Source organism: Suricata suricatta, chromosome 4 (assembly GCF_006229205.1).
Source record: "Suricata suricatta isolate VVHF042 chromosome 4, meerkat_22Aug2017_6uvM2_HiC, whole genome shotgun sequence".
Lineage (NCBI taxonomy): Eukaryota > Metazoa > Chordata > Mammalia > Carnivora > Herpestidae > Suricata > Suricata suricatta.
The window spans coordinates 101,058,817-101,185,592 of record NC_043703.1 but is presented as its reverse complement, the minus strand read 5'-3'; the positions used below and the strand labels follow the sequence as shown (position 1 = coordinate 101,185,592).

Below are 126,776 nucleotides of genomic sequence, written 5' to 3'. Positions count from 1 at the left end.
ATCATAATGGTACAACAGTATTGGCAGCAGCTCTAACCATACACACTGTTCAGAGCGTTTGTTACTTTTGGCGGGACCCAATTACAACATTTAGGGTATCTTTGAAATTAACCAATTACAGAGCGAGTTCAGGGTCTTGTTTGGTGACTATAGGGTTAACTTTAACACTAGGTAACAGGGGCTTATCTAAAGTTCCCATCTGCAGGCCTTACCCTTAGGAATGTGGGGTGAGGTAGCTGGGCTTTCCTGATTGGACATCCCCGGGCAATGTATGACTGCCAAATGGCCAAATGGTTCCGAAGAGGCTGACCTTAGACCTTCTAGCTTAGAGAGGGAAACAAAGCCAGTCATGGCGTCTGTTAGGTTCAGACTTGTGTCCTTATACCCTCTCTCCAAAGGTGGGAGTTTTCAGTTATCCTAAAGACCCAGAACCTCAAAACTGCTCACTTGGTTCCTGGGGAAGACACAGAAGAGACATCTACTATCTATACCAGCAAGGCTGTGTACCCATTCCAAAGGGGTAACCTCTGTTACTGCTTTCCATATAGCAGAAAATGCAAGCCAGTAGTTGAATCCAGTCACAGCTTTCTTAATGAATTCATGACAATGAGGAAAAAGTGCTTTTTTTTTAAGTTTTTGCCATATCCCCTTATTTCAGTACTGAGGCCTGTGAATTAAATTGGCAAAATACAGATCAACAGGAAGAAAGGCATGCATATTTTGTTGATGCTAATATTTTTACATGTATAGGGGCTTCACAGAAGTGAAGTGAAGACTAAGGATGTAGTTAGATTCAGAAGTTGTTCATTTTAACAAAGGGTAATAAATTGTAGCAAGCAACCAGACAACGTAAAGGGAGGTTTGGTGATAAAAAATGAGGGAAAGTGAGTAGGAAATAAATGAGGGAAACTAATGGAAGAGTGAAGTATGTTATGTAGATTCATCTTAATGCCAGCCTTCCATCTCTAGACAATGGTCACTTTCCTCATCCTGGAAAGTGAGATGGGGTATATTTATACTACCATCCTACAGGAGATGGGGTATATTTATACTACCTTCACAAAGGGAAATTTGTGCTCTGCTGTTATGCCCAGATCACAATATCTTCCCCAAAAACCAGAGACCACCAGGGACACCAAGTCACGCAGGCAAAAGCAAAGGGCATTTATTATTACGAGCTCAAGCTCAGGCTCACAGACTTCACCAGCACAGGGGATCCATGCTGAGAGCCCCAAACAAGGGCTGAGCAGGGTTTTTATGGGTTTTGAGAAGGGGGAGTTACAAGAAATTGTGACACAGGCACAATGATCCATCCAATCATTATCGCATAACATCATTGGCAGCAACTTTAACCATACACTTTGTTTAGAGCGTTCAGTTACTTTTCGTGGGACCCAATCACAATATTTAGAGTATCTTTGAAATTAACCAATTACAGAGTGGACCCAGACCCCCACGTAGAGTGTAACTAGCCTTAAGCAATAAGTGACTATCTATAGCTTCTATCTCAGGCCTGCCCTTAGGCATGTTAAGCATTTTAGCTGGCTGCTTCTGATTGGGTGTTACTGGGGTGGTCTTTGGTTGAGCAATCTGTGCCTTTTTATTGTCTAATGATTCTAAGAAACCAACATTTAGGCCTCCAAGGTCAGAGGGGAAACTTGAAGCCTGTCATGGCGTCAGTTTGGTTCAGACCTGTGTCCTTTCACTGCTTTAAGGTGGATAAGAGGTGGGCAGAGAATATCACTCTTGACATTCAAGCCAAATTTTGGATGAGGACCACTTTGCTACTACAAAATGGCCATATAGAGCATTTGAGAATATAGACATGAGTACCTGCTTCCCACACAAGAGAATATGGAAAGTAGAAGTTTACTGAAATCTCCTGCAATGACAAGGCAAGAAAATAAATCAGTGTTGGAGAGAAGCTTCAATTCCACTGGTTTTGGGAGCAAAGATGTGTAAATACGTGGGCAAAAGAACCCAGGGAAGCCGTTTTGATGGTATTTCACCCTAGAAGGGTAAGAGCCAAGACAGGAAGATCTCAGCACTAAGAAGCTGTGAAACAGACCACCAGGAGTGAAGCTGGGAAGGTCACAAAAGGTCACCCCGAGAATACCCACATTAGGAAATTATGCAGTTTTGGTGGTTCCAGCAGAAGTCACCAGACAATCCCCACATCCACCTCATATCATAAACAGCTTTTGGACATCTGCAATAATAGTGGACATGAAAACCAACAAATGTCAGTCAAATAAAAACTCCACTGGTTCCAGAATTTGAATTATTCTTTCCCTCTTCTATTTCCTATTCCTGTGTCCCAATCCTTGAAGAATCATAAAAATTATGGGGGCAGGAACAAGCTACAAAAAATAGTAAAAAAAACAAATTATACCCTTTTTTCACTTCTTTAGACTAATGAAGAAGAGAGGTCTTCAAATGCATGTGAGACCCACTTCTGCTTAGGATGCAGAAATCTGGAAAGAGCATCCCACCCACAACAGTAACAGTAACAACTGCTACAACAAAACCAGAGAGTGAAAATTCACAACTCTTCTGGAACTCATCAGAGAGCTAAAAGTGACAGAAAACCAATGAATCTGAAATCTAAAGAAAGATAAGAGCCTCCAAAGACACAGGACATGAGCTCTTACTCACCCAGCGTAGTCACCAACAGACAAGGGTAAGAAGAATTCAACTAGAATTTTAACCAATTGCTAATGGCTCAGTGTGGACTAATGAGAGTACACAGAACCCCTGAGGGCTGCAGACACAGAAATTTGCTTCACCAAGTGCTCACAAAAAAGACTGGGGGAAAAGCAAGACTCCTGACAAAGGTGCAGGTCTGGGGCAGGGACCCAACAGATTGGCTCCCCTATCTCTTCTCCATAGGTATCAAAGCTCTTTGCACTGTAAAAATGTGACCTATACTGTTCATCTTAAGGCACTGTGAAAACCCAGAACAGGTAGAACGAACAGAACAGAACCCTTTACCCCCAGAGAAAGGGTACAATACATGCTGAGCCCAGAATTACAGCTGGGAGAGGGGTATGAGCACTGAGAATCCATGGACACAGTACCTTCCTAAGACTGAGGGTTAGTCAGAACAGCAGAGAGCATAGCATGCCCCCACCTCCCACCTCCAGGGTAACAAGCTTCTCCTAACAAATAATGGTGGTCTACTACTGGGAAAGAGGCCAGGGTGTGCTCCCAGAGGAGCAGTGCAAGGGAAGCAGGGAAGAGAAGGCACACTCAGATGCGTTCTAAAGAGAACTTGAAGAGAGTATTTGCTGTGGGGAAGGCAGACTCTGGAACTAAGGACGAGGAATGCTGAAGGCACTGAGTGATGACCAACAGTGAGTAACTGCAAAGACTTAAAGTGGCAAGGAGAAGAAATGGAGTAATTGGAGTGATAGCTAGAGCCCAGCAAGCAGGCAACAGGCAGCTGCAGTCACTGCCACACTGCTGGGAGCCGCACTGGCCTTGCTGGATGACACTGGCACAGTAAGGAAATGGCAAACGTTGCACAGTTCCTGCCATGAGAGGTGGAAACTGGCATCTCCTTCTGCTACTACTGCTCATGTGAAATTAAGCCTGTTGCTTTAGATTAGGCCTCACAGTGTCCAAATCATACCAATATTCCCCACACAGATACCTCATGGGAAGAAGCATATTCCCACCTCTATAAAGAGGAATTTAAACAAAGCACGGCAGATGTTTTGTCGAAAGGCTCTTCTAATGAGCCTCACAAATTTAAGGCATAGAAAATGAAGGAGGTTAAAGAACACAAGATTTACTATTAACTCTGGCCTGGAGAAAAAGAGCCTAATTTAGGAAATAGAAACAAACAAGAGCCAGGCATAAGTTACTGCGTATACATAATTTGGTGCCCATTGTGAGGATGGGTAAGAGTAGTTACAACTTAAACTCATATGCAAAGGCCGACTCATTTAGAGTGCCTATGGCGCTTCAACATCAAAGAACAAGGTTAACAAAAGGTTTATTTACTAACCATTGTGAATACATTCTTCTTCTTGTGGGCCAAACCGAATGCCTCCTAGCCTTGTTTATGCCTGAATCTTAGCGTGATTGTTAACAAATATGTTTGCAATCTGCTTCTCACTGAAAAGATCCTGCTATCTTCTTGTAAGACTGTAAGATTTACTACCGGTTCAAACAAATATGTGTTATCTGCTTTTCACTGAGAATATCCTGTTATCCTATGATGTGTAAATCACCTCATTGTAATTAGAGTAGTTCTGCAAAAATGCCTCTGTAAAACCTGTTTCTGCACCCTTTTCAAAGCATCTTATCACTGAGAATTATTTGTAAAGATTCCAATTTTTGATGTCATGTTAGCACTTAAATCTATAAATAAAGGCACAAAACCTGGCAAGATAGAGATGCCAGGCTGGTGACCAAGAAAGAAAGAAACTCCTGGTTCTCTCACTCCATTTTCCGCCAATGTCGTCTCTCCTTCAGGGGACCCTGGACCAGCTGGAGCTGGACTCCGGCACCACACCATTATGAATTATGTTCTATACTTTTAGTTTCTCCCTCTACCTACTGTCTTATCAGCTGCTGGTGTCTCTTGTTGGCTGTGCAAACCAAAAAAGAGCCAGGGAGTTGATGTGCTGCTATCAATACATCAGACCTGTGGGGGCACAGAGAAGAGCCAAGGGTATGGATGGAGTGGAAATGGAATGGAAAATTCCTAGCATAATACATCCTAGTTTGACTCCTGCATCACCACGGACTCCACTTCCATAGCTTTGGCAGCCTCTCCCTCTTCAGGGCTCAGACGTGGGCCTTCCTTTTACTCTCTACCATCTTTCTAAGTGATATTATGCATTTCTGTGGCTTGTGATATCACTGGTATGCTAAGTACTCTTTTTTTTTTTAATGTTTCCTTATTTTTGAGAGAGAGACAGCGCATGAGCAGGAGAAGGGTCAGAGAGAGAGGGAGACACAGAATCCAAAGCAGGCTCCAGACTCTGAGCTGTCAGCATAGAGCCTGATGAGGGGCTCAACTGTGAGATCATGACCTGAGCTGAAGTCAGACTCTCAACCAACGAGCCACCCAGGTGCCCCTGATTACTACTATTCCTTTCCTTGAGTTCTACACTCAGATACAACTGCCTTGACAGCTACTCCTGGGTGTCTCCTCCACTGCATTTCTGACTCATCTAAGCCTGTTAATTGCCTTAATCCACCCCTGCCAGTATCCAACTCATCAAGAAGTCCTATTAATTCCAAAGCTAAAATATATTCCATATCTGCCTATTCTTTCTCCTTGTCACCCTTGCCACCATATTACATCTGATTTCTACACCTCTTTCTTATCCTCCTCCAATCCATTCTAGACTCAACAGCCAGAGGGACCATCTTAAAATGTAGACTAGGTCATGCCATTTCTCTTTTTAAATTTTTCAGTGTAGTCTACTCCTACCTCATCTCTGCCACACCCCTACTTACTACTCTAGCCACACTGGCTTTTCCAAGTCCTCATAAAAACCAACCTCTCTGCAGATTCAGGGACAACCTCCCCCCTTCCAGTCACTCTTCCCACCTGGCCCCCCCTGTTTCAGAACTTGTATCCTTTCCATCCTTCAGGGTGGCTTTAAGGTCTCTGCAGAATGGCTGTCCCTGGAACTTTATTTAAGGTAAGTTCTTCCATTTTTCCCTATCTTCTCACCTAGTTTATTTCCTTCTTACCATTAATCACCCTCTACTTTTTCTTTTTATTTGTTTTGTTGTGTTTTTGCCAGTCTTTCATACTAAACTTCAAGCTCCATAACACAGCAATTATTATGCTCTGTGATTGTCCTACACTCCTGTATCCCACGAAATTCGAACCTAGACAGTTTGCTGCCAGAGTTAGCACTTTTAACCACTACTCAGTACCTACTCCCACATTCATTTCCATGGATGAAATAATGACTGTACAAATTAATTAATACAGTGGAAGGGCAGACATAGATTGCACCCACAAGTCAGTGTGGGACAGTCAGAGAGGCTAATATAGAAGAGTTCCAGGATTAAGACCTGAAGACTGGGGGTGCCAGACTGACAGATAGGAGAGAAAATGTACCAAGCACAGAGAATCATACATACAAAGACACAGAGGCAGAAAAGAGGGTTATATGTTAGGAAGGGAAAAAGTAGTTGTTTCCTTAGATTATAAAATGAGAAGAGGAGACGAAAATAGGTAGAAAGTCAAAACTGATGAGTCTAAATAGGGAAAGTTTGAAGTCAACACAAAGCAGTTTAGATTTTTATCCTGTAGATTAACAATCAGGAAGTAATTAAATAAAATTAATCAGGATGGAGATACAATTAGGTCTGTGATTTAGAAAAATCCCTCCGGCCGTGACATAGAGCAGTCTTTTAAAGTTGAGCAGTCTACATCCTTTAAGAGAAAAAAGTTTCAGTGGACACTAAGGATGCACTTTTTGTACAAATATATAACAAGACACAAATTCTTTAGTCCTGTACCTCTTATATAGTCATAAAACTAAAATAGTTGTATATACTTTATAAGCCAAATTACAAGCCAAATTAAATTTTAACTAACAGCAATTTAATGCAATGATGTTTTACTTAAATGAAATCACCACTCAGAGAAGGCAGTGGTATTAACTATTTTGATGCACATTCATTGGAGTTTGAAGAAAAGAGAAAAGGAGATCTGAGAAATATTGCTGGTAGATTTAAATTAGATCATCTTTAATATGCTTCAGGGGTTATAGGTAAAGTATTTCCTCTTAAATTCTATTTTGGCTGTTGAACTATACTTGGCAGAACTATACTTCTGGAATGTGACATCTCAGATTGAACCTCAATGAATCATAGCTTCTGTAAATACAAACGATGCTGGCAGACCAGGTCCAGGGACCCAGACGGGGTCCCACAGGACCAACCAAAATGGTCCTTGACTGCACACAGGATGGAAATCAAGAGCCATCAGGAAGTGAGAGCAGAGTTTATTGAAGATATAGAGAGAGCAGATACAGATGGAGTGTCTGGGAGACACAGAAAGGAAAGAAGTATGAGTCTCATCTTTGTGCCAGGTATAGGGGTGTTTATTGAGGATTGTGGCCTGATATACGTGTTCTCTCAGGCATCCAGGAACTGGTTAGAATAAAGACAAGGGCCCAGGTGTCATTCCTTGGAGCCAGCAGGTCTTGGCACTGAGAAGCCTAGCTCGTGGTGGTCTGGAATATGCATATGACAGCTTTGTCCCATCATTCTCATCTGGTCCTTCTATAGATGTTCTGTGTTCTAAAGAAATCCTTAACTCATGTCCTTTACAAGGGGGAAATATACTATTTACATTCTGAGGCACGTGTAAAGTAGGGGTGCATGTTCTAGCATGAACAGGACCAAGAAAAGGAGCAAAAGCCATGTTTTTATGGAGTTCTTCAGGTTCCCTACCTCACAACCACAAGAATTTAAACTTTTTGTATTTTTGTTTCTGTGTTAATCTTAAAATACATAATGTAGTAGCTGCTGTTAGGCAAACAGGCTTGACCAATAGAATGTAAAAAGGGTCCACAGTGACACCCTGGCTGAATACAGACAAGGCCATCAGGCAACTCACCTCAAAATACCCATAGGCCATAACTAACCAGTGGAAGGCTACGCAGTTACCAAAATGGGAAAAAATTCCCAACGTTGCCATACCTCCTCACCCTTTCCCTTTAAACACAGCCCACATCCCCCCACTGCCTCATTGCAGACACCCTCTCCTCTGCTGTCTTGCCCACTGCTCCATTGTAGTATATTCAGAAAACTATCTCCTTTGTTCTGCCTTGGGTGAAGGCTTTCACCCAATTATCAACCCACACTTGGGGGGCTTCATCTGATCAAGAGAGACTCTACACTTAATATAAACACAATCTTGGGGTGCCTGGGTGGCTCAGCTGGTTGAGGGTCGGCTTCAGCTCAGGTCATAATCTCGCGGTTCATGGGTTCAAACCCCGCATCAGGCTCTGTGCTGAAAAGTCAGAGCCTGGAGCCTGTCTTCGGATTCTGTGTCTCCCTCTCTCTCTGACCCTCCCCTGCTCATGCTGTCTCTCTCTCTCTCAAAAATAAATAAAACATGAAAAAAAATTAAAAATATATAAACATAGTCTGGATCTCCTTTATGACTACTTCATAACAAATTTCAATACCAACATTTGCCAATTTTATGATCCAATTACTACCATATCAATTATTTGGGGTTGATGAGAGGAAACAGGTGGGCTTAACGTGTGAAAACTGCTTTCTATTATATCCAGATGGATGAAAGCTTAATAGATCCACGGAGCTCTATAGGAAAAAGGGTTGTTCAGTATTTCAAACAGAGGAAACATGAGGGAAAATTAAGAAAAGGTTGGATCAAAGCTGAATCTGCCATTTATTGAGTGCTGACAATGTGTCAAGTACTGTGATTAACATTTTATATTCTTTATCACATTTAATCTTTACAAAAACCCCAGAAGATACCTATTAGTATCCATTTCTATAAACGAGGAATCTGAGGCTTAGAGAGATAGAATCAGACAACTAGGAAATGTGTGCTGACCGTTTGCTCAGAGTCTGGAGCCTACTTCTGATTCTGTGTCTCCCTCTCTCTCTGACTGTCCATGCTCACTCTCTGTGTCTTTCTCTCTCTCAAAACTAAATGTTAAAAAAAAAAAAAAAGATTATCTTTCATCAATCTGTCTTTCATGCCTTGCACTGAGTTGGTGCTTAGTAAAGTCAGCTGACCAAGAGAATGGAAGAGACAGACAGTGACCGTTTCAGCTATACTGAGGTTTACCAAAAAAAGACAGACAACTAGGAAATGGCAGAGCTTAGATTGCGACCACTCAAGACTCAAGTTTATGCTCTCAATTACCAGGCAGCACCACCAGAATGAAATGATTATATAGTACTTCAGTGCTTTACCAAAAGGTGATTTAGTATTTTTATTTTATAAATCCAAGGTCATGTTGTATTATGGCAAGTAGATTATGATAGATTTGTCATTAGTACAGGTTTCAATACATTGATCTTGAAAACATTGTGGCAACACAAGGTAAAGTCAAATGTAGAGGAAGAGGCAAAAAAGTTCTTTAACACTAAATCCCCCTCAGTAGTGTTAGTAGTAATCCCTTCCAAATCAGTGATGGCAGCTCCTGGAAACTAAGGTGTCAAAAAGCTGCTTTACCACCAAATCACTTGTCTGTTTAAAGTTCAACATTTTTAGTTCTTAAAACCATGTTCGACTGTGTGTTGGATTTTTTCTTTGGATTTCTTTGGAGGAAAGAGGTTATGACCTTAAAAGAGAAATATGACCCTCATTTAAAAAAATCCATTGGTTCATTCAAGGAACCATGTGAAAATTTTCTGACAACATTAAGAGGAGTGGGAGAGATTTATCTACTCTCTAAAAATTTATCAAATTCAATTTTCAAAATTATTTTTCTTCATTTTCCAAAACATTTCCTTTAAATACTAGCTGGCATTTTGCATTTAATAAAAGTTGGTTTAAAAAACATTAACATTGGATTAAAAGGGGCAGAGAAATGAACTGCTAAATATTAACAATGAAAATGAAGATCAATCACAAATGATGTTAAAGACATCTAAAATGATGATATATGTCAGTCAAGTGAAATTAACTTACTAGGAATAAATTAACATAATCCTTTGTAGTAATATTTGTGTGAAATTTATGAAGTAAAAACCAGGGCAGAGAAGGGGAGAGATCTCTTTCCATGGCCCACAACACAAATTCTGTAATTTCCAGTTCACAGAAGCCAAATAATAATGAGTTGTCTGGTGACTCTATTATTACTATATTTACTTATTAAACATTTACATTATTCCAGAACTTTTAAAAGTACAACACACACACACACACACACACACACACACACACACACACACACACACACACACACACACGGCATTATCTTTCACCGGCAGATACGCAATAGGAAAGACAAGGTGTCAAATTTGCGTTCAGATATGTTTGACCCTCTCTAGTCTTCGTAGGAAGCGGCCAAGAAATCCGCATCCCCCCCTTTCCCCGCCCCCAGGCACTACGGAAACGAAACTGCATCAGGCTCCGCCCCACCGTCTGCAGAGTGACCCAATCAGGGTGCAGCCCCGAGTGTCGCGTGCCGGGTGTCATGGCGGCTTGCAGGTGTTGCTGCTCGTGCCTGCGGCTTCGGCCGCTCGGCGGTGGTCCCCTCCGTCTGCCTGGGCGGGACCGGGCGCTCACCCAGTTGCAGGTGCGAGCACTATGGGGTGGCGCGGGGTTCCGAGCCGTGGCCGTGGACTTAGGCACTAGGTGAGTTCTCTGTCCTCTCATAAGGCATCCTGTCTAGCCAGCACATGTATATTCATCTCCCAGGCTAGGAATCTGCAAAGCATGTCTCATTTACCGCTCATTACCCCAAACCTAAATGCCAGATTTCCCTTTCCGGGTTTGGAGTCTGTCTCCTGGCACCCTCCCCTTTCCCTCGCTGTCTCAGCCTCCTGTCCTTTGCTTCTCCGTCTTGCCTTTTACCCTGTTCCGGCTTCCTTTCTCCAGCTTAATCTGTGTACTTGACTTTCATCTCCTTTATTTGATGGGACTCCTGGATTCGGGAGTGGGTAACACTCCACCTCGGTATAATGAGTTCACAGTGGATCCCTACATCATCCAGTCCAATTTATTGTCTAAATGAGTGGCCAGTATGACCCTGGGTAGGAAGGGAAGGAAAACGTTGGTTTATTGAACGCTAGTTTTGTGATACTCGCTTTTTAAACATGTAGTAAAGGTGCTACTACCCCCATTTTATAGTTAAAACAGGCTCAAAAAGAGTAACTTTCTCAGAGTCAACAAAGCCAATACTTTGAGAATGAGTGTATTTTATGCTTCTTTCCAAACGCATACTTTTACTTGGGGTCCGTCTGTCACAATTCACGTCTAAAATCGCTTTTTAAAAACGGATCCGTTTTGGAATAAATGAAATTGTTAATGCTTACTTTATATATCTATCTTTTTAATGTATACTTTAAAATTCTTGGACCCTCATACAAAAAGCTGAAAAATTTGCTTTTGATTACAGGTCTTGTTTCCTTACTGTATACTGAACAGGTTAACTTTTTTGTGGTAAAATGAGAAGATTGGTCTAGGTCAAGGGTCAAACTTTTTATGTAAGGGGCCAGATAGTAAATACTTTAGACTTTGAGAGCTGCATACTGTCATATATTTCTGTTTACAAACCTTTTAAAAATGTAAAAAAAAAAAATAGTGGAAAGGTTGTTACAGAATCAGGCTATAGTTCATCCCTAAACTAAAGCCTTTCCACCTCTGACATTCTGATATTTTGAGGGAGAGAATATCTCTTCCATTTTACAAGGACTTAACATTCTTTGAAGAAATGCCTCAGTGGGAGCACCTGAGGGGGGTCAGGTGTTTGAACATCACACTGTTGGTTTCTGCTCAGGTCATGATCCTAGGGTCATGGGATCGAGCCTGTTGCTGGGTATGGAGCCTCCCTGGGATTTTCTTGCCCTTTCTCTCTGCCCATCTTCCCTACGTGTGTGCACGCGCTCTCTTTCTCTCAAAATAAATAGATATAGATAGACAGATAGATAGATAGATAGATAAATACAGACAGGCAAGCCTCAAAGCATTTCATTCAACAGACACCTACTGTGTTCTATACAGACTCCTTTAACGGACATAAAAGCAACAGTATTAGTCCCTCCTTTTCAAATTCTCCATAACTAATCTGCTATAAATATTCATTTATTGGTCAGTCTGAAAGTTCTTTTTAACTATCATGTGTTGTAAAAACTAGATTCATAAATATCATGCCTGCTGGGTAAATCGGTTCCTTCATCTTTGTCTTATTTGTTTTTTGTAGCATTTATTAAATTTGACTATGTACCATTCACTTTATATTTGTTATCATGTGTATTTACAGTGCATTTCAACAAGCTTTTTTTAAGTGTTTATTTACTTTGAGAAGAAGTGTACGCACATGAGTTGGGGAAGGGGAGAGAGAACCCCAAGCAGGCTCCGCACTGTCTGTGCAGAGTCCAACACAGGGCTTGATCTCAGGAACCATGAGATCATGACCTGAGCTGAAATCAAGAGTTGGATGCTTAACTGAGTGGGCTACCCAGCTGCCCCACAGTCCAAGCTTTTATTGAGCATCAACTATATACAGGGCACTGTATACACAGTCTGATGAGGCAGTAAAATAAACATAGGTTTGGTGCTGGGAAAATCACTGTAGGAGAGGTTTGGATGGGGTGTCAAAGGAGAGCAAAGGTGTATTTTATTCCATTCTAAAGCTTGCCATGGATGGTGAATCTTGAGGAGCGAGAAGGAGGAAGAATTAGCAAGGAGAAAGTGGTATGTGCATTTACAGGGAGGTTAGAGAGTGCATTTGAGTAGCTACAAATAACTCATTGTGGATGACGCAAAAGGTAAAATGTGAATTTAGCATCAAAGGCCAGATGATATAAGCAGAGTCCACGTCTTAAAGATGTCTGTTTTAGTTTTGCATTACTGAATTTTTCTTGGTAGAAGTTGGAGCAAGGTGGTTACATTCCACATAATTCTGCAGATATTTCTAAAAATGTTCTAGAAGCATCTCTCCCCCTGGAGTTCTACTTCCTGTGGCAGCTGGCTCTCCTCTTCCCCTTCTCTTCCTCAGCTACCTTTTCCCCACCCTTCTCCCCACCAACAGAATCTCTTTGCTCATCCTAATCCTTTTTATTTATTTTTTCAAGTGTTTTTTAATTAGGTATTCTTTTTTTTAAAAAAGTTTTTTTAATGTTTACTTACTTTTGAGAGAGAGAGAGAGAGAGAGAGAGAGAGAGAGAAACAGAGTGTGATTGGAGGAGGGGCAGAGAGAGAGGGGGAGATGCAGAATCTGAGGCAGGCTTCAGGCTCTGAAGTGTCAGCACAGAGCCCAACGCGGGGCTCGAACCCATGAACTGTGAGATCATGACCTGAGCCGAAGTCAGATGCTTAACCAACTGAGTCGCATAGGCACCCCTTAATTAGGTATTCATTCACATTAAGTAAACATTCATATGTTTCAGCATTTTAAAGAGTTCAAAAATCTTCCCATGCCCAATAATTCCAGTCCCTAAAGGCCACTTGTGTTACCATTCTTGTATGTATCTGGAGATATTTTACACATAATATACTGGCAAGTAAGTTGATAAAAGGTAAAATCAACTATGAAGTATAAAAGTAATAAGTTTGCACTTTTGGTTTTGCAGAACCAAAAGTACATGAATAAAAAAAATTACATAGGTCAGTTAACACCAGCTGAGATCATGAGATATAATAAAAAAAAAATCACCTGGTTCTTTGTGTATTATAAATTGCACACACCTGGAAGAAAAATTGTTCAAATTAGGGAAATCATCAAGGCAGGAAGGACTCTAGGACTATCTGGTGTGTGGCCTAGGACCCCTAGTAGAGACTCTGGGTAGACCCCAGAGGGAACAAAGAAGGCAGGAAGATGTGATATTTGAATAAATATATAAATCCAAGCATTCACATATGAAAATATCTGGGGGTACTCCTGTTTGTTTTTCTCACTGATTGATTGAATTGGCTCCCGTTGTAAATAGGTTAGCTTTAGTTTCCTTGTCTCCACTTCCCTACCTGCTGATACAACTGGGAAACGCTGGTTCTTAGGAGGGGAGTGGGTCCTCTACTCCTTGCCTTGAGCTTTCTTCGTTTGTGTGCTCTCTTTAGTAACCTGCTAGTCCCTCCACAGGTGGGGCCATGTAACTGGTTTTCACCACCGAAACCTTATAGGAGGTGATGCAGGTTATCCACAAACTGATGTATTTATTTTATTCCAGTCATGCTTACCATTATTCATAGAGAACCCATGTTCTTTTTTCTTTCTTTTTTTTTTTTTAACTGTCTTTATTTTAGAGAGAGACAGACAGACAGACAGCATGAGCAGGGGAGGGTCAGAGAGAGAGGGAGACACAGAATCTGAAGCAGGCTCCAGGCTCTGAGCTAGCTGTCAGCACAGAGCCCAACGCAGGGCTCAAATCCACGAACCGTGAGATCATGACCTGGGCCAAAGTCGGACGCCCAACCAACCAAGCCACCCAGGCGCCCCGAGAACCCATGTTCTTAACCTCTGTTATCTACTGCCTTTTCTTGGTCCCATATGTCCCCATTAAAGAATAAAGACTTAACCATCACTGAAGATACTCAAAAGGATATGCCACTGTGGGCAATCTCGAAAACTGTGGGGCAAGAGCCCTATTAATGGAATAGAACTATAGCTTTCATAGCTCTTCTTCTCTGTCTTGGATCCACTTCAATTTATTTAAAGATACTCTCCTTCCTTTCACAGGGATCACTCAGGTATTTAGAATTCAGAATTTGCATTATCAGATGGAATGCCAATTCCTGGTAGGTCCTGAGAAATACTGGTAGCATATTATTCCAGGTTAAACAAAATTTCAAGACCCTGAATTTATATTTTACACATAAAACCTTAAAACCGATTTTAGCAGCAGGTTGGTGAGGCTCTGCTTAAGGCTACAGCGTGACTGACCCTAAGCATCTCATCCCCTCCACCTTCTATTCCAGCTCCAGCCTTCTCTCTGCATCTCATTATTCCATCTCTCAGGGTAAACCCATTTTATTGTAGGCTGTCATCACAACATCTGTGTTGAACAGTAATAGAAACCCAGCTAGAATTTCTCAAATATTTCTTGTGATTAAAATAAAAATCCTCATAGATTTTTAAACTGATAATACAAGTGTACATGCTTTTTTTGATTTTCATTTAACAAAATGAGTCTATCTGAATAGATAAATATGCTTTTCATGAACTCAGGATTCTGACAAAAGTGTTTAATGGGTAGAAATAGAGTGATCTCTTTATCCCTTTTATATGTAAAGTATAAGGGAGGACATGAGTGTGTGTGTGTGTGTGTGTGTGTGTGTGTGTGTGTGTGTGTGTTTATATTCAGCTCTGGAACCTGATAGAATGTGTCCTGAAACTGCCTTCATGGGACATCTTCTGTATCTTCAGGAGTCACTGAGTCGTTTTGGCTTCACAATACTCTTTTGATGAATTTTGGTTTCTTTGTCAAGTTTTGGTGATCTGTTTCAAGCCTTCAGTAACCGCTTTTTGTACTCTGCAGAAGCTGGGAAATAATGCTAATACTGCTTCTTTATTATATATAAAGACAGCTTTATTAAGATATTATTTACATGTTATACAATTTTCCCATTTAGAATGTACAATTCCATGGTTTTTAGTGTATTCACAGTTCTGCAGCCATCAGCACAATTTTAGAACATTTTCATCGCCCCCAAAAGAAACCTCAGACCCATTAACAGTAACTTTCCATTTCTCCCCCATACTCCATAGCCCCAGGCAACCACTGATCGACAGATTTTCTGCCTCTATGGATTTGCCTATTCTGAGCATTTCATATAAATAAATTATATGATGTGTGGTCTTTTGTGACTGCCTTCTTTCACTTACTATGTTTCCAAGGCACATCCATGTTGTTACATGTATCAATACTTCATTTTTTTAATGGCTGAATAATCTTCCATTATATGTATTAGACCAGATTTTGTTTGTTCATTCATTGGTTGACATATATTTGGATTGTTTCCATTTTGAAGCTATTATGAAAAATGCTGTGGCTATGAATGTTCATATGCAGATTTTTACATGGACATACAGGTCTTCTTCTCTTTTCTTTATTTTTTTAAATTTTTTTAATGTTTTTTACTTTTTTGAGAGGGCCTGAGTAGGGAGGGGTAGAAGGAGAGAGAGAATCTGAAGCAGGCTACAGGCTCTGAGCCGACAGCACAGAGCCCGAGGCGGAGCTCAGACTCACAGACCTTGAGACAATAACCTGAGCCAAAGTTAGATCCTCAACTAACTGAGCAACCCAGGTGCTCCTCTTTTTTCTTTTATCTATCTATCTATCTATCTATCTATTTATTTTGAGAGTGAAAAAGCACATACACAAGTGAGAGAAGGGAAGAGAGACAGGGGGACAGAGTATCTGAAGCAGGCTCCACACTGACAGCAGATAGCATGATGTGGGGCTTGAACTAAACAAGCCGTGAGACCATGACTTGAGCTGAAGTCAGACGCTTACAGGACTGAGCCACCCAGGAACCCACCCCCCCAAGTTTTCATTCTCTTGGTTATATTCCTTGGAGTAGAACTGCTGGGTCATATGGCACTTCTTTTTTTTTTTTTTTTAAGTAAATTATTTATTTTTGAGAGAGCGCGAGCAAGGAGGGTCAGAGAGAGAGGGAGATACAGAATCCGAAGCAGGCTCCAGGCTCTGAGCTGTCAGCACAGAGTCCAACACAGGGACTCGAATCCACAAACTGAGATCATGACCTGAGCCGAAGCTGGACACTTAACCAACTGAGCCACCCAGGGGCACTTCTGTGTTTAATGCCAGATTATTTCCCAACGGAGATGTATCATTTTACATTTCCATTAATACTGTATGAAGGTTCTAGTTTCTCCATATCCTCACCAGCACTTTTTATTGATCTGTTTTATTGTAACCATCCTTATAGATGTGAAGTCATTATCTCATTGTGGTTTTGATTTGCATTTCTCTGGTGGCTTACACTGTTGAGCATATTTTCATTTATATACTGGCTATTAGTAGATTTTCTTTGAATAGATTTGTATTCAAATCCTTTGCAATTTTAAAATTATGTTGCTGGTCTCTGTATTGAGTTGTAAGAATTTGTTACATATTCTAGGTACAAGTCCCTTACCAGATATACACTTTGTAAATACTGTCCTTTATTCTGTGGATTTTCTTTCACTTTCTTAATATCCTTTGAAACATGAATGTTTTTAATTTTGATAAGTTCTATTTATCTTTTTTTTCTTTTGTCACTTGTGCTTTTGATGTCATATATAAGAAGATGTTGGCTAATCCGAGTTAGCTCCAATGTGTTTTCCTAAGAATTTTATAGTTTTGATTTTTACATTTAGGTCTATACTCTGAGTTCATTTTTAATGTAGTATGAGGAAAGGGGTCCAGTTTATTAATTTGTTTGCATATAGATATCCAGTTGTCCCAGTGCCATCTGTTGAAAAGGTTATTCTCCACCCCCCCCCCCCATTGACTTGTCTTGGCACCATAATCAAACATGAAGGTCTTTGTAGGCAGTATTTAGGAAATATATTTTGTCCTGAAAGCATTGGAAGATATTTTAAAGGATTGTAGGGACACCTGGGTGGCTCAGTCGATTAAGCATCCGACTTTAGTGGTTCATGAGTCCAAGCCCTGTGTCTGGAGCCTGTTTCGGATTCTGTCTCCCTCCCTCTCTGCTCCTGCCCTGTTCATGCTCGCTCGCTCTCTCTTGCTCTCTCTCAAAAATAAATAAACATTAAAAAACTTTAATAAAATAAAGGATTGTACATGGGGAAATGATTCAGTTTGTGTGTTAAGAGTCTACTTTTATCAATAAGACAAAGGTTTTAAACAGGAATTAACATTTAGGAACACAGTTAGATTCTGCACCCCCAAAATACTTTATCTTTCATTCAGATTATTTTTGTGCCTTGGTTTCTATGATTTTCCTTAAGCAGCTTTTAAATTCCCCTACTACTTTTGATAATGATTGTGAATTCTATCTTTTTTTTGTTTGTTTTTTGCTGGGTGGGAGCCTGTGAGGCTTGGTTCTTCTATTAGAAATCTTAGATTATTTTATACTAAGCTGGAATTTGAACTGATGACCTAAGTCCTTTTGTATTGAATTTTTATTTTTAAACAGAAAGCTAGAAATATCCTCTGGAAAACTGGCCAGATTTGCAGATGGCTCTGCTGTAGTACAGGTAAAAAGTCCAGATTTTTAAAATTTTCATCTTAAAAATGGTTATGGAGACTGGTACTGACTATCTTTACAACGTCATGTAACTCCTTAGAATTGTGGTGCTGGAGGTCACTGCAAGGCAGACCACTTCTCGTTTCAGAGCCGTTCCAGAGAAGCAGGGGGTCAGAGGGCTGGGTGTATTAAATGACCTTTAAGATTTGTTCTAACCTTAGTGTTCTGTTTTATTCTATTAATAAATCCTGTAATGCTTTTCTAGAAATGTGATTTTACTTTTTTCTTTTAATAGTAATAATTGAGAAGTCTTTATGTATAGTCTAACTTTCTTCATAAAAAGTAGAAAATATGATTGGATGTAATTAAGCTATCAATAAGCCTTTTCTCCTTTTAGTTCTATTGCTTTTGCAAATCAGTGACTATTCTAAAACAGATCATGATCTTATAGAAGGGATCAAGGTTGGACTAGTTGTGATTAATTATTTTCATTATCATTGTGTCATGGAATAACAGTTCTCTTGAACTAGAGTAAGGATTCATTCAGTTGCTACTTATTTGTTAACGTCCTATATTTAAGGAATTTGCCAGTGTTGTTGTTTATGTTTAAGTCAGGTGACACTGCAGTGATGGTCACAGCGGTCAGTAAAACAAAACCTTCACCTTCCCAGTTCATGCCTTTGGTGGTAAGTATTTGCTGATCTATCTGAACAGTAATATGGCAGAAATGTAGAATTTGTAATATTTTTGTTTAGTGTCTAGTGAGTGCACAATGTAAACTGCACAGTAAAGGATTTTCCATAGTTGTTCAATACTGAGTCATTAAAAGAATTCAGACTGATTGCTTTATAACCAATTCTCATATTAGTAATAGGCATACTTTAGTATGTCCAGGTTGACAAGAACAGTGAAGTGCATTAATACTTCGATGATGAATAGCAATGAAGTCATTGCTTTCATAGGTTTCCCTTCAGTATGACTCTACAAATATGTTTGGTGAAGAGTAAAGAGTTCTTTAGGAGTTTATGGCTTCCTTCTGTTATGAAAATGGGAATGAAATTTTATTTAACAGGGTTAATACAAAAAAGGGAATCTTTGATTTAACAGAATAAGCCACTGTGGGAAGTAGTGAGGCTACATAGCCCTCTCACTGCTAAGTGGAGGGCTTTTTAAAAATTAATTTACTGAAATATTTCTATCAGGTTTCCCTTCCCAAAGAGATACAAAACACTAAAAGTAAATATTCTCCGTTCTTAATCTGGATCATATTGTTAGCAACCTCAGGGGAATTAGTATCTGAATAGTGGTTCTTGGGGAATAGTTGCCATAAAAAGGAGTCAAATGAACTTCATTTTTTTTTCCATTTCTACTTCAGGTTGACTACAGACAGAAGGCTGCTGCAGCAGGTAGAATTCCCACAAACTATCTTAGAAGAGAGATTGGATCTTCTGATAAGGAAATTCTTACAAGTCGAGTAATAGGTAAGATATTAATATAGAGACATTAACTCTCTCTGATGTGCCTGTGTTAGCATTTCTTCCATCTACATTCTATAGTTCCCTTCAGTTTTCTTCCATTACAGTAACACTGCCTGGAATTATTTACTTTCTGTGTCCCCTCACTCAGTGTGGGCTCCATGAAAGAAAATTTTGTTTATTTACTGTTGAATCCTAGGTACTTAGTATACCTGTATACTAGTATACCTGGCACAAAATAGGCATTCAATAAATTAGTATACTCAGCATACCTAGCACAAAATAGGCATTCAATAAATATAGGTTGACGAAATGAATGAATCTCTGTTGACAATATAAATTCTATGCCTCTACTGCGCTATTTTTCATTTTCATATTCAGCATAGTAATTCCTGAAAGCACTGTATTCATCAACTCCTGAAATGTGCCTGTAATCTTTCAAATCTTTGACCTCCTTAAATATCATGGGATCATTTGAGTTTATAGCTCTTCTACAACAGAACTATACATGCAGAGCATGTACATGTGTATATGTACGTGCATTCTTCAGACACAAAATACCAAGGAAAGATTTTCTTTTGGTCTGCTGCTGGCCTTAAGTCCCTTTTCCTCTGCTTTTATATATATATATGTATGTGTGTATATATATATATATATATACACACACATATATATGTGTGTGTGTGTGTGTGTGTGTATATATATATATATGACTGATACCTTTGGAACCAGAATGAAAAGTTGCTCCCCAATTTTAGACTTGGTGCTCCAGTCCTGCTAGTTCTTTGTCATTAAGGCATGGTATAGATTAATTGAAGCACTGACATTATTCCATGACCCTCTCAGTAAATCAGTCCAAGAAAATTTTTTTTTAACATATGGAACAGCTAGCTATATTATTTTTCAGTCTGGTGTTTAATGGGGGAAAAGGTTGAATTATAAAGCAACTTTTGTTGGTACTATTTAGTTTCTCTTCTTTTTCTTTTGGCAGATCGTTCAATTAGACCTCTCTTTCCAGCTGGCTACTTTTATGATACACAGGTAGATTCTGCTTTAGGTTTGTTTCCAGATTAATTAAAAATTATGTAATGAATCTCTATACTACTACTTAGGCTAAACATTAGAGAACAAAATAAGAATTTTTTGTGATGCTGCTATTTTACATTGTTTTTTTAAAAACATACTAATAATTTTAAAAATTAATATTTATTCAATGTCAATTTGAGTTGCTACCGAATTATGAGTAGGAGTTAGCCAACCTAGGAGTGTGGAAAAAGCATTCTGAGCAATGGGATGGGAAGCACAAAAGCCCTAACGAAGGAAACAGGGTTTGGAGAGAAAGTTTATAGCTACTGAGAAGAGTGGGGACAGATCAGGCTGGGACCTGTAAGTCAGATTAGTGTCAGAGGCTAGGATAGTCAATACAACTAGTCTTTACTACCTATTTTTATTGGGTCCTCTTAACTTCTACTTCATTATATTTTAATATTTTGTGAATATTATTCTCTTTCAGAAAAATGATCGATTTACTTTAACATTTATTTGACAAAAATAAATATGCTTTGCAAATATGCCTCAAGAAGTTTTCTCTCTTTTTAAGTTGTTTTCTTAAGTATATGACATAGGCATATTATTGCAGTGTAAAGTAATTCACTCGTTTGTTTTGTTTATGCTTGTTAACAGAAAATAATATTTTTATGTAATGGAAATAGTTAACATTTACTGAATATTTTCAACATGCCCAGGATTGTAAATGCTTTACAAATAATATTTCCTTTAATTTTCAGAATATCTTTTAGGATGGTGCTACTATCTTTCCCTTTTAAATAAAAGGAAACTTCTAAGGCTTAAGTAATTTGCCATAGTCAAGCATGTAGTTAAATGATAGCCAGAAATAAGAGTTTGACTATCACATAGTGATCTTTATTTTAGTCCAAGATATTAACAAAAATGATAATCCTCCTAATCAAGTAGTTTTTTTTTTAAATGCTTTAAATTTTTTCCTTGATACCAGGTACTTTGTAATCTGTTAGCAGTAGATGGTGTTAATGAACCTGATGTTCTAGCAATTAATGGTGGTAAGTTTAAAAATTGAGATTAAAATTATCACTTTCTTAAAGGTATGAAAATTTTTATTTCAGTTCTTATTTTCTTTTTTTGTTTGTTTAAGCTTCTGTAGCCCTCTCATTATCAGATATTCCTTGGAATGGACCAATTGGTAAGTTCGGATTTGAAAATGAGAAACATGATTTTTTCAGGAAATACTAGTGAGCATGCTATAGCAAAGGGTATAGATTATTGCCTCTGATTTGTTATCTCTCAGGGAGTTTAGTTAGATGACTTCCTTTTTTTTTTTTTTTTTTTTTTTTAACTTTTCTTCATTTTAAGAGACACAGAGTGTGACCAGTTAAGAGGCGGGGAGGGAGAGAGACACAGAATCTGAAGCAGGCTCCAGGCACTGAACTGTCAGCACAGAGCCCAACGCAGGCATGAGATCATGACCTGAGCAGAAGTCAGATTTAACCGATTGAGCCACCCAGGTGCCCCTAGTTAGATGATCTTCCTAAGACTCCTTTTAGCTTTTTGAGATATTTTCATCCTTGCCCTGAGTTTTGTTTCTGATAGCAATAGGTTATATGACTTCTATGTTCTTAGGTACTTTGACTTCTTAGTTACCTCCTATGTTTAAGGACTTTTTGCAGGGGAATAGGAAATTGTTAGCATACATAGTCTTTCAGGATAAAACACATGTTTGTAACTTAGTGAGTCTTATAAGTGGTATTCATGCAATATAAAAATGGCTCATCACGTAAATAATTTTTTAATATCCTAAATGCCACATACTAAGCTAAGAACTGAAGGAATATGCACAATTATTGCATTCAGTGTAAGTAGGGAAAACAGTTATTTATAAACCGTACTATATAGGTATAGTAAAAATGGTAAGAAAATGATAGAAAAGGGTGGGTTTAATCTTGCGAAGTTAGGTTGTCAAGGAGGGCTTTTCAGAGTACTCACCGTTAAAGCTGAACCTTAGTAGGATCAGATGGTAAGCATTTGCCTTAGAGAAAGTACAGTCAAGCCCAAGAAAAGAGCATCAATATAATCTCAGAGGTATGGAAGAAATAGTATATTTGAGGAACTCAGAGTGTTCCAGTGAGGCCAGAAGGTCAGGTGGGGTAAGCTCTTCTGTGGGCCTTAAATACCATGGTAGAAATACGGATTTTATTGTAGTCACAATTAAAGATAGGGATTGAAGCTATCACTGAAATAATATCTTGAAAACTGAGGTTTTATTACAAAACCGCCTGTATTTTGATATATTTTAGGGGCAGTGCGAGTAGGAATGATTGATGGAGAGTGTGTTGTTAATCCAACACGGAAAGAAATGTCTTCCAGTACTTTAAATTTAGTGGTTGCTGGAGCACCAAAAAGTCAAATTGGTGAGTAATTTAAGTACTACATTTATTCTGGATTTTACTTATAAATTCTGGCTCCTTAAAAATGCATTTATATTCTTTTGTGTATGTGTGTCATGTCAGTTAGCCATAAAGATTTATGTTCTGTTTTATTGCTGCCCTGTTGTGGTAGTGCTTTTGCTATGTATCAAACAATACCTAAAATTCTAGAATGTTATACAAGTTTAATTGAAAATGTACAAAAAGTTTTATTTATCAAGATAATTCTGGTAATTATTTTTAGACTAATACACTAGTCTAAAAATTAAATTACTAAATCTGTTATTAAATTGTTTTATTAGTTTAAATATGTTAATGTAGCTAATTGATCATTCAAAACCTGTTTACTGTCCACTGAGAAAGAGGTGATCTATTTCCAGTAGGTGGAAAACTAATAAAGAAGAAATGCACTGGCCATAGGTTACCCTCGCTCCTTGTAACAAAAATGTCAAAATTGTATGAATGAAAATTGGCCTCATTCTGTTGATGGAGAATTGGCTTCCACAGTCAAAATAACCTGTACTTGAAAGCCAGCAGCTGCACACAGTTAACTGTGTGACCTTGGACAAATTAATTAAGGTCTCATATCAGTTTATTCTATTGTGTGATATTTGATATCTGGGACTTTTTGACATGAGATCTTCTGATGTGGGAATATTTTGATGATATGTAAACTGTTGAGCTTTTAGTACTTTTTTGTACAATTAACATGTGAAACACCTCATTTCCAGCTTCTTTTGGAATACTAGTCAGTAATGGAGATGGAATCTAGTACTATATGTTAGATAAACACATATAATAGGAGTTGGATGTTATCTACATATTAGTTAGGGATTGTGTTGGTAAAATAAATAATGAGTGGGTTCAGGACAGTTATAGTGGCTCCATGATATCTTAAGAAATCTAGATTCCTTCCAGTTTTCTGCTCTGCTATCATGCAAGGTGTGCATCTTCATGCGTATGAACTGGCTACTGGAGCACTGACCAACTTATCTGATTTATAGGCAGCAGGAAGAGAAAGGAGGAGAATAACAAAAAGGTGTATGCCAGCTGAGTAAGAGAAGCCACCTTCCCTTTCAAGGAGCTTTCCTAGATTCCCCACATAGCAGTTTTCACTTGTAGCACACTAGGCAGAACCGTAACACATGACTGCATCCTTGTCTATAGGGGAAGCAAAAAAATAGTTTTGGATTCTACCTCCAGAAGGTGATGAGATTCATACTGTAGGGAACTCTCACAATGTAGAGAGAATGTTGCAAAGATTTGGGGAAGCCATGAATAACACAGGGTCCTTAAATATTTGAGCATTTCAGAAGGGGCCTTGAGCAAAGTGTTAGTTTACTGTCTAAATGTAACTTGGTCTGCATCTGAAACTTTTGCTTAAAGTTATAGTGTTACTTAGTTTCATTTAGTAAATTGATTTGGCTTTTTTATAGGGTTGTTGTGAAGATTAGAGTCAGGATTTGTAAAGTGCCTGACATAATATCTAGTACCTAGTAGGCAGCCTAGTCATACCTGCTGTTATCATTCAGACACAGAAATAAACTTGCTTCAAAATAGTCATATATGTATAGCCTTTACCTACTTTAGACTTGGAACTCCACTGATTTTATGTAGATGTTGAAGAAATGAACTGGGCATCTTTATTGCATCTATAGCATGCTGTAGAAACCTCAGAGGCAACCTCTACTTGTTCTTCTTACCTCTTGCTCTCCAGATGGATTGCTGTCTTGCAGTCTAGAGACTGCATAAACCATCAGAAAGTTATCTTGAGTAACTAGAAGGAGACTGAGAGTGATTCAGAAGCAACCTCTAAAGAGACTGGCTTCAGAAATTACCAGCGTCCATCATTTTCTCCATGAAGATATTCAGCCAGTTCTCTACTTTGATAACAGTGTGCCAAATACACATTTTACTTCATGTTCATGTGTTAAAGTTAATTAATACTGGGCCCAAGTCATGGAACTTCTGGTATACAAAAATAAAGAAAAGTGATTAATTACTGCCATTCCATTATTTAAAAATTTAGTAATCCAAATCTTTAAAGCATGACCTTATAGAGGAAGAATAATTCTTTTGTGCTGTTAGCAGCCGATGACTTCAGTAGCCATCATTCTATACATTCTGCTTGCTTTCAACTGGTACACTTAATATCACTCATCTTTCTGTGTGTGCTAGGATATAATTTAGGAAAAAATATACTAGTAACAATTTTTAAGAAGAAATTTATATCTAAAATTCATAGTTTTCAATTAACCTCAAAAATCTTTAATCTTCAACTACTGAAAACATTTAAAAGTAGTAGAGCAAGCATTTTTGTGTATACTTATAGGCTCTGTGTGGCACTGCTGTCCAGTAGAACTCTACAATGAAGTAAATGTTTTATATCTCAGTATGTGGCAATTGAGTATCTGAAATGTGGCTAGAATGGCTAAGGAACTAGGTTTCAAATTTTATATAATTTATTCAAATGCAGATAATCATATGGAGCTAGTAACTGCTACATTGGACAGCATAGGTCTATAGATATAAAACTATAAGGAATTTTCTTATCAAGTATTTTTTTAATGAATTACTTTGAAGTTTAGTGAAAACAAAGTTTGAGGAATATTAATTTTTTTACTATATTCTTCCTTTAATAGTCTCTTAAATGAATTTATTGAGCTGTATAATTTACATTTGTCAAATACATTTTAAAATCTTCAGTTCATGGGCACCTGGGTGGCTCAGTCAGGTAAGTGTCCGACTTTGGCTCAGGTCATGATCTCATGGTTTGTGGGTTCGAGCCCCCACATCAGGCTCTGTGCTGACAGCTAGCTCAGAACCTGGAGCCTGCTTCAGATTCTGTATCTCCCTCTCTCTCTGGCCTTTCCCTGCTCATGCTCTCTCTCTGTCTCTCAAAAATAAATACATGTTTTAAAAAAATCTGCAGCTCCATTTAATCTGTGAAAAGTGAGAGAGGATGTCATGGGAGTACGGAGGAATATAACCATCTCAGTGTCATGGCGTCAGAAAAGCTGCTTCATAACTCGTGAAGTATTGAAACTTTACCTTGCCTTACCCTCCCCCATTTGTAATATAATTGTTTTAATATTCCTCTACATTTAGAACCACAACAGCCCATTTTATAATTTTACTTTTGCTTCAGCCATCAAACATAATTTAGAAAACTCAAAAGGAGAAAGTGTATTGTATTTACCTACATTTTTGCTTAGCAGGTACTGATATTCCTAGGTTTCTTTATTGTTCCTGTTTAGACAACTTCTATGAGCCATTCCTTTAGGGTAGGTCTGCCAGTGTCAGATTTTCTTAGTTCTCCTTCATCTGAAAGTTTCAGTTCATTCCTAAATATGTATTCCTTTGTTACTTTATTCCTTAAGTATTTTCACTGGGTATAGGATTTTGATTGACAGTTCTTTTCTTTCAGCATCTAAAAAATATTATACCACTTCCTTTTGGCCTCCATGGTTTCTTTTTTAGTATTATTATTTTTGAGAGAGAGAGAGAGAAAGAGCACAAGCAGGAGAGGGGCAGAGACGGAGACACAGAATTTGAAGCAGGCTCCAAGCTGTCATCACTGAGCCCTATGTAGGGCTTAAACCCACAAACCATGAGAGCATGACCTGAGCTGAGGTTGGTCACCCAACCAACTGAGCCACCCAGGCGCCCCTGGCCTCCATGGTTTCTAATGATAAGTCCACAGTTATTTGAATTGCTTTTCTCATATGGGTAAAGTGTTTTTCTCTGGCTGGTTTCAAGATTTTTTTGTGTTTGATTTTCAGAAGTTTAATTATGATATGTCTTTCTTTGGGTTACCCTACATAGGGTTTACTCAGCTTCTTGAATCTGTAGGTATGTCTCTGGCAAATCTGGGGGCTTATCAGCTATTATTTTTCCAGCACTTTTCAGCCTGCCATCTTTAGCCTCTCTTTCCAGGTTTCAGATGATACAAATGTTAGGTTTTTAATGTTTTAGTTTCACAGGTCTGCTTCAATTGACTGATGGAATTCTAACATACAGAGCACATAAGATTTTTTTTTTCATTCTGGATTGTACCAGTGACCTTAATGACATGATGTAACAGTTCAACATACTAGATATGATGTTAACTATCATATCTATGCATTATATAATCTTTGACTTAGTACAAATCCAGAAGTGCCATGAGTGACACACAAGCAGGCCAGACAGAGTCTGTCAGCCTAGCAGAAACCACAGCCAAAGCTAAAAAGCAGATTTTAGCTAGATTCCATGCTAGAAGCACTGCTTGGGGTTCCCCTGCTTTACACAGGAGGTTTACTATTACAAAACCATAAGCTGCCTTTTTATGGTAGTAGCTACTGTCCTCTAGTTGGCTTATGTGAAACAGTATCACTACAAAAGATTTCCCCTCACCTGTGCAAACATTAGACAATGTGACAATGACAAAATTAAGTAGGAGGTCAAATTAAACAGGAAACATTTATTGGATACCTACTATGCTGTTGTTTTTAAATTTCATGTTAACTATATATTAAAAATAAATGCAGCTGTATACTTTAAAAAATGGAATTTTAGGGTATTTGAATAATGGCTCAACTTATTTAAAAGATAAGTATGCATAGCTTATTTTGTTTCATTTGTTATGAGAAATCCCTTATTAAAGAAAAATGTAAATGTAACTTCAAATATTAAGTTTTCTTTATTCGTCAGCTGTTGTTTACATTTTGGAAGTATGTTGATTTTAAGAGAAAGTATTTAAAAAGTATATATACCATTAATAAACAAAATTGATCGGTAGTATATATGTTATGTCGTGTGCTTGAAAGTGCTATACTGGTAAAAGGTTCAATGGTAATCTTTTTTTTTTCCATTTAAATAGTTATGATGGAAGCCTCTGCAGAGAACATTTTACAACAGGACTTTTGCCATGCTATTAAAGTGGGGGTAAAATATACCCAACAAATAATTCAGGGCATCCAGCAGTTGGTAAAAGAAATTGGTGTTACCAAGAGGACACCTCAGAAGTTATTCACCCCTCCACCAGAGATTGTGGAACACACTCATAAGTAAGAATATCTGTACAAAAGAAAACTTGAAATTGTTCTCAGATTTAATTTCCTCAGAAAAAAACTTCCCATGGAAGCGTTGTCTGTGCATTACTAACATGGTACCCTTCTATTTTAAAAGTGAGTGCCAGGGGCACCTGAGTGCCTTAGTCAGTTGAATGTCTGACTGTTGATTTCAGCTCAGGTCGTGATCCCAGGGTTGTGGTATTGAGCCCTGTGTCGGGCTCCACGCTTTGCTTAAGATTCTCTCTCCTTCTTCCCCTCTCCCCAACTTGCTCGCTCTCTACCCGCCCCGCCCCCAATTAAGAGTGCCATGGGGCGCCTGGGTGGCTCAGTCAGTTAAGCCTCTGACTTTGGCTCAGGTCAGATCTCACGTTCGTGGGTTCAAGCCTCGCATCAGGCTCTGTGCTGACAGCTAGCTCAGAGCCTGGAGCCTGCTTCTGGTTCTGTGTCTCCTTTTCTCTCTGACCCTCCCCCTCTCATGCTCTGTCTCTCTCTGTATCAAAAATAAATAAAACATTAAAAAAAAAGAAATTAAAAAAAGAGTGCCATAAATATCAGTATAATACCTTCAAAAGGATAAACCCACTTCCCTCATCAAGGGCCTAAGCTTGAATCCCAAATGAAAGGGGGAGGGAACTTATTGGTTAAGATTCATATAATCCACATAGCCCTATGTGTCAAACAAGGAAAAAGAAAGCATAGGATATTTATTTAAAGAAACTGTTGAAGTTCTTAAAAAGAAATCAAGTATAAAAAAAAGTATGACCATCTCTTTATGCCCAGTGCTTACAGCAGTGCCAGCACATAGGCAGGCACTCAGTAAATATGAATGAAATCACCCGAAAAAGTATTTTATTTTACTTCAAATAAATTGAAAAACTAATATTTCCAAATAATTTCCAAAATTAATTAATATTTGGCTACAAGAACAGCCAAAGTAGATAGAATAGAAAAAAGCAGTAAGTTAAAAAAGAGTATTTGGGAAGAGAGACTTTGTAAGTAAGAAAAAAATCTAGGTTGAAATAAATTGAACAATTAAGAAGGGAGGACATTGTACCATGTGTGAGTGATTTCCCTGACAAGTGGGGAGAAATTTGTGTATCGTATTATAAACAGTGAACAGATTAGTTGTGTTAAAGAATAATTATATTTTAAGACATATATTTTAAGATTCTTTATGAAATGCTTATTAAATATTTTGGCTTACTATTATATATTTTAATTTTGTTTATAATAGACACTGCCTCATGTTTCTAAGTATTTTTATACTGACATTTATTTTGTGTTTAAAATAGACTCGCCATGGAAAGACTCTACGCAGTTTTTACTGATTATGAACATGATAAAGTAGGTATACCTGAAATTTGTCTTATATATTGTTCTGGGAATTCTTTTTTGTTATAATTCACAAGTCTTATTTATGAATGTTAGTCCTCTTTTTATGAGAAATCTCTAAACAGTAAACTAAGTAAATAGAAGTGTAGCTCTTTGCTTCTCCTTTCTCCTTTCGTTAATTAATACAAGTTTTAGGAAGTGTATAAATAATTTGAATGAATTAAACAGGTAATAGTTCCTGTAAATCAATAACCACCTTAATCTTTTGAAGAATATTATCAGTAGAAAAATCTGAGTACTATGGCAATGTGTTAATTGTATAATAATTTAAAAATAGAAATGTTAAATATTGCCATGTATACTGAACTTCTTCTTTCTTTTAGATTTCCAGAGATGAAGCTATTAACAAGATACGATTAGATACAGAGGAACAATTAAAAGGTAAATTTTGTTTTGTTTTAAGAAAATATTTAAAGGAAAGAAGTTTTTATTTTTTTATTTTTATTTTTTAACATTTATTCATTTTTGAGAGAGAGAGAGAGCGTGGGCGCCTGAGTTGGGGAGGGGCAGAGAGAGAGGGAGACACAATCCAAAGCAGGCTCCAGGCTCTGAGCTATCAGCACAGAGCTCAACACGGGGCTTGAACCCGTGAGCAGTGAGATGACCTGAGCCGAAGTTGGAAGCTTAACCTACTGAGCCACCCAGGGACCCTGGAAATAAGTTTTTTAAATTTCAGTTTACTCTAAGACTTCAAAAAATCAGTTATTCTCATTGTTGCTTAGTTTTATGTTCAAGATACTTAAACTTACTTTAAACTTACTTTCAACTTAGGATAATGCTGTATCCCAAGGTTACTGTTAAATTAACTTCTGTGACTGTGGTCAGCACTGCACCTGATACAGAGTACGCACCAGTAAACGTTGAATGTGAAATATTCCCAGTCTTTTCTGCATCCTGTCTACAATAGGAAACTTTGTATCTTGTCATTTGAAAATCTGAAAAATATTCTTTAAAATTCTTGACTTTTTAGTCTGAAATTGTAATACTGATAATATCTGGTTTATAGGGATTAAATAGGGAAATCATTTGCATTTGTGCCTGCCACATACCAAGTGTTTGAAAAATGTTAACTAATGCTATTATTAATAAGTAGAATTGTATATTTTAAAATTTATATTTTAGGGAATTTAGCTCTCTAGAAATTATTAAGTAAAGAATTTTATTATACTAATATCAATTGCAAACTGAGTGTATACCAAGCATGACATATAGTTGTTGTTAATTTTTTTGCTAATAAATAAATGTCCTCTCTCCTATCATAACTCTTGCTGTTAGCATTTGGTACTAAGGCCATTGCCTATAATTGCCATTGAAAATGTATGGTCTTTTGTCATTATGTTTCATCCTATTTGTTAAAATTGAGCTGTATAACACCTGTTGCTTTATTTAAACAGAAAAATGATTTTGTGCTTATATATAGTAGAATATCTTGAGGATATTTTGAGTTCATAGGATAATATTTTAAATATTTTCTCACTATTTTCTAACTGTAAGTCAGTTAAAACATAAAAGTTCATATTAAAGTGTAATATAAAATTATTCTTGCCTGATGAAGGTACAGTTTTTAATCTCTCTCTCTCTCTCTCTCTCTCTCTCTCTCTCTCTCTCTCCATTTCTTAGTTCTGGCTAAAGTTATAATTAAGAAACCAGATGCTCTAAAGAACAGTGCCTAAGATCTGACATGAATCATTTGATAAAGTAAAGTAGCTTAACATTTAAAAACATAAGCCTAGGCAGACAGACGTGTACTCAGGTAACAGCTGTGTCAGTCACTACCTATGTGATCTTAGACAATTTACTTCTTTAAGCCTGATTTTTCTTCTTTAGAATGTTGATAATAATAGAATATGCCTCATAAATGGTTTCAAAGATTAAAGACATTAAAATATATATATAGTACATAGGTCATGAAAGAATTTGTTATCTAAATGATATATGTTATCTAAAAAGACAACCAGTAGGGATTTGTAACGTATAAAGAAAGTTATTTCTCCTTGTAGACTGATACGAGTTCTTGAGGTAAAACAGTGAAAGTGATTACTAAACAGTGTCACTTAGACCTTTTCATAATATGGCTGGATTCATTAGTAATGTAATAGCGAGCTAATTACAAAGCACTATTGTTCATCTAGAAAGCAAACTGAGTTCTCATATACAGTACATTTAAGGAATAATACTTGTTCTCTCCTACTTCAGAACATTTGATTCATCTACTTTGTCTGCCTGAAGACAAAATGTTCAACTTCACCTCCCCCTTGCTTTACTCCCAAAGTTAACTGATTCGATTCTATGAATTGAAGAGAAATCTTATCTTCCAAAAAGAGAAAACCTTTGTTTTGATTTGTCTTTCTTCTATAGAAAAGTTTCCAGAGGCTGATACATACGAAATAATAGAAGCCTTCAATGTTGTTGCAAAGGAAGTTTTTAGAAGTATTATTTTGAATGAATACAAAAGGTAAATATATCCTTTTTTTTAAGTTTTATTTATTTATTTTGAGAGAGAGTGTGCGCAGGGAAGGGGGGCAGAGAGAGAGAGAGAATCCTAAGCAGGCCGCGCACTCTGAGCACAGAGCCCAAAACAGGGCTCGAACTCATGAACTATGAGATCATGACCTAAGCCAAGATCAAGAGGACGTTTAACTGACTGAGTCACCTAGGTGCCCCAACATATCCTTTTTTGATGGAACTGAATGAAGTATGTGCTGTGTCTATAAGTTGCCTTGAAAGTGGCAACTTGTTCAATGAACTCTTTGTTTTTAAGTTCTTAAAGTTTCATAGGTGATATGACAGAATTGGGATTGAGAACTCTGTAGTAGAAATAAAGAGATAATAGGTGATATTTATGATTTTGAATACTGATTTACATACTTATTCCTTTATTACTGTAGGTGTGATGGTCGAGATTTGACTTCACTTAGGAATATAAATTGTGAGGTAGATATGTTTAAAATTCTTCATGGATCAGCATTATTTCAGAGGGGACAAACACAGGTAATATATGTGAAAACCTACAATTATTTGCTGACCTAGGATTGCTTAATTAGATATAATAGAAGTACATTATGTTGACACTATGGATTTTTAACTTATGGAATGTGTTAATACCTGACTTTTAAAAATTTTTTAATGGATTTTGAGGTATAATTGCCATACACGAAACTACACATATTTAAAGTGTATGTTTAATAGGTTTTCAAGTGTATACGACTGGGAAACCTTCCCCAAAGTCAAGATAACGAACTTATTACCCCTGCAAAGTTTCCTCCTGCCTCTCTGTAATCCCTTCTTCTTGTTCCCCTTCCTTTCCTCAGGCAACTGTTGATGTGCTTTTGTCATTGTAAATTGGTTTGCAGTTTCTAGAATTATCTGGTATCTTTATCATACTTTTAATTTTCATGCACAGAATTGAGTCACTCATGCTCTTCAGTTTTGGCATATTGTCATTTTTTGGTCTATTCAAGGCCCTCATTTGTTTTCCTATTCTTTTCCCTTACATAGGCACCCATTGTCTTATATTTAACATATAGGTGTACCCATTGTTTTGTGTAAGGTATTTGCTTTATACCTCCTCCCTTTTCTTATCTTAATCACTACTTTAATTTTGCCAATCTAATCGGTACAAAGTGGTATGTCCTTGCTTTCATTTGTATTTTCCTGTGAGGCGAAGAATCTCTTATATAAATAGCCAGTCCGTGAGGTCACTATATAAACATACCCTGAGGGGCTGCACATGCTGGTTCTGGTTCAGGGTTGCTTTTTTGTGAATTATCTATTCATATCCTTTGGCCAGTTTGTTTTTCCATTATTTTTTTTTTACTGTGGTTTATTTTTTTCTTCCTATTTTCTAGTGATTTCTTATATGTTATATTAATCCTCTTTAGTAACCAGAATTTGTATATATATATTCTCTCTTTGTCATGAGCCTTTTAACTTTGCTTGTGAAGAGTGAACTTGAAATCTTTAGTTTTGATGTAGAAGAGTGAACCTGAAATCTTTAGTTTTGATGTAGATAATCCTTTCCTTTTTCAATTTTGTCATTTATGTTTTTAAAGTCTTATTTAAGAAATCTTTCCTTACCCCCAGAGTCACAAAATTGTGCACTAAACTTTTCTATTAACTTTCTGGTTGTAGCTATCAATTTAGACCATTAGTCTATCTCGGAGTTTACTCTTACGTATGGTGTGAAGTGGAAACCTCCACAGTAAGCAATTTTTACAGGACATTTACTAATAATTCATTTTTCCCATTGAGTTGTAATGTTGATATTATATTCAAGTTTATAAGTACATATTTTAACTATATTGACTTCCGTTCTGTGACTTTCCTTGGGCAGTGTCAAACTGTTTTAGTTATTATGGTTTGAGAGTTTGTCTTAATATATGAGGAGCAAATCCTCCCTTTTTATTTTTTTAAATTTTTTTTCTAATGTTTATTTTCAAGAGAGAGAGCAGGGGAGTGGCAGAGAGAGGGAGACACAAAATCTGAAGCAGGCTCTCAGCATAGAACCTGACACAGGGCTTGAACCCACAAACTGCGAGATCATGACCTGAGCTAAAGTCGGACACTTAGCCTACTGAGCCACCCAGGCACTGAGCAAATCCTCCCTTTTTATTCTCCTCTGCCCTTCAAAATTGTTTTAGCTATTCTGGTGCATTTGTTCATTCATCCGAATTTTAGTATTAAATTACATTCTGGAAAAAAGTCTTTCTTAGATTTAAATTGGTATTGTGCTGACAGAGAAATTATATTTTTACAGTTTAAATCACAGTCTTGGCAATAAGTAGTCTCACTCTTGCTTCAGGATTTCTTTTATGCCTTTTAATAAAATTTTAAAAATAATTCAAGATATCCTGCATAATTTTGTTAGCTATTTTGGCAATGTGAGCCTTTTAACTGGAGTGTTTAGTACATTAATGTTCAATTTTAATTACCAATTTGATTGAATTTAGCCTGTCATTTTATTTGCTTTTGTTTGCTCCCTCTGTTTTTCATTTTTCTATTCTTTGTGCCTTCTTTTTGGATTAATTGCGTATTTTTTTAGAATTCCATTTTAATATCTCTTTGCTTTTTAGCTATACCTTTGCATTATTAATGGTGACTATAGAAAATACAGTATTAATTTCTGATGCTTCATATTTCTTCCTGAAGATCCAAGTTTCCATCTAGTATTGTTTACCTTCAATGTGACAAGACTTCCTTTGCTATTGTCCTGTGGGTCTTCTGGCAACAAATAGATGTCTTTATTTTGCCTTTACATACAGATAATATGTTTGCAAGGTATCAATTCTGAGTTGATGCTTTTTTCTTTTAGCACTGAAAAAATTTTCCACTGATTGTTTGGGGTTATTTTCCTAATACAAAGTCAAGATGCATTCAAATCATTGTCCTATTATCTTCGTCTCAGTGCTTTCCAGATTTTCTTTTTGTCTTGGTTTTCAACAATATAACTATGAAAAGTGTAGTTTTGTTTGTATTTATAATACTAAGGATTTTCTGAGTTTGGACCTGTAAATTTGTATCATTAATGAAACTTTAGGGATTTCAGCTATAATTTCTTCAAGTATTTTTCTACCTTAATTTCTCTTACTTCTCCTTTTGGGATTATAAATACATATGTTATTACTTTTGAAATAGTCCTACACCCCTTCTTCTTTGTTCTCTAGATTTGGCAATTTTTATTAATCCCTCTTCATGTTCATTGACTCTTGTCATCTCCTTTGCATTGTAAGATAATGTGTCTTTCAGTTTTAAAATTTCCATTGGTTCTTTTTTATATCCTTAAGTATAATTATAAGCGATACTGAAGATCCTTATCTATTAATCCCACATCTGACTTAGCTTGGGGCAGTTTCTCTTCATTGTCTTTCTCTTGAGAATGGGTCCCATTTCCTATATTTTGTATGTTGTATGCTGGATGTTGTGAATGATGTGCTGTAGAGTTTGGGTTACATTGTGTGCCTCTAAATGAGTTTATATTTTTTTTAAGTAGGCAGTTTTATAGGCTAGACCTTTATTGAGGCTTCCTTTATGGTCAAATAAACCTTCTTCTTCCTGTCCTCCCCCAGCATTTTTAGTACAATGCTTTACATATGTTGTCTGTGATGTTAGACCTTTGGATTATTGAGATTTACACATAACTCTAATACTTATAAAATGAATATATATTTACTATGTTAAGTAGCATGACAAGTTTTGTATAGAATTTATTTGTCCCATTTCTTTAATAGCTAATTGGGTTCTTCAAATACTTTGTTTCCATCTTGTTGTTAGTAAATTAAAGCCTGACAGCTTTTTTTTTCTTATTATTTTAGGTGCTTTGTACTGTTACATTTGATTCATTAGAATCCAGTATGAAGTCAGACCGAATTATAACAGCCATAAAGTAAGTGAAGTTTTTTGGTAAGTTATAAAGTATGTTGGTATGTTCTAAAACATACGTTTGATATGTTTTAAAGTTATACAGCATATAATTGAAACTCAGTATATTATTCATTACTATTTTTTATTTTTTATTTTTTGAGAGCGAGTGCAAGTAGGGGAGGGTCAGAGAGAGAGAGAGAGAGAGAGAGAGAGAGAGTCTTAAGCAGGTTCCCCACCCAGCATAGAGCATAACATGGAGCTCAATCTCACAGCACTGAGATCATAACCTGAGCCAAAATCAGGAGTTGGACGCTTAACCGAGCCACCCACGCTCCCCTCATTATTACTTTTTTAAGCCTATCTATCTGTACTTTATTTATTTTAAATAATAGTGATTTTAAGGTATTTTTAACATGGGTATGTTTTATTCTCTGCCTCTAGAACCATTTCTCAGGACAGATATGGATAGGTTTTTCTACTAGAAACCAGAGAACAAATAAGCAAGAGTCCCAGTTACTAAAAAGAATCTGGAGGCTGTTGATAAGTAAAAAAGCCTTACCTAATCCCAAGCCACATGGAATTTGTGTTCAGAAATACTTGGCTCTCCTCCTCTGTTCCTAAAATGCCAGCAGTAAAATCTTGTTGGTCAATTTTAGATGATGAGAATCTGTGTTATACTCCTCACCAGCATTGCTGCATCAGTCCTGGGACTCAGAGCCACAGTTCTTTTCTTTCCTCAGTGCCTAACAGGGTTGTTTCCCTTTCCCTTCATAAGGGTCTCAGAGGACCACACAGTCTGCCTCACTCTTCCTACTGCCCAACTGATGAAGATAATACCCAGTATTTTCAGGATAGCATTGCTAATTGTTTTTCAGTTTTCTGATAAAATTGACAATGCAGCTGTGTGTATGAGATTGTTCATTGTAATCATAATCCTTTGGGGGGAAGCTTTTAAACTTTGTATTTTGAATTCCCAGCTGAGCCCCAGTTTGGTTGCCCTGCCCTTTTTCACCTTGATTCCTTTCTCTTCTAGGAAGCAACACAGCTTCACTGGGTTTGGCCAGGGCACTTCTTTATGTTCTAGTCTTAGATCTGTAACCTGTGTAAGAGAGGGCACGCATCAATCAGCCATGCTGGCTTTTGGTTTCTTCATCTTGTAAAATGCAGGTGCTGGGCTAATGATCCATATCTTTTTCTCTAGCTCTGCCAAATCTGTGTTCCTTTAGTCTTCTGGAGTGAGGGTTTTAGATTTCTTTTCCCGAGACTGTGGCTTATGATTATGCAGATTCAGCCCTCACCCAGGGCTGAATCTTCAGCAGAGAGAGGTGTCTTTTGTAATTAAACACCCACCAAAAGGAGAGTCTGTTTGCCAGTCTTTTCCTAAGTTAAAGATAAATCTGGTTTCCTACTTCCAGGAATAGTGTTTCTTCTCATCCTTATTTCCCTCCATTGTTCTAGATGTAGTCATAACAGTTCTCATTTCAAACACTGAAAAAATCTTTGCATGTCTGTTCTCCTGATTGCTCTCCCATATATCATTTCAGTTATTGATCTTCATTTCACAGATTGACTGGGAGAAAGATCATAATTCTGAGATTTAACTAATGTGTTTAAACATTTGAGATTCTCTCAGTAGTTACTAATGCTTAAAAATAAATGTTTACTGTCTTTAGTATTCAAATCAAATATTAAAGTGCTTCTTTGTAGAGCGCCTGGATGGCTCAGTCAGTTGAGTGTCTGACTTCGGCTCAGGTCATAATCTCACGGTTTGTGAATTTGAGCCCCGTGTTGGGTTCAGTGCTGACAGCTCAGAGTGGAGCCCACTTCAGATTCTGTGTCTCCCTCTCTCTCTGCCCCTCCCCCACTCATGCTCTGTTTCTCTCTGTATCAATAATAAATAAACATAAAAAGTTATTTTAAAAAAATAAAGTGCTTCTATGTGAAGTAAAATTATTTTCCTAAATCTGTGTAAAATTCATGTATAAGTTCCAGAAAAAATCTCTCACATTCATCCTTCTAAATCTTCTGGTTTCCAATTTCAGACCAACTCTTTAATACCTAGTTATTATTTAAATACTCTTAAATCTTAAGTTCTTTGGAATTATTTTTTTTTGTGTCTATATGATGTTTTTAATATTATGCTTTTTGTTTGTAGTGGAATAAAAGATAAAAATTTCATGCTGCACTATGAGGTAAGGTGAACTTTTTCCCCAGTATTTTACTATGAGAAATTTCTAGGATATAGCAAAGTTGGAAGAACTATACAGTGAATATTTATATGCCCACTACTTTGGTTCTATTAACATTTTCTGTGCTAGTTTTATATTATCTGTTAAGGTGGATTTGGGCACTGTTGTTTTCTTGCATGCAGAAGGGAATTTAGAGAGCTAAGCTATAGTTTTCAGTCAACAATTTCATGTTCTGAATCATACATAAAAGTTAAAGTATAGTAGACAGCTTTGTTTTAGTCAAGAAAAAGTCATACCCATTCACATGTGTCAGGCAAAAGTGGGACTTTTCAAATACCTCAAATGACAAATCACCTTCTCCCTTTTAGTTCATTTAAATGTTCTTATTTTTCCTCAGTTGATTAATAGTAAAAGAACTCTACAGTATTTAATATTAAATTACTTTATGTGAAATTATGAGTTTGTGATTGACTTTATTTACAACTAATCCTAAGGGACCAGACACTATAGCATTTTAATTTTACTATTTGAAGCATATATGCAGGGAGGCTGCTGTAAAAGTAGCAAGTCACTTCACTTTTGAGTGACCATTGTTGGCTGCCCAGAATCCAAACATGTCAATTTTGTTGAGCATCCTATAATTAATAGAGAACATTTCATGTAGACAGTAATTGCTAGAGAACATCCAGAAACCTAGAGATTTTCACAGAATTTCAATCCCTTATAAATACCCTGTTCTGGATATACCCAGATGCTACAGAAGCCAGAGAGGAATTATAATTGAGTAAAGCATATCCTTTGTTCTGCGCTAAATACACATGACAGTTCTTAAAAAGGGCAGCCCTAGCTGATTACCGGGAAAGGAAGTGAGGGAGGGGGCATTAAAAGGATATGGACTGTTATTGCTATATCATTTCATTTTATTTTAAAAAATTTTTAAGTTTACTTATTTATTTTGAGAGAGAAAGCAAACAGGGTAGAGGCAGAGAGAGAGGGAGAGAATCCCAAGTAGGGTCCACCCTGTCGATACAGAGCTCATGTCATGCTCTGTGCTGACAGCTGAGAGCCTGGAGCCTGCTTCGGAATCTGTGTCTCCCTCGCTCTCTCTCTGCCCCTCTCCCACTCATGCTCTGTTACCCTCTGTCTCAATAATAAATAAACATAAAAAAAATTAAAAAAAGAGTCAGATGCTTAACCAGCCAAGCCAACCAGGTGCCCCTGCTGTATCATTTCATTTTTTAAAAACTTTTTATTGTAAAATGAAACATAGATACTGAAAAACATATAAAAGGATGGCATAATGAGTTTTAATAAGGCAGAGACCCTTATAAACCACCACCCAAATCAGAGAGTAGAATGTTCCCAGTCACCCCAGAAGCCCCTCCCCCCATGCTTTTCATCCCAGTCTCAATACCCTTCTGTCCCTGAAAATAACTACTCTCCGGGGCGCCTGGGTGGCTCAGTCGGTTAAGCATCCAACTTCAGCTCAGGTCATGATCTCATGGTTCGTGGGTTCAAGCCCCGCGTCAGGCTCTGTGCTGACAGCTGTCTCAGAGCCTGGAGCCTGCTTCGGATTCTGTGTCTCCCTCTCTCTCTGACCCTCCCCTGCTCGCGCTGTCTCTCTCTGTCTCTCAAAAATAAATAAAAGACATTTTTTAAAAAATTTAAAAAAAAAAAAAAAAGAACTACTCTCCTAAATTTTATAGTAATTCCTTGCATTTCTGGTGTACATTCCTAGATACTATAGTCTTGTCCATTTTTTTTTAATTTAGAATTTCTTTCTCTTTATAACCTATAGGTTTCTCCTCTAGTACATTCTTTTCTTTTCAGTCTATCTGTTGAAGTCCCAGAGCCACCTGACCTGTAAAGTTCCCCACAGTCTGCATGTTGCTGTTTACACACGCATGATGCAATCTAATAATTTTCTCTCTCCATCTATTTCCTAAAAATTGACTGCACTCCTGAAAATTGACAGTAGATCGAGAGGTTTGATCAGATTCATACATCATCATCACTTCTATTTAAAAATACTTTGTTAGGGACACCTGGGTGGCTCAGTCAGTTAAGCATCCGACTCTAGATTTCAGCTCAGGTCATGGTCTTGCAGTTTGTGAATTTGAGCCCTACATCGGGCTCTGCACTGACAGTCGAGCCTGCTTGGGATTCTCTCTCTCCCCTCTCTATCTGTCCCTTCCCCACTTGCACACTCTCCCTCTCCCTCTCTCAAAATAAATTAAAAATTTTTAATAAGAATTTTTAAAAATTTTAATGTTTATTTATTGAGAGAGACAGAACATGAGTGGTGGAGGGGAAGAGAGAAGGAGAGACAGAATCTGAAACAGGCTCCAGACCTTGAACTGACAGCAGAGAGCCTGATGTGTGATTTGAACTCACAAACCGTAAGATCATGACCCGAGCCAAGGTTGGACACTTAACCAACTGAGCACCCAGGCACCCCTTAAATTAAGATATTTTGTTAAAGAAACGAATTCCAAAATTTTATGGGAAATTTCCCTGTATTTTAAATGATTGCACCCAATTCATATTCCTCTGAGGTACTATATTGGTCAAATAAAATAGTTTGTAACCTCTGACTAAAAGAAAGCCCTTACTGGAAAAGATCTCTATTTTCTCAGTGTGCATTTTTTTAAACTTGTATGTATTTTTCTTATTATAAAAATGTAATACTTTGTCATTGTTAATAATTTAAACATTATAGAAATTTATGCTGTAAGTCCCCATAACCATCCATGTCCCACTCTGGTACACATACACACTAGAAATAGATACCTTTAGCAATTTGTTGTATATTTCAGATACTCAGACGTTTTCTCTGTATATAGATGTAGTTTTAAAAAATGAGTTTCTACTGTTTTCTAACTTCTGTTATTATTTTAGTAATACAGCCTAGATATCTTTCCATGTTAGTTGTTTATGTATCTGTTTGTTTGTTTAAGTTTCCTCCATATGCAACTAATGAAATTGGCAAAGTCACTGGTGTGAATAGAAGAGAACTTGGGCATGGTGAGTACAAATCTGTAAACCTAAATAGTATTCTTACCCAGACTTAACTACATTTATGCTTATTGTTTTCTCTTTCTAATTTAGGTGCTCTTGCTGAGAAAGCTTTGTATCCGGTTATCCCCAAAGATTTTCCTTTCACCATAAGAGTCACTTCTGAAGTCCTAGAATCAAATGGTATAGTATTAAGATAATTTTTTTCTAATCAAAAAGACCAGAACTCTCTGTTTATGTTCTTAACTTTCCATAATTAATGTTACATTATACTTATAGCTACAGTGCCCAAGTCCGTTACAGAAGAAAAATGTGTTTAATCATATACTGTCTAAATCTCTATTTGAGCCAATGAGGTGTTTCAAAAGCAATATAAAACCTATATTTATCTTTATCTTTTATAACTGATCCAGTTGGGGATGTTTATTTTTAGAAACAAACCATAAGCAAGGCCAGTTTAGAGCAAGAAAGAGCCACAAGAGAGTGATCCATTTGGTAGAGGACATTTATCATGTATCACAAATATAAGTAAATAGCATAGAGAGAGAGTCTGGGCTAAAAGATCAAATTTAAATTAAGTACCCAGGTGCAGGCAAAGTCTGGTCATTAGAGATACATAGATATAGAGATAGAGATAGAGATTTCAAAGATATAGCAGACATAGATCAGATGGTCACAGATATTTTTCAAAAACAAAAACACCCTCTGAATTTAAATTAGAGACTTTCTGTTCTCTACTGGGTGTGACTTAGGGTCCAGTGAGAGAGCCAGAATCTATATCCTTAACTGACTTCTGATTAAGCAACAAAAGAGGCATGCTGATTTTTCTGGGAGGTTTCTTAGAATCTCTAGCATTGCTATCCAATATAACTTTACGTGATGATGGAAGTTATCTCTGCTATGCAGTTTGAGGGACTGAATTCATTTCAATTAATTTAAATTTAGTAGCTACATGTACCTAGTAGCTATTATACTGGATGGTGTAGTTCTGTACTTTGTGGATTAGCAGAGCTTGTGTTAATTGCTTTTAAAAAGAAAGAAGGAAAGAAAACTGAGTATGTACAAGGAAATAACCAATATAACAATCTTCAACACTTAAAAAATCAGTATATTATAAAGCAAGTATTTTTCTTTCTATAGGATCGTCTTCAATGGCATCTGCATGCGGTGGAAGCTTAGCGTTAATGGACGCAGGTAAGAGGATTATGTCTCAAAACTACTAATGCTTCATATGGATTTGATTAGTATAAAATACAGATATCTTTAAAATTGGATTTTAGTAAGACTTGGACAAGTCAGATTACAGATTACCAAACTAGGCCAGAGCAAGATAGTTACAAAGTACAACTTCAACTGTACCGTAACTACTAGAATTCTTATCTTTGGCAAAAAGCAGAACGCTGAAATTACTTGCCTTGGTGATCCAGTCAGCTTTCTCACCTTCCAAAAGGTAACTGATTCCATTTCACTAAGGAAGTTTGGATCACCAAGCAGAAGTATTTAGGACCAATAAAAGAAAGTAACCATGTATAATCTTCTAGTCAATTTATGCAAGATAAGAGAAGAAAATGCCACCCATAGAAGGGTACAGAGAATTTTAGGAAGGAAGACTGCAGTGGTTCAGTATAATCTCTGGATCTAAAATACCAAAAGGGAAAGAGTCAACACATAAGAGACTCTGAAAACAATTTCTGTATCCCACCAATGATGCCATTCAAGAAGAAAAAGGAACCTAAATATACTGAAGAGGCCATACAAGGAGTTCCCTCTAAGTTCACAAATTTATAGTACAGAGAAATAGATAGAAAGGATACCATAACCAAGAATGAGATGAAAGAATGGTGTGAAAATGTAATAACATAATCTACAAAGATGAAAACTTAAGCCAAAACAAACGAAAAAGCTAATGGCGAATTTGAAGTTGTGTTCATTGGAAGGAAATCAGAATCTGATATTTAAGGTTGCTGGCAAAATACTTTTTTGTTTTCACCTTTATACATTCATTCAACAAATCTTTACTATATGCCACTCCTGTGCCAAGTTCTAATCTAAGCCCTTAGGACACAGAGATGAACAAAATGAAGTCCTTGTCTTTGTGGGTCTTGTATTCATCAGTCTTCCAGTTTCATATTGAAAAATACAACATATTCTCAAAAAGGTGAACTGAAAGATAAAAGAAGAGAGTCTTTAACTGCATTAAATGAATTCAGATCTTTTGGTCTAGTCAAAAACCAACCTAAAAAGACAAGATCTTCAGGATGAGAAACCTGACCTATGTTGGCAGTATTTGAAAAATCAGAAACTGGTACTCCAAAGGCACAAAGAATTTTTCATTTTGAAAGAAAGGAGGGTATTTTCTGCAAAGCATAACCCAGTGAACTTGACAGTGAGTGGCAAGACTCTTAAATAGATTATGAAAAGTGTATAAGTATTTTTAGGAAGGCAGGGGACTGTGAAGAGAAGGGATCAGAAGGGACTGACTTAAAATAAATCATGTCATAGTAAAGTAATGTTCCATTTTTGGAAAATAGTACTAGATTTGGAATGGGGCAGGGTGTGAGGGATGCTACTTATGCTGTATATCTGGAGTCAGCTTGGCAGTTTATGATCTTTCTCTAAATGATGTAGAAGTTGAGGTGGACGATAGGTGCACCTTCATAACTGGTGGAAGGATGATCAGAGGAGACCAGAGACTCTGATCAGTATGATGGAGTGGGGCCTCAAGTGGAATGCTTGAGGACATTCCATTCTAAACCGTGTCCCTTTCAGTGTTTCTGTGAATGGAATTGACTGAGAAAACTGGCCTACTGATAAAAAGGATACTGCTAAAAAGGAGTGGGTAACTGATACGTTAAATGACAGTTTTGATCTCTAAAAAAATGTAAAAAACAGGATTAAAAAAAACAAATAGAAAAAAAATTGACAATGAATGTCAAGTCCTGGAGGAAAAGCCAACAAAGGGTATACAGTTCAACCCCAAACCTGAGTGCTTGCCATGCCCTATATCAGGCCCTGTCCTGTGCTCCAGGGATACAAGTAGTACCATTTTTTAAAAATTTTACAGGTGTGAAAAACCCAAAGACACTTACAAATCAAAAAGATAATACAAATAGGTAAAAAGGCACAAATATGTGCAATATGGATGAAGAATTAGAGTGAAATTAATTAGCTTCATAGAGACAGCTACCTTTCATCTGTTTCTAAAGGCTGAGTAGTTTTGGTATGTCATGAAGAGTGAAGTGTGAGTGAAGAGTGAAGGTAACAACACGTATATAGTTAGAAAGCAGTACAGTGTGTTTCTGAAATGTATTTGAAAAAAAATAATAAATTGGGACCAGATTTTAAAGGTTATTGTTATGCTAAGGATTTTGAAGTTAAAGCTAGTATTTCACAGTGCCGTATTCTATGAACTAGTGTTTCTGCTGGATATTGATTATTGGAAATTTCTCTATTCTAAGGTACATTTGAGCAGGGTTAGGCAGGTTTATTTAATGTGAGTTAAATAAGCTTTAATATGCTTATATGAATTCTGAATCTCTGGGAACAGGGTATATAGTATTTCCCAAACTTTTTTGACCTTGGAACATGTAAAAAAAATTTCTTAAAAGCAGATAATGGCAAACTCAGAGAATTTTACGTAGAGGAATGGCATGCTTTGAATCTGGTAGTTTGAATTTTTGGTAGTTTTTCCCAGCTTAGATAATAGCCCTGGAGGATGAAGTAGGAGAGAATGAGAGCTAGGGGGTGACACTAAATTTGGCAAACCAGATAGAGAGAATGTTGTCGGAGCAAGAAATAACTTGAATTTGGACTAAAGGAGTAGCAATGGATGTTTCTAGGCCATGAGCATCCATTTAACAGAAAAAGAAATATAAATGGTTTATAAACATTCAAGACAAGTTTAACCCTTTCCATTAAAAAATCCAATCATGGGGAGCCTGGGTGGCTCAGTCGGTTAAGCGTCCGCCTTCGGCTCTGGTCACGATCTCACAGTTCATGGGTTTGAGCCCCATGTCGGGCTCTGTGCTGACAGCTAGCTCAGAGCCTGGAGCCTGCTTCAGATTCTGTGTCTCCCTCTCTCTCTGACCCTCCCCTGCTCATGCTGTCTCTCTCTGTCTCTCAAAAATAAATAAAAAAACACTTTAAAAAATCCAATCAAAAATAATAAGCTACCATTTTTACCCTGTATATGAAAAAAGGTCAAGAGATTGGACAGGAATTAAGAATGAGCAGGCACCCTCAAATACTCAGATATTGCCGGTAAAAATATGAAATGCTACACTCTTTGGAAGGCAGTTTGACAGATTTATAATAAATGTAAACCCACATACTCTTTGACTCAGTAATCCCACTTCTATTATGTGGCCTGTAAACCCATGGGGGGAAGTGCTAAGCAGGCATTCAAAAGAAGTGGAGCTTTGTGTGGCATTATGTGTCAATATCCACGGTGTGTTATTAAGTGAAGATATAGAATAGTGAGAGCATTCAGTATGCTTCCATAAGTAAGGAAGATCACACTATGATTCATATTTGGGCACAAATTTTCTGGGAGGATACACAAAAACTAATGATGACTTTCATGGAAAGGTAAACCGAGGGGTTCAGACTAGAAGGATTTACCAAATACATGGTTACTTTTCAAAACAAAAAAAGATAAAACACCCCAAAAGCAAAAAGATGGATGGATTCTGTTAGGAGTTAAGTTTGCTATTTTTATAGGTTTTTGCTGAACACAGTATCAACCTGTTAGAATTGTCTTAAGGAGCTTTTATCATATGCTTAAAAAGAAATGAGGTAGTGGGATGACCTCTCCAACTTAGTTCTGGTGACTGTCAATTTAAAACACTATTCACCTATGTTAAAATAAATGTCAACAGTATGATAGATATGTGTTAGGCTGATGTACATATTACATACAAGCTCTTTTTCTCAACTGTAGGAGTTCCTATTTCATCTGCTGTTGCAGGTGTGGCAATAGGATTGGTCACTAAAAACAGTCCTGACAAAGGTGAAATAGAAGATTATCGATTGCTGACAGATATTCTGGCAAGTATATCCACATTTTCAAATATTTAATAGTGAAGATTATACATTTTTATAAACACTGTATATTTAGAAGAATAATAGTACGTAAGAAATAAAAGTCCTTGTTCATTCTTCCTCTGAATTTTAGCCTTGGATTTTATAGGATGTGAGTTAAAAAATATATATAACAGTATAAATATCCGTAGTGGCTCACGTTAAGGTGATCATAAATGAAACCTTATGCATTTATATGAGGAACATGATTTTTAAAGTGATTTTCTGATGAAACAAGTTGTAACTTAAAGTCACAAATTAGAAGCAATAGTTAATATAGAAGACACATCTTTGTGTTTAGTCTCAGAGTACATGGTTTACTTCTAAAGCTATTTGTTTTTTAATTCTACAGTATCTGGGTAAATTTTATTTCTGTTTAAAACTATATTTTAATTTCTTAAATTCTTTCAGGGAATTGAAGATTACAATGGTGACATGGATTTCAAAATAGCCGGCACTAATAAGGGAATAACTGCATTACAGGTATTTTAAAACTTAACTTTGTTTCACTTTTGTAATACTTAACTAATGTAATGAATCTACATTTATATAATTTTTTGGCTTTTCCATCTTAGGCTGATATTAAGTTACCTGGAATACCAATGAAAATTGTAATGGAGGCCATTCAACAAGCCTCAAGTAAGCTAAGCCAGTGTGCCTGATTTTCTTTCCATCGTTGTTCATTTGTTCATGGCAACTATAATTCCCATTTGGCTTATTATTAAAAATGGGCTTATTATAAAATACTGCTTTAGAAAGTGAAGTTTTCATGTAACAGCCTTTATGAGAGACCAGAGAAAATTCAGTTTTTATAGGATTTATGGAAAAAGGGGATTATAAGTAGAATTGTAAAGGTAGTTAGGATATGAAGAGCTTTGATTACTAAGCTAAAGAATTTGGATTTTGGGACGCCTGGGTGACTCAGTCAGTTAAGCCTCTGACTTCAGCTCAGGTCATGATCTCACAGCTTATGAGTTCAAGCCCCACATCAAGCTCTCTGCTCACAGCTCAGAACCTGGAACCTGCTTCGGATTCTGTGTCCTCCTCTCTCTCTCTGCCCCTCCCCTACTCACACTCTGTCTCTGTCTCTCTCAGAAATAAATATATATTAAAAAAAAAAAAAAGGATTTTGGATTTTACTCCGTAAAAACTAAGAATACTGCTATATCTGATCACATTTATTTTATATACAGTTGACCTTTGAACAATGTGCTCAAACAGCAGAGTCTACTTATATGTGGATTTTTTTTTAAGTTTACAACAAAAGTGTTTGTTTACAAGCATTAAGTTTACTTACAAAAGCAAGGCATTTATTTTCTACTACCCATCCAGTCTCTACCCGACCAACTAAAGCTATCTCACACAGAGGTCAGGCCTGCTGTACTCTTGAGTATCCTGAGAGGCTTTCTGAGGCCATCAGCAGACCCCCAGGGGGCCCATAATTGGAATGGGCTGCAGATCAATGTGCTGAGAGGGTGGTCTTGTCAAGCACCGAGAGCTGGTTGGCAGAAGCCTGGGCTGAAGGAATAATGTGCCCAGAGGGCAGGACAGCACTGTGTAAGGAGTCCTTTCACGAACGTGACACCTTGGCCTCGAGGAACCCCTAGAGACCAGTGTACTCACAAGTGGCCATGGGTGTCAGGTGAATGGCCATGGGACAATAGTACATGCCCAGGCAGATAAGGCAGCCATACTTTGTCTCCACACAACTGTTGCTACCTGCAGGCCACCCAGAGGTTTCCACTAATGAGCCTAGGCCATCAGGCTATGAAGCTCTGCCATTCTAGGGGGATCCCCCATCCTAGCTAAGCTACTTGACATGCCAATGTGCAAACATTTTTTCAATAAACAAACATACAGTATTGTAAATGTATTTTCTGCTCCTTATGGTTTTCTTTTTTCTTAATTTTTTAAATGTTCTTTATTTATTTAGAGGGAAGGGGACAGAGAGAGGGAGAGAGAGAATCCTAAGCAGACTCAATGCTGTCAGCATAGAGTCCAACCTGGGGCTTGAACTCATGGACCATGTGATCAATACCTGAGCTGAAATCAAGATTCAGATGCTCAACTGACTGAGCCACCCAGGCACCCCTTCCTATGGTTTTCTTAATAACATTTCCTTTTCTCTAGCTTACTTCTTATTGTAAGAATACAGTGTGTAATACATATACAAAATGTGTTCCTTAACTTTTTTGTTATGGATAAGGTTTCCATCAACATAGGCTATTTGTTAAGTTTTGGGGAGTCAAAGTAATACATGAATTTTCTATGCAGGGATGGATGTGTCTAATCTCTAGTTGTTCAAGGTCAACTGTAGTTATAATTTTTATCATGTTTTTATCTCTTGTAGTGGCAAAGAAGGAGATCTTACAGATTATGAACAAAACTATTTCAAAACCTCGAACATCTAGAAAAGAAAATGGACCTGTTGTAGGTAATGCATTAAAATTATTTATTCCATAAGGTAAACATTAATATATGAAAGTATATTATTATTTTTAAATTTCCTTTAACTCCATACATAAAACAAATATTATAATACTTCTATAGTTAAAATGGTTTAAATTTGGGGAGATATTTTTAGATATTAGAACTTTCAGAAACTGTAGTCAAACTTGAAATATTTTTACATGTATCTAGGCCAAAAAAATATCTTGTCTGATTAAGACATGTTTTAGGCTCATATACATATTTGAGTTATTTACAGTTTTGTCGGTACTACATTTCAGAAACTATTCAGGTTCCATTATCGAAACGGGCAAAATTTGTTGGACCTGGTGGGTATCATTTAAAAAAGCTTCAGGCTGAAACAGGTAAGAGTTGTATGAAGTTTGGGGGTTTTAATGCTAGGCCATGTAAGGGTCCATTTCATTTCTATTGTGATGCTCCAAAAATATGTTTGAGAAATGAAAGAACAAGAGAAAAGAATGTAACATGACATGCCTTTAAGTTTTCTGTATCCACCTCTTAATAAATCAGATTCATCCTTAACTATATTCAAGAAGGATGACCTAGAATTCATCAGTTTCTTTGCAACATTTTAAAATGGAACATTTAGTAAAATGTTTAGTTTTCAGCTTCAGAGGATTTTGCTGTAATTTTCTATTCTGTTTTTCACTTACTCTTATTGAGGCTGTTTTATTTAAAGAGTATAGATAGAAACAGTATACTTTGTTTTTTCTGGAAACAGTCTGAATTACCTAGTACTTACCAGCTTTGAGGTTATTGAGGGAAAATGAGAAGCAGAGTTGCCTTAGCCAGCTTTTTAGTTGATAAACTGACATGATTTCATTCTTCATCCATCTGTTCATCACTCTAAATGGTAAGAGAAAGAAAAGGTGAGAAAAACATTTTAGTATAGTTTCTATTCATAATTAAGAGAGCAAGGCCAAACTTGTATATGTTTTCTCCTGCTAAACAGTGGGCTCCCCCCCTGCTAAACAGTGGGCTCCAAGAGCACAGGGACAGTGACTTACTGTTTTCCCAGAGTTTAGGACAATTTCTGGTACATAGCAGGTGTGCAATATGCATTTATTGGTGAGTGAATCCTGTCATTCCTAAAGCAGTGATAAATATAACATAACCCTGCCCAGCTATTTACAAGTCAATCCATTCTGTCACATCTATTTTTTTTTGAAGTTTGTTTATTTATTTTGAGAAAGAGGAAGAGAGATAGAATCCCAAGCAGGCTCCATATGTCAGCACACAGCCCAATGTGCGGTCCCAACTGCGAAACCATGAGATCATGACCTAAGCGAGAACCAAGAGTCAGACACTTAACCAACTGAGCCATCCAGGCACCCCTCACATTTGCTTTTAAAGACTGGACTCTGCTGGAATGGGCAAGTTAACTTAGTATGTTAAATTATCTTTTTAAAAGGAGTAACTATTAGTCAAGTAGATGAAGAAACATTTTCTGTATTTGCGCCAACACCCAGTGCTATGCATGAAGCAAGAGACTTCATTACTGAAATCTGCAGAGATGATGTAAGTATACATCTCATAATAGTTACTTTTTTCTTTTTGTTGCTGTTTATTAATCTTATGACTTATTTTATACTTACAGCAAGAGCAGCAACTAGAATTTGGAGCAGTGTATACTGCCACAATAACTGAAATCAGGTAATGCTTTGCTGGTTGTTACAAGATTTATAAGTACGTGTTATACTTATGTACTTTGCAAGTAAAAGGTATTTAGATGTTATGTTAATTACTATAGAATCATTAATTATTTTTAAGACATTTTATTTTCTATACTAGTTTTTCTTTTTTGTTTTAGTGTTTACTTATTATTTTGAGGGAGAGACAGAGTATGAGTGGAGGAGAGGTGGCGGGGGAGCCCGTAGAGAGGCACAGAAACCAAAACAGGCTCCAGGCTTTGAGCTGTCAGCACAGAGTCCGACATGGGGCTCGAACTCACAGTGAGATCATGACACGAGCCAAAGTCAGACAGTTAACCAACTGAGCCACCCAGGCACACCACTAGTTTGTCTTCAGTAACAATGATTCTGCGATTAAAATTATAGTAATAGATTCTTATATCTGAATTGTTTTCTTGAACCAAATTTTTCACCATTTTAATGTTCTAATAGTAAACAGCCCCAAAATAGACCTAGCAATATTTTCTTTTTCTTTCTTTTTTTCCGGTAGTTCCTTGTTGGTTTGTTATAAAGATAGCACTACTTAATGTCTAAGGAGCACATTTTTTTAAATGTCAGCTTCAACATCAAAGTTTTTCTTTTTAATCAGCTGAAAAGATTGATTTTCAGAATGAGAAAATCCACTTAGAAGAAAAAAAATTATATCAGATGTAGCCTGAATGTTCAAAGTGATGTGAAATGAATAAAAAAACAAAAGCCAAAGGAGAAGTGCCTGAATGGCTCAATCAGTTAAGTTTCTGGCTCTTGATTTCAACTCAGGCCATGATCTCATGGTTCATAGGTTCAAGCCCCTGTGTTGCCAGCATGGAGCCTGCTTGGGATCCTCCCTCCCTTTCTTCCTCAAAATAAATAAATAAACATTTAAAAGTAAAATAAAATATTTAATGTCATTTCAAAATGTTTTGGGACACATCAGGAGAAATATAGAAAAATATATAGTCTAAAAGCTTGTCACTACACAGTTTTCCTCTACCTTTTGTCTGTACTTTGATTCACAAGTATTTAAATACAGGGTATATGTTCATTTGAAAATATAAGTTAGAGTATCCTACTTTTTATAGTTGGTGTGTGTTTTTTTTTTACCTTGTTCCTATATGAATACATAATCAGTTTGATTATCAGTGGGTACACAGATATTACTATTTCAACTAGGCTTATTTCCTTTTCAGAGACACTGGAGTAATGGTTAAACTATATCCAAATATGACTGCAGTACTGCTTCATAACACACAACTTGATCAACGAAAGGTAAAAAATAAATACATAACTTTTTATTTTTAAAAGTGCCTTAAAATAATCATAGTGAAATTACCCAGGTTGATGAGGATTGTGTACTTTGTCTACTACTAGCCTAAACAAAGAAAACTGAAAATGGTAGCAATGTAGCAGACAAAAGGTTTTTACACTCTTTAACACAGATGTTTATATTTGTCCTTTCATGATGGAATAGAAACACTCATGAGTGTTACATCTAGAGTTAACACATGGCAGTTAATTAAAAATATCCTGTTATACCCCTGTCTAGCCATTTTTCTTGGCCAACCAACCATGGCAAGGTAAAGCTAAGAATATGAAACTATTCAAGAAAACTATGTGGGCAGAGAATAGAAGGGTTTGATTTACCAATTATTGAAACATAAATCTATACAGAATAAAACACTGTATTACCTCAAAATAGATAATTTATGCAACAGAAAATAGAGACCAGAAATCATGCAGGTATATGCATGGAAACATAATACATTCTAAAAGTTGCATTTTCAATCCATGAAGAAACAAAGATTGTTCATTAATTCATATTGGACTAGCTGGTTTGATATCTACTCTTTTTTAATGTATGTTTTTTTGAAAGAGAGAGAGTGCAAGCAGGGGAGGGACAGTGAGAGAGGGAGGCACAGAATCTGAAGCAGGCTCCAGGCTCTGAGCTGTCAGCACAGTGCGTGGTGCTCATGAATTGTGAGATCATGACCTGAAACAAAGTCAGACACTTAATGGACTGACCACGCAAGCACCCCTGAAGTCTAATTTTTTTATACCAAAAATCCCATCTGCTTTGAGGAGCTAACTGCTTTAAAAAAAAAAAATTAAGGTGATGAGAGAAGAAAAAAAATCTGGGCATGGGGGAGTGGGGTTGAAGGATGACACTAGAAGAAGATTGGGATATTTTAATAATCTTCGGACTTGGGAAATAGTTTTCAGCATGATATCAAAGCCAAAATGTAAATAAATTGACAAAATTTGACCTTTTTTTTTTTTTTTAAAGTATATGGCAAAAGGATGCCTGAGTGGCTCAGTTGGTTAAGCGTCTAGCTTCAGCTCAGGTCATGATCTCATGGTTTGTGTTTTCAAGTCCTATGTCAGGCTCTTTGCTGATAGTAGAGCCTGCCTCAGATCCTCTGCCTCCCTCTCTCTTTGCCCCTCCCCTGCACACACTCACACTCTCACAAAAACCAACAATAAGAAAAAAAAGTATTTGGCAAAATTATAATAAGGCTGAAAGGCAACTAGTAATTTAGGGACAAAATGTATATAACACAAGAGAGGTTTCATACACAGAGGGCTTATATGGATCAGTAAGAAAGATCAATAGCAATAGCAATTGTTTTAAGTGCACATAAAACTAAGTTACTATTTTTCAGCTTTTAGATAGTTGAAAATTCCCAACGTGGGTAAATATATGGAAAAACAAATGGGCATTCTCATACACTTCAGATACTGTTGATAGGAATGTAAATTGAGGCAAATATTTTAGAGAGTGTTCGGTAAATGTGTATGAATACCTTTGGCCCTAGAAGTTCAATATTAGAAATTTGTTCTGAGAGGATAATTTGAGTAAATGAATACATAATTGTAGAAACAATACAGTTCCCTACAGAAAGTTTGAAAAATAGTGCAGCGAACATCCATATACCTTATACCTAGATTCAGTAATTATTAACATTTGCAACACCAGAATTGGAAACCTTAAATGACCATCTTTAGGGGATCAAACAAATTATACAGTTTGGATACTCTGCTGTTTCATTTATTGATATAAAAGATGTCCTCAAAATATTATTTAATGAAAAATTAACATACTATAAAACAAGCTCATTAAGGTCCATTTTTACAAATGTAATACATACTAAGTAGACATTTGAATACTTGTAATAGCATTAGTGATCTAAAAGTAGAGAGGTCTTCAGTAATTTTTGCTATCGTCTGAATACTTATATATTATTTTAAGTCTTTATCAACAGATTTTATAATCAGAAAAAACAATAAAGCTGTTTCCACTTAAAAAATGTACTACTATGTATATTAGGAAATTATGTACAACTAATAGATGAACATGTTCTCTTTCAGATTAAACATCCCACTGCTTTAGGATTAGAAGTTGGCCAAGAAATTCAGGTACTTGTATTCAACTTTTTAGCCTTAAAGTTGTAAATTATATTTGAACTTTGAATTTATTTTTTCCAAAAAGTAAGCTGAGGGGCGCCTGGGTGGCTCAGTCGGTTAAACCTCCAACTTCGGCTCAGGTCAGATCTCACGTTCGTGGGTTTGAGCCCCACGTCAGGCTCTGTGCTGACAGCTAGCGCAGAGCCTGGAGCCTGCTTCCAGTTCTGTGTCTCCTTCTCTCTCTGCCCCTCCCCCTCTCATGCTCTGTCTCTCTCTGTATCAAAAATAAATAAAACATTAAAAAAAAAGTAAGCTGAAAGAATCAAAGTAACATCTGTGATTTAAATTGTTTACATGCTGTGCTTTTTAAATTTTAGGTTTGCTCTTAAATATACTCACTAAAGATTTAAGATGCATTTCTTTCCCTTAGGGAGCTTATAGTTTAGTTAGAAGAGTAGTCCCCTTTAGAGCTTTTAAAAATACAGGTCAGTGATGGCTGTGCAGTGATTTGCAGACAGGACAGGAGAACTCTGAAAATGTAACCCTCTTGAAGGCCTGGAATATCATATTTGAGGAGTTCAGACTTTAATTGCTTCTATACTGTTTTAAGGCTAAAAGTTTTTGAGTTTGATGAAAGTCATAAAAATACTTTTCTATAGTCTTTTATGAGTGGATAAAAAAAGTCATTGCCAGTCTGGTGTGGTTTGGTTTTTGTTTTGTTTTGTTGTTTGTCAATACCATATTCGTTCCACCTACACCTTCTTTTTTTATAATCACTATTTAACCAAATTATATTTATTAGCGTATACTTATACTTAGTCCTGAGCTATGCTTTCAACAGACAAGTAGAAACATTAATCAGTGTTTTATTTGCACCATGTAATTTGGATATTGACCACTGTACTATAACATTCAAAGTAAATTTGTGTCTTTACTATAGGTGAAATACTTCGGACGTGATCCAGCTGATGGAAGAATGAGGCTCTCTCGTAAAGTGCTACAGTCCCCAGCTACAACTGTTGTCAGAACTCTAAATGACAGAAGCAGTATTGTAATGGGAGAATCTATTTCACAGTCATCATCTAATTCTACCCAGTGATTTGGTTTTTTAAAGAGAATTCTAGACTGATATTCTGTAGAGCAAAATTTCAGTAGTGTCTTCTAATGTATAGATTTATATATACTATAAATATATTCTAATGATTTGTATTAAAATGGTCATTTTATGTGGTCTATTTTTTAAGAGTTGCTTCTATTCTCTTTATATTACAAATGAATAAATATTAAAACTAAACCATTTATACATCTTTAAAAAGATTGCCCTTTAGTTCCTATAATTCTGAAATAGCTTAAAACCTTAGAAATAATAGATAACATTTGCTACTATAATGGATCTCTTCCTACATATCTTCTTTTTCTTCCTAGTATATAATCATGACAGTTCACCGTTGGTCATCTAATGGCTCATCCCTGCACAAGTGCTGTACTTGCCTACAACTGTTTCACAAGCTGGACCTTGCCATATTCAAAGCCAATTTCTGTAGTACAGTTACCAGATATAATAAGGAGTTGAAAGAGCTTAATTGATCTGTTTTTTCAAGATAGACCATCTTTCAAATTGGTCACAAAACCAACAGGGTAAATGTAGTGGAATAAATATAAATGGGATCCTAACTAGAATGAGGGAGTACATTTTTCAAATTTAGGAAATATATTTAGAATATTTAGAAAATATAGAAAGATGATTTACTCATCAAAAAGAGCTAGGTCATTTTTTTAGTGTGTATATTGCTAACATATGGATGTTACTGGTGTAAAGGATGGAAAGACCAGGATTTTCAGTTAATGTTAGACAGTCCTATATAAAGGCTGTTGACATAATTATCAGTAATAGCATAAAATGTTCATTTCCATGATTTCATATATCACATAATTCCACAAAAAAATAAATAGCTCATGGAAGTCATAATTTAGAACATGCAATCCTTTTATAAATGTGGTAAAATATTCATATATTCATGACTCATAAATAATTTATAAAATATTAAAATTTTAGTTGATCAAATATTTTAAATGAGTGTATTTAAGTCCATAAATACCAATTATATAATAGACATTATATATTAATGTAAATTATATATAATTATAGTATGGTAGGCACATTTTCTGAAATACTTAAGATTAATTGAAAATGACATTACATGTAAATGATATGCTTTGTACATTTGATTTTAATAGTGAAAAAATTTTTTCATTTCTCACTTTGCCTTCTAAGATGTAAACTTTAATGGTAGAATTTCAAAATAGTAATTTAAAAAAATTTTTTTTTCATGTTTTATTAATTTTTGATACAGGAGAGACAGAGCATGAGAGGGGGAGGGTCAGAGAGAGAAGGAGACACAGAACTGGAAGCAGGCTCCAGGCTCTAAGCTAGCCATCAGCACAGAGCCTGATGCGGGGCTCGAACCCACAAATGTGAGATCTGACCTGAGCCGAAGCCGGAGGCTTAACCGACTGAGCCACCCAGGCGCCCCTCAAAATAGTAATTTATATTTTTCTTGTTTTCTGTTTTCTTTTTCAAAGGGAACTACTACTACTACTACTACTTTTTTTTTTATTTTTTTTTACCCTTTTTCAAAGGGAACTACTACCAACTACTACTAGGAGAAAAATGAAGCTAGTTCTTACAACTCAAGAGACCAGTGTCCACTAAGTGTCCGCAAAGTAACAATACAGCCCACTAACAAATCACCAAAAAGATTCCATTTCCACTTAAATCAAGAGCCTACACTATATGTCTAAATTTTATTTTTTCTCTTCATTCAAATCTTGATAGTTTTCCCTACCTTCCATGAAGTACTTCTAAAAATGCAATTATGGGGCACTTGGTGGCTCAGTGGGTTGAGGATCCAGTTTGGGCTCTGGTCATGATCTCCTGGTTTGTGGGTTCAAGCCCAGTGTCCAGTTCTATGCTGACAGCTCAGAGCCTGGAGCCCACTTCAGAATCTGTCTCCCTCTCTTTCTGCCCCACTTCCGCTTGTGTGCAAGCGTTCTCTCTCTCTCTTTCTCTCTCAAGAATAAGTTAAAAATAACCATTTGAAAAATAGAAAAGTTTAAAAAATATTTTTAAATAGAAGTGCAATTATATGCTAAAAATGCTATAGAAATAGAAGTGCCCATCTTTGGTAGTTAATCCAGTATAGGTACTTTTTCCTTAATATTCTTAGTTACTGATTCCCCCCTGCCCATAAATTACAGTTTTTATACAATCATTTTTTCTTCTTATAGAGTATCCTACACTTCCTGATTTAAGATAGTAGTATAAATATCAGTATCTTTCTTAGTTTGATTCTGCCAAGCATAGTATTCATTTATTAAATATTTACTATGTTTCAAACACTGTTAATGTGTGCAGGGATGTATCAGTAAACAAAACAGGTGAAGTTCCAATGCTCCTTCTAATGGATGGAAACCAACAGTAAAGAAGTATGAGGCATGTCAGCTAGTAGGTTCTTTAAAGAAGAACAACAGGGTAAAGGGGTAAAGTGATTAAGAAAAGATACTATTTTATGGCACAAAAACAGACACATAGATCAATGGAACAGAAAAGAGAACCCAGAATTAGACCCACAAATGTATGGCCAACTAATCTTTGACAAAGCAGGAAAGAATATCAATGGAAAGAAGACAGTCTCTTCAGCAATGGGGTTCAGCAAAAAAATTGGATAGTGACATGCAAAAGAATGAAACTAAACCACTTTCTTATACCATACACAAAGATACATTCAAAATGGATGAGAGACCTAAATGTGAGACAGGAAACCATCAAAATCATACAGGAGAAAATAGGCAGCAACCTCTGACTTAGGCCACAGCAAATTTTTACTAGACCTATCTTGGAAACAAGGGAAATGAACAAAAAATGAACTGCTGGAACCTCACTTAGATAAAAAGCTTCTGCACAGCAAAGGAAATAATCAACAAAAAGCCAACCAAAGGAATGGAGAAGATACTTGCAAATGATATATCAGATAAAGAGTTAGTATCCAAAATCTATAAAGAACTTATCAAGCTCAACATCCATAGAATAAATAATCCAGTGAAGAAACAGGCAAAAAACATGAATAGACAGTTTTCCAAAGAAGACATCCAGATGGCTAATAGACACATAAAAAGTTGCTCAATATCACTCATTATCAGGGAAATACAAATCAAAACCACAATGAGATGCCACCTCACACCTGCCAGTAAAATTAACAACTCGGGGTGGGGGGGGGACATGTTGGTGAAGCTGCAGAGAAAGGGGAACACTTTTGCACTGTTAGTGAAAATGCGAAGTGGTACAGTCACTCTAGATAGAAATCAGTATGAAGGTTCCTCAAAAAACGAAAAATAAAACTACCCTATGACCCAGCAATTGCACTACTAGGTATTTATCGAAAGAATACAAAAATGCTGATTCAAAGTTGGCATATGCATCCCAATGTTTATAGTAGTACTATCAACAATAGCTAAATTATGGAAAGAGCCCAAATATCCAACAACTGATGAATGGATAAAGATGTGGTGTGTTTATGTGTGTATATATATATACTGGAATATTACTCAGAGATCAAAAAGAATGAAATCTTGGCTATTTGCCACATGTGGATGGAACTAGAATATATAATGTGAAATAAGTCAGAGGACAAATGATTTCACTCCTGTGGAATTTAAGAACCAAACCGCTGCTCCCGCCCCTTCGCTCTTCCATCGTGCAGTGGGCACCCGTAAGGACGAGTATGACTATCTCTTCAAAGTTGTCCTTATTGGAGATTCTGACGTTGGAAAGAGTAATCTCTTGTCTCCATTTGCCTGAAATGAGTTTAATCTTGAAAGCAAGAGCATCATTGGAATAGAGTTTGCAACAAGAAGCATCCGGTTGATGAGAAAACAATAAAGGCACAGATATGGGACACAGCAGGGCAAGAGCGATAGCGAGCTATCACATCCGCATACTATCGTGGAGCTGTAGGTGCCTTATTGGTTTATGACACTGCTAAACATCTCACATATGAAAATGTAGAAAGATGGCTGAAAGAACTGAGCGATCACGCTGATAGTAACATTGTTATCGTGCTTGTGGCCAGTAAGAGTGATTTGGGTCATCTCAGGGCAGTACCTACAGATGAAGCAAGAGCTTTTGCAGAAAAGAATGGTTTGTCATTCAGTGAGACTTCCGCTCTAGACTCTACAAATGTAGAAGCTGCTTTTCAGACAATTCTGACAGATCTACCACATTGTTTCCTAGAAGCAAATGTCAGATGTTAAAATGACATGTTTCCAAGCATAGGGAAAGGGAAGGAAAAATAAGATAAAAACAGAGGGAGGCAAACCATAAGAGACTCTTAAATACAGAGAACAAACCAAGGGTTGCTGGAGGGGAGGTGGGTGGGAGGATGGGCTAAATGGTAACGGGCATTAAGGAGGGCACTTGTTGGGATGAGCACTGGGTATTATATGTAAGTGATGAATCACTGAATTCTACTCCTGAAATCAACACTACACTGTAGGTTAACTAACTTGAATTTAAATAACTTTTTAAAGAATAAAAAAAAAGGTACTATTTTAGATAAAATGATCCACAGCCGCTTGAGTGGGTAATATTTGAGCAAACACCTGAATGAAGTGGAGGAAGATGTGCCACTATTCTGTAAAAAGAATTCCAGATAAAGGCACTAACAACTTCATATTCACTAGGTATTGTATGTTAGAATATAGAGTAGGCTTTTCATTTTATAAACCAATTTAACATAGTATTTTTACTCCTTAATTCTGTGCCTTCCCTTCTTTAATTTTATTAAAGAATAGAAGTCAAGAGGAGGCCAGAGCAAGGTGATATTTCAAAGCACTTAAGCAAGAATATGTGTGTTTACTTGCAAAAAGAAGGTAGACAATGAGATCATGTTAAAATTCAAGAGGCTTTTATAAAAATCTAGGCTAATGAGAGTTGATACCAGGTAGGTAGGTGATGTAAATAGAAAACTGAGAATATGTCTTGGTATCAAGGGACAGAAACCAACATAAGCTAAAGCAAAAGAGGGAATTTATCCCAGGGCCATGTATTTGTTTCACAGAAGCCAAGTCACACTCCCTGTGGCAGACTGGCACCAGGACTGCTTAGTCATTATGAACTGAGGCAGTTCTCCACCTACAGTCGTTTTGGAGTCTCCTGGCCTCTTATTTGTACTTCTTTACACACAATAGCTTATTCTTCTACGTAAATATTAACATAATGTATCTATCATTAATTGATTTGTGGGTGTTGACCATCCTTGCGTTCATAGATAAATCAACCTCAGCCATGGTGTATGATCTTTTTTTTTTTTTTTTTTTGGTCTATTTATTTTTGAGAGTAAGAGAGACTGAGCATGAGCAGAGGAGGGGAAGAGAAAGAGGGAAACAGAATCTGAAGCAGGCTCCAGGCTCTGAGCTCTCAGCACAGAGCTGGACACAGGACTCAAATGCACAGACCACTAGAATGACCTGAGCTGAAGTCAGAGGTTTAACTGACTGAGTCACTCAGACGACCCTTGTAGGATCCTTTTAATGTTGAATTTGGTTTGGTATTATTTTGCTGAGGACTTTTGTGTCTATGTTCATCAGAGTTATTGGCCTGGCCTGTAATTTTCTTCTCTTGTTGTATTCTTGTTTGAGAAGGCTAAGTATTACATCTTCCTTGAATGTTTGGTAGAAATTCACCAGTGAAGCCATCTGGTCCTAAACTTTTGTTTGTTGGGAGGTTTTTGACTATTGATTCTATCTCTTTGCTAGTAATCTGTTTATTCAGATTTTCTATTTCCTCAAGATTCAGTCTTGGATGACTGTATAGTTCTAGGAATTTATCCATTTCTTCCAAATTGTCCAATTTGCTGGCATATAATTATAGTAGTCTGTTAGGATCTTTTGTATTCTCATAGTAACAGTTGTAAGTTCTTTCACTTTTTATTTTATTTATTTGAGCCCTGTCTTTTCAATTTGTGAGCCTACCTAAAGGTTCATCAGTTTTGCTGATCTTTTCAAACTCTTCATTTCATTGACTTTTTCTCTTACCTTTTTAGTCTCTATTTCATTTATTTCCACTCTGATCTTTATTATTTCCTTCCTTCTAACTTGGGCTTCATTTGTTATTTTACTACTTCATATAGGTATAGAGTAAGCCAGATCCATAGGTAGCAGCTCTCAAGGTATGTAAATATATAGCCTTGTATTGCAATCAATAAACCCTGCTAACTTTCAGACCAGGAAGTCTGGTGGTATCCCCAGGGTAACAATTATAAAACTTGGGGCAATAGACTTACATAAGCTCCTTTCTTGGAGGTATCAGTGAGCTGTTATGTGGCCACAGGAGTGCTCTAATATGGTAATCTCTCCGCCCATCTTCTGGGAACATCTCTATTGGCAAACCTGAATCCTGCCCCTCAAGCTAAAGCTCTAGGATAAGAAAATGTGCCTTTTTCACATGAACACTGGGGATACATTTCAGTTTGTGTAGTGACTTGAGGGTGGTAACCTGTGAAGTACTGATAATTTCAGTCCCAGGAAGTCCAGAAACACCATCTCCCACTGGCCAACAGAGCCAGCTTCTCAAGGGGTGTTCCTTGTGTGGACTACACATGCCCATTGGCTGGCAGGGTGAGCCATGGAGGAAGGGCACTCAGTTGGAGCAGGATGGGCCTTGGCTGGGGGGGAGGGGGTGTGTGTGCAAAAATGGCCACGGACAGCACCAGTCCCAAGGCAGAAGGAGAATGCAAAAATGGTGTCTGCTAGCACCTCTGTCCCCAGAGAGTCCCAACAGGTTCCTGTCTCTTTGCGCGGTACTGTAAGATTAGCAAATGAGTTTCCTAAGTATATGGCCTAGGTGTCTTTCAAACTTACTTTTGTGCTGGGTCCTAGGATGAGTGGGTCTGTGCATGAACTCTTTAAGAGTGGATTTTCGGGGCACCTGGGTGACTTAGTCGGCTAAGTGTTCAACTTTGGTTCAAGTCATGATCTCATGGTTCGTGAGTTCGAGTCCCACATTGGGCTCTGTGCTGACCGCTCAGAGCCTAGAGTGTGCTTCAAATTCTGTGTCTCCCTCTCTCTTTGCCCCTTCCCTGATCACATTCTGTCTCTCTGTCTCAAAAATAAATAAACATTAAACCAAAAAAAATATTTTTAAGTAGATTTTCCACTCCCTAAAGCCCTGGAAGTCAGCCCTGTTCGTTTTCAAGGCCAAGTACTTTAGGGGTTCCTCTCTCTGATGCAGTTCCCAAGGGCTGTGGTGCCTAGAGCACAAACCCCTCACTCCTCAGGGACAAGCTTTGTATTATAAGATCGTTTCCAGTCAGTGGTCTCTGTCCTTAGTGGGGGTTTCTTGCAAGACCATGTATTGACTGCTTCCCCTATCCACTTCAATGTGGCTGTTTTATCCTTTGTTGTAGAGATGCTATTCAGCTAGCTTTCAGGTCCTTTTCAGAGAAAAATGTTTCATACGTAGCTATAAATTTGTTGTGTTCATGGGAGGAGGGGAGTTTAGGATCTTTCTATGTTATTATCTTGAACCTCCTATACATAATCTTACTAAATTATTGACAAGATCTATTAGGACCAAGTAGATCTGTGGGAGTATAAGGATGGTAAGAACAATATACAGTAACTCATTATAAAGATAACAAAAACTATATGATAACCACATGTATGAGGCAATTTACAAAATATGCATAAGAGCATTTAAATATTAGGAAATGTTCTCTTCTATTTGTATTTATTTTTGAGTGAGGGAGAGAGAGAGTGCAAGCAGGGGTGGGCCAGAGAGGGAGACACAGAATCCAAAGCAGGCTCCAGGCTCTGAGCTGTCAGCACCGAGCCCAACGCTGGGGGCATCTGGGTGGTTCAGTCAGTTGAGCATCCAACTTTGGCTCAGGTCATGATCTCGTGATTTGTGGGTTTGAGCCCCGCATCGGGCTCTGTGCTAACAGCTAGCTCAAAGCCTGCAGCCTGCCTTCAGATTCTGTATCTCCCTCTCTCTCTGACCCTTCCCTGCTCACGCTGTCTCTCTCCCTCTCTCTCAGAAATAAATAAAACATTTAAAAAAATTGTTTCTGGCAGCTGGGCCCTACCCCTGGCTTTAGTTCTACAATACTGGAGGCCAGTCCTGGTAGGTGGCCCACACTCCCGGTACTCTGAAGGGCAGCTCAGGTCCCTGTTGTGACACCTCCATGAGACTGTAGAGACACCATTCTTCCCCCTGGGGAATCGTGAGTGTCATAATCCTTGCTTCCAACTTTCATATAGTCAGAGCAGCTTGTCCATAGGAGTTGAAAGTTACCTGGGTCTGCAGGTCCTGGCCCATTAAAGCCATTGGGTAGTTGGAGAGGTACAGGAATTCACGGATGACTTCACGGCCGTCTAAATTACATTGCCAAGGCAGTCGAAAGGGACAGCATGTCTGATTACCCATGGCCCCCACAATGGTTGCTTGTCTCTGTAAGAGGAGGCCCACGGATTGGGTCACCACCACGTGTTCCTCACCAGTATCTACTATGAAGTCAATGGGTCCACCCCCCACATTCATTTGGACCATAGGCTCTTGAGGGCCTAACAAAATAAGAGTCCCATCTGTCCTAGTCCTCTATAGCAGATAGCCCCACAAGTCATCTTTGGGGGCCCCATGAGTTGGTGATGCTGGTTGGTACCGGCCCTGGACCACATGGCCTTTTTCTTTCTGCTTGGGGCCCTGCTGAGAATTACCCAGCCACAGAGGACACTCATTTTTCCAGTGGCCCTCCTGACGACAGTGACCACATTGGTTCCATTCTAACTTTCGTCCTGGGCTAGATGACCCTCCCTGCCATTCCCCATTTTGGGCCCTTCCCTGTCCCTACAGGGCATCTTCCCGGAAGCATTCTGACTGCTCCACCAAGGCAGCAACTAACAAGTTTGCCTTTTTCTGCATTTTCCAGCATTCTTGCCTCTGTGCTGCCTGGTCATGGTTGGCAAACACCTTAGTTGCTACTTCCAGCAACTCACTGGCATCCATGCCCGTGAAACCCTCTAGCTTTTGCAGCTTGCACCGATGTCCCTTGGGCCTGACCTACGAAAGCCACACTGACCATCCACTGATTAACAGGAGCCTCTGGATCAAAAGGGGTACAGAAATGAAATACCTCACAAAAAGTCTCTCATAGCCCCGGCTCCAGCTCTCCTTGGGTCCCTGGAGCACTTCCAAGGTTTTACTCATGCCATTTGGAAGGGCTTACTAATACGTTAAGTCCTTGCAAGCCCTACATCTACACTTGAGTCATTTGGGTTCCATTTGGAGTTCTCCCCAGGGAAGTGAGCCTGAGCATAAGCCTGGGTATCTAGTGTCCCAGCTGGGGCCTTCTCCTCTAACCATTTTAGGGCTGCCTGGGTATTTTGGCAATGCTCCTCTGTGTCAAAGAGGGTCAGAAGTTGGCAGCAGTGCTTCCTGGTAGATTTATGGGTTTGAATTATGGACTTCATTTGTTCAATCATAAGACTGGGGCTTCTCTGTATAGGAAGGAATATGGTGCTTTCAATTTAGTATGTCCATAGTGGTAAAATGTTGGTACACAAAAACACACTGCCCTCCTCGGATTTGGCCTTCCTGATCATAATAGACAGGTCCCTTAGTTTCTCTTAGTGGCATCTATAAAGGAACCTCGTGTTGCCACAGAGAAGGACTGTCTCTGCAGGCCTGATATTCTAGTCACCTTCTGGGAGGAGAGTATGGGGTTAGGATTGGTAGTCAGGGCAAGCCAGCCACATCCAGAAAGGCCAGTGGTGCTAGAGATGGTGAGGCCTCAGGACTAGGGGCAGGCTCTGGTGGGGTTCTGGCAGCTGGGGCAGTTGGAGACACAGGTGGCTATGAGGGGTACAGTGGGGCATATGGCCATGGGGTCCTCTCAGGCTGACAGTATAGGTTTTTCAGTTTTTGGCTGGCATTTGGAGGAAGCCATGACATGAGCCATCCTAACTTTACAGTTCTCTTCAATAGACTTTTAGCCAAGGTGGCCGGGATAGGACCAGGTCTTGCCAACAGTCAATGTAAGGAAATTGGTTCTTCATTTTAGCCACTCTGACTGGCGTGAGGTGGTATCTCAGTGTGGTTTTGATTTGTGTTTCCCTGATGAGTGATGTTGAGCATCGTTTCATGTGCCTGTAGGCCATCTGGATGTCCTCTTTGGAGAAGTGTCTGTTCATGTCTTCTGCCCATTTCTTCACTGGGTTATTTGTTTTTTGGGTGTGAAGTTTGGTGAGTTCCTTGTAGATTTTGGATACTAGCCCTTTATCTGATATGTCATTTGCAATTATCTTTTCCCATTCTGTTGGTTGCCTGTTAGGTTTCTTGATTGTTTCCTTTGCAGTACAGAAGCTTTTTATCTTGATGAGGTCCCAATAGTTCATTTTTGCTTTCATTTCCCTTGCCTTTGGGGATGTGTTGAGTAGAAAATTGCTGCAGTTGAGGTCAAAGAGGTTGCTGGCAAGGGTGTGGAGAGATGGGCACCCTTCTGCACTGTTGGTGGCAATGTAAACTGGTGCAGCCACTCTGGAAAACAGTGTTAAGGTTCCTCAAAAAACTATCCCTAGAACTCCCTTATGACCCAGCAATAGCACTGCTAGGGATTTACCCAAGGGATACAGAAGTGCTGATGCATAGGGGCACATGTACCCCAATGTTCATAGCAGCACTGTCAACAATAGCCAAAACATGGAAAGAGCCTAAATGTCCATTATCTGATGAATGGATCAAGAAGATGTGGTATATATACACAATGGAGTACTACATGGCAATGAGAAAGAATGAAATCTGGCCATTTGTCGAAAAGTGGATGGATGGACCTCAAGGATGTCATGCTAAGCGAAATAAGTCAGGCAGAGAAGGACAGATACCATATTTTGCACTCATAGGTCTAACAGGAGAACAGGAGAAACCTAATGGAGGACCAGGGGGAGGGGAAGAGGGAAAGAGAGTTGGGGAGAGAGAGGGTCGAAAAACTTGAGAGACTACTGAATACTGAAAATAAACTGAGGGTTAAAGGGGAAGGGGGAGGGGGGAAAGAGGTGGTGGTGATGGAGGACGGCACTTGTGGGGAAAAGCACTGGGTGTTGTATAGAAACCAATCTGACAGTAAACTAAAAAAATAATAATAATAAAAAATAAAAATAAAATAAAAAATAAAGCACACACACACACACACACACACACACACACACACAAAGGAAATTGGTTGAAGTGGTCTAGATCCCCCACACTCCAACAACCGACCCTAAACACTCTACCAACCAGTTCCTTATCAAGGGAGCCCTTGGAGGGTCAACCCATTCAGAATGATGGCCAATCAATTTCACATAATGTCCAGAGCTTTCCGGAGTTAATTTCACACCATAGTCTACTGAATATCTTTTTGAAATCCCTCAACATTTTGGAGTCAGTTTACATCCCCTAACAGACAACTTCCATGAACAGGAGAGGAAAAGGAGGGTAAGGGAGGGACTAATTTGGAGAGGATGCACACTTGCTTTGTCTCTTTCTGGCTGCTCTCCTCTCAAAGATATTTCGGTTGCCTCTTAGCACTGAGGAGTTCAGTATCAAGCCCTGACCGAAATCACACTCCCAAGGAAGTCTGACATCGCCCTAAGCCGTTAGGAGGTCACCAAGGAACTAAGGATCGGGGCTAAACACGAGCTTCAGCTCACTAGTCAGGTCAGAACCTTTCCACTGTCCATCTCATTCACACACAGTCACACAGTGACTCTGACCCACTGCCCAGTGTCCTGGAGTTGTGGTTTCATTCCTTATGAAACTACCCAGGCAACTCTGGGAGGTGATCAGGCTCCTCTTCTGTCTCTTAGGGACAGGTCTAACAAAACAAACCCTGGCTCTTACCAGTTTGATGGGCGGTGCTCCCTTAGGTGGTTCCTGGGCATCACCTGGCTCCTTTGTGCATCCAGGGCCCCCACCCCAGCACACATGGATGAAGCAGTCTTCTGGCACCAGGTGAAGTCATCTCTCCTAGTTTATACCCTCGTGATAAGACAGGTGAAATACCGTCTCTATCTCCCGAGTGAGTCCCCATGAAAGGAAGGGGTGAGTCACACACAGAGATTCTGGACACTGAGGTTTTTCTTTCCAGGAAGCAACTTTATTGTGTCAACACAGGCTCGGTAGGCTAAGACCCAGAAGGCTGAGCACTGAGTGTAGTGGGGGGTTGCCTTTTGTACATTTTTGCTCCTGTGTCTCCATATATGGTAACAAATATTCTAAATGGATGGTCTATGTTAGAGTCGTGAAGAATGTCGCACACATGTACATAACCAGGTTGCCTTCCCTTGTCTTGAGGTTTTCATCACATTCCTTAGGGAGGTGCTCTATCACATCACCCCATATTTCAAGCTTCAGGATTTCCCAATCAGGGCCCTAACTGCACAGCAGACCTCCCCACCCTTCCCCTGGGCTAAGCATTGAAATATCTTTAGAGTTCTGTGACACTGTAAAATCCCATTTCTGTTCTTACACTGAAGGAAAAAGGGCCTTTTTGTGAAGCCCAAAGAGGCTCCTGGCTCCCAAACTTAGCTCTGTGTGTTAAGTGCCCTCAACTTAATATCCCCCTGCAAGGCAGCAGTATAACTTAAATGGCTGGCTCTGCTATCCTTGTGAGCATAGTTTTCCCCATATTTTTCAAATGCCTAAATCACTGAATAGACAATAGCATTCCCCTCTTATGGGAAGTTTTCCTAGGTCACTACTGGTCAAATCATTAGTCAAGTGGCCAACTTGTGCCAAGGACTGAGTCCCCTATTCCCCAAACTCCATCTTACTACCTGATTTCTTATACCACTCCCTGTACCACATATGTCAGTTCCAGCCCTCAGAGACACAGATGCCAAGAAGGGATTAAACATGTAAAATACTGACTGGAGGAAATATCTGTGAAGAATAAAATAGACAGGCTCAGGAACTGACATGGAGAGCAGAGCCTACAGACCACAAGTTTGGCCTCTGTAAAAGAAGGAAGTAATGGAAATATAGGGTGGAAAGAGCTTCATATTATAGTGTAGTTCTAAGAAAGTCTCCTCCAGACTGCTAAGAAGTTCCCCAAGCCATAGTTGCCCACTGGAGAAGTTCTACACTGGACAGTAAAAGATAAGTATAGTAGTACTCCTGCTGTGCTCAGTTACTGGTTGAAAGCACATCAAGGTCTTTATGGTCTCAGCTCAAATGCACTGGTGGATCTAAAGCAGTGGCAGCTGGCTGTCAGTCAAGTATGTTCCCCAGAGTAGGTTCTCTTGAAGGAAATCTGAATGGTGCACCGATATCGCCACCACATCAATTAAATACCAAGACAACTAATAAAAAACTACATCAATTAAAACTGTCATACTACAGTTAGCCAACTAAAACAAGGAAAACAATGTAGTGAGCTCAGACTCAAATCCAGATACAGAGGTGTCTGGGTGGCTCAGTCAGCTGAGTGTCCAACTTCGGCTCAGGTCATGATCTCACAGTTCATGAGTTTGAACCCTGCATGGGGCTCTGCACTGCAGAATCTCTCTTCTCTCTCTGCCCTCCCTCACTCATGCTCGCTCTCTCTCTCTCTCTCTCTCTCTCTCTCTCTCTCAAAATAATAAACTTAAAAAAATTTAAATCCAGAAATATTTATGTATAGGTATCTGTAAACTTAGTAAAGAGTATGATTAAAATAGCACTTCAGCTTATTTAATCTATAACTGATATTGACAATCACTCTCCATTTGGAAAAAAAATTTTAAATTGACATCCTACTTCACATATACCAAAAATCCAAATGGAATACAGAATTAAACATGTAATATGTTATAATACTTTTCTCAAAAATGGAAAATTAATCATATGCAGTTAAATAAAAAAAATTTTTAAGTACAGAGTCCAAAGAACAAACATAATAAAAGAGACAATAGCAGACAAGAGATTTTAACAAATGTCATTTGCATGGCAAGCAGATAGTAGAGCAGGAGTGGACCTTAGCAGAACAGAGGAAGTTACAACCTAATTGACCACAGAGGTGATCAGAAAAGAATTAATTATCTCCACAACAAATCAGAAAGGTTCAGGGCTGACTGAGAATTTGATGACAGGGTCATAGTCTATGTAGAAAGGGTCCCCTTCCCAACCTCACATAACCTAAGGACTACAATCTCCCTCTTCAAAACACACTCATAACCATGTAAGTCCTTTGAACACTGCTGCCACCACCACCTTAGGAGAATGCGATTTATTTTCAGAAACAGGAGAGACTTCGGACTTGGAGACACTAGTAACATTGGTGGGTCATTGTGAATGGAGGGTTAAAAGGAGTGATTAAATGAAAGCCTGAATACCAAACAGATGGACCTCTTGCCACCCTCCGCTCCCTTTACTCTATCAGGGTATGAAGGAACACCTGAAGAAACTACACTCACCCAGAGAAAAGACTCCTAAGAATATCTGGTAAGTGGTATGGGAAGGGCTATGATTGAAAAAATCACCCCCAGGGAAAATCACACAGTCCACAACCTTGCTCTTGAGAGTAGAGAGCCAGGGTTTGGTAGGGGCTAAACCATGAAGAGCTTTGTATGCCACCCTAAAGAACTTTATCCTACAAGGAACCAGAAACTATTAAAAGATGCAAAAAATATACGTCAAATTTGTTTCACACTATCAGTAGGGTGCCAAAACCTGACTATTTAGAAATTAGAGATACCAATCTGGAGCTTTCAAAGATGTAATTTCACCTCAGTTGATTTGATAGGGGAGTTATTAAATCACCTGCTAGGGAGCATGTCAAATTGAGAAGTAAACTTCTAGAGGAAGTTTGAGCAGTTATTATATGTGCTATACCCCACACCTTCTGCTAGGCACTACAGATAAAATGCTAAGAAAAAACACAGATCCCTGAACTCAAAGAAATTGGTCATCTAGATGCAGAGACAATTATTAATTAGAAATCATACAAATAAAGTTACACATATGACAAATGCTACAATGGAAGGGTGCATGGTCCTGTAAGTATGTAAATGGATAGCTGGTTGTCTTCCTAAATCTGTTTTACCCATTATCAAGTGGATAATCCCAAATTATATTACCCATTATCCATGGGATTTGCGTGGGATTAACCCTTCTAGCCCTTAGGATGGGCCCTGATTTGCCTCAGCCAGTCAGTGCTTGACATTTCCTAGACCTTAAATCTCTAGGTTCAAGGGTAGACATGTGACCTAGATTAGTCTAATCACAAATGCAACTGGAAATATGTGAGGAAATTCTCTTTTGCTGTAAATGAAGAACTGTGGAACCCTGGGAGCTCTTGGGCACTGTCTTAAGATACAAAAGGATTTTAGGTGAATTTGACAGAGCAGAATACAGAATTCAGAAAGAGAAGGAAATCAAGTTATTGCTGATAATGTTGGGCCAATCAAATCTATCTGAGGTTGGCCTTTATCTCCAGACTTTGCATTCAGGAGCCAATAAATTCTCTTATTTAAATCATTCTGAATTGGGTTTTTTGGTGTTTGTAACATTCCAAGAAGTATTATCTAGTCAGGGGAGTCAAAAAGCTCCTCTATGAAAGTGGTAACTGGCAGCATCTAAAGGATAAAACATGAATTGTCATGAGATGACTGGAGATCAAAGTTTAGACAAAAAAGTGTCAATTTTAACTTAGATCAAGTATGGGTGCCTGGTGGCTCAATCAGTTAAGAGTCTGACTCTTGATTTCATCTCAGGTTATGATCTCAAGGTCAGTGGGATGCCACGCTGACAGTACAGAGCCTACTTGGGATTCTTTCTCCCTCCCTCTCTCAAAATAAATGAGCTTAGTTCAAGTACAATGGGTAGAAAAATGTCCAGTGGCATCATTAATATAGATATCTTCAGTTTATGATGAAGGCAAGGCAGGAAGATGGGAGGGACAGAAATCAGAATAGGTTCAATTGAAAAGTAAGTGAGAGGTGAAGAAATGAAGGGAATATAAACAACTTCAACAGTTAATTTGGCTGTAAGGGAAAAAGAAATAGTAATGTAGCTGAAAAGGAGATAGGTTATCAGTTTTGATGGTTTATTTAAATGGAGAAGACTTAATTACCTTAAAGAAAAAAAGTGAGTGAATATAGCAAAAACTCTTGTTTGTAAAAACATTTAACAGAATGGGAAGCTTGAAAACAGAAAGCCTCATATTTCAAGGACATAAGTCAATGATACAGACAACCCAGAATTATATTAAAAAATGTAATGTGCCTCCCGGGACAATGGCAATGATGGTAGATACTTTGGGTAGTCACAACTGGACCAGAGGGTGCAATACTACTGGCATCTGGGGGGTAAAAATAAGGGATGCTGCTAAACACCCTGTAATGAATAAAACAACCTCTCACAGCAAAGAATTATCCAGCCCAAAATGTTAGTGCCATTGCTGAAAAATCCTGCTCTAGGAATTTAACTTCAAATATATTTTGAACACACGAAATGATTTCTGTATATCACATTGCTGGAAGGTGGAAACTACTGGAAATGATACATAAATAGGAGATAGTTTAAACTAGGGTACATTTGTAAAACAATATGTATAGTTTACATTATTTGGGTTTAAAGACACTGGTTTCCTTATTATCTCTCTCACTCAGCATGCTACAGCCGCGGCTTTGTACTTGCTGGCCTGTTTCCTCAGGTTCTCATCCCTTGGGAGAAATGCATGGTTGACCACCTCCCTCAATATACATCATTGCCTTTCCCAAGCTCACTGACGTTTTGCTACTCGTAATTTTTGGTACTAATATTTATCAGTATCTGGTATATATTTGTTCATTGTCTTCCTACACTAGAATGTAAGCTCCATGACAAGAGGGACTTTTTCTGTTTATTCACTGTACAGAATGGTGTGTAGCACATAGTATATGAACAACGAATACTCGGAATGATTGAGTAAATGCAGGAAATAACTATTATTTCACCATTTTATTCAGTGTTAGTAGGACCAATAACCTTGACACATATTGTGTTAAAGAGACTTCTTTATAGTCCCCATTCCTTTAACTTACATATTACTTACATAGAAGTTCTTTTAGGCCAATAACATATCATGATTTTGTTCCCCCTTGAACACCTTCCCAAGCCAAAGTGCAAATTCCCATTCAGGGATCCTCTATCATCTAGTTCAAAACTTGTGTGAAGCTTTCTCTGACCCAAGTCAGAAATATTTTCTCTGGGCTCAAAATGCATTTTGTCCACATCAATCACAGTAATTAATGGCTTTTGTTATTACATATAACTATTTAATTAAAGTACATTTTCTGAGGTCTCCTACAGATTTAAAAATATCCTGTGTCCAGATTTTGCAATCAGAATTTATTTCGTCTCAGGCGTCTGTTCTACGTAAGCTTTCTCACGTTTTTAACGCACCGCCGAAGGGTGTCTACGTAGATCTGGTCAAAACAGAAGCACGTTTTGACAAAACCGCAGAAAAGTAATGACTACAACTCCCAAGATGCGCCGCAGGGGCTACAGGTGCATCTCGTCTGGTGTTCACTTTTCAGACTAACGGGTTATAAAGAATTAATGACAGAAAGGGCTGACAAAGTCTTTAGAAACGAATAGAAGGATTCCATCAAGAAGAGCAGGGACCGAAATAAACGACTGCCCAGCAAACGGCTGGTATCCACCGGGCAATGTTTGACAATTAATGTGAAAGCCGAGAGAATTCACCTTCCGCTTATTTGGCGCAGAAGACCTCCCGACAGATAACGCAAGAAATGCCCGTAAGAGAAACTCAAAAATATCAAAACAATGCTTTCAGATGTGCTAGGAACGTAGTTCCGCGCCACTTCCCTAAACTTCTCTGAAGATTTATTTTCAGAGCTTACAACACCGAAAGGGCACCGTATTTTCGTGAGGCGGAAAGTATGCTTTTCAAAGGCCAGCTACCAAAAAGCTTTGGCGGGAAATGGGAATTTGTCAACACACTGTACCACGCACATTATAACTGCCTGGAGATCCACAGAACACTTCCTGAGGAGATTCTTAAATTTAACAGATTCCATAATAAGTTTTAGTGGGCTTCGGGTCGTCCTAACGTGATCAATGTTCCTACGAGTTCACAGAAAGAAATTTAAACTTTTTCTCCCATAGGCTGACAGGGTTAGCTTCCAATTAGGAGTGCGAGCACATTTCCTTCCCTCTTGTTCAAGGTTAGTCCCTTCCAAGGATGCGTACCTCCCAGGTTTGCTCTGCTTTTTCCTCAGAGCTGGGTCCGACGGCTTGCCACACCCTCAGGGTAGCCAGCAACCACTTCAAGAAAGTTCCAAGACTCAGCTCTCGCCGCCTGCTCAGAAAGCAGTCTCGCGGCATGAGAGGGAACAGAGAACTCGCGAGAGCCGACCACCGGGCCGAGATCCCACGCCAGTAGGCGGGGCTGAGAGAAGAGGAAGTTGCACTTAGACCCTCCCACTTCGGTCAAGTAAACCGCCTCGCGAGAAAACCGAGCACTGCCGGCTCGGGAAGCGCGCGCGGAAAGCAGAGGTGAAGCGTGTTGGACTCGTCGGCCGCCGTAGCCCCTGCTAGGACAGCCCGTGCGAGTCCACTGGAGGAGGAAGAGAAAGGCAGAGAGAATCGGGTTACAAGATGGCGGATCTGTAGTAGTTACCGCGGCGGCGGCGGCGGCGGCGGCGGGAGAGCGAGCGAGCTCTAGGGAGCAAAGGGAGGGGAGGGCGGGTTTGTGCGGGGGTGAAGTGAGAGATTACCGGATCTCCGGACGGAGAGGTCTCGGTGACTCTTGTTTCCCCTTCCCGCGACTGAACCTTGGGAGCCATGGTGAACTCGGGCCTCTCTGGAGCCGCCGCCGCCGCTGCCCTCTCCGCCGCCACCGTCTTTCAAGAGTGAGGGGCGCTGACGACGTAAACGAGGAGGCGGCGGTTGGAGCGGTGGGGACAGCAGCCACCATGTCGGATACGCGGCGGCGAGTGAAGGTCTACACCCTTAACGAAGATCGTCAGTGGGACGACCGAGGCACCGGGCATGTCTCCTCTACGTATGTGGAGGAGCTCAAAGGGATGTCGCTGCTGGTTCGGGCTGAGTCCGACGGTAAGGTTATTGGAACATAGAATAGAGAACATTCAGTGCCTCCGGTTTGGGCATAACCCTGGTGTTTAGGCCCTGGGCCGGGTACTGTGACTGCCACATCTTGGGACAGCGCTTTGGTTTTGTGTCTGCACTTCTGTACAGTAAAAACAAACTACTTTGTCCGGAATTACCCTCAGTCAGACAGACGCTGATGCCGTTCCTCCGCCTCCTATCCCTATTAAGGATTTGACCCCTTCCTCTCCAGTCTCGCCTTTGAAACGGAGTGAGAAGGGAGGAAGTAATGAGAGACAGAGTAGTTTACTCGCTCTGAGGAGCTGATGACCCCCCCCCAGTTTATTTTTTGCTTTCTTACCCAATTCCTTGTGTGTTTCAAAAAAGTCTTAGTGAAACTTTACTTTCTGAGCGTGTGGTTTTTGTTTTTTTTTTTTTTTAATCCATTCTACCAGCGAATCCCGTTTGCCCCGGTCGACAGGTGCTGGGGAAAACCAAAAGGCACCGTTTCCTGCAGTTATTGCAGACTGTTGCCACGATACATGCATGCACAAGCATATCTATAGTCTGCCTGCCTTTGTAGCGGTTGCTATGAAAAAGTGGAGGCTTTACAACCTAAACAAGTTAGGACAGCAGAGCAGATTGTAAACGTATATCCGTTGATATAATGTGGGAGTCATATGTGAAGTATTTTTAAATAATGAAATGTAGAGCCGTAATTAAAACCATTCTCGTTGTAATCTGAATGCCTCGGTTTGAGCAACTGTGTGCAGATAATAGAAAAATAACAGTCTTACATTTATTCTTGTATTTTGAACTGTCTCTCCCTTTTATTTTAAATAGTTGTGGACGTTTATTTCTACATGAAATGGCCTTTTTGATAAAGAGAAAAGGATAACTTCTGTAATTTGTGTACTGCTTAGATTCCTATTGTCCTTTGTAATTTATTTGTTAAACTGGAAATGCAATAAAGTAACTTTGTTAAAAAGAGGTTGGCTTCAAGTACTCATTTAGACCTTAAAATTTTCATTTCAATAAAACTTGAATGACGTCTAGACTCCTTATGTTTTCGTCCTGAATGTTGATCTTAGTTGGATTTTTTTCCTTAAAGGACATATGGGGATAAGATGGTGTGTTCTAAATTAAATATGAAGCCCAGATCTGGAGAGAAAAATGTGAATCATAATACATTTGATCACTTCACATGTCTACATAAGGGAAGAGAATAGAGGGTTTGTTTGTGGGGGTTTTTTGGTATTCTGGTATTTTATTCAGATTTATAAATTGAAACATAAATACTATTTTTTATCTTTCAGGATCACTACTCTTGGAATCAAAGATAAATCCAAACACTGCATATCAGAAACAACAGGCAAGTAGTTGTTTATCTTTAATTTGAAAGACTTCTTTTGTGATCAGTGAAGTATTAACCTGACAAAGATGGGAAAACTTTCCTGATTAGAAAAAACATGTTTGGTAAACAGTTACACACTGTATTTCCCTTGTAAGTCAAAAGTTTCAAATAGAAAAGCAAAAATTTTTGTGCTGGCAGTAATTTATTATCTTTGAATTGAGCCACTGTTAGTTTATGGCATATAAGAAAATTCAAAGGGACACTCTTTCAAGTGAGGAAAACCTGTTTGTGGTGTGAAATTTGATTCTTTGACTCAAGCAAAGAGTTTTTGAAGTAGAAGCATTTAAATCCTGTTCTTTAATTGTTTTATATTTTTAATATAAGTAGTGGTGTGATACTTGATAAAAATGTACATTGCCAGTCATGTAGTGTTTTCTGTTAGTATTTATTGTCTTATTTGGGAAGAGAAAACCTGTGTTGTATTTTAGTGTGCCCAGTTATTTAATCTGGAATTTGGCAGCAGTGATTGAACCTTTTGTGAATGTTTGCATTTTTATTATGAAAGATTTCAAAATTGAAAAGTACAGAAAATATAATATGTGTCTGTGTAACATCACTAAATCTAACAATGTTAACGTTATACCATATTTGTTTCAAATCTCTGTAATTTTGAACGTTGTGGTTAAAGCCCCCATTCTACCCCCACCCATTCTGTCCATTCTCCATCCTCCTTATAGGCTACCACTATTCTGAAATTGATGTATTATTTTTGTACATGCTTACGTGCCTTTTCTGCATATGTATGTTCCCATAAATAATATGTAGTCTTATGTGTTTTTAAGCTTTATACAGTCGGTCTCATGCTCTTACATGTACTCTGAATTTTCATTTTTCACTCAGCAGTTAATTTGAAGATTTGTTGATATTAACATTGTAGATCTAGTTGGTTTTTTTTTTTTTAGCTGTATAGTATTCTTCTGTATGATATACACCTATTAGACATTTGGATTATTTCCAGTTGTGTGTGTATGTGGTGTGTAGAATGAATATGGCAGAGATTTTTGAAGGAAAAGATAAATTACTTTAGGATTATATTCACATCATCAATACCTACTTTCTTCAAGGTCAATAAAAATTCAAATGCTCAGAAATAAATACTTCACAGTTGAAGGAGTGAAATTTTGTCTGTCGCACAGCTCATTATACGTAAAATTCTTACTGTTACACAATTGTTTTCTATATGCAGTATATTCTTAATCACTTCTTTGAAATACTTTATTTTTCAGTATTAATTTTTTTTCTTCCTGCTTAGAAAATATTACATGTCTTTGTGGAGAATCAAACATTTGTCCTGTATTGAACACTTAAAAATGTTTCCTATAAATTGGACATTTAAGTAAACTTAATTTCTAAGTCAGCCAAGCAGATGACTGAATTTTGCACTGAATTTTACCAGATAGTTATTTTATTTTATTTTTTTTGCATTTGCTTGTGGGGAAAGAAAATTTTCACCCCCATCTGCATGAACATAAAATATTCAGGAACTGTTTTTAATGTGACTCCCTACAAATTAATTATAATGTGGATTCTTTTCAGATTGTGTATAAGAGGCTTTAACTGTTGTTGCTGTTGAAAAGATCACAAATGGTGGTGGTTTGTATATAAAATGGTCCTCCGCCATTAGTCCAGAAATACATGATGGTTCATTAGAAACTTTGGAACATATCTTTCTTCTTAATATTACTTTCCTAGAAAGCTAAAGTATTAGAGAAAAAAGGACTTATTTTAAAAAATTCATGCTGTTGGGAAAATGTTTTCTATAATTCATATGTTGAATAATATACCCTTAGGATTTTAAAGAACTTTTTTTAGGTGAATTATTTTCACTAAATAACATTAAAGTATAAGAGAACACTTTGGCACTGACAGTAGTTGAAAGTGCAGTTGAAAGCTTTCAAAAATTTTTAGCAGAGCAGTGACATTCAAACTAGAAACAAAAATATGTGGAATTGAAGAGGTGCAATAACTGGGAGAGTAGTTGAGAAATTACAATATGATCCATGCAAGAGATAATGTTGAATCAGGTTAGGATTATGTCAGTGGAGATGGAAAGAGGTGGATGGCTTTGAGATACTGAAGATAGAATTGACAGGGCTACTGCTGGGTTAGGTGTTTGGTGATTAGAAGGAAGATCTAGTTAAGAGGAAGAATAAGCAATTGGAAGAATAGAGAATCAGAAAAATGTGTTGTCTTGAAACCAGCGGAGAACAGAATTTTGGTAAGGAAACAAGGGTCAGTCAATGAATGGCTGTTCATATCCTGCATGTGAAAGATTGAGACTATTCTGGATTATAACTAGAAGAACATCTGTCCTAAAGGTAGAGGTGAGGGGCGCCTGGGTGGCTCAGTTGGTTAAGTATCCAACTTGGGCTCAGGTCATGATCTCACAGTTGATGGTTCAAGCTCTGCATCAGGCTCTGTGCTGACAATTCTCAGCGCCTGGAGCCTGCTTCAGACTCTGTGTCTTCCTCTTTCTCTGCCCTTCCCCTGCTCACACGCACATGCGCTCTCTCTCCCTCTCTCTGCCTCCCCCCCAAAATAAACATTAAATTAAAAAAAAAGGAAGAGGTGAGGGGCAACTGGGTGGTTCAGTTGGTTAAGCATCCAACTTCAGCTCAGGTCATGAGCTCACAGTTCATGAGTTCGAGGCCCGTGTTGGGCTCTGTGTTGACAGCTCAGAGCCTGGAGCCTGCTTCAGATTCTGTGTCCTCCCCTCTCTCTGCCCCAGCCCTGCCTTCTCTCTGTTTCTGCCTTTCAAAAAGGAATAAACATTTTAAAAAAAGTTTTTTAATGTAAAGGTGAAAATGGTCACATTGTATTTCTTAATTGGCAAAATAATCCAGTAAAATTTGGGATTTGGGGTTTTACCTGAGAGACATTGTGGGGAATAGACTTATGTAAGGAGTATATAATATGTAGTATAGTATATAATGTAAGGGCTATTTCTATAATATTGAATGCTGAGTTAAAATAACAGCATGACTGTGTAATGAATAGAGCCCACTCTAGCTATAGATGAGGAGGATAAGGGGAGGACATGATTTATTATGTTGGAAAGATTGGGCAGTACTGGATACAGGTGTATTCTGGGTGGCGGTTTGGAATTAGACTAAGGAGGAATTCTTGGGAAAACAAATGGAGAGGGTCTTATAAAAAGGTTCAGACAGGTAACATATTAAATGCTGCAGGGCGGAAAGTTGGGAAGCAAGTTGTTAAGAACTTTGTGTTCTTTTAGAATTGCTTACATTTTTTATGCGGCATAGTATCAGGGACATGAATACTCTTAAGGTTTGTGTTTCATTATTGTGATTTTGAGCAAATTTTCTCTGAACCTTATATTTTGTTTTTTAAAAAAAAATTTTAGTAGTGGTTTTTTATTATTTATTTTTAAGAGATAGAGACAGCTTGAGTAGGGGAGGGTCAGAGAGAGAGGGAGGCACAGAATCTGAAGCAGGCTCTAGGCTCTGAGCTAGCTGTCAACACAGAGCCTGACATGGGGCTCAAACCCACGAACCGTGAAACCATGACCTGAGCCGAAGCTAGACGCTTAACCAACTGAGCCACCTAGATGCTCTGAACCTTATATTTTAATTGGAGGTACTACCTTCATCATGTACATCATGTAATAGTTGTGAATTAATGTATGAAAAATGCTTTAGCATAGTGCCTCATACATAAGCTAAATGAAAGACCTATGGTCATAGTAATCTCATCATAATCCTCTTTTTCAATGAGGAAAGAAAAATCAAAGGGGTTAAATACTTTGCTGAAAGTCACAAATAGTGGACAGGTCCTAATTCTAGTCTGGGGTTATTCTCATTATATCCAAATATATCACAAGTCTTAGGAACATTTTAGTTCTGTTTTTTAGCAATGTCATCATGTCTATCTTGGACTATATGTTATACCATAGTATAATTTAAAAATCCATCTCAGAATAAATTTAGGTCAACTACTGTTAGGAACTACTAGAGAGCTAGATGTTGTGTTGCACTATATGTCTGATTAATCTCACTCATTTTCAGACTTCTATATTGATTTTGAATCTGCAAATTGAATTCTCTAAGTCTGATATTTCTATTCTTTTTCTTAAAAAATAAGTGTTTGGAAAAACTTCAGCTCTATCTGTATTGAATTTTGTCAGAACTATTGGTGCAAACATAGGGTTAGTCAGACAATAGGATCTCAGGTATTCATGAGCAGATTTTATTCATGTTAATGTACTGGAGAGGAAAACTGAAATCAATAATCCATTGGTTTGTTAGACTGTTTTAAATATGTCACAAATGCCTTTGTGAATATCATGTAAAAACTGAAGACTGTTTCTCTAGAAAAGATGTTAACCACCAAGTTTTAGAAACAATTCTAAAGTGTCATTTAGGCCTTGGATTATTAAGAACCTTTGATTTAAACAGTGTTCACCTCAAGAATGTGTTTTTGATATTTAAGGTTGAAAATGACCATTTCTCATGGGGCGCCTGGGTGGCTCAGTCGGTTAAGCGTCCGGCTTCCGGCTTCGGCTCAGGTCATGATCTCACGGTTCGTGGGTTCGAGCCCCGGGAGCCTGCTTCGGATTCTGTGTCTCTCTCTCTTTGACTCTTCCCTGCTCGTGCTGTCTCTGTCTCTCAAAAATAAATAAAAAACATTAAAAATTAAAAAAAAAAAGAAAATGACCATTTCTCATAATAAAACAACATTGTGAAAATCTGATTCAGTAAAACCTAAAGTTTCAAACTTCTCCAGCTCATGTCTTACTTCCATCTTGACTTAGACATAATCACCTTTCTTCTTTCTTTAAAGGACCAGACCAGATATAACTGACTTTTTCTGTTCTCCCTGCAGGTTCATTTTAAATCTGATTTCCATAGGGCATAGTGGTAACTAAATGTTTAGTTGGTAGAGGAAAACTCTAAGCTTCTCTTGGTTTAAACAGGCATTCATAATGTCCCAAAGATATGTGTGCCACACACAAATGAGCAAAACCTAGAACACAAAGAGCACAGCGGTTGAAAACAGACATTATTACAAAAATTGAGCTTGACTTTTTGGATATGTGGGAAACTCTGCCATTTAACACTTTATGTTTTGTTTTAAATAGTCTTGTGCTAGCTTTGTGCTCTCTTACCTAGGAGCTTTTACTGTAATCCTCAGAATAAGCAGTTCTAAGAAGTGCTTATGGTTGTTTTTTGACTGAGCTAGTAGGGTTTTGGGAGGGGAAGAAGGAAGGATGGGATTTGCCACTCATTTTGAGTAGATTTCATAGAGCTGGAAGGTTCTGCTCTGATAGCAGCTTCCTATCCTCTGTCAGCTAACCAGAGATACATTTAGGTGATGTTTTCAAATTTGACTTATCAAAAGAATTAGCTGAGGCCCTTAAAAATAAGGATTCTTGGGATTCACTCTGGACCTGTTCCCAAGGGAGAAGGATGGGACTCTGAATTTTTAACTCTCTCTCAAGGTCAGTCCTGTTAACATTGAGAAAGGATTCTAAATGTAAATCCCATTTAGTTTCTGGGTTTTGCCTGGCTTGGAGAAGAAACAAACAAGAAAATGATGAAGAAGGGGACTTAATTACCTTAAATCAGACTTCATTGCTTACCTAGACCTTCTTTCAGAAGGTAGATTGAAACTAAATTGGAAAGGGCCTTAGATGCCTGGATAAAGGAGTTTGGATTTCATCATGTTGTACTAGTTATATCCAAAATGGAATGCACATTTAAAGCATTGAAATTTAATAAGAAACTTGTTTCTATATTTTAATCAAAGAAGAAATTAGGTTTTGCTAATATTTGATAAGCAAGTGATCAGAAGTTAAAAGATATATATAGATATGGATGGGGTAGTTTAAGAGTAACACTTCCATCAAAAGTGTTCCTTAACTGCTCTGAATTATAGTAGCCAGCATGCACAGATAACTATTTATATTTTTTAATTTATCCTGACCTGTAACCCTACCAAAATGAAGACGTGTTGTGAATTGAAAACAGTAATGTAAATGCAAATAACATTAATGGTAAAGCTAATGTTTATACTCCTAGTTTAATCTGTGAGCTGGGTGACAATGCAATCAGAGATAAATAGATCTCACAAGAAGTTGCCCCTCCCCCCAAATTCAGAATTACTAAAAAGGTGACATTAAGTATGGGTTTGTATCTACTGTCATTTGTGGGTTTACTAGGCTGTAGGTATATTGGGTCTTAAAATGCTAGCTTATAATGGTATGGAACCACAACAGTTCAAACATTTTAAAATACTGCTTATTTTATCTTTATATAAGGTTTTTTATTTCTGTTTTACTGCATGCTTTATAAAGTACTGGTTTGCTAATATATTTCTGAATATAATGTTTAAGTAATTTTGAGAGACAAAAAAGTTTTGGAGATCACTGTTCACGAAGCTGTTTGAGGAGAGCTCTAAGAGGTTGACTTGGGTTGAGGAAAGTACATGCAGCCTGAATGTATGTCCTAGTGCTTTAACCAGAGGAACTTTGTCTTTATCTCTTTCTACATAAATATTCTTAGTAAAATTTTGTTGTAAAAAGAGCTTTTACATATTTACATAATTCAAAACCTATTTTTTATATATATGGTGGGAGCCACAGAAGGTTTTTAAATGTAAGAAATGACACAATGAAATTTTAGAATACCTGGCAAATTTGACTTCCAAGAAGCATAGCCAAACAGAAGCAAGAACACAGCTTTCCAGCTGTTCTTCTTACCTGATCACACAACAAATATAAGTATTAATCTGAGACCTGGGTTAATTGAAGGATATTTTCACTTACAGATTAGAACTAACAAAGTATTAAAGTGTTTTCATTCTGAAGACTTTATAAATATGCAGCTTCCTTTGAGTTTTACATTTTTTAATATCACAGCATAATATTCAGAAGTATTGAATGAACAATTATTAATTATAAGGTATTTTTTGTACATTATATACATGATAATTAGGATATAAACTCCTGTATTTTTTTCAGGTGTCTATTTTCTGAAAATCAAAGTTTTAGCCATATTAAACTTCTGATTAGATATCCTTTAAAAATTGGCATTTGAGGGGTGCCTGGGTAGCTCAGTCGGTTAAGCAAGCGTCCAGTTCAGCCCAGGTCATGATCTCAACGGGGTTCGAGCCCTGCGTTGGGCTCTGTGCTGGCAGCTAGCTCAGAGCCTGGAGCCTGCTTCAGATTCTGTATCTCCCTCTCTCTCTGACCCTCCCCTGCTCACGCTGTCTCTCTCTGTCTCTCAAAAATAAATAAAAAACATTTAAAAAAATTTTTTTAAAAAAGAAAAATTGGCATTTGAGTGTTGCATAATGAGTTTTGTGTTTAAATGTGTCCATGTTTTAATTTAAACCCAAACTTTAATTTTTAATAAAGGAGTGGACAGCTTTTTCCTAAAAGTGTAATTAACTTTTTGGTAGGCATACAGTTAAAGACATTTGTAGAAAAACATCAAACCCTGGGGTTCTTAATTTTTCTACACCCTAAGCTGCTGAAAATAGGTGCTGCTGGTAGGACTTCGAGCTGGAGTGTCTTCATTTCATTGTTTTGAATTCCTTCATATCCTGAAAGATTTTCCAGATTCAGAAGCGAGGGACAAAAATAGAAAGGGTTAAACTAAATATTGTCAGCTATTAGTCAGTCTGCTTGCAACCAGTTGACAACCAAGTTAACGGAAAAGATAAACTTGTAGGCGGTAGGTGGTTAGTGGGTGGAATAGCTGCCTTTCTAGAAACAAAAGAAGAAGAAGATGAGAATGTCTACATTACAGTTTGGCCAAAAATGGCTAGACTTTTCGTTAAACGTTATCTTGGTATGTGAATCAGAGATTGCTAACCCATTTTAATATTTTTTGTTTTAGAAAATTGCTCAATATCATTTTAGTACCAAAGCTGTTCCATTGGCAGTGTATTACTAAAGTTTCAAAGGATAACAAAATGTAGTTACATGATGTCAATTGAGTATGCATTATTTGCACTTATCAGAGGGCATTTGTCATTACTGTACTGTTTCCTGTCCTCTTGATTTCTATTTATACTTTGTAGTTACTTCTCTTCTAGCTTTTCTAGTATGATGATGTAGAAATCTTTATTTTTAAACAGGATACATTAATTGTTTGGTCAGAAGCTGAGAACTATGATCTGGCTCTAAGTTTTCAGGAAAAAGCTGGCTGCGACGAGATTTGGGAAAAAATTTGTCAGGTAAGGTTTTTTTAAAATAATACTTAAGTGTGCATTCTTTATTATTTGTTTTTCTTTTTACCTGAAGATATATGTTAGAATGTAGAGGGGGCACCTGAATGGCTCAGTTGATTAAGCCTCCAACTCTTGATTTAGGCTTGGGTCATGATCTCATGGTTTGTGAGATCGAGCCCTGTGTCAGGCTCTGCAATGACAGGGCAAAACCTACTTGGCATTCTCTCTCTGCCCTTCCCCTGCTTTCTCTCTCTGTCTGCCAAAATAAATAAATAAACTTTTAAAAAACTGTGGAGAGAGGATTTCTTTTACCACTTTAGATTTTTTTTAGTATATATTCATAATTAATAAAAGGTCAGGGTCTTCTAAAAAAACAAAAAAAAGATTAATTATTGTTATAAGCTTTCAAGGCTTTTCTTTAGTGTTTGGTTACCTGTTTGCCTAATGTTAATGAATACTGTGTGCCAGACACTAATGATCAAAAGTGCTCTTGACTTCTGGAATGCCTGCATAGTTCAGTTGGTTAGGCATTCGACTCTTGATCTCAAGGTTACGAGTTAAGCCCTGTGTTGGGCTTCCTGCTGGTCATGAAATTTACTTTAAAAAATTAAAAAATGATGTGGCGCCTAGGTGGCTCAGTTGACTTTAGCTCAGGTCATGATCTCCCTGTCTGTGGGTTTGAGTCCTGCACGTCAGGCTTTGTGCTGATACTTCTGAGCCTAGAGCATGCTTCAGATTCTGTTTCTCCCTTTTTTCTGCCCCTCCCCCCTTTTGCACTCTGGCACTCTCAGAAATAAATAAACATTAAAAAAATTTTTAATTAAAAAAAGAAGGCAACAAAAGCATTCGTGACTTCAGTCCTTAACAGAGGTGGTAACTCTCAGGTAACTAGAACTTTTTAAAATGAAGTTTTTATTTTAGAAGTTTCAGATTTGCAGTAGAAAATACAGAGTTCCTGTGTGCTCCCCTCTTTAACATATCCTCCTCCCACAGTTTCTCTTATTAATAGCATCTTATATACACTAATCACAATTAATGAGCTATTATTCATACATTAGTATTACTATTCATTATTATTATTCATACATTGTTATTTGCTAAAGGCCATACTTTATTCAGATTTCTGTTTCCTATTCCAGGATCCCATCAAATTACCACATTACATTTTTTTTTTTAATGTTTTATTTATTTTTGATACAGAGAAAGACAGAGCTTGAGAGGGGGAGGGGCAGAGAGAGAAGGAGACACAGGACCGGAAGCAGCTCCAGGCTCTGAGCTAGCTGTCAGCACAGAGCCCGACGCAGGGCTCGAACCCATGAACGTGAGATCTGACCTGAGCCGAAGTCGGAGGCTTAACCGACTGAGCCACCCAGGCGCCCCTACCACATTACATTTAGCAATTCTGTCTCCTTAAGCAAACTAGTCTGTAACAGCTGGTAACTGAAATTTTATATTAATCATAACCTTCATTTTAACTACTCTTTTCTGTAAACAGAATCACTATGTTTTAGTGGTTGCCTAGCATAATATTCTTTTGTCGTGTTCTTTGTCTCTTGTCATTTTCACTTTTTTAAATAATAGTTTATTGTCAAATTGGTTTCCATATAACACCCAGTGCTTCTCCCCAGTCATTTTCACTTCTATCAGCTTTTCATTCTAGTGATTCTGATTCCTGAAGTTTCTTAAGTTAGTTTATGCATCTAACCACAGTCATTTTTTTCTCAGTCCTCCTAGTAACAGTGCCACACAAGTGCAATAAAGTGGCCCAAAACAGTATAATGTGAACCTTCCCATTCCATATAAAGCTTACTGACGAGTGGCTCTGGGTCACAACACTAAACTGGAAGTAGATGGTTTGTGACCTCCCACCGTGTATCTTACTATGCGTATCATGGATTACTGGGGCATTGTTAGTACACGGTTTTTAAATACAAGAATTTCTATTGATGAATAGATGAAAACACTGCTAGATATGATTTTTGCTTTAAGTTGTAAATAGTCTAAATTGGTTTGTTGTTATTTTGCTGTCATGTTTTGCCATTTTTAAACCTATGGGTGGTGGTGATGATAAGGTCCTAATATTTACCTTTTTTTTTCTTGCGTGCACGCCATAGATTGTGATTGAATTTTATGTTTGCGGAGTTTTCTGTAAAGTGAAATGTGAGACCAAAAACATGACCTCTGTTGCAGACTTAGACATATGCAGTCCGCTAGTATTTGCTGCTCTGTTCTGGATTCAATAAACTTGAATCCTGCATGCACTCATCCACAAAATGGGGGGGAAAACACCAATTAAAAATAATGAAAGCATATTGAAGAATATAAAACTTTCAAAATAAAAGAGGGAAAGATTACTTTTCTATAACATTTATGACTGTTCAGAATATTAATAGTATATAAAAACTAACCTTTTTATTATAAATTCCTGAAAAGTGGTATTTTATTTTGTATTCTCCCTCCTCCAGTTATACCAGCATGACAGCTGGCACATGTTATGTGTATACTCAGTACATATTTAAAGAATGAATGAATAAAACAGAAGATAGACATCTTATTTAGAACTGGAATATTGAATTATGTTTCTGCTAGAATATAAATTTATGTGGTGGATAATATTTTCCAGTGATCATCACATTAGGCTATGCCTACTCCATTTCTCTCCACCCCACACCTCAGTGTGTACTTTGTAATATATGTTCCTGGATATACATATATTCTTAAAGATTTTGTACATGTTTCCTAGAAATTTTTGCTGGAATTTATTTCTTACTGATTTTACTCATAAAGTTCAGTAGTTCCCTCGACCAGTCAGGTTCACTAATTCACCAGGAAGACTCCCAGAATCCTGTTACATTCATCATTACAGTTTATTACAATGAAATGATACAGATTAAAATTACGAAAAGGAAAAGGCACATAGAGCAGGGTTGAGCAGAGTTCTAGGCATGAGTTTCCAGTTTTCTTTCCTAGGATATTTAGACAGACAGCACTTACTTATCCCCACAGTGATGTGTGGCAACCTGCACGAAGTATTGCTGACCAGAGCAAATTGCTTACCCAAACCTTTGCCAGCATTTTCATTGGGTGTTATTCCTGTAAGCAGGCTGACTGCCATGTGGCTGACTTTAATTTCTAGCACCATCCTCCAGAGGTTGAGCTGATAACTGCGTGGCCCAAGACATTCACTATAAACCACCTCGTAACCCACACATGGAATATCCGGCGTAGCCTAAGGCTCCCAGGCACACATTAAACAGGATATTCAGAATGCTCAGAGATTATGTCTCAGGAGCTAGGCAAGGGCCAGATCTTTCCTTAGGCAAGACTAATCCTTGACTGCAAAGGCCATCCCTTGGCCCATTGCCAAAGCCTTGCACAGCAAAATGATCTTATTTCTCTAAGCGTCTGTATTTAGTATATCATTTATATGACAGAGCAGCTATCAGTATGAATATGCCTAGTATTTGGAGGAGCTGTCCTGGGGTTTAAGAAACAACTCGTGTCTGATAAAGCCATGATTTACTTTTTAATATTTTTATACTGATTTGATTACTCATTTTCCTTCTTGATATACTAAAATTTGTACCTTCGGATATACTTGTATAGGAGTGTTTCACATAGAAATCAACTGGTAGTTAACAAAATCCATTTCTTCCTCCTGCCAGTCCTTTCCTATCAGCATTGATGTTGAGAATTTTTATTTAACTCAGTCTCCCAATACATATGATCATCAGTATTAATATTACCATGAGGCTTATGTACATAATGAGGTAGTTGGATCAGTAATGCTAGTATTACCCCATATTGTACTAGGGCAGTAGATGTAATCTGAAAAGTACAAATTTGGCACATTACTAGAATCATTAACTCAGTCATTAACACTTGTTTCAGTTCATCATTATATTATATAACAAATTGTCTCCCAGAGTGGTGTAACTCATCAGGTTTAATTATAGGCCTCCATTCAACCTTGTCAAGTCCTTAGAATAGGTGATCTTTGCAAACATGGTTTTTACCCTTCCAGACATCCGATAAAATTGAACTAAGAGAATATCATCTCTTGCTCTGATCCTTTTTTGAGGCACTAGTATTAATATTGGATTCCTCTTGTTGCTTTACCATTTATTCATTCCTTTGTCCTTAGTTACTATTTCTTCTCTTGATTTGCCGCACTATTCTACCTTTGGAAGGGGCGTTAGATTTGGCCACTCTTCTGGTTCAAAAAGTTTATATTTTTGCTAAACAACTGAGTTGTACTATATTTTTTAAATATATCCATGTTACTAAACATAGTTTATTGCTCCTCATTACTGCATGATAGTCCCCAGAACTATATATTTTAGTCTTCAGTTCTGAGAGGTCATTGCTGACCTTTGAAAAAACAATTTCAACAAAAATATTATGTAGTTATTTTTTAACACCTTATAATGAGAAAGTAGAACTCCTCTCTGAAAATTTTGACAGCTCAGAGAGCAATAAATTACAAGAAGAGCGAAGATAATTTCTGTGTGTGTGTGTGTTGTGTGTGTCTTTTAGAAAGCATAAAGTCAAATGTACATATGGAAGTTTTAACCTCAGAAAATGGTAGAGTAGGAATATTTTCTTTGAAAGAGATGAAGGAAATGAGTGAAGATAAGTTATAAGATGGAAAAGGATGTTGGGAGTACTTTGAATACTGGTGATCTCTTTGTCAAAGGACAAAAGTCTCTTAGACTTAAAGTGGAAAGTGATAGTGTTTTACACTTAAAAGGGAAAATAATTAAAACAAGTACTCTAAGGGTGTAGGATAGGAGTGTAGGAAAAAGAACCATTTTTGTTGAGAACCCTACTGATAACTGTAAATTTTTTGTGTACCCATTCAGCTTAGTTGACTGACTTTAAGAATGTTAGGATCAGATTGTGGGGTTTTTGTTGTTTTTTTTTAACACTTACTTTCTTTGTATTTTTTGTTTTAGTATTTACTTAGAGCAATAATGAGGGAAGAGCAGAGAGAGAATTTCAAGCAGACTCCACGCTCAGCACAGAGCCCAATGTGGGGCTCGATTTCACAAACTGTGAGATCATGACCTGAGTCAGAATCAAAAGTTGGACACCCAACCGACTGAGACAACCAGGCACCCCCAGATTGTGTTATAGTACCAAAATCCTAAAATCCTAAAATTTGTTGCTTATCACAACAGAAGTTTGTTTTTTTTTAATGTTATTTGACCAATGAGGGTTAGAGTTGGACAGGAGGGGTCTGTACTTATCAGAGCCACTCAGGGACCCAGGCTGATAGAGAATTGATTTTGATACTTCCAAGATAATTGCAATGTGAGAATGAAAGGTGGCAAATCAGAACAATGGCTTTTAAATTTTTATTTTTTAAATGTTTTTTATTTATTTTTGAGAGACAGAGAGAGACAGCGTGAGCAGGGGAGGGTCAGAGAGAGAGGGAGACACAGAATCTGAAGCAGGCTCCAGGCTCTGAGCTAGCTGCCAGCACAGAGCCTGATGCGGGGCTCGAACCCACGAACCATGAGATCATGACCTGAGCTGAAGCTGGAGGCTTAACTGACTTGAGCAACCCAGGCGCCCCAAAACAATGGCTTTTAGAAGTTCTTCCCAGCAGTTAACACATGGCACTTTGCTCACATTTTGTTGGCCAAAACAAATCACACAGCTACATACAACTTCATGGAAGCCAAGAACTCATATGCCACAAATAGGAGAAAACCAGAAAGACTTGGTGAACTGCACTCTTGATATCCAGACAAATATTTGGGTTTCTGTGGGATTGACAGATCTGTCTGATATGATCTATCAGTAAGAGTTAAATTTAGGAGAGAGTCCAGGAAGCTCATAAGGGTAATACTAGATAACGCAGAAACATAGTATAACAAAGTGAATGCGTCTGTAGCTGTGCTTTTATTCTTAAACATAAGCAGACTGTATTCATTTGAAGTGTAAGTTGACTCCTCTGATTTCCTCTCTTGTTTTTCTTGTTGTTCTTATTCCTAAGATTGTATTTTTGAGTAATCTCTATACCCAACCTGGGGCCCTAACTCACAACCCTCTTATCAAGAGTTACACACTCCACCGACTGAGCCAGCCAGGCACCTTTCCTCTGATTTCTTATTCTTTTAACCTCTGATTCTTCCTCTTTCTTGCCCACCTCATGCTCTACTTCTGTTTCTATGGTAACCATCACTTACCCTAATACCAAATTTCTATCTTCTGTCCATTCTCTTTCCTGAGTAGTAGACTTAGATTTAGTTGCCAGCTGGGCATTCAAACACCTCAAACTTAATAAAACTGAACATTTACTAACCATTCTTCTCCGTGCTCCCAGTTTTTGTTAAAGGAGCCATAATCTTCTTAATGACAGATTTAAAACTATAGAGGCATTTGTAGCTCCTCCTTGCTTTTGTACCTGTCCCTCAGCTGTCCCAAAATCACTAACTTCATTTGTTAGTGTAGACTTCAGACACCCTAATTTATCTGTATTCTCAAATGTATCCCACAGAGCTGATGGCCAGGTTGACTTTCTAAAGGACAGTACTACACATTCACTTCCCTTGACTTCCTATAATCTGGCTTTAGTCTACATATCCAGTTTTGCTGTTTGCCATATGCATGTCACACATTTCTGTCTCTCTGACTCTGCTGTTTCCATTATACTTTATATACCTTTATTTCCACCTGAATCTTGCCCATCTTTGAAGGTCCAATGCTACTGCTTTTATGATTTCTTTCTTATAGTCTCTCCTCACCACCCCCTTTACTCCCAAGAGCTGGAAGGAATTTCCCTTCTTCTGAATTTCCATGACATTTTATCTGAACTGCGCTTAGGATCTTGTTACTTAAATTTTCTCTTATATTTATATGTTGATCTCCCTAAGCCCAGTACCTCTGTTGAGAACTCAGAGGTAAAAGAAGTACTTTCATGCTCTAGTCTCTTATGTGCATCAGTATATCTACTTTAACTTAAGCCCTTAGATCTTTTTTATATGTTGCTTTGGTGGATTAGGAAATTTGTGGAGCTTTTTCGTCTCAGGATATTTGGATGTTTTGAGGTGAAAAGAGGATAATTGCACTCTTGTATTAGGAATTAGAAAAAATTTATAGAGTAAAGTTTTTATGTTAAATAGGTCATTATAGAAATCATTACAGGGGCACCTGGGTATCTCAGTTGATTAAGTATCCAACTTCAGCTCAGGTCATAATTTCTCAGTTCAGGAGTTTGAGCCCTGCATCAGGCTCTGTGCTACAACTCAGACCCTGGAGCCTGCTTTGGGTTCTGTGTCTCCCTTACTCTGCCACTTTCCTGCTCACACTCTCTCTCAAAATATGAAACGTTAAAAAAAATTTTTAAGAGGTTATTATAAAAACTTGTTAAAAGTTTGCCATGCTTTTTTTGAGCTATCAACCTGAATCATAAAACAGTTTTTTATTCTTTGTGTTTTTTAGATACTAGAATGTGGAGGCTTTATCATTGATATTAAATAAATGACAATTAAAAAATATTCTTTGTTTTTTAGAACAATTTCAGGCTCTTAGCAAAAGCAGGTATTTTTTTCAAAAGTGAATTTCAAAAGTGATTTGAGGAAATCTGACTCTTGAATATCCAAGAAGTTGGGTTTTAGTTTGGTTTAAACTTAGTAGTGTTTTGTCAGGCCAATGTGATGCTGCATTAAGAGCCCTACGTAGTAATTTGGAGAATTCACAGAAGAGTTAACCTTTAGCAGAATTCAAAATTAGTAGTTATAGCGAAGTTATTAAACAACTGCTCATGGTTATTACATAACATCACATAAGTCAGTGTAACATTAGCCGAAATAAATATGTTGTCAAGGTCAGAGAATTAACCTCAAGTTATAAGTTGGGAAATGTAGAGGTGAAATTGAGACTTGTCCAATAATTGACTCTAAACTGGGTGTGTTTTCCCTTTGGACATCACTTTTTTTTTTTTTTTTTAAATAATGTTTATTTTTAAGAGAACGTGTGCAAGTGGGGAAGGGGCAGAGAGAGAGGGAGACACAGAGTCCGAAGCAGGCTCCAGGCTCTGAGCTGTCAGCACAGACCTCAACATGGGCCTCAGACTTACAGACCACGAGATCATGACCTGCCTAGGCTGAAGTTGGACAGTTAACTGACTGAGCCACTCACGTGCCCGTGGACTTCACTGTTAATTAACAATGATTATGTGGCTAATAATGTTTCTTTAAAAGGTATTTTTTACTTAAATCCAGTTGTCGGTGATTTGATTTCCAAAATTTTGAATTCTTTTGTATTTTAAGGTAACCAGCTATACTTGTATGTTTTTAGGTTCAAGGTAAGGATCCATCAGTGGAAGTTACACAGGACCTCATTGATGAATCAGAAGAAGAACGATTTGAAGAAATGCCTGAAACCAGTCATCTGATTGACCTGCCCACATGTGAACTCAATAAACTTGAAGAGATTGCTGACTTAGTTACCTCAGTTCTCTCCTCACCTATCCGTAGGGAAAAGCTGGCTCTGGCCTTGGAAAATGAAGGCTATATTAAAAAACTACTGCAGCTGTTCCAAGCTTGTGAGAACCTAGAAAACACTGAAGGCTTACACCATATGTATGAAATTATTAGAGGAATCTTATTCCTAAATAAGGCAGCATTGTTTGAAGTAATGTTTTCTGATGAGTGTATCATGGACGTTGTGGGATGCCTTGAATATGACCCTGCTTTGGCTCAGCCAAAAAGGCATAGAGAATTTTTGACCAAAACTGCAAAGTTTAAGGAAGTTATACCAATAACAGACTCTGAATTAAGGCAAAAAATACATCAGACTTACAGGGTACAGTACATTCAGGACATCATTTTGCCTACACCATCTGTTTTTGAAGAGAATTTTCTTTCTACTCTTACATCTTTTATTTTCTTCAACAAAGTTGAGATAGTCAGCATGTTGCAGGTAAGTCAATTAAAGTGTTCTTAAATTATTTTAGGTATTTTTCCTTAATAGTTAAAGCTGGTGTTCATTCTCTTTTGAAAGTTTTCTTTTGTTTACTTTAAATGTACTGCCAAGCATAGAAAATAGAACTTTATCTCATTTTTTAAAGTATTTTTCATTTTGAGAGCAAGTGTATTCACAAGCAGGGGTAGGGGCAGAGAGCGAGGGAGAGAGAGAATCCCAACCAAGCAAGCTCTGCACTGTCATCACAGAGCCTGTTATGGGGGCTCAGTCTCACAAACCATGTGTTCACAACCTGAGCCAAAATCAAGAGTTGGACGCCTAACTGACTCAGCCACCCAGGTGCCCCAAAGGAGAGAGTCCTTTCTTAATGTGACATTTCACATTTTTAAGTGTCCTATTATGTAGCTTTTTTAATCTTTATTTTTGCATGAATTTAAAAAATTATAAAACATATATGACATAAAATTCATCATTTTAAGCTTTTTTATGTATACAATTCATAGCATTAAGTACCTTCACAGTGTGAGCAACCATCACCACTGTCCATTTCCAGAATTTTTTATCATCCTAAACAAAAACAGATGTTTTTAAGACTATTTTTAGTCCATTTTTTGAAACCTGGCTATTATTGAAGGGATGGTATATATGAGTGTGTGTGCTTAAAGTCTCCCAAATAATTCAGGTCAGCACATCTAAATTAACATTTGTTAATATTCAGGAAATGATCATTTTGCTGTGTGAGGTTGGTTTTATTCTGTCTCCTTGAGTTGTAAAACGGTTTATACTGTGTTTAGCATGGTAATCCTTTATACTCTAACAATGTAGTACGGAAGATTTTTGAGGATTTTCCTTTACTTGTGGTAGTATATTATACCCACAGTTTCCTGAATAACTGCCTTTGTTATGTTCATATCCCTCAATAAGTTTATTGAGCAGCTTCTATATATGTGTGTGTGTGTGTGTGTGTGTGTGTGTGTGTGTATGTATATATATATATATATATATATATATATATATATATATTGTGGTAGTGGTTCTTAAGTGTGTTCTGGGGGCTCCTGAACCCCTTTCAGAGGTCTGTGAAGTTTTTCCTTTTCCAACTTCTTGTCAGTGTGAAGCTGTATTTTCTTCGTGTACTTCAAAACATTATATCGCAACAGATTGAATGTCAAATAAGATGGGAGAATGTAGCTTTCTTCTGTGAAGCCAAACATTAACAGAGATTTGCACATAAACAGAGCCACTCTTCTTTCAAAATTTATAAAAATTTTTTCTAAACTTATAAAAGTTCTCATAAATATATTTGCATAAACATATCTTATTTTTAAAACAAATTAATCAATGCTTTTAAATGTCTCCATTTTATTGTCAATATTGATAAACATAACCTACATAAGAAAAGCTCTTTGGAGTACTCCATAATGTTTATTTAAGAGGTTAAGGGTTTCAGAGACAAAAGTTGAGAATCTCTGACTTAGTACTTAGCTCTTAGTTGGGATATTCCATTTTATGGTGTTTCCAGTCATCATTTCTGTTGTTACTTTACTTTTTGTATACGAGTTTTTCTTTAGATCATGCTTTCATCTAGCAGTTTTTCCTTATTCCACAATAATAAGAATAAGGGAAATTAGACTTATGCATGAGGTTCCATTTGTGATATATGGGACCTGCTTTTTTAAAACATCTGTACTATACAATTCAGGGTGCCATTTCACTTGCTGACAGAAAACAGTTATAGTGTCAGGAGTTTAGAAGTAGACCTACAGTCAGTTTAGTTGATATAAAGAACCCAGTGACAAAAGCTCAAGTGCAGAAGCTTTCAAATGACTGCTTTTCACATCAGAAGGGTTCCAAATCCAAGATAAGTCATAAATGCTTTATATGCTTAAAAAATTACATAAACTAATCTATAAGTAAATATTTGTAACTCTTCATATCAGTTTGTATATTTTCTCACAGATCTGTTTGTAAAGTCTATAATTACATAAATCAAGCATAGCTTTAAGAAAAGAAAGTCTCGGGCACCTGGGTGGCTCAGTCGGTTGAGCCTCCGACTTCGGCTCAGGTCAGATCTCACATTCGTGGGTTCGAGCCCCGCGTCAGGCTCTGTGCTGACAGCTAGCTCAGAGCCTGGAGCCTTCTTCCGGTTCTGTGTCTCCTTCTCTCTCTGCCCCTTCCCCTCTCATGCTCTGTCTCTCTCTGTATCAAAAATAAATAAAACATTAAAAAAAATTAAAAAAAAAAAAAAAAAGAAAAGAAAGTCTTACTCATTTCTGGTCCATGAGATGCATTTATGAAATAGTCAGATACTGTCAACTACCTGTTGTATATCTAAGGTATAACAGTTATCTCATACGTTTCAGCAGTGATGCTGAGTTAATTCTCTTTTCTATTCTCAACAGTATGTGAGAAGAAAAGAATTATGATTATTGTGAGTAACCTCTAAAGGCTCATTTCCTAAAGCCCAGCTCTGAGGTTTCCATTTAGAAATATTTTGGCTAAGTATTAGGTGTTTCCAGCTACTCTTCTAGCTAACTAGAATACATTTTTGTAGCTTCTTAAATGAGTATTGACCTGTTGTGTGTGAGTTACATAAGCAAGTGCAAATGTAAAGATTCTGTCTCTCCGGACCAAAATGAGTTAGTGCAAAGATATATAACTCCTAGCCTAAATTAAGGCAATTAACAGAAAAATTGTATGAAAGCACTTACTGTGGTTATTGGCTTCTGGTATGTACTCTAATCCATGTTGAGATTCTCTTAAGCTTGATTGGGGCATAAGAGTTTAGTTAACCTGAATATTCTAGCTGCTTGAAGATCAAAATCCCATATGCCCAGAATTGAAATACATACTTAAAATGTTTTTTACAAATTAAATCCCTAAAAGCCAATAAAGTAAGGTTATTTATAGATAGACAGCCACAGATTAAGGTCCTTTTCAAAACAAGAACTTTTAACTTCCTTCAATAGAAATGATGGAGGATATGTATCTCACATGTTGACATTTTAACACATTACTTGTAATTCCACTATTTCATAAATAAGAATTGAGCTAAACACAAATCCAGTAAAATCAGTGGTTTTATTTCTTTTTTAATATATTTTCTGGATTTCAGCTTACTAAAAAAATTTCTGAACTTTATTCCCACTTACTAAGGAGATATGGTAAAATTTCTTCATGCCTTTAAGAAAAAAAATAACTTTACAATAATTCAGTTCTTCATTTTGTTTCAGAAGTTTTTGGATTCATGTAGGAATTTAACATACTAAATTTTATCTTATTAGATTTAGCCTATTCTAGTTTGTGTATGTGTTTTGCTTTGGTTTGTTTCATAACTTTGGAATACTTAGGAACCTGTCCTGTAGCCTATTTTACATGGTGAGAGTAACAAAAACCTGATCATGCAGGTGACCTGGATTTTAATAATTTTTTTTAAATGTTTATTTTTGAGACACAGAGACACAGCATGAGTGGGTGAGGGACAGAGAGACAGGGAGACACAGAATCCGAAGTAGGATCTGGGCTCTGAGCTGCCAGCACAGAGCCTAATGCAGGGCTTGAATCCATAGGCCATGAGATCATGACCTGAGCCTAAGTCAGCCGCTTAACTGACTAAGCCAACCAGGCGCCGCATGACCTGGATTCTAAATCCATCTCTGTCACTAGCCCCTTAGACAATGTCCACTCTTTGGGCATCAATCTATTGAAATTTAAAATTGGAGTAGGCAATCTATGTAATCTCTTAAAGCCTTATCAAATTCCAGATTTCTGCCTTTGCATGACTCTAATTAAATTTTGGATGTGTTCTGAGTTTGGGATTTTTTTTTTTTTTTTTTTTTTTTTTTTTAAGTAAACTCTATAGCCAATGTGGGCTCATGACCCTGGGATCAAGAGTTGCCTGCTCTACCAACTGAGCCAGCTAGGCACCCCCGGGATTTGGAGTTTTGAGTGTGTGCCTGTTTAATTCAAAGAAAAGTTTTATTCAGACTTTTATAGGAAGGTCCCCCCCTTTCCCTTACTGTAAGGTTTTGTTGTGTCATTCAAAAAAGCAGCCATACATGATAGGACTTAAAATAGTTACAGAGGCTTTTAGGGGTGCCTGGGTGGATCATTCAGTTAAGCATCGGACTCTTGGTTTCTGCTCAGGTCATAATCTCCCCGCTTTGAGCTCCACATTCACTCCACAGAACGTGCCTGGGATTCTCTCTTTCCCTCTCTGTCTGCTCCAATCCTTCTTGCTCTCTCTCTCTCTCAAAAAAATAAATAAACTTAAAAAAACTTTTTTTTTTTAAAACAAAGGCCTTTATGAAGAAGAAAAACTAATGTAATCTAAAGAGACTAGTTTAATTACTTGGAAGAACCAGGTTTTTAGGGGGAGATATTACAGCTATCTTTCTGATGTGCTTTAGGCTGTCAATTAATTGCTTTTTTAATAGTGCACTGAACAGAGTGCTTTTGTAGAGTATTAAAATAATAAGATTAGAAATCAGAAAACATATATATACCAGGAATTAGAAAACATTCCTAGCAGACTGTAATACTTGAAATTCCCTCCATAATACATTATGCAGTTCTAGCTCTCAGCACACAAATAATGAATCCTGTAAGAAATTGGATTTATCAAATAATTGAAACTATTTTCCTATGAAAATATTCTCAAAAAAGTTAAAAATCTTTAGAAAAGAAAAAGCTTAATCTGGGAAAGATGCAAGAAGAAAACAAATTATAAAAGGTTTAAGTGGAGGTAAATGCATGTTCACTGAACCCTAAAATATTGAGATAAATATTTAGAAATAGTGATTTGAGGGCTAAGTATGAGATGGCATATGCAGTTGAATTCTCTCAGAAATAGATGAGTCAGGCCATAGTATATAAGGTCCAGAAGAAATCAGCAAAATAAAGAACAAAAACACCATTCTAAGTCAGACTAATGAATGGGTTTGTCTTTCAGTAACACTGATGGATGGTTAGTGGGAGAGGATATTACATCTTTGGTGATCATATCTAGTGGTCTTTATTCATATTTTTATACATACTTTATCTTATTTTTAAAAACTTAAGAGATTGATGATCCACTTTAAGCAAAAGGACAGGTATATCCTTAACATGTTATAGTTTGATTTTATTGTCAACCATTAAGTCACACATTCTGATAACATGCTACTTTAATTAATTAAAATTAATGCAAATTGTATTTCATAAAAGTGAATTTTAAAAATAAGTGAAATTTGAAAGCACAATATTTTTTAGCAGATCATGGTGAATCTCCAAAGTGGATTTCAATATTCATGTCAGTTTTTTCCTTAATAATTTAATAGTCCATGCTTATTGTGGAAAACTAGAAAATAAAGATATGCAAAAAAAACTGCTCATAATCCATCACCAAAAGATCATCACAATTAACATTTTAATGTTTATCCCTTTTAGACTTTAGACACACAAATTTATATTAAAAATAAGGTTATACAGTATGTACTATACTACATTTTTGTTTGTCCTTGTAAACAGTGCTTAAAGAATTTAACAGATACCTGCCTTTTAATATCTCAGAGTCAACAATGTGAAAAGCAGTTATTATAGTGCTTTATCATTTAGCTGTATCCTTGGGAACCACAAGAAAATACAAGCCTGTACCCCAAATGACCATAAATTGTATTTCATGAGTTCTTGTGTTTTAAAAGGTTATGCAGTCCAGTCTTATTCCTGCCAGAATTCAGTCTCCTTTACTGCTGTCCCTTTGCCATATTTGCAATTCTCATTTTTTAATCTGCAGTGGACTGACAATGAACTCTTCAAACCTGTTTGAATTACATTTAAATTAAGAATAAATAAATAGGCCCTGAGAGGGAGCTACAGTGTCTCTCAGTTAAAATGCATGAGTTTTGGGGTGCCTGGGTGGCTCAGTCAGCTAAGTATGCAACTTGCCTCATCATGATCTCACGATTTGAGCCCCACCTTGAGCTCTGTGTCCTCCTCTCTCTCTGTCCCTCCCCTGCTCGTGCTCACTCTCAAAAATAAATAAATATTAAAAAAAAAAACCTTTAAAACACTTTTTCATGCATGACCTCTGAAACATAACTGGTTATTTTTTCCCTCAAATGTTCTTCAAAGCTGAGGTTTCTGGTTAAATGAGGTATTAGTGTATGTATAACTAATAATAAGTGGTGTAGTCAAGGTTGAAATATGAATATGCCCTGGAGATTTGGGTTTATGATGAAACTTAGGTTTTCAGTCACTTTTATTATAATTTGGGTTTATGATGAAACTTAGGTTTTCAGTCACTTTTATTATAATTTGTATAAATTATGTGAGTGTAACTTTATACTTTTGTTAGACTGTTCCATAGTAATTATTTCTTCCCATGTAGGAAGATGAGAAGTTTCTGTCCGAAGTTTTTGCACAATTAACAGATGAGGCTACAGATGATGATAAACGGCGTGAATTGGTAAGTTATTTATTCTTGAAATTCAAACCTTTTTTTAAGTTTATTTTGAGAGAAAGTGGGAGTGGGGGAGGAGCAGAGAGAAAGAGGGTAAGAATCCTAAGTAGGCGCTATGCTATCAACACAGAGCTTGATGCAGAGCTCCATATTATGAACGGTGAGATCATGACCTGAGTCAAAGTTGGGACGCTTAACCAACTTAGCTACTCAGGCGCCCCCAAAATTCAAACCTTTAAGTGCACTTACTCTTGGCAAATACAGATTTTTTTTTTAATGTCTTTTATTTATTTTTGAGAGACAGAGACAGTGCGAGCTGGAAAACGTCAGAGAGAGAGGGAGACACAGAATCTGAAGCAGGGTCCAGGCTCTCAGCTAGCTGTCAGCACAGAGCCCAACGCGGGGCTCGAACCCATGAACCATGAGATCATGACCTGAGCTGAAGCTGGACGCTTAACCAACTAAGCCACCCAGGCGCCCCGGCAAATACAGATTTTAATATTGAATTTGTTAAGAGAGAATTTTTAATAATTATATACTATAAAATGATTATTCTCAAAGTTTCTTAAACTTAATGTTTTGTATATTTACCCGTTTCTTAAAGTATTTTGATGTGTGTTTTTTCCCCCAGTGAGGGAATTGTGTGCTTAAAAATCCCCAAATTAGATAGGGGTTTATGTTAGGACACAACTACAAACTCATACATTTTTATGATTGTAGATACATTATAGAACAGCTCTTTTTAAAAAAGAAAATAATAAGTACAATAAAAAATAAAGAGGTAAGGACAGTGCTTCTTGAATACATTAATAATAAGTAATTTGGTTCTTGGAAATGTTTTTTTCTTTTGAATGTATATATTTTCTGAGACACCATGCTTTGGAGGAAGAGAATAGTGATTGCTACTTACCAGCAGTTTGTCATTTTCTTTAAACATTATAATCAGGTACTTGGGTTTTAAAAAGTAATGAGAAATTGCTGGCTTAGAATCAGCCAAGTCATCTTGGTGTAGATATTAGCCTACTCAGTTTTCTTATTTATAAAATTAGTCCTTTAAACTCGGGAATCTCTTAATGTCCTTTCCAATTCTTAAAAATGAAATTGTACTTTTGAGAGCTGAGAACCTAGCTACCATTTATTACGTAGCATGTTTCTACGATAATATATGCTCTACTTCAAAATATATGCCTTAACGTGACATTTTTACAACTGAATCATAAATTGAAAATATTATATGTGTATTCACTCTCTGACTCCACATACAACACTTAACACTGTATGCCTTTGGAGAGTTCATTGTTCAGTGTGTGGAAATAATGGAAGGTTTAGTTTTAGTGGGATTCTAGTTTTTTGAGAGGTTCTTTAATATAGGCTTGAGGGTCCATGATACCCTGAAGAGGCAAGGTCCTTAAGAAGGGCACATCACATTATGGTCTGTCACATTAAAGTGAGCCCAAGATTGCTGTGTGTCAACTTCTAACTATACTTTCTAACATTGCAGGTTAATTTTTTCAAGGAATTTTGTGCGTTTTCTCAGACATTACAACCTCAAAACAGGGATGCATTTTTCAAAACTTTGGCAAAGTTGGGGATTCTGCCCGCTCTTGAAATTGTAATGGTAATTATACAACTTCTTTTCATGTTTTTGAAGTTGTGAATTTGTCGTAAATTTATACAATGTATGTGGAAGTATAGTAATGCATATTAAATTGTGTAATTCAGGTTATGATTGATTCACTTGATAGTGAATTAATACAAGTGTATTCAGTTTTCAGAATTTTATTAACTTAAATTTGTAATATTGATATGTAAGCACTTGCATATAATACAGATTCAAGTGAATTAAAATCCCAAGTGTTTTTTCACAACTATTATCTCATCAGTAGCAGTAGTAAATATGTTACATAGAAATGTTTGAAACATCTTTCCTTTTTAGACCAGTGAGTAGAGTAAGGGCAAACTGGACCAAGGGTTAGGGCAATGGTTCTTATACATTTGTTTGTATGATTTTTATCCATTGGTATTATATGATAAATTAAAACATATTTTAAAATTATTTATTATTTCATTTGAAAATGATAAACATGACATAAATAATATAACTTTTATGAAAAAGTAATCTTTGAGAAACAAAAAGTTTTAGTGGATGAGTGGCATTTCACTTTTATTTTTTTGGGAATCCCTTTAACATTTGGTTTAATAGAAGACAGATTCTCATAGCAACTTCTGCATTTAATTTGTTGTGATATCACGTGTCTTAAAGCCTCTGGAAAACCCCACTATACTTGTGATATATTTACTGAGAGTGAAAAGGGCCAATAATGCCCTAGGATTATTTATTATTATGAAAGTAGTTTTTTGATTTCATGCGGTTCCTGAAAAGGATGTTGGACACCTCATCAGAATTCCCTAGACAACACTTGGAGAACTGCTGAGTTAGGGAACGTGTTCAGAATCACTTGGAGATTTTGTAACTTATGAGTCATGTACTCTTCATATATTAAAAAGGGAAAAACATTCAGGATCAGTACTTTTGGAAAACTAAGTTGTGGAAAAAGAATGAAAATACCCAGTATTTTTAAAAGCATCCTCTATGAGGGAATCAGTTCCTAAAAAGTAACTGGCAAATAAATCCAGGACCAAAGATGGATTCTGGAAAATTTTGGAGTCTTAGCTAGGTAACATCATTCATATTTTGCACATATTTAAATTGAAAAACAATTTCTTTATGGCATTTGTAAAGTATTCCTTTATAATGCTGATTCTTAACATTTAAATTCTCTGAATATTTTTATGGTGGTAAAAACTGGCACAAACTAATCATTGAGCTGCTTAAAAGTTTTTTTAATATTTGTAAAAGAAAAGGAAGGATGGAGAGATTATACATTGTGAATCCAGTACAATTTCTAAATCCACAAAGTTGATGTGTATAGATTTGGCAAAGAAAAGGAACACAGCACAGTTTTTGTTAACAGTCTTTAAGTAACCTAATTTTCCTTTTATTAGGGCATGGATGATTTGCAAGTTAGATCAGCAGCTACAGATATATTTTCTTATCTAGTAGAGTTTAGTCCATCTATGGTCCGAGAATTTGTAATGCAAGAAGCCCAGCAGAGTGATGATGTAAGTAATAATGCCCTGATTCTGTGTCAATTACCTGTAGAGTAGTGTTGGCATACTATTGAGAGAAAAGGTATAACTACAATCTTATTCTTTAATGAAGCAGAATAGTAGATTTCTGATCATTTGTGACTTTAGCAAGCCCAGAATATGTGGTATTTGATTTGTTTATTTTACAAACAGTATTCAGACTTGTATTAAGATACTTTAATAAAATCAAGTTCTTTAAAAAAAAAGTTCAAGTGCTAATGATGTGTAATTTCAAACCCTTAGCTCAGGCACTTACCTCGTATAACCAACAAATTGCTTTCACTTGTTCAAATGTGTCATTTTTTTCCATGTGAATGAATGTTTAATAATGAGACCAATGTGTTTTCCCACTAGGGAAATACTTAAAACTTTCCCTTTAAACTGTTTTAAGAACAAAATGAACATATAACTATAATTTAAAGTAGTCTTTCTCATTTTAAATATATTTTAGTATTAAAAAAATGAGTATAATTATGTTCCTTCTTAAAGATTTTGATTCCCATTGTATGATTTCTCATTGTATGAGTTACTGTTGAATTAAACTACAGTTGTTGTTTTGTTTTTAATATTTTAAATATCCGCTTAGATTTTTACATCCTTTGTTAGATATTTTCAGGGTTTTTCTTTTTAAAGCAATTTCATTTTAGAATCAGTTTGAGCTAATGCTGTAGTTTCAGGCAGTAGAAAAGAAAGAGAAGAAATCTTTAAGTATATTTTAAGGTTTTTTTTTTTAAACCCCAAAAGTGCTTTCTTTAAAGTCAGATACCTAGTTTATTAATCAGTTTATAATCTCATTGTTGGTATGTGTATCTTAGTGCCACCCTTTACAGAAAGTAACTCTGAAATTAACACTCTTAATTGTTGCATCCTCAATGATAGGCATTAAGCATGTTCATCATAAAATCTCTTCAGATAAGGAGAATAAACTACTGATTTTTAAAATTCTTAACTATGGAAGTTTTTATTTCTATTTTCTTCAGAAATATTTCCTTATTTACATTTAATTGATGGATGAGATTTAGAGAAGCACTTACTGATTTTTAACGATGAAAAATCTCCTCAGTTATTCATGTTGGTAGAATCCTACTTTTCAGGATCTTTCGCTTCTCCAAATTTTCTGAGATCTAGCAGTTTAACAGTTTAAAAATTGTGTTGCCTCCAAATAATTGAGTTAGCCCACAAAAGAGGATAAATTTCTCTTTTTTTCCCCTTCAATATTGAGGATTCTACTTGCTAAATTCTGCATTGGGTGCCTGGTAACCTTTAAAAAGAAAAGACTTAACTGTGTATTTAGTGGGGAGTTGATATTTTGATGGCCTTTTAAAAAATAAATGCACAGCATTCAAACTTTTCTTTCCAGTATTATGGAGCAGATTTGGTTTTAGAACTTGGATTACATATTAAAATGTGTGTTGAGACATAGGAAATATTAACATATTTTACCATAGTTATTATTTCTAAGATAGAAGAATAGATTTAGTGATAATTGCTGTCTTTTCACATACTTTTATGCTAATGCCCTTTGAGACATTTAATAAAACTTATTTTAGAATATGACTGGGTAAGGCAGCTATTACTGAACCGCTTATTTTGATAGGTATTTGCATTCTATTTCTAATTTAGGAATGAATTCATATGTTAATTTTTTAGGTATGAAAATAGCATTGGGTTTTTTTTTAAGAGTCCTTATTTTGTAAAGGTTTATACTGAAGTACTTACAGAATTATATATACAGGATTTACTTTAAAATAATTCTGAGAGACATAATTTGCCTTAATAAAGTTAAATATATGAGCTAATCTCTTTGCATTAACTGTTCAATATTATATTGGATATATTGTTTCTTAAAATTGCATCTATTTTTTAAACTTTTTTTTAAAATAATTTTTTATATTCTTTATTTATTTTTGAGAGACAGAGATAGTACAAGCAGCGGAGGGTCAGAGAGAGAGGGAGGTACAGAATCCAAAGCAGGCTCCAGGCTCTGAGCTAGCCAGCACAGAGCCCGACACGGGGCTCAAACCCACGAACTGTGAGATCATGACCTGAGCCGAAGTCGGACGCTCAACCAACTGAGCCACCCAGGCGTACCCCATTATTTTGTAATAATCTTAAATTTACAGAAAAGTTAAAATTAATAGTACGAAGAACTCCTATATACACTTCACCAGGTTCCCCAGTTATTACTATTTTATTTCTAATTTGCATTATCATTTTCTTTCTTAATGTTTATATGTACACATTTGCATACAGTTATTTTTGTTCTAACCCATTGAAGAATAAGGTACAGAAATGATGACACAATGCCTTTTTACCCGTAGCTACTTCAGTGTCTATAATTATCAAAATCAAGGAGTTAACATTTTTGCTCACATCTAACTGCAGTCCTAATTCAGATTCTGTCAGTTCTCCCCATAATGTTCATTTTAGCCAAGACAAAAATGAAAACTTCCTACTTGAGTGTTCAGCAGTTTGGATTTAGCTAATGTTTCCTCATGATTCGATTTAGTTTATTTCTTTGTGTCAGGAATGGTGCAAAAGTAATGTTACCTTCAGTGCCTTACATCAAGAAATTCCCTTAAATTTAAAAACTTAACTTACAGGTATTTTTGTTCAGACTGTTAGGCCATTTCACAGACATAAGGAGTTGGACCATTTAGTTCTATAGAATTTGAAGAACTATTTTTGTGTTCTTCTAACATGTCAGAATGGATTAAAAGAAGTATTATTTCTCTTACACTTGCAGGCCCTCATTCAAGTTGCTGCAGAACAAATTTCACATGCATTTTTTTCTAATAATTCTTATTTACATTAAAACAAAAATGTACAACATCCATCAGTTATTTTTATTCTACTTCAGAATAATGTTCCAACTCCTGTCATTCTTTTTTCTTGTTTACTATATTCATGGAGTCTAAGAGACATAGATGGTAATATTTTTTGATCTTACCAGAGAGTACTAGTGGAAAATACTTATTTGACTTTATCGTGGTTGCTACTTGGCTGATAGTGACTGCCTAATACCATGAATCATAAAATGTATCTCAATATCAAGAAGGTAAAAGTTTTCAGAAGTCTGTCTTAGAAGCAATGAAATAAAATATGTTCTTTATCTTTCCCAGTCAGAAAATAGAGATGCCAACTGTGGTAACTTGGATAATTTCTGAATTCCATGTGTAGATACCCAGAACTTCCCCTCTGTTGCTAATTATTTTTGGCAGTATTGCAAAATTCTTAAACCCACAAAAATGTACTTTAAAAACCAGTATGTGCTTCTAAGAATAGTATGAAGTTGAAGTGTGGTAATGAAATCAGTAAGGATATCATTTCTCTAAAACTTTGATTGTGAAATTATTAAACCCTTGAAAAATCTCCCTGAAACCGTGGTTAAATTCACTTAAATGTTGTTATTTAGGTGAAGGGTAGCAAAATTTTCTTAAAAGGCCAGAACATAAATATGACTTGGTGGGCCCTATGGGCTGTGTTGCAGATTCAACCCTGCCATTGTAGTATGAACTGTCCGTAGATGGTTTGAAAATGAATAGTATAGCTATGTTCCAGAGAATGTTTTACTGTAAAACTTTATTTACAAAATAGACAACCAGCAAAGTAGTTTTGTAGTTTTGCCAATCCCTGACTTAGACCCCTTTCTTAGAATATTGTAGGTCAGTGATGGTGGCATTTAAAGGCTGATTCTGAATTGAAGGTTATAATTGTAAAAGCTTCTGTGGCAGTGTAAAAAGAAGTAAAAAAAAAAAAAAAACCAAAAGACCATAGGAATAAAAGCAGGTTTTAATGGGAGGGAGTCACTGGGCCCTCTTAATTGAAACTATAAATTTAAGGGGAGGCAGATAAAAAGTATATAAATTTAAGAGGTGTTCTCTAGAATAGATTTTGGTGCTCCAGGATTGACACACATTAACTAGAGTTGCTATATAATGGTTTATTTGCACATCAGGTCATCATTTAGCTTTTGAAGAAGGAATTTTCCAGTAGGGTTTTTTTTTTTTTTAAATCTTCACTCTTTTATTGCACTTGATTGAGCATGAGTTTTTTTCACCCCTAGCTACTCCATTGTTGGAGTAGCTGGTTAAGGAAAAATGGATTTGTACTCGTATTTTAATGCCAGTGAAAAACTCTAGCAGACAGAAGCTAGACAATTCAACTCTAGCTGGCTTGAATTTTGAAAGAGTTCCCCACCTTACAGTGATTTTTCTGCTCTGTTCCCTTTGTTCTGCCATTGGAGAAATAGGCATGGGAGCATTAATAAGGTCACTTAGACAGCTACTTATTGGCTGTACTGCATTTAGAGAATGCTAATTGATTCAGCTATTCCTTCTGTTCACCAAGGCTTGCTTTGTGGTATTAATTAAGTGAAACATGCCTTACAGACAACTTTTAGTTAATTGTATGTTCCACCATTCATTATATTGCTTAGGAGCTATTTGTTCATTGTTTCTGAAAGATACTAGGATATAGTCATGCATTGTAGTAGACTAATTTTAATTGTTTACTGAAGTGGGCATACCTCTGGAATAAGACTGTCTAGCTGTTCCATACTGCTCTGTGAGATAATCTGTAAATTTGTGGTTAATTCTAATACTTTAGCAATTGATTTTTACTTAGTTTGGCATAATCCAGTAATATAATAATAATAATAGAACCTAACCTGTATCCTAAGGCTTATTTTTTCCTATCTCTCAGTGTCTTTCACTGGATGCTGTCTACCATGTTACCAATCATAGTTTCATATATTTTGTCCCGTTTTTGTAGTTGTTGCAGGTAAAAAACAAAAATCTAGTTCCTATCATTCCATCTTAACCAAAGCAGAAATCTGATTTTGCTTTTATTTTTAGAGCAAATTTCAGTGCAAAAGTCTCTCCCTTATTACAGAATTGGAAAGTTTGTAGATTCATGTCTCTTTTGTGTTTTCTTTAATAAATCATTTTTGTTTCAGTAAAGTGGCACATTAGCATTAAAAAATAAACCCATCTGACAAGGACTGAGAGGCCAACCTGTTTTAAGACTTTTCATTGAATGTAGCAATTAGTAGTCTTGATTGTGAGAAATTTCCATATTTTGCCCTCCCCCCATCTTTTTTTTGTCTAAGTGTGATTATCCTGTTTTTTCCTGTTCTTTAACAATGAAACTGTAATGATCAGCTTAAAGAGTATCCTTTAGTTTCTATGAAGACAGAAATACTGAGATCTGTGACAGAAGAAAAGAAGAGGAGGATAAGGAATTAATGTATTACTTAAGAATGGCTTTGTCTCGGGGCGCCTGGGTGGCTCAGTCAGCTAAGTGTCCAGCTTTGGCTCAGGTCATGTTCTCATCGTAAATGAGTTTGAGCCCCACATCGGGCTCTGTGTTGATGGCTCAGAGCCTGGAGTCTGCTTCAGATTCTGTGTCTCCCTCTCTCTCAAAATAAAATAAAGATATTAAAAAAAAAAAAGAATAACTTTGGCTTCATATATCAGAAAAATCAGGAGTGGCATCAGCAAGATGCCAGCAAGACAGAATAGGAAGTTCCAGGTCTCATCCCCACAATAGAAACCGATTTAACAACCATTAACAGATAAGAATGCCTCCATGAGACTTCTGGAGTCTAGGTTAAAGGCTGAGCACAGAAATGAGGAAAGATGTATTGGAAAGAGTAAGAACCATTTCACTTTACCATTGTCACTTCTCAACATAAGACAATATCAAAAGGGCCTCTCTGGGGAAAGGGAGAGAGCAAAGCGAAGGTCTGACATCCCCAGCCTCTCAGAACATTACCCATGAAGGTCACTTCTTTCATGTCCTACCCAGAACACTGAGGAATCACTCCACAATAGCTAAGAATAAAGAAAAGGAGCAGGAGCTCTCAGCATCATCAGATAGATTTCAGTAACTGGTCCATGTACCCCAGTAATGAACCCCATCAGCTGACCCAGCCAAAATCTCTCAATAGGCTGATAAGTGGTGAACTTTCCCTGCCAAAGCCAGTCTGTAAAGACTGAAAGAGCTAACTACTTTTTTAGATTGGCAGATGTTAGCACAGGATTGCAATGATTAGGGAAACTTGATACCACCAAAGAAACAAAAAAGTTATGAATAATGGAAAACCATGAACTGCCTGACAAATAATTCAAAATAATTGTCTTAAGCTCAGTGAGCTCTAAGAGTACAGAGAAAACTAAATGAAATCAGGAAAACAGTACATGGACAAAATGTCCTGCTGTCAGGTCAGAGCTTGATAAGGAGCTTAACACAAACTGATGGATATCATGACCTGAGCCAAAATCAAGAGTTGGCTGAGCCACTCAGATGCCCCTAAAGGGAGTTAAAATGAAAGAACACTAAACAGCTATAAGAAAGTATATGTAAGTGTAAATGTCACTGGTGAAGATAAATATATAGACAAATATAGAATAAGTAGTACACCATTGGTGTTAATGTAAATCAGTTTTAACCTGGTGTAAAAGGTAAAAGACAAAATATTAAGAATAACTCTAACTTCAAAAGTTTTCAATAGATGTACAATATAGAAAATAAATTCTGATGTCAATATGATGTCAGTATGTGGATTTGGAGTAAAAGTATAGAGTTTGTTTGCAATTGCTGATGAGACGTTCAAAATATATAAGGAATTCCTGCAATTCAGTAGCAAAAAAAAAAAAATTCAATCCAGTTGGAAAATAGGTAAAGGAACTGAATAGGCATTTCTCCAAAGTACACATCTTTTAGGATGGCTATTATCAGAAAATAAAGAAAGTCTTCACAAGGATGTGGAGGGGAAAAAGAGCCCTTTGTATACTCATGATGGGGATATATTGGTGCTGGTATCATAGAGAACAGTATGGGAGTTCCTCTAAAAATTAAAGTAGACGATCATATGATCCAGCAATCTTGCTTCTGTGTGTAAACCCGAAAGGTCTTGAAGAGCTACCTGCACTCCCATGTTCAGTGCAGCACTATTCACAATAGTCAAGATACGTAAGCAACCTATGTGTCCATCTGCAGATGAATGGACAAAGAAAATTAACTACAGATGTACAGTAGGACATTATTCAGCTTTAATAAAAGCAAGAGATCCTGCCATTTTTGACAACTTGGATGAACCTCAGAGGACATTTTGCCAAGTGAAGCCAGACACCTAAGGAAAAATACATGATACACCTTATATGACGAATAAAAAACAAACTCGTAGAATCAGAGGGTATAATGGTGCATGACAGGATGGGGAAGGTATAGATGTTATACAGGATGAGTACGTCCTAGAGTACTATACAGCCTAGTACCTATAATTAATATTATATACTTAAAATTTTGCTAAGTTTGTAAAGTAAGTAAGTGCCATAGCGGCGTTCTGAAGAAAGTTTATTGGCTGACACCTTTTTGTAATATCTTAATATTTTACATAAGTTATGCTTTGCCAATCATACCAGAATAAGAGCAGCAGATTAATGTGTAATATGCTTCTTTCCTTCAGATTGAAATGGGGCTTGGGTCTGGATTCATTAATATAGTTCTATGAATGTTACTTCATAATAACTCCCAAACTTGAAGAGATTTTTTTGTTTCTAATGCCATGACGATATTTTGAAATATGGTAGGGGGGTTGGGTTCTGATTTTAAGCACTTTGGTTGCTATGACGTGGTTTTCTTGGTTCTTCACTAAATTTAAAAATCACAACTTTATGGGGAAATACTTTTGCAAATCACAATATATTAAATTTGAGAGGGACTAGCAAAACTGTAAATAATAACAAAAAGTGCTTTATTACTGAAGATTTCTTTTTTATTACTTTATAGGATTCTCCCCAATTTAAGTTCATCTTCATTGCATGCAGTTCCCTAGTTGATCTCCTTCCGTTACAAGCATTCTTCTTTCCCCAGTTATAAACATTCTTTCTTCAAAACTTCTTCCTTCCCCCAGTTATAAACATATTCTCAAATCCACTGAGTTGATGTCAAAACTTTTTTCTTGAACAGTCACTTTGTATTGTATTTTAATTCCCAAGATTTCTTTAAAATATGTGCCAAAGGCAGATTTTGTATCTGCAAGCTGCTTCCTAGTTTCATAATCAAGATGCCAAAACATGCACCCAATGTAACTACAAATCTATGTGGCTTTAGATTAGTAACACAGTGTGTACACACTTGCTTCCTGTGGAGGATTGTACTGAGTTTTCCCTTTTTTTTTTTTTTTTTGTTAGAAAGGATTTTCTCATTAGAAGCTGAGACATTTGGGGCACCTGGGTGGCTCAGCCAGTTAAGTGTCTGACTTTGGCTCAGGTCATGATCTCAGGGTTCATGGGTTAAGCCCCGCGTTGGGCTGTGCACTGACAGCTCAGAGTCTGCAGCTTGCTTCAGATTCTGTGTCCCCATCTCTCTGTCCCTCTCCCACCCATGCTCTGTCTCTCTCTGCCTCAAAAATAAACATTAAAAAAATTTTTAATTAAAAAAAAAAAAGCTGAGGTAATTTGTGTTTTAGGGTCACAAGATATGTGGTCTTCCTTATTCACTCAACTTCTAAACTTGAGACTGAAACCTAGAATGAGCATGTTAGAATTTCCAGTGAACAAGAATCCCTGGTCTATGGTTTTGTTTTCCACTTCTCGTATATTGATGTTATGGTAAATGGTTATATTTTCCACTTTCCCTGTGTTGATATTATCACAAGCTGTAGTGTGCTCTGCTTTTTTTAGTAGATTTTTTTCACTCGTGTGTTCATAGAGTTTTGAAAAATACTAGGTACATAAAAGTTGAAATAAGTTTATTCTTTGTTTTTGGTTCGGTATGTTTCTGATTTTATTCTTTCAGTTGATGTATTTGTTTTATATCTAAACCAGGTCTAATGGAAATACATTTTCTTTCAGGATATCCTTCTCATTAATGTAGTAATCGAACAAATGATCTGTGATACCGATCCTGAACTAGGAGGTGCTGTTCAGTTAATGGGACTTCTTCGTACTCTAATTGATCCAGAGAACATGCTGGCTACTACTAATGTAAGAAATCATTCTGAGATAAAAATGTTTTATTCTAGTCTGTTTTAAATGATTTCATGTATAATAAATTATGTATAAATAAATAAATTATACATAAATATAAATATTTTAATATTTGTACAGCTTTGCAAAACAATAAATACTTAAGTATTTGTACACTTGGTATTCAAGTGGCAGTGGTGTTCCTATAGCAGTTTATTTTTGGCAAAATACAAGATTATAATCTGCTAAACCTTAGTATAACTTTAGCCTTTCTCTTCATGGCCTTGGCCTCTGTTAACTTCTTGAAAGTTAGCATACAACAATGTGTATACATGTAGCACTGCTGAACTATAAACAGTAAATTTGGTTAAGATGGTAAATTTTATGTATTCTTTAATCATAATGAAAAACAAAAGTTAATAGGTACTGAATGATCTCAACTGCATAGTAAGGGAAGTCATTAAAAAAAGACTTACACAAATATTCCAAAATACTAATAGTTGTCTCAAAATGTTGGGAGGGTTTTTCTCTATAAAGTTCCCTCATATTTAGGGAATATGTATGTTATTTTTAAATCATGACTTGTTTATGAGATCAGTTGTTTAGTGTCCAAAATCAAAAGCATTATTTTCCAAATTTCCAAATAATAAATTTTTTAATTAAAAAAATAGATCTAAATTATGCCCTATCTCAGCTGGCTTGATAAATCATTTTGGTGGTTTTTCATATTTGGACATTCTATGAAATCTGAAGTTCCAAAATTTAAGCAGTTAAGTTACTCCTCTCACATTGCTTGGTAAACATTCTTCATTTCATTTCAGATCACAGCATATTGGAAAAACTTTTTCTGAATAATTTTCTCAGAAAAACTTTTTATAATTTTCTTGCTTTCATTTTAATTTAATAAGTAGTATGAAATAGATTTGATTTTTCAGTACTGCAAAATATGATTATATCGAACATAGGTCTAGTTTTTGGTGCGTTTGGAGTATCTTAAAGTATCTGTTATTTGTATATGACCTGCACTAGTTCTTAAAGACATTAACTAAAAGATAATAAAGTATTTTTTTAATTCTGTATGTTTCAGAAAACTGAAAAAAGTGAATTTCTAAATTTCTTCTACAACCATTGTATGCATGTTCTCACAGCACCACTTTTGACCAATACTTCAGAAGACAAGTGTGAAAAGGGTAGGGTCTCTTACTTATCTGCTCATGGTTTCCATTTTTGAGGAGTAAAATAAGTATTAAATTACAACAAGCTGTCTACTCAGTGCCTTATATGACAGAGAAATTACTACTGAAAAATTTTTAGTACGAAATTATGATTTCCCTAGTTTCAGAGTGTCTGTGTTAGAGAATGATACAGAAAATGTGGCAAAATGTGGCACCTTAAGGAAGAGAGTTATAAACACCTAGTAAAAGGAGATTGTTCCCAGGGTTGTTAGAATTTGTATTGAGAGTAAGAGTAGACCATATATTACCTACATTAGAAAATCCAGGGAACAGTCATTTTGGAGAATAATTTGGCAGTAAAGTAAAAGCTCTTTAATTTTATAATATAAGGATCAAAAGTTGATAGGTTAATCAGAAAAGTTGGTTAAGGGGCGCCTGGGTGGCTCAGTCGGTTAAGCGTCCAGCTTCGGCTCAGGTCATGATCTCGCAGTTCGTGGGTTCGAGTCCCGCGTCGGGCTCTGTGCTGATGGCTAGCTCAGAGCCTGGAGCCTGCTTTGGATTCTGTGTCTCCCTCTCTCTCTGACCCTCCCCTGCTCTCACTGTCTCTGTCTCTCAAAAATAAATAAAAACCATAAAAAAAAATTTAAAACAAATTCAAAAAAATAAAAAAAAAAAAAAGAAAAGTTGGTTAAAGAAGAGAACAGTTAAAAAAAAAAAAACTCTATATGGGGCACCAGGGTGGCCCAGTCTAGAAACCATCATATTCTTGACTTTGGTTCAGGTCATGATCTCATCATTTTTGAGATCAAGCCCTGTGTTGGGCTTTGTGCAAACAGCAAAGAGCCTGCTAGGGTTCTCTCTCTTTCTCACTCTGTGTCTCTCAAAGTAATTAATAAACATTTTTTAAAAATGAATTTAAAAAAGCTGTCAATATTTATTCTTTTTTTAATGCTTATTTTTATTTTGAGAGACAGAAAGAGAGGGAAAGAGAGCGGGAATCCCAGGGGGAGAATCCCAAGATCTCATGAACTACGTACGACTCATGACCCAAGCCAAAATCAAGAGTCAGATGCTTAACCAACTGAGCCACCCAGGGACCCTTGTAAATATTTATTCTAAATTCTGACTAATTTGCTAATATTTTGTTTAGGGGGAGACCTTTCTTTTTTTAATGTACTTTTTAACATTATTTCCATTCTTCTTTCATGCATAAACTACACCTATAATTCATCAGTTACAACTTCTGGTTTTTCTGACTACTATGTATTCAACTTAGCCATAGATATTACATTTTTATAATATTGCTTCAGTCTACAGTACTTAAATTATGTAATCATACTGCCAAAAATAACTAGCATTAACAAAGGACCTTTTGATAAGTGTACAACTCATCTGATGAAATGAAAAGGGGGGCCACATTCCAATGAGTAGTTAAGAAGAAGTCCGTTAAAGAGAATGTTTACTAAACTAATAAAATTGTGAAATGGGCAGACCTTACATAATACCATCAGTTCAGTTTCTGAGTGTACATCCTAGGAACATTTGTTACTTGTTTTTATTTAAATTTGAGTTAGCTGACATACAGTGCAATAGTGATTTCAGGAGTAGAATTCAATGATTCATCATATACAACACCCAGTGCTCATCACAACCAAGTGCCCTCCTTAATGCCCATCACCCATCTAGCCCATCCCCAACCTACCCCTCTCCATCAACCCTCCATTCTTCATCATTAAGAATCTCTTGTGGTTTGTTCCCCCTCTCCTTTTTCCCCTTGTCATAGTCATCTGTTTTGTTTCTTAAATTCCATGTATGTGTAAAATCATATGGTATTTGTCTTTCTCTGATTGACTTATTTACCTTAGCATAATATATTCTAATTCTAACTCCATCCAGGTCATTACAAATAGCAAGGTTTCATTTTTTTTGAAGGCTAAGTAATAATTCCACACACACACACACACACACACACACACACACACACAATACAAATGGCAAGATTTCATTCTTTTTGATGACTAAGTAATATTCTACACACACATATATACATCATACATACATACACACATGCACACACAACCACATTTTCTTTATCCATTCATGAGTCAGTGGACATTTGGGCTCTCTCCATAGTTTCTCTGGTTAATAATGCTGCCATAATCATTAGGGTGCATGTACCCCTTTGAATCTGTAGTTTTGTATCCTCTGAGTAAATATCTAGTAGAGCAATTACTGGCTCCTAGGGTAGTCCTATATTTAGTTTTTTGAGGAACCTCCATACCGTTTCTCCAGAATGGCTGCACCAGTTTGAATTCCCACCAACAGTGCAAGAGGGTTCCCCTTTCTCCTCATTCTCGCCAATATCTGTTTCTTGTGATGTTAATTGTTCTTGTTCTGACACATGCCAGGTGGTATCTCACTGTGGCTTTGATTTGTATTTTCCTAGGGAACGTTTATGCATGTGCATGATAGGTACAAGAATGTTGGTACATTGCTCATGGTAGGAAAATGAAGAATGTGTGGTATAGTCATATAATGGAATTCAATATAGCAGTTAAAATAATTGAATTTTGATCTATCAGCTGACTAGTTCTCAAATATGTAGTTGGGTAAAAAATGTTGCAGAGTATTTTCATGCAGAATGATTTCATTTGTATAAATTAAAATAAATATATTTTTAATCTGTATTTTAAAATTAAACACTTCCAGCATACAGAAATATTTAAATAATTGTATAACAGACACCCATATATTTCCTGTTGGCTTTATCAAAACTAACTTGACATACTTTTCCAAATATTTTTGAGAAGGAAATAAATTGCAGATGTTGTTGGGAGTTTCCTATTCTTCCATTCACATTCTCACTTCTCTCCCATCCCTTACGGAATGCTAAATTTGAAGTTTATCACCCCATGTCTGTTTACATATTATTATGACATGAATAATGTATTATTTTTCATGTTTTCAAACTTGATAAGAATTGATTTCTGTTATTATCATTCTGCAGTTTTTTTCTTTTACTCATGCTTTTTTGAAATCTGTCCATATTGATACCTAGAGTTCTTATTTATTTTTAACCCCTACATAGTATTCTCTTATATGAGTATGCTGTAACTTAGCCGTCTACCTCTAATGTACATTTCTTTGTTTCTAGATGTTTGATTATACACAATGCTGTGTGATACATTCTTATTTTTTCCTACACATATGTGCTGTAAGCCATGTACCTAGAAGTCAGAACTTACAGTGTCGTCTTTTTTTTTTCAAACTTCAAGGCATAAATGACTAATTGTTAACATACGTGTTATTCTGGAGTTTAAGAAACTCCTACATAGACTTGTCCTAATTGTTGGAGGATGACTAAGAAAAGTAAAAGAAGTATTGTTATTCTTTTCTCTGGTTGTAACCTCACTTTTTCTTATCAGAATATTTGTGATTTTGTCTTTTAATAATTCCTCATCTTCACACAATTCTATAAACAACTGCGGATACAGGTATATTTGACTGAAGCAACTGAATTTTTTTAATTGAAATATAATTGACACACAGCGCTATATTAGTCTCCGTGTACAGCATAGTAGTTGACGAGTCTACACCTTAAGCTCTGCGAACCACAAGTTGTGGCTGCTATCTGTCACCAGACAGTGCTATTACAGTACCACTGAACCATGCTCCCTGTGCTGTACCTTTTATCCCTGTGACCTACATACCATAACTGGAACCCTCTACCTACCTTTACTCATTTTGCCCAATCCCTCACCCTCCCCTCACAACTAATTCTTAACGGTTATTATCCAGATAAATTGAGATTATGATCAAAAACATGCTTTGTATGTTGTAAAGTACTAGAAAATGTGATCTAATTATTACTGAAATAACTGACTTTACCTTTTTTTATTAGATAATATAGTTGGATCTAACAAAAACAGCACGATTTGCCCTGGTAAGTATAAATTCTTATTTTATGAACTAATACAAAGTGACAGCTTTTTTTCCTCAGAGTATAACGCACTTATTTATAAAGGCTAGAAAGGGCATATTTTCAAACAAATGAAATCCAAAAAAATCTTTTTTTCTTTATTATAAAGAAAAAAGTCCACTTTCTCCAATATAGTTGGAATTTTTTGTTTCTTACTGTAAATTTAGAGCTTATTTTCCAATTTTTTGAGAACACATCTGAAAATTGAGGATTATATCTCATTCTTAATTTTGAAATCCTAAGGTCAGTTAGGAACTAGTATTGATGACAGCATTATTCTTAGGTGTTGTTTATGAATGTGAGTGTAAACATTGTTGCTTCTACTTGGAACATGCATAGAAGGTATGAGGCTGGGAGTATGGAAAATAGGCTGTGTGCACCTAGCATCCTGTCCTTTCTAACAGGCTTGTCGACAGTCTAGGAGACCATTCAGAGATTGGATTTGAGATATCATGAATAATTTCATGTCCTAATTTGAGAAAGTGAAAACAAGACACTTATTAACACTGCAGATAGATCATTGTTACAAAATCTTTGTAAATAAAATTTGGGAATTGAGAGATTAAGAGAGTTTGTTGTTTTTAATGGTGAGGAACTAGTTCTTATATTGGTTATTGTGTTGGCAGTTACACAGATTGCTCTGAAGCAAGTAAATCTCTTTACTTCCATTTAAAGTAGGAAGCGAAATAAGCCAAGCAGAGAAGGACAGAAACCATATGTTTCCATATGGGTCTAACAGGAGAACAGGAGAAACCTAATGGAGGACCAGGGAGGAGGGGAAGAGGGAAACAGTTGGGGAGAGAGAGGGATGCAAAACTTGAGAGACTATTGAATGCTGAAAACAAACTGAGGATTGAAGGGGGAGGGGGGAAAAGAGGTGGTGGTGATGGAGGAGGGCACTTGTGGGGAAGAGCACTGGGTGCTGTATGGAAACCAATTTGACAATAAACTATTATGGAAAAAGAAAGAAAGTAGGAAGGATCTTTGAAATACCAGAACTGTATTTTGTATTTATTTTGAGGACGGGGGAGGGGCAGAGAAAGGGAAAGAGAATCTCAAGCAGGCTCTGTGCTCACAGCATAGATCCCAACACAGGACTCAGATCATATGAACTGTGAGATCATGACGAGAGCCAAAATCAAGAATTAGCCACTTAACCAGCTGAACCACCCAGGTGCCCCAGTTTTTCATGGCTATTCTGTTATCAAAAGAATGCTGACTTATTCTTAATAGTATCATAGTTGCACAAAATATTTATAAGTGTAATCTCCTTGAAAAATATAATAGCTGGGACTAGATTTTTTCTGTAAAGCTGTGATTACAAAATTTCCTTACGGTTTAATATTTCTTGCCTAAAACATTTGTAATAGGTGTGGGTAATTGTTGACATGAGCCTTTGACATATATTGAATTTTGATGTTCAGGAAACAGTTTGAAATCTCATGAGTGTATACACCAAAGCCTCTTGAGAGGGAAAAAAACCGTAGTTTATTTCAGTAGGCATCTCATGGATATCAAGACTTGATGTTAAAAAGATTATTGTTAAGATATATTGATGTAATATTTCTCACTTGATATTCAAATAGCCAAAAATGTCCTTTTTTAAAGATGTCTTTAAAGAAAGCATATTGGGGTGCTTTGGGGGCTCAGTTGGCTGAGTGTCTGACTTTGGCTCAGGTCATGATCTCCTGGTTCATGAGTTCGAGCCCCACATCAGGCTTGCTCCTGTCAACGCAGTCTGCCTCAGATCCTCTTGTCTTCCTCTGTGCCCCTCCCTATTTCATGAATGCATGCTCATTCTCTTTTTCGAAAAAATGAATTTAAAAAAATACTTATTTTGCTGGGAAAATTTGTACTGCACCATGATGGGCAAAAAGTTTGAGATGTTTACTCTTTGGACCCCTTTATGGATTAATTAGTATTAATAGTAATAGCACATATTGAGGAAATACTACTAAGAAGATCTCAGTGGAATGACAGTTTTCTTATCATGTTTGTAGATTTTTATTTAGACTTTCTTTCCTCTTAACACATAAATATTTTATACAAGAGCTTTAGAAAGTATCCATTTAGTCAATAAAACTGATAACACTATTGGGGAGTCTGCTAATGAAAAAGTAAAAATCTGTAGCTGCTTTAATTGATATAAAAACGAGGAGGAAATAGAATTTTACTGTTGGTCTAAAATCTGGGACTTTATTTAGATGAATTGTGATATTTATTTTCATATGACTTTCTTTGTAGATAATTATCAAACAGCACAGCTGCTTGCCTTAATTTTAGAACTACTCACATTTTGTGTGGAACATCACACATATCACATAAAAAACTATATTATGAACAAGGACTTGCTGAGAAGAGTCTTGGTCTTGATGAATTCAAAGCACACTTTCCTGGCCTTGTGTAAGTAACAGTTTAAATGAATGTTCTTGTAAAACATTTTAAGGAACAATATTTTTAATAGAGATAAGCTCTGAAATTACCCATTGGACTTTATGTTTTAGCAGTATATATACTATTAAAGAGATGATTATGAGAAGTACTAATCTTTTATTTAAAGGACATGAAGAATAGGTCATGGTGCTTTCTACCCACATATTACTCATGTTTGGATTAACTTAACTCTAGTGATGAAATAGCATGTACAATGACAGCATTTCACTAATAGAACATGTCCTGCTGTCTTTTACATCTGCTTCATCACACTGTCATTGAGTGGTGACTTTTTTTATACTTTGAGATATGGCCTTAAAATATTCTTGTGTAACTTGGGTTATTTATCGAACTTGTAAAGTAACTTAGGAATATCCCTCAGTAGACCACTTGAACCAGTAATAAACTTAAATGCCGATATTTGCTTCAGTTTTGATTTTTGGCAAACTTTTAACTTTCCTTTCCTCTTCATAATTTTACCTGCAAATAGAGATAAACTAGCAACCTCCTCCTTCCAAATAAAAAGAGCTTTGTGTGTTTTTTCTGAGCATAAAAATCATAGATAAAATTTAAACATTTAATGTGTAGAGAAAAGATTAATCTCCAAACTACTACTGTTATTTTTCTTACTGAATTAAATTTTCTCTTTTGTTATATTGTACGTTGCCATATATATCTTAAATTTTATTTCTGGACTATTATTTCTAAATCTTTTTCTTTTACTAGATGAAATAAATGGGAACGTTTATTGTTAGTCCACTATGGCATCTTTGGTGTAATGTTTATTATCTTCTAAATCCCTCTTCACTTCCCCTTTTCATAATTTTCTTGGTTCTTGGACATTTGTTCTTCCATAGTAACTTAAAAATAATTTTATCTAGTTCATCCTGATCAAACTTACATTAAACTCTTCTAGTAATTTTAGGAAGATGGATGTTCTCATGATAGGTGTTCCTCTCTGGCTTTGTATAACTAGTCCTTTGGGATGACTGCAGAGTCATTTCTTTATATGGGTATGCCATAATCGAACAAATCTGCAGTATTTAGATGTTTACATTGCTTCAGGATTTCAGTTATAACAAGCACTATAGTTGTAACTGTATCCTACCATTCACCAGCAGTCTATGAGAGTGCTCACATCTTTACCAGTACTTCAGTCTTTTTAATCTTAAGTAATTATTTCTTGTCCTGCTACAAAAAGAGGTGATATTAGCAGTCTAACACTTCTCTTCACACTTGTTTAGTGTTATAGTTTTCCTGCATTTATACCTTCCGTGGCCTGTTTCTGTTTTATTCTCAGATAATATTTGGAACCTCTTTTGACAGACACAACTTCTTTTAATGACTTCCATCTTTGAACAGTGGGTTGAAATGAGAGACTGAACTTTTTTTTTCAGTATTCTAAAATGTGAAAAACCACGATACTGATTATTTGTTACTCTATTGTTCTTTTCAAATACAGCCTGATCTGCCATAGTACATGTTTACCAAAGGCAAAACAGCTCATAAGCAGTTGGTAAACAAGGGAATGACCTTATCATGTGTAGATAACGTCTGTTCACAGATGCTTTCCAAGGCAAAGAGAACTGAAATAATGGGAGTGGAACTGTAGTCTTCATCAGAAAAGTAAAAGACCTTCAGCCCTCCTGTAAGGCTCCCAGGAGGAACCCCTTTGGCTTTATTTTCAGAAGAGAAATACATAACATCGAAAAGAAGTACATAACCTCCAGAGCTCCCTCCTGCAGGAGGCGAGGCGGTCTTGGCAGGCTGCACCACTCCTGCGCCCACCTTTGTGAGGACAGCCCTGCGCGGGTCCTGAGCTGTCGTCACTGTGCTGTCTGCATGTCTGCCAGCATCGGCAGCCTGTGCTTTCTTTATTCCTTTTTAGTCTCTGTATCATGGAGCTACCTGTCTGAGTAGTTTATTTATCTCCCAAATACCAGTTATTGGGCTTTTTGCTAGCTCTGCCATAGAAGTTATACAAGTTTTAAGTGGTCTCTCCCTAACTTTTTTATTCCCTCAAAACCCAATTATTTTTAGTGCACAGGTTTTACTTTTTTAGAGGAATATAGACATTCTTTCTATAAAAATACCATCACAATAATAATAATAAATTATCAATTTTTTCCCTGTTATTATTTTTAATTAGGTGCTCTTCGTTTTATGAGGCGTATAATTGGCCTTAAAGATGAATTTTACAATCGCTACATCACGAAGGGAAATCTTTTTGAGCCAGTTATCAATGCTCTCCTGGATAACGGAACTCGGTACAATCTGTTGAATTCAGCTGTTATTGAGTTATTTGAATTTATAAGAGTGGTAAGTTTATACTAAACGGTTCTTAATAATTATATGTTTAGCAATGTTAATAATTCTAAATTGTGAAATTTAGCATAATATTTTAATCCATGTTTACTGTGTATTGTATTTATTGGCTAAATGGTTTTAGGATTATGTTTGGCATATGTAGACTTTTCAGTCAAGTATGCCATTCATAATGTGATCTCTATGAGCTATTGTAGGGGGAGTGATAAATATAGAAAGGTTGAAAATAACTACTTTGGTAAACTTTGAAAGATGTATAAAAGGTAGCTGTTATCATGGAATTTTAAGTCGAAGAGACCAGGAAGTAGGTGGACCACTCCAACTGCTTATTTTGTAGATGAGGTACTTGCATCATCCAGACTGATTGACTCAAGAGCATCCATTTGGTCAGGAGCACAGTCAGAACTTGAAGATAGGTCATCGCTTGCTTTGGGGCAACATAAGATTTGTCATAAAAAGATCTGGAGAGAACTCTGTGAGCAACAGGGACAAGACAGGTAACTATAGAACCAGTACAGTAAATTTACCCTCTCCTACACACTGAAATCGTTTCACCAGTGGAAATGGCCATGTGGTTAGAAAGAATTTTTTAAAAAATCAGCTAGAAATTCATTATCTAGTTTTGTCTGTTACAAATCAAATTTCTGCTCATGACATGCTATTCTCATATAAAGATGATTTGGCTAAGTGCATTCTTTTTCTAATAATAGTCACTTACCAAGAGTATGGGTTTCAAAAGGATGAAGAGCATAGATATACTCTTTAGCCTTAGAAGAGAAGGAACATAATTAACTAACTCACCAAGTATCTGAACCCCAGTTCACAGTGTATTGTTCTAATGAATAGAGATTGACTTTTACATGTTTATCCTTAAAATATTTGGTGAGATACTGATAAAGTGAGTTGTAGGGTAACAACCCCATCCCTATTCCTATGATTGAATTTGTTTTTCAGAAAATAATTTTGGGTAGTTGATAAATGTACATTAAATCCCAAAACTTAACTCCTCTTTTTGTTTAGTGTACAACATAGAGCCATTTTACCTGGGTTTCTAATATTTCTTGAGATTTCCAGGAGAAGTAGTTTAAAGACTTAAAATCGTTAATAGAAGCAGTTTGTAGTGTATCTTTTTTTAAGTTTATTTTGAAAGAGAGAGAATGAGTAGGGGAAGGGCAGAGAGAGAGAATCCCAAGCAGGCTCTGTGCTATCAGCATGGATCCCGACTTGGGGCTTAATCTCAGGAATCCTGAGAATCCAGAGTCAGGTGCTTACTGACTTAGCCATCCAGGTGTCCCTATTATGGTATATCTTTTAAAGAAGTAGCATGTATATTTCTTACTAATATTAATTTCCTGAATCATTTCAATTATTAATAATAATATTCAGGCACCTGCTTGAGTTTCTCTCTCTTTCTTTTTCTCTCTCTCTCTTCCTTCTCCACTTACGGGCACACTCTCTCTCTCAAAATTATAAATAAATATTTCTTTTAAATGAGCCTGCTTTGCACTCAGGTATTTGGAATGATTATTTAGAATGGTACGTGTAGAATTTAGAAATTGTTACTATCAGTGTATTTCACAAAAATTATACCATTGGAAGACTGGTATTTAAGTTAACAGTTTATCATATCTGTACATGTATTATAGTCAAAGGAGTCTGTATTTATTATGTAGGTAAGGCTTATCCCATTTTTAAAGTTTTTATTAACGTTTATTTATTATTGAGAGGCAGAGACAAAGCATGAGCATGGTAGGGTCAGAGAGAGATGGAGAGACACAGAATCTGAAGCAGCTCCAGGCTCTACACTGTCATCACAGAGCTCAACGCGGGGCTTGACCTCACAAATCATGAGATCATGACCTGAGCCGAAGTCGGACACTTAACTTGACTGAACCATCCAGACACCCCAGCTTAATATTTTGATACCAGTTAAACAAGGAGTCATTAAGTAACACCTAACATTTTCTTAAAAATATAATTTTAAAAAATAGGATATTTTAGCTTGCTCTGTGTTCCTGATCAGATCATCTAACTTCCCAGATCTTCAGTTTTCCTTTTCTGTGAGATGGGAGTAATAAAACCTATTTCATAGAATTATTATGAGGATCAAGTGAAAGTATATATTAAAGTGCTTTTTAAATTATAAAGTGCTACATAAATGCAAAAAATAAGCAGAAGACATAAACTAAAACTATTTACTTTCAGATGTTTTATAGTCCCCCAAAAAGACTTCTTTTTTATTTCAAGTTTTCTGAAGAGGCCTGGCTCATGTATGAAGAAACTAGGACATTTATTTTTGGAATGTGATTTTGAAAAATCTTTTTTGATCAGCTTTGGAACTATAAAAAAGTTCTTTTAAGTTTTTTTCCTAACAGTCGTTGAATTTTATTTGAATTGTAAATTTTGTCCTTATACAGGAAGATATCAAGTCTCTTACTGCACATATAGTTGAAAACTTTTATAAAGCACTTGAATCAATTGAATATGTTCAGACATTCAAAGGATTGAAGACTAAATATGAGCAAGAAAAAGACAGACAAAATCAGAAACTGAACAGGTATTGTTTAAGTATATTACATCTATAGTTTACACAATTATATCTAAAATCATCTTTTGCTTGGATATGACATAAGAAATTACCCAGGAGCATTCTTTCCATCATTAGATAGCACAGGCTCTTATTGAGGGTAGGATATTCTCTTTATCGGAATCTTTTATATGAAAAATCACTGCTCTGTATCATAAGTCAATGTACATTTTTTGTTTAGTTTGCAATGTCCTTAAGTATTTTGGAGTATTCTCTGGTTACATCTTGTATCACAGTTGTGGTGATGATGATATAAGTTATACTCCGTTAAAATCACTTTAGCTCCCCTTGGTTATACATATTTATTCTCAAATTTAATCTGGTTACAAACTTTAAGTCATTACTCAGTATTTGTGATATGTTTCTTACAGTGTACCATCTATATTGCGTAGTAACAGATTTCGCAGAGATGCAAAAGCCTTGGAAGAGGATGAAGAAATGTGGTTTAATGAAGATGAAGAGGAGGAAGGAAAAGCAGTTGTGGCACCAGTAGAAAAATCTAAGCCAGAAGATGATTTTCCAGATACTTACGAAAAATTTATGGAGACCAAAAAAGGTATTAAAAATTTTTTCAATAGTGCATCATATTTAAATACAGAAATTGTTCAGCTGCCAGTGAAGATCTGGTTATAGTGTATAAAGCATGAAAGACCTGAATTTTATAGCAAAACATGACCTTTTAAAATGTTCACATCTTTAAAAAGTTTAAAAAGAAGAAAGGGGCTCCTGGGTGGCTGAGTCAATTAAGCCCCTGACTTCGGCTCAGGTCATGATGTCATAGTTCATGGTTTCAAGCCCCGCATCGGGCTCTGTGCTGACAGCTCAGAGCCTGGAGCCTGCTTTGGATTCTGTGTCTCCCCCTCTCTCTGCCCCTCCCCTGCTCACACTCTGTCTTTCTCTCAAAAATAAATAAACATTTAAAAAGTTAAAAAAAAATTCCACGTTTTTGCAAATCTGGGACTTATTTTCATGTTCAAAATGTTTTTCTTGAAACCTGCCATTTTGTGATGCTCTTCGTTTGCTATTTAGACATTATATTGTCTACGTAATCTATTGCCTTCTGTGAATAATCCTGGATTTATTTCTGTACTGAAATCTCCAACAATAGTAGAGACTATAGAGATCCATAGAAACTTTCCAGAGCACTCTGCCTTTTATAGCTGAGGAAACTTTAAGCTCAGAAAAGTAACTTTGCTCTTTGAAATTTTAAAATCATTATAAAAATTTCATAAAGGTATTCTATCAAGAGAAGAGAAATAAAATTTCCCATCCTTCAAATAGTTTAACTTGCTTTTAAAACTGAGATCTTACTTAGCTTTCAAAAGAACAAATCACTTTAATTGTGGCCTAAAAAATTACCATTATTGGAGGACTGTTCTCCATGTGTCATATAAATGTTTAATAAAAATTTACATTTTGAAAAGCAAAAGCATTTCCTGGACTTTGTATAAAGTTTGTGATTTTAAATGCGAGGTTTTCTAACGGCAGTTCTCCTTAGATTTATCTTCATTGATTTATTACATTTTTCCTGAAACTCTTCCCAGCATCACTCATGTACTTGTTAATGCCCTAAGTTTACTTCCTTCAGCCTGGGGGAGCAAATAGCCCATTAAAATGTCCTACAGAATAGGTGGTAACTTTTGGTGACCTAATTCTTCTACCTTTACTCATTACAGGCACTACCCTGACTGTCGTGGAAAGGGGCAGTGAGGCCGTGCTTGAAGCACCATATCCACTCAAGAATGATACACAAAAACAGCAACCAGATATGACAGGATAGTAGATACCTATGTCATAAGAGAAACAGATAAAGGAACCTGGAATCTTCAGGAAATAAGAGACTGATAGACATGATGATATCATCTTTAGGCATTTGAAATACTGACTTGTAGTAGGCATTATCAGGTTTGCGTAAGGAGGAGTAGAGGATCATTGCAGTGAGTAGAAGCTGCAGAGAGACCGTAAAAGGAAGAGTCAGGCAGGTAATGAATCCTTGATTTGTCCTAGATAAAGCAGTGTAGAATTCTGGTGTAGGATGGCAGGTTCTGGTATATAATTCTCAAGATCCTTTCTAATCCTGAGATTTCTAAGATTCCAGCTAATTAAAGACTTAGGACTGTACACATCATGCTCTACTCTTAGAAAGCAGAGGCAGTGATTTATAAGTGTTTAAGTTACTGTTCTTTTCAGATGCTTTGCTTTAGGAATCTTTACTAAAAAAGATTCAAAATTTTGCTTTAGCAAAAGAAAGTGAAGACAAAGAAAACCTTCCCAAAAGGACACCATCTAGTGGCTTCAAATTTACTTTCTCCCACTCTGCCAGTGCTGCTAATGGAACAAACAGTACAAACAGTAAATCTGTAGTGGCTCAGACACCACCATCAAGTTCTAATGGATCCTCTTCGAAAACTACAAACTTGGCCACATCAGTAACAGCCACAAAGGTATGTGAAACTATTCTGTACACAAACAAATTTTCCTTTTTCCATCTTTAAAATTATTTTGTGATTACTAAAGAAAATTCAGATAATAAAAATAATTTCAAAGAAGAAAAAAGATTGTGCTTGCTGTCATCAGGGAAGATGACTGCTAACATTTGATTCTTCTTTAGGTATATCAGTTTATCAGACATGCAATTGAGGTCTTTCTCTGAACAAAGTTTTGTATCCTGATTTTATTTGTTAAAAGAATTTTTCTGTGGTACTAAAACATTGCTGATGATCACAGAATTTCATTTTATTTATCTATATCATAATATTTATAAGCAACACACCAAGTACTATTTTGGAGGACATAAGTTGATTCTGCTATTTCATTGATGGGACTACTGGTTTTGTTGCATTTAAAGTTATTTTCTTGGATAGATGCATAAAGAAATGTTTTCATACAAGAGCTTAGAACACTATTTGCACCCTCTCAATATAGACTAGCTTTTCTTTTTAATCAAAGCAATACATGCACTTACTGTCAAAAGTCAAAGTTATATTAAAAGTTGAAAAAAAATCCTGTTTTCCACAGAGATAGCTAAAAACTCTTGTACCTTCTATTTCTAAATAGTATGTTAATACTTTTGTATTTTACAAAGTTTAGACCTAATTTATTAAATGCTTATTATGGTAGGTAAGAATTTAGCATGTGAACAGTTTTACCCTCACTCTTATTTCTCCTGTATCACAGTTTTTGGTTAAACAATATTGGTTTGGTTAAACATTTGTTGATAATTGTATAGGTGAAGGTAATATAAATATTCTTTATTTGTGAATTTTTTCCTGGTCTTTTTCTATACTGTATTTTTCTTTTCTTTTTTTTTTAAATATAATTTTTCTCTTTATTTATTTATTTATTTTTTAATAGTTTGTCAAATTGGTTTCCATACAACACCCAGTGCTCTTCCCCATAAGTGCTCTCCTCCATCACCACCACCTCTTTTCCCCCCTCCCCCTTTTCCCTTCAACCCTCAGTTCATTTTCAGCATTCAGTAGTCTCTCAAGTTTTGCATCCCTCTCTCTCCCCAACGCTCTTTCCCTCTTCCCCTCCCCCTGGTTCTCCATTAGGTTTCTCCTGTTTTCCTGTTAGACCTATGAGTGCAAACATATAGTATCTGTCCTTCTCTGCCTGACTTATTTCACTTAGCATGACACCCTC

The 126,776-nt window shown here is 36.7% G+C and overlaps 2 protein-coding genes and 1 pseudogene across 7 annotated transcripts in view; all 3 read left to right on the top strand.

Annotated features, from left to right (window-relative positions):
• Positions 1-10,156: 10,156 nt before the first annotated feature.
• Positions 10,157-54,638, top strand: PNPT1 (polyribonucleotide nucleotidyltransferase 1). 3 transcript variants are annotated; one of them, XM_029937394.1, is made up of 28 exons: positions 10,157-10,262; positions 17,792-17,852; positions 18,458-18,528; positions 19,218-19,323; positions 20,309-20,358; positions 21,332-21,395; positions 21,488-21,535; positions 22,647-22,760; positions 27,637-27,823; positions 29,122-29,173; positions 29,545-29,602; positions 31,580-31,676; positions 32,110-32,212; positions 35,533-35,603; positions 37,737-37,773; positions 40,728-40,794; positions 40,879-40,968; positions 41,926-41,979; positions 45,725-45,831; positions 46,276-46,347; positions 46,440-46,503; positions 48,215-48,298; positions 48,594-48,677; positions 49,745-49,851; positions 49,931-49,986; positions 51,194-51,272; positions 53,370-53,417; positions 54,346-54,638. In XM_029937394.1, exons 1-28 carry the CDS (start codon positions 10,161-10,163, stop codon positions 54,502-54,504), a joined length of 2,292 nt encoding a protein of 763 aa, XP_029793254.1. In that variant the 5' UTR covers positions 10,157-10,160; the 3' UTR covers positions 54,505-54,638. The 3 variants fall into 3 exon arrangements, with proteins under 3 accessions (XP_029793254.1, XP_029793253.1, XP_029793251.1); XM_029937393.1 differs by having other exon boundaries at positions 10,157-10,321; positions 18,454-18,528; positions 45,752-45,831; XM_029937391.1 differs by having other exon boundaries at positions 10,157-10,321; positions 18,454-18,528.
• Positions 54,639-56,900: 2,262 nt separating this feature from the next.
• LOC115290647 lies at positions 56,901-58,715 on the top strand (annotated as a pseudogene).
• Positions 58,716-72,940: 14,225 nt separating this feature from the next.
• Positions 72,941-126,776, top strand: part of PPP4R3B (protein phosphatase 4 regulatory subunit 3B) — a 60,506-nt gene continuing 6,670 nt past the window's right edge. Inside the window, exons 1-15 of one of the 4 annotated variants that reach the window (XM_029937388.1) lie at positions 72,941-73,536; positions 74,844-74,899; positions 83,042-83,140; positions 91,442-92,065; positions 98,436-98,513; positions 100,009-100,125; positions 101,514-101,630; positions 110,519-110,650; positions 111,720-111,822; positions 115,709-115,750; positions 118,031-118,189; positions 120,369-120,538; positions 122,962-123,101; positions 123,503-123,686; positions 125,371-125,484. In XM_029937388.1, the coding sequence (XP_029793248.1) occupies positions 73,395-73,536; positions 74,844-74,899; positions 83,042-83,140; positions 91,442-92,065; positions 98,436-98,513; positions 100,009-100,125; positions 101,514-101,630; positions 110,519-110,650; positions 111,720-111,822; positions 115,709-115,750; positions 118,031-118,189; positions 120,369-120,538; positions 122,962-123,101; positions 123,503-123,686; positions 125,371-125,385 (2,178 nt within the window). In that variant the 5' untranslated portion in view covers positions 72,941-73,394 and the 3' untranslated portion in view covers positions 125,386-125,484. Of the gene's footprint in view, positions 73,537-74,843; positions 74,900-83,041; positions 83,141-91,441; positions 92,066-98,435; positions 98,514-100,008; positions 100,126-101,513; positions 101,631-110,518; positions 110,651-111,719; positions 111,823-115,708; positions 115,751-118,030; positions 118,190-120,368; positions 120,539-122,961; positions 123,102-123,502; positions 123,688-125,370; positions 125,576-126,776 lie in introns of those variants that run through there. The other 3 variants (XM_029937386.1, XM_029937385.1, XM_029937387.1) reach the window with 3 other exon arrangements.

Excerpts from the sequence above, each read along its gene's own strand:
- PNPT1 (XM_029937391.1), top strand. The coding sequence starts at position 10,161 with ATGGCGGCTTGCAGGTGTTGCTGCTCGTGCCTGCGGCTTCGGCCGCTC. Across the intron at positions 37,774-40,727 it reads ATTTCATGCTGCACTATGAG|TTTCCTCCATATGCAACTAA; the intron begins GTAAGGTGAACT and ends TGTTTGTTTAAG. Across the intron at positions 53,418-54,345 it reads AAGTTGGCCAAGAAATTCAG|GTGAAATACTTCGGACGTGA; the intron begins GTACTTGTATTC and ends TCTTTACTATAG.